Below are 144,179 nucleotides of genomic sequence, written 5' to 3' on the forward strand. Positions count from 1 at the left end.
TTCCCTGGCCTTCTGCCAGTAGATTCATTGTCGGAGTTAGAAAAAGAGACAATAACAAGGTAAATCTGGTGCATGAAACCCCTCCATTGCTTCCCTGAGGACCAAACACCATCATCTAGCTTGTGTGTGGTGGAACCATGACATCAGAGAAAGGCCATCAGGGTTCCAGAAAAAAAAAAGCAGACCTGCAGGACGAAGGGGAGCCAGCACTTTGCTAAGTACATGTTGGTAGGGTGCTATTTTTTAGTAGCTAAACTAATCCTGACCTTCTGAAGTTAGCTGGTGAGACTGCACTCCTCAGCCCATGATCTCAACTGCCCAAGGGCAAGCTAAGGATTCCACTCCAGACTGTGGTTGCCACTGTTGCAAGTTGATAGCCCCTACCAGTCTGGTACAAGAGGCCCTTCATAAATTTCATTTGTCATGGAATCAGTTTTGGGATGGGACAAAAGGCTATTATTTCATTGTTCCAGTGTTTGCGCTTGACTAAATGCTATCCACAGGCTGAAGGAGTTCTTCATGTTTGCTTGTTTATTTATTTATTTATTTATCTATCTTCCCTGAAATGAACCCGATGCCTAGAGTGGAAGGCGAAAACTGCATGAAAGCTTTAAAACACAAATAGCCCCTTTTGAAAAGAAAGGAGTGGGGCGGAGCCTGCAGAACAAAGCTTCTCTTTGGAGATTCTAAATCGGAATATTTTCTCACTCCCAGTTCCAAATCTGCATCATTAAACCATGAGCAAGGGAGAGGTAATAATTGTAAACAAGCCAAGTATTTCTTAGTGATTTTCTGTCTTGTATCCAAAGAAAATAAGCCAAATGGTTACTCAAAGCTGAGGGGGGAGCAAGGGAGGAGCTTGTCTTTTTGCAATTTCTTTTTCTTCCCTTTTTTTTTTTACCCTATAGTCTTTCTTCTTCCACTGAAAGTGTCTATAAAATTTTTAAAGGAAAGTAGGTTGCTAAAATGTACTTAATTTGCCATGATAGATTGAGTCCATGCTTCAGTGACTGTAATTGAATCTGTGACCTATTTCTTTAGTAAAGCAGAAATAGTCTCTGGGGTTTTTGTCACTACCATCTAGTAATGAAATTCAAAGGGACTGTCAAAATGTCTACACTTTTTCCACTGGTTGTTAATGTTATTACTTTACAATTTGTTCCTTTTTAATTAATCTTAATAAATGTGTACAGACTCTACCTGGCCACTGGAAATGCTAGACATTGACTCTCCCATCAGCGCAGCAAAATTAATAGACAGAAAGGGCATAGCAGCCAGCAAAGGTCTTGAAGTGTTTTGGTTCCACTTTGCAAAGATAACTTAAGCTCTCAGTTTAGAGACTCTTCCCCAAGAAGAACAGGTCGTAGAGCAAAAGGCTGAAGTGCCACCCACTCCCAAGTCCCCCCTCCATCTACCCCTTCTCTTGCAGGTGCCCCCACTAACTGCTGTAGCTTTGCTGAAGGGCTGTGAATGTGGCAAGCAGACAGCCTGGGGGAGCAATATTTTATTGACAAAATGTAAGAGAAAATATGTTCGCCTGCTTTTAAGCAGTGGTGTAGGAGGGTGTTAGAGAACCAGATGGCCCAAGTTAGTCTTTCATTTGCCAAATGCTTGAGAAGAAACGCCTGCTCTATATTTCACAAGGTGGTGGCCACGTTGCCCATGGGCACTGGGCTCTAGTTTCCCAGGCTCACTGTTCCTACTGACTATAGGGGACCCAAGGCCCAGGGATGGGAAATAGTCCTGGGACCATCTCTGACAGGATCCTGGGTGGGATGAGAGGCAGACATGCAGGTCTTTGTCGTGACGGTGTCAACTGGATAATTTTCTTTCTTCGAACACGATCTCAGCTTCAGCATCCTTTGACTTGCTAGATTGGAAGTTCAGAAGTCATAGCCACCCTGACCTGACAGATCTACTCACTCAAGCATGCGCCCCTCCCCTGAGGTAAAGGGAGTGATGAGGAAGGTTCTGTCATGGAAGTGAGATGGGCAGCTCACGTTGGGGTCAGATAGTAAGCTCTCAGATGTACTCTTGCTACCTAAGTATACACAGGGCTTTTCTCCCTCTTCCTTTGGCACCCCTTTCATTAAAGAAGCCGTCTACCTCTCCTCAATTTGACTTGTTCCCATCTCTAAATTCCAAACTCTTAGCCATTCTCCAAAGCTATCTGGAGAGTCTGTTATTCTAAGGATTCTTTTCTAACTCCACCTCTGGCCATCCTCCACTGATGGAGTGACGTATATCATCTGTGTTGGGATACAGGGACAAAGGCGATGCTTCAGGGGCGATGAAGATGGGAATTTCTTTTCAGTGGGAAATGTGGGCAACAGCCAGCTAATTTATATTGGCTTGATAAACATTCCACTTGTCATCTTTGGTAATCAATATAGATTTTGACTTTTAGTCTACAATGAACCTCCTTGGCAGAAGGCTCTGGAAACACAAAATAGAGCCTTTACTAATCTCATGGCTTTGAGATAAAATGCAGTCTTTGTCTGTGAAATCACATATTTGTAATGGGAAGAAGAGCACATACTACCACCCTCCCAAGTATAATGAAGAGGAGCCATGCATCAGCGTGACCAATGTGAGCACAGAGAAAACCTTCCTCTTCCGCTGGAGCCACAAGGGTGTGGTTTGCCGGGGGAAGCACCAAATTCTTGAAGGTCCAGAAAGAGCAGCTATGTGGAGAGTATACAGGATGGAGGAGATATTAAGTACTGGAGGAGGTATGCTTGGGTCATGAGAGCTCTAACACTTGTAAACAGAAACTTTTAGTCAGCTGCCAAGAGGTAAGGTTGTGCGTTGAAGCTGAGGACAACATCATGGGGACCATCTTTCAGGCTTGGGAGTCTGAACTGTGTGCTCGAGGTCTTGAAAGACAATAGGGGACAGATAGTGAGTGGTTAGATTTACATTTTAAATAGCTCATTTGGCTCCAGTGGTGAGGAAGGTTCAAGGGGATTAGGCTGGATGGTGATGAGGGAGGACAAGATGAGCTTTGGGCATTTGCAGATTTCCCAAGGGGACACAGAGTGGGATTCACTCTCAAGCCAATTAGAACAATGAGCTCTTCTCATTCGGAGCAAGACTTGAGTGAAGTATTGTTCTCAGTGAGACACAGCAAGACTTGCTTTAGTAAATGAAGTGGTAGCCGGCTAGTGGAATGGAAATAAGCTCTTCTTGTAGGAATGACCACACTGTCCTGCTTACTGATCCATTCCCATTTCTGGCCAGGAAACTTGAACCCAGCAGGCTGTAATGGTTCCAATCATCAATCATTATCACACTGTCCCCTGGCACTAGGAAAGCTAACTGTAGCTATTCTTAATCAGTTATGCCAGCTACATTTTTATAATTTCCCATTTGGTCAGCCAATAATACCCATTTTCACCTGCTTTCCTACAACACATACTGGAAGAAGGAAAGACATCTTGAGAGTACTAGCTTCCCACGTGTGATAGTGACCATAATATTGCTATGTTATTGCTCCTGAGTCACACCAGTGCTAAAGGGTCATTGGCTCCCACAGTCAGTACCTCATAACAAGGTGCTAGCTTTACATAGGGAGAAATGTGTAACCTTTTTATTTAAATTTGCTTACTCTATTTTGAATTTATTTATTATGGGAGGGTGTGTGCATGGCCAGGCACATGGAGGTCAGGGGACAACTTTCGGGAATCTGTTGTATCCTTTCACTATATGTGTTCTAAGGAACAAACTCAGGTCTTCAAGCTCGGTGCCAAGTGCTTTTACCGAGAACCTTAAATGAGGAGTCTTGAAGAATCTCAACACTCAATGCAAAGATGACACTTATTAACATTCCTAAGATTTTTGCATCATTCTCCTAATTTTTCCCAAGGGGCTCATGACTTATGGGTATGGGCATCATCTCCTGGTTCAGTATCTATGGTCAAGGTCATTTAGTTAGGGTGACAGGACTTTGACGCTCAGAACTGGATTCTTGCTCTATGCACAGTATCACACTGGAGGAGTACAATGCATTGACCTGTAATATTTGGAGGATGGAAGAGGCTTCAAAGTGTGAAAAGGGGCTGAGGAAAATGCCAGTGACAGAAGAGTTTGCATTGCTGTGGCTACCGCTCCCATTCCAAACCTCTAGCCCAAGTTCATACTTTCCAGAGGTACAGTGAGGATGAAGAGACAAAAACAAAACCTTTTCTATATTTTACTGGCAGTAAACCATCACCTATGCACATTCTTCACTATTCTCCCACTGTTAAAACTTTCTGTCGTTTGCTTCCCTTGGAACCCATCAAAGGAGACAGCACACAATCCAGCATTTGAGGATTTGAGGATCATTTGCTAGTAACTGTTAGTGCTGCCTCATCAATAAAGAAGGTTTTTGTCTTTAGGCCCAGGCATTTTAGTAAGCATCAAAGCGCTGGGATATGTACATCAAGGGTCTGTCTTTGTGAGTACGGTAAGACAGCTCCCTTCTTTACAGGTGTCCCTGCAAGGCGTCCACATGCTGCAGCATTATACGTTTTATCTATTTGATTTTCACATCTCTTCTTGGAAAAGTTTGAAGGTGATAGTGCTTAAAACACTCCATATGTCTTATAGCTCTCTGCCTCTAAAGTGCTGTGCTGGGGACTTGGATCACATTTGTTAAACTATCCTACAGAGCACAAGTCACCAGGTCTTGAGTTGGGGCCATAGATATTATTCTGCTATTTGGGTTGATCTCTTGACTATTTCCCAGGTATATAAATTTTCTGTACAGTTGAGTTCTGGGTAGCATAAATACCTGGAACTGGTAAAATCCACCAGGTACTATTTCAGCATCTTAAGGGTCTAGCTCAGTGCTGAGGCCACAGAAGACACTGAGTAAGCTTGTTATACTGCAACCAATGTTCTGGAATGTTCTAGAATGACCAAAAGACTGTAGTATCTGCTATTAAGCTGCCCTCTGAGTTGCATGAAATATAAGTGTGGACACAATCTTAATTTTGTATGTTGATTAGTCTGTTTTGACACACTTTTAGGTGTAAGCAAATGTATCCCAGACAATTTTGAGCAAACAGGGCTGCATCCACAGAACATAGATTGAATAACCGCTCAATTAACTACTTCTATGAAGAAAAATATAGCTGTTAAACTTAAAAAATGTCTTTGAAGCCATGTAAGTTATACTTCAAATTATTCTGCTCAGCTTTTGGAAGTAAAGTGACAGAGCAAGCGAGGTGGGTGCATGTGCACGCATGCACACACACACACACACACACACACACACACACACACACACTGAGACAGAAATGAAAACAGCATCCCAAACTCACTCCAAGTAGATGACATGTCAGTTTTCATCTTTGCTTCAACTACTGTCGTGAGGACTTTGGGGAAATCAACGGATGACCACAGAGAAGGGAAACAAGTGGGAGAATAATTTCTGTGTCCTGTTTTAGATTGCCACATCACCTCATCAAGAGCAGAACAATGCTTTGAAAACTGACAGTCAGATAACCCACCAAAGATAGGGCAATAGAGACTTCTGCTCTCCTTGGGATGATACCGCCTTTCCCCTTTCCTGATTTTTAGCCTTGTAGAATTAGAAGCATAGCTGCAGGCTTGGCCATTCCAAGGCTGTATGCTGCAAAGCCTGAGCACCAACGCTATTGTATTACTGGGTGAAGGCTTGCCCTCTTCTCTTATGTGGGGAGAGAAATAAGGTTATGCAAAGCTGCTGCACCCTCCAGAGAGGACTGACTCTGCATGACCAGGAGGAAATCAGCAGCCCATTGGACTCTGCATTGTGGATTTTTAAGAAGGTTTTATTTTCATGGTCTCCCATTCTATAAGGTTAAGTTCCCCACCCCTTGAGTTCCAGGTTCATTTCCTCCCACTGCTGCTCAGTGACCCCAATATCTTTGTGTGTTTGCCTTCATTACTAGGATGTTCACTGCTGGCTATGTGTGGTCATCAGGAGAACACCAAGATGTTTTGATTTCTAATCTGACATAGGGATACTCTGGATATAGATGTAGTTGTCTTCATTATCTTACTTGTAAGTCTCTGCCGACCTGGTCAGGTGCACCTTTCTACAAAAAAACAAAGTAGATCTGCGTGCACTCCTCAATCCTGCTCGTGTCTGCCTAGTTACCTACTCTAACAGCATGCTTTTGCCTTAAGGTATTGAGTGAGTCTCAAAGGTGGCATTCTGCATCCTTTCCTACAGAGATCCCATTATGTATGTGTAATTTGAGTAAACAATGAGACTCTATTGAATTAAATTCCTCCCTTTAAATTAGCCTTAATTCAACAGAAAGGGAGGGGACAGGGTACTTTTCCTTAGAGATCAGGTCATTAATTCTTAAGCTCTATGAAATATTGAGGGAAATCATGAAAATGAATTTGCAAACAATTAGAAGAGCAGGCACTAAAACAATGACATTTCTCAGGGAACAAGATAGAGTGAATACAAGACCATCAATTTTTCAGTTTCCGGAAACTGCACAACTGATGTTCACATGATGAAGGTGTGATTTTAGTGATGTGTTAGCATAACGCAGTATTGCTCCATTGTCATAACAACAGCATTTTCATGTATGGCCCGAAACATTCATTTTAATCTTCACGAGCTTTCCTCTGCCTTCCTCATTAAGACTGAGCATCCTGTCGTTGGCACATTGGGTATTCCTACTTTTTACCGCTCTTCATCCCACACAGGCCTGCACACAGTCCACTTCCTAACACGTGCTTACTTCCTCTTTACAGGTGGACTGTCGTTGCTTTTTGTAAACTGCCAAATGTGTTGAGAAGATGGACTTGTCTCGTGTGTATTTGATCTTTGGAACTTGCTTCTGATGCTTTTCTAAACTGAAGCTTTTCATGTGAACACGGTCAAATCCTTCAGACTTCTCCTTTCAGTGTCCCGGTGACTCATCTTCCTGGGAAAGGTCTTGCTGTCACTCTGGGATTGGGATGTTCTTAAACTTCTAATAGTCGAGTAGCCGAGTCAACAGTCATAGGAATGCAGACGCTTCTGACCCAGTAATCAGAAGAACCCTGGGGAAAGGATGGGTTTTTATAAAGGGCTAAAGATGTAAAACACCTATTGTACAAACCCCAAAGCAGCCATCTGACATTGTGTCAAGTGTAGGAAGCAGCTTTGCAGGGCTGAATTGTAATTTGTGAACAAAGAAGAAGAGCACACAGACACACACCCGAAGGTCCCTGCTCAGTTGAGCTGCCTTTGTGGCTAGCAATTATGCATATGCATATTTATTATATGTGTGCTCACTTTATACATGTATGGAGTCAGTCCTCAGTATCTGGGAGGCATATGGCTTCCAGAATCCATGAACATGTCCTTAGGGTATGAATGTGAAAGGCCCCCATGGTCTCAGGCATTTGAAAACGTGGTCCCCAGTTAATGATACTGTTTGGGGAGTTTACGAGGTGTGACCTTGCTGGAGGAAGTCAGTCACTGGAGGCAGCCTTTTGGAGTTTAAAGGCTCAAGCTATTTCTAGTTTACGCTCTCTGACTCATGCTTGCAGTTCAGATGTGAGCCCTTCGCTACTGCTGCAGCCGCCTACTGCCTGCTTGCCTCCACTCTGCCATCAGGGATTCTCACTACCCTGGAGCTGTAAACTCAACTAAGCGCCTTCTTCTCTAAGTTGCCCTGGTTATGGTGTGTTATCAATATCCAAACCCACAGGTGCTCTAGACCTTTCTCTAAAATGGTCTGTAACACCTGCCCATGGGCTTAAGTCATCTCTCGATTACCAAGAATACTCTACATAGTCCAAATGTCATGTGGACAACTTCTCACTGTATTGTTTAGAACAACGATGGGAGGGGGAGTGTGTGTGTGTTTGGGAAGGGATGCGCATTTCCAGATAGATCCAATTCTTTTTTTGAATGGTTTTGACTCATGAACAACTGAGTGTTCAGCTATAGGACTAAGGGATAAAGAGGGCTGACTACATTTATAAACTGTCAGTTTGATGCTTTAAATAGTTCTCCTATGTGCCTAGAAGAAGAAACTCTGAGGGGACTCAAAGTCTTTCCAGTTTAACAAACTTCAAAGTACCCAATACCCACACCCCATTATCTTCCTTACTGACTGGGACTCTGGGATCTGATTTTCTCGTTCTGAATTTTATAACCATCCATTCAACTCTCTTCCCTTCCTTTCTCCTTGGTCTAGAAAAAACCCAAATCAGAGAAATCCTCTCTGGACTTAGTCCCTCTTGACTGACAATCCTCACAGTCTGGTAGCACCAGCAAATCAGCTTCCCAGTCACTACCCTTGACTCCTGAGCCCAGCTCACACACACCTGCATGAGCAGAAGCATCGGCTAGATTTCCTCTAAGTGTCTCCATCCATCGCAGCACAGGTAGCTGGACATCAGGACTACAGTGCTCTGTCAGGGCTTGAGTCTTTCTGGGTAAATAGGTATTTCTTAGTATAATAATAGCGACTAAAACTTACTAAGCATGTATTATGATTTTCATGTTGCAAAAAATCCATGCATTTCTTCATTTAGCCCTTATAGCAGTCTTACAAAGTAGGTGAAATTCCATGTCACCATTTAAACATATGTCCAATTTTTTGTTTAAAAAATCATTTTAAAAGAGCACAAGAAAAGCTCTATTTTACTTGTGGGAAAACCCCAAGAGATTCTTTATGGTAAATTTGGCCATCATAGCAATGCCAGGGTAAAAGTTCAGACTTTTGTCTGGAATGCTCAAATCATACCTGATTAATAATGTATGCTCCCCACCCAATGCCTTGGGGAACACAGACTCCCCGCACAGGGAGATGAGGTGCCCAGGGAGAAAAAGTAAGAAGGAATGGAGACGAGGTCAGGACACAGCCCAAGGAGTCCCAGAATGAGGAGCTGAGGCTGCCAGAGTCCTTCTACGACCCAGATTACCCAGTAGCATCCCCAGAAGTTTCTTCAAGTTAAAGAAACAGCATTCAGTCTCTCCCTCATGGGACAAGGAAGAAAAGGAAAGTTGACCCCATCCTTTCAGATTCTCAAATGGGCTAGGAACAACTATGTTAGATAAAGCCTTAAAGTTTCCTTAATTCCTCCAAGTTATAGCTATTTTGTGGTGGTTGATATTGTACAGGCATTTTTTTGGATATCTATGGCAGTAACTGCTTCTAGAACCACCTAGTATAGTGAATTCTATGTACACTAAAACCCTTTATAAAATGTCATATATTTACATTTTGTCCTTGCTCACTCTCTCCCATGTGCTTTGAATAATCTTGAAATTACCCAGAATACCTAACACAATGCAAATGATGTGCAAATAGCTGCCATGCCATACTGTATGACTCAATAGCAATGACAAGAAAGAATGTCTGTGCATGTTCAGTACAGACACAAATTTGTCTTTGAATATTTTCAATCTGTGTTTGGTTGACTCCACAGATGCAGAGGACACACTGTGCTGTAGTCACTTTCTTACAGGGAAAAATAGGAAGATACTCAAAGCAAAATGAACTGTTTACTGATTTTGAAACACAGCACAAAGGCCCAAGGAAACAAACTTCTATTCTAGTTTGCATTTGTTCTGGAACATTTATCTATCACATATTAACACATTACAATATGTTGATAAGTAATTACACACACACACACACATAATTACCACATTTTCAGTGGTTTAACATGACATAATTTACTGATATGATGAGTAATTTTGGTTGTCAGCTTGAGATTTAGAGTTATCATGGAATCAAACCTTGGGGTATGCCTATTAGGAAGTTTCTTCTAGATTAGGTTCAATGAAATGAGATTTACCCCAAGTGTGAATGACATCATTCCATGGACTGGGATCTTAGCCAGAATAAAAAAGGCAATAATCCACAAGGATGACCCCAGCTAAGACTCCTAGCAATAGTGGAAAGGATCCCTGAACTGGCCTATCCCTATAATCAGATTGGTGTACACCCCAACTGTCATTATAGGAACCAGACACCAAAATCCACAATCAAGAATAGGGCCTAGCTCTAGGAATCCAGTCAAAGAGAGGGAGGAGGGAATATATAAGCAAGGGAGGTCAAAATCTTGATGAAGAAATCTACGGAGACAGTTGAGCCAAGCTCGTGGAAGCTAATGGACCAACAGCTGTGGAGACGTCAGAGGACAGGACTAGGCCCTCCATATGTGGGAGACAGTTGTGAAGTTTGAACTATCAGAGGGGCTCCTGGCATTAGGACCACGATTCAAACCTGGTGCATGAGCTAGCTTATTGGAGCCCATTCCCTACGGTGGGATTCCATGCTCAGTCCTATTGCATGGGAGATGGGCTCGGTCCAGCCCCAACGTATTGTGTCAGACTTTGTTGACTACTCTTGGGAGCCCTTATCTGTGAGGAGGACTGCACTTGGGGTGGGCTGTGCAGAAGGTGAGGGGGGCAGGAGGAGGGAGTGAGAGGGAGAACTGTGGTTGAAATGTAAAATTAAATTTAAAAGAATAAAAAATCATAAAAAGTGAGAATAATCTGAATGGCAGCATCCCTCTCTCCCTGCTTCCTGACTGTACACACAATGTGACCAATTGCCTCATACCAGTAGTACTATGCCTTCCCTGCTGCAATGGACTGTACCCCTAGATTGTGAGCTCCAACAAACCATTTCTTCTATAAGCTTCTTTTATCATGTATTTTGTCCCATCAATAAGAAAGGTAATTAACTCAGTTGGGTCTCTACAAGTTAAAAGCAGGTAGAAACTATGAAAGAGCTTGGAACTGGAGATATGGGTAGTTGTGAGCTGCCATGTGTGTGCTAGGAATCAAATCTGGGTTCTTTGACAGAGCAGCCAGTGATCTTAACTGCAGAGCTATCTCACGACCTTTCCTATAATTTAAAAACTTCTCATAGAGAAGTTGCTTGCTTACCTAATTGATAAGTGGTCATGCTTGGGTGTTATCAGTAGACAAATAATCTACCGGCCTCAGGCAGTGATGACTTTGCCACACAGAGTTGTGTAAGACAGAACAGTCTGCCCACTTATCCTTCAGCTACCAAGCCCCACCTCCACCCCCCTCAATATATGTCCAGTTTACAAGTTGTGTTCAGAACCCACAGGAAAAAAAAACACCAATCAGAAATCAACTGACTGACTTGCAAGAGTTACATCCCAACGGAGCCAAGAGAAGTTCAAGGTCTGCATCTCTGGGCCTCGTTTTGGTCATGTCAAGTCTCATGAGATTGCACAAGGGGCATGTGCAGCTCTTTGTCAGAGCCATCTCTGCTGTCACATTCCCAGGGCTTGACAGAGAGAAGTCATCTCCTTTTTACAACTTCGCATCATTAATTTCACATCTTGAAAATGCCCTCGTGTTTGTCACTTGTACCACAAACAAAAAGCAAGAACCAGATCTGTCTGCAGAGCAGTGGCATCTGAAACTAAATTGATTAACGGGCTTGGGCTTGCATGGTGCAAAGAGGCACAGACAGGGACTGGAGCACACTATGCTACCTGGCCTGTGGGAGGAGCAGCAAGCTTCTCGAAGGCAGAAATGGGAACCACACTTCTATGACTCCCACTCCCTGTCTTTTCCATTCTTCAGCATGGCTTTTCTTGGAAGATACGTGAAGTCTGAAGTAAGGCCTCTGGCAATGATTGCTCACAGAAAATATCTTTTTTTTCTCCCCCCAACAGTTTATATGACAGTACTACTTTGATATAGACAGTAAGATGCAGTCACCCCCTGCCCCCAGGGCTGAGCAAGGACAGAACTAACCACCAAGAAGAACAATGAAGCAAAACTAAGACATTTGCCCTTAAAACATAAGGGAGAATGCAAGCCTTGGTATTCCTGTCACTATGGAGCCAAAATATTTAGTCTACAAATGTCAGATGCACTGGGGCAATGCGTATAAAACCTAGGAATAATAGCATGAATCAGTTCTAAAGATGTTTGGGGGAAAATGGAATTGGTCCAATGTCTTCAAGGATGAATGGCATCCCTGAAATTTTGAGATGAGGCATGGCTGCATTAAGACCTTGTAACTAACTTGAGGAGAGCAAGGTTCTTAGGAAGCCCAGACACCCTAGGAGAGTTGACAGGTGTGTTGAAAGAACAGGTATTAATTGTTTACTGCTATTCCAAATGCTTCTGAAAAACAAGGAAACAAACAAGTAAATACACCAAATTACATGCTGTGCTATTTATTGAGTCCCAGCCATAAGTATGCATTGATTATACTGTTGCCATGGCAGGGGAAATGGTTTCTGGGTTATGATGGCAGCTGACATATGTTCAGCCTCGAGTCAACTGATTCCATCATGAGCAGAGGAGAGAACAGAGGAGCCTGTCCTAATGTTCCTGTTAGCTTTGAAGTGTCCTGTGGCCCTCTGCTATTGGAATGCTATTAGATGCATACCACCTCCATGGCTCTTACGCATGTCTTTGAGAGTCTTTTTCACAGCAGCCCCAGAACCTAATTTAAACAGTCTCAAAGTTGAGAATTGGCTTGCACAGCAATTGGAACACATGTGTAATCATGAAGGGATGCCTCCTCTGGGTTGGGGCCAGGATGTGACTGGAGTCACTGATAAGCTTTTAAAGCTGGATCTAAGGCAATAGATCCCTTTAAGACTGTGAAATCTGGTTAAAACAGAATCAAATAATGTATGAGATTGTGGAAGATAAATCTTGAGTGTGTTCTAGAGTTTTATAACTTAGACCACTTCAAGAAACACTGGAAAGGATGAATTGGGCCTGTCCTTGCCTAAGATCTCTCTTCGTGAAGTGTACTGTGCTGCCGTTTTAATGGTCTGAATCCATGTGATGATATGAAGTTGTACATCTGGTTCAGACTCATGTGCCCTTGTTGTCAGTACACGAATGAGTGTTTGGCATATCCAGGAGATTTCTTTTTGATATTTTTCCAGTATCTGTGAAGAAGTTGGCTGTTTGCTCAAGTAGGAATTTTCTGTTTTCTGGAAATTCTACAGTAGGTTTTATGAAATCCCTACCAAAATGTAAATGATCCTTGAAAGATTCAGAGTCCTTCCAAAGCCACCCATCTGTGAAGAAAGGGCCTAGATACCATGTTCTACCTCCAGTGAGCCTTCTGAATAATGCATATTTTCTTTCCTATGGAAACCCAAAGCAATGCCAGAAATAGCAGGCTCCCTTGAGACAGTCTACACTGATGTGACATCTTGATCATGGTTAAACCTCAAAGCTCCAGGTTCTAGTGCTGTGTATTTTCTGCATAGACACAGCGACAGAACTGCTGCTGCACTGTATCAGTGCCTCAAGTCATTCACACAACCACTACACATACGGGAAGGGGCTGGGACAGGCATTCACAGAGAAGTTCTCGTGGAGTATCAGTGAATCAAAAACACATGGAGTCTCCTTTTGCATGCGGTAAAACTATAGTAAAATAGCACCACACGTCCACCAGACTGGCTCCAACTTGAAAGTCTAGCAATAGTAAGCACAGTTAGAGCTATGGGCATTCATCACTCTATATACTTCTAGTAGAGATGAAAATTGGTGATACCACTTTAAACAGGAAAGGACATTATTCAAGAAAATGAAGGTGTGCAAATACTCTGACCTGGCAGGCACTCTACGAGATATGTAATAGCCACAAACAGAATTTTCCTCCAATACTTGTCAATACTAGATTGAACAAATATGTCTGCACAGATATAGATTAGATATGTGTATATACCTATCTGTTTATCATCTATCTTGTTTTCTTGTTCATTATATTTTATTTCCCATTAAAAACTATCTGAGATGGGGGAGGGACTCAGTGATAGAGTGCACCCAAATTCAATCCTTGGTATCAATATTTTAAATGGTTCTTTCAAAAAGTCAGTATCTGTGGGCTGGGAATGTAGCTCAGTGTTAGGCCTAGCATACACATGGCCCGGATTCAATTCCCACTACCTTTTTAAAAAATATCCAAAAGTGACCCTCTATGGAAACAAACAATAGTTTGCTTATCTGATGACTTTACTCAAAAGTATGGAATGTACTTAGATAATTTTCAGTGGTCAGCTAGGCAACTGTTTCCCACTCAGGCCTTTTAACACCTCTTCTTAAATTATCTGCCAAATGACTTTTTGGGGTAATGAGTTTTGTAGGAACATGGGTAAAGGAATTCGGACCAGCTCCACAAGGTTTTCAGAGGAAGGCAGAAAGGAACGGATACTATGACTCCTTCTCAGCAAGTGGGAGGGGCTTGTCGCAGAAGCTCCTCATCAGACTGAGTCTCCTCTGATGAGCTCTTGTTATGATAATTATTATCACTCCAGAGATGCTGATAATTATATTTAGACAGTTTTTAAAGCAATATTGCATAATATTTCCCCATTTGACAACAGCATCAGAGCTGATGAATACGCAGTCAGATGAAATGCCAGGCTGCTGCTGTCCACAAAATGTTCCCATCAACCGTGTAAGTGAGTTTTATAATGTATACATTATATTAGCAGGAAAACACACTCCTTGGGAAAGGACCAACTCTTGGCGTATAATCAGTTCCCATTGAATTTAAATGACTTTTGGTCCTACACCGATGCTGATAAAATACTTTCAAATGTACAGAATATTAACCAAATGTTTATATTAAACAACTCCTTTCAGGTGAAAATGCGCTCTGCGAAGCGTAGCTCCCTAGAGCAAGTTAGTGAATATTAATGCCTAGCAGATCCTAAGAGCTACAAGTCCTCTGATGTGGGAGGCCAAGGGAGAGATAACAGGAAGCTTGGTGGATGGGCCCTGCCTGGGCAAGGCTCAGTGGTACCGGACATAACGATGTTGAGATGGAAATGGAGCTTGAAATGTATGCAATTGGTTGTTAGGAACTAAGAGGCAGACATGAACCTTACATGGAGGAGGAGTAGCAGGCATCGACTCTGTTTATATGTAGAGGCACACTGAAGACCTGGGATGGCCCTGACCTGTCCATAATAGACATGCCTCGTAATTAACCCCAGCCAACAGCTGGCTTTGAGCCCTCAGTTGGAGTGATAGCAGCTGACCACAGGAAACTGAGAAGCTATTCTAAGAGTGGCAGTGTTTCGGTTGTGTTGATGCTCAGTGGCCATTTCCAATTATGTTCATCTTCAGGCTTTAGGAAATCATATACTTGTGTAGCACTCAAGATAAGATCCTATGTTTCACAGCAAATAAAGCTTTATCAGCCAGGCCGGAGGGCCAGTGCTCTGTCTTTGCCTCTCTGGGGATGAGTTGAAAGGCCAAGCTGGGGAAAACAGGTTCTGTAGACATTGGTAGGATTTGGGTTAACTAGCTTTCCACTGGGCTTGTGTTCCCTCACATAGAAAACGAAAACTCTTCCAATTCATCAGTGAGCATGAAGCTCTGAGAGTCTTGGAAAGCACAGGCTATATAAGTATTTCTCTTTATTATAATGTCAGTGCTTTGGAATGTAAACCATGCTCATCTTTTGTTTTGGGTACAGACTTTCTGAATTTCTAGACTGTTTTTTTTTAACAGTCATTGGGGATCTTTGTTTATTTTTTTAGAGTAAGTTTTATGATCTCTATTTTTCTCTTCCTTTTTTTATTTAAGTTAGAAACAAGCTTGTTTCACAAGTCAATTTCAGCTCCCTCTCCCTCCCTTTGTCCCCCGCCCTCTCCACCAGGCCCCCCGGTCTCCCACCCAATCTCCACTCTGATACCCAGGGAGGGTGAGGCCCTCCATGGTGGATCTCCAGAGTCTGTCATTTCATCCGGGGCAGGGCCTAGGTCTTCCCACAAGAGTCCAGGCTGAGAGAGCATCCCCTCATTGTGGGATGAGCACTCAAAGTCTATTTGTACGCCAGGGGTAAATACTACCCAAAGCCCCGTAGATTACCTAGGCCTCCTCACTGACACCCACATTCAAGGGAACTGGGTCAGTACCATGCTGTCCACACAGCCACCAATCTGGGGTCCAAGAGCTCCCCCTTGTTCAGGTCAACTGTTTCTATGGGCTAAACAAGCCCAGTCTTGACCCCTTTGCTCATCAGTCCTCCCTCTCTGTCACTGGATTCCAGGAGTTCAGTTCGGTGTTTTGCTGTGGGAGTCTGCCTCTGATTCCATCAGTCATTGGTTGAAGGTTCTGTTTCCCAGACTCTTTGGCAGTGGAATTGTATGCTGGCACTCCCCTGATTCATGTCTAAAATCCATATATGAGTGAGTACATACCATGTTTCTCTTTTTGTGACTGGGTTACCTCACTCAGGATGGTTTCTTCTAGTGCCATCCATTTGCCTGAAAATTTCAAGATTCCATTGTTTTTTTCTGCTGAATAGTACTCCATTGTGTAAATGTACCATATTTTCTCTATCCACTCTTTGGTTGAGGGGCATCTAGGTGGCTTCCAGGTTCTGGCTATTACAAATAGTGCTGCTATGAACATAGTGGAACAGACATCCTTGTTATATGAATGTGCATCTTTTGGGTATATGCCTAAGAGTGGAGTTGCTGGGTCTTGTGGTAGACTGATTCCCATTTTCCCAAGGAATCTCAATACTGATTTCCAAAGTGGCTGTATGAGTTGGCACTCCCACCAGCAGTGAAGGAGTGTTCCCCTTTCTCCACATACTCTCCAGCATAAACTGTCATTGGTGTTTTCGATGTTAGCCATTCTGACAGGAGTAATATGGTACCTCAGAGTTGTTTTGATTTGCATTTCCTGGATTACTAGGGATGTTGAGCACTTTATCAAGTGTCTCTCAGCCATTTTAGACTCCTCTACTGAGAATTCTCTATTTAGTTCTGTACCCTGCTGCCTTTTGCAGGGAACATCACATTGTCCATTCTTTTGGTATTCCTCACAACCCCACGGGACAGGCTATTGTGGAGCGCACCCATACCACTCTCAAACAGTATTTTAAGAAAATAAAAAAGGGGGAGTTTGTTACCTCCCCCAATATTCAGTTATCCACCATACTTTATATTTTAAATTTTTTGACCATAGACAGTAATAATTTGTCTGCTATGGAGAGACATTGGAACAAACCCTCCCAGTCTTTGGGATGGGTCAGATGGAAGGATTTGATTACAGGAAAATGGCAGCCACCCACTCCCCTACTAGCTAGGGTCCGAGGGGCTGTTTGTGTTTTCCCTCCAGGAAGTGAGAAGCCTATTTGGGTCCCCGAACGGTGCATCAGGCATGTTGACCCCGACTCTGCTCCCGACACTAGGAATGCTCGCCATGATAAAAATGATCCAAACATTGCCAAACTCAGGTAAGGGAAGTATGGGCACTGGTGAGGAAAACCCCTCCCACCGTTTTGATGCCAGTTAGTCACTGCAGCTCCCCATTCATCGCCTTTATAACACTAATAAATACATTGGGAGTGGCTGCTGCCAACACGAGAGTCTGAGTTTCCCCCTCCTAAAAGGGGAATCTCTGCTTTATTAAAAATATTTAATATCTCCATGATTAAACCCTCAGTTGAAAGTTGGATTGGATTAAATGTCTAGGCCCTCACCTAACAAAGGTCAAAAAAGAAAGGGAACCTAAGATAAGAAGTTGCCCTCAGTTGGAGGGTAGATTGGAGGGTCATCCTCAATGGAAAGATAGATTAAAGATGGGTAAATTAAATAAACTGGTAACAGTTAATAAATGAGGTATTAGTATTCAGTAAAGAAAAAGACAAAGGTATATAAAATAAAAATGTTTGGTTACATTTATATAGGGTAGGTTATTGAATTTTGTGAGTCATCTCTAAAAACTTTTGGCAAAAGCCTGGCCTTTCCACTTTGCATCTACAGAATTACAAGGAGTGGGTATGGCTGTAGCCCCTGAGTGTAGCTCAAAACTTCTCTAATGAAGAAATGACGAGGGACATACAGGACTTTTTCAACCTTTAGTTTTAATTAAAAGATTGACTGGAGTTGTTCTGTTAAAGAAGTTTCAGTTCAACAAACTAATCATAACCAAGGCAAGGAGAGATATGTATGCATGGTCTGTGTATATGGACGTGGCCACGTCAGTATGTATGAAGTGTGAAATGTAAATGCGTGAATGTTGACAAAAGCAACTGTTCTAATTGCCTTGGATATGATTAAAGGGATACTTAAATCCCTTCAAACAGTTAAAAACTACCTAAATCGATTTAGATATAGCCAAAAGAAACATCCAGTCAGTCGGTTAATATTTTAACAAAAAAAATTCAAGTTAAGCCCTCAGAGCCAGTCAGAGAGAGAGAGAGAGAGAGAGAGAGAAAGAGAGGTTTTTTCAGGGAACTGTCTTGCCCCTTTGGCAGGCCCCCACCCCCAAAGGTGTCAGCTCAGATGCAAATGAGGCCTTGTCAACTAGTGAGAGCTACAGGTTAAAAAAAAAAAAGGACTATTTGGGACATAGTATAGTTTACAATCCTTAAATGATTCTCAAAGGTACTTAATGGTTATGTCCCTTTTAAAGGACATCTACTAATACTTTAAATAGTGATCCCAATTCACCTAGATAGTTGACTAAGGAGGGTAGACAAATCCTTCTACTGTTATGGTCCAACTTCAACAGTTCAAACAAAATTTAAAAATAAAAGGGAGTAATGTCCCCAGTCTCCACATGATTCATTAAATAATCCACTCCTCATTTAAATATTTATAAAATATAAATGCCAGTGAGGAATCTGCTTCAGACAGATTCTGACATAATGAAAGTTAAATAACTATTACTCAGGCCAAATGGAAACATCCATACACTAGACAGTAGAGAAGACCCTAATTTGGGGTCGAGGGCATGTTTGTGTTTTCTTACAGGAAAAGAATAAAGCTTCAGTAGCTGTCACAACATTTGGTGAGATGCATGGAGCAGAGAAAACTGGACCTGATACCATGGGAGCCTGCTCAAGCCAGTTCAAGATCTCCTAAATCAGTGTTCCTGACCCTTGATGTCATCAAATCTACAGCCCGAGAAAGAAATAAAACAGTCAGTTCGAGATTTCCAGTGTCTCATCAGGCTTGCTACATCAACCTCCTGGACCCGTGAGTTTTCATCCCAAAGCCAACAAAACTGGAAGATTAGCAGCTAGCCTTTGATACACCTTAAAACAACAGAATTCATTTTGCCAGCTTTTCCCTTTGGGGGAAAAAGGACCCATTTAACATTTAGACATTGGTATGGACTGTGATGAGTGGCAAAAACCTTTTTTCAGTATTTGAACAGGACATGGTCACTTGAAATATCAGACTCGGTAGTTCCTGTTTCTGGAATCAGTGTGTTTTTCTGGAGAAATGTGGTTTGTCCTGGTGCGACAAAAAGACTTTGACTCGGGTTACATGTTCGGTTGATACTACTGACATTAAATTGACAGACTACATCACCACAGGAACAAATTGGTACTCTGTAAATAGTGCAACAAGCCTCTTGTTCATATTTTTTATAATGTTACATGTGTAACATCAATGATTGTACCTAATGTATCTGTGCAAGTGCACTCTCTAATGCTTTCCTAAGTAGATCTTAAAATGATTGTAAACTTTATCACTGTTTTGACCTTCAAATTGTAACTATAAATCACCCTTGTAGCAAAGAAAGGCTGGTGGTAGAATGCTAAGGCCCAGATCGGGGGATGGGCAGGTGACAGAGAGGCGCTATGTCAGTGGGGGTCCTAGGAATGGTAACAGTGGCAGTAGGCATTCTGGCTTCATGCTGAGTTCAAAGTGCCTTAGCCCTTGGCAATCCCGATAGCCATAAAGCCTTATTACAAATGATTTTAAGGGTGGGGCTACTTCAAAGACGGGCAACCTGTGGGGAAGACCCACTCCCACCTAACAGGGGTTCAAGGTTCAAAGACGGGCCAGGGAGGGTGACCCTACTTGACCTAAGACAGGAGTGCCTCATTTAAAAATAAAAAGGGGTGAATTGTGGGGACACCAGACCTTGAGCAGAAACCCACTTCCCCTTCGGCCTGGGAGCAGGCATCTATGTAATGTTTACTGAAAACAATTCAGTGCTTTAGGGCTCAGATAGGGCTTGCTCACTGAAATCCCATGCCTTTCACACCCCCTACGGCTAGATGCCTCTTCCTGTTTCCCTATGGTGTCTCCCCGATTCTGGGGCCGGAGATTGGACCACCAGCCAGGAGGAAAGAATGGTATGTAAATGGATGGCAAAAGTCCTTAAAAAGGGAAGCTCCTTTTTCTTGGGGAGACTTCTCCTGAGACTTCTCTCTCCTAAGCGGACTGGGGTCTCCTCCTAAGCTGACTTGGGAAGCATAAAGTTTTCTTAAAGCAACCGACCGGTCTCTGTGTCATCTATCCCGACCACCTCGCTGCATTCTCGGATGCAGGCCGCACAGCAGGTGCGACAGTACCCTATTTTTTAATTGGATCCTTTGGTGTTTTGGAGACTTGCTTCTTAAGTTCTTTGTAAATTTTGGGGATCAGCCCTCTATCAAATGTGGAGTTAGTGAATATCTTTTCCCAATCTGTGGGTTGCCTTTTTGTTTTGCTAACTGTGTCATTTGCCTTGCAGAAGCTTCTCAGTTTCAGAAGTTCCCATTTCTTAATTGTCGATCTTAGTGTCTATGCTACTGGAGTTATGTTCAGGAAGTGGTCTCCTGTACCTGTGTTTTTTAAAAATTAGTAAGACTAATCTCTTTGTTTCAGCAAAGTTCAGAATGAATAGTTGCAGAGGGATGTAGATGTCATTGTTCCCATTTTACAGATGAAAGGTTTTCAGACCTGAGACTCCTCTCAAGATTTTGTTTCTACCTCAAGGCTTTAGGGATGACATTTCTCTACATTATATTAATATGTCAAATCATTCTAATTCTCAGACATCATTTTTCCCTTTCTAATATACAGAGAATCTTGTATAGTAGTATCTAATATCTATGAAGTCTCATACTCTTCCAGGTTCAGGAACCACAGACACTGTCACCAGCAACTGTGTTTGGCAGATGGATTAAATGCTGGGGACCAGTGGTGCAAATGACAAGCCAAGAATCAGAAGATCTAATGCTTGAGTCAGGAGTACAAGCCCACTCAAGTTTCTAACCTATGGTGGTAAGTCTCTCTTGGCTTGTTGTCAGTCAGGTACTTACCAATCTCCCATGGCTTTCTGCTCATTTAAAGGAAGACCTGGGATATATTTTAACAAATGCTGATTGAGTGGCCATGGGATTAAGACAGATTCTTATGTTCAGTAGTGATGAAACATAAATCAACCAAATAAAGGAAATCCAAACTCCAGCAGTCATGCCAGTGGTTGTCAATGCATGCTCTGCAAAACTCTTACCTACAGTGTGGCACACATGCGTACATTCGCACAACATGTATGTAGGTACATTGTTGGGTTGGATGCACACCTGTAACTCCAGCACTCAGGAGGCAGAAGTAGGAAGATCATGGGTTTGAAGCTATCCTCGACTACACAGTTTCAGACCAACAAACAAAAATAAATAATCAAATAGAAAATTAAATATAAGTACTCTGTGGTTCAAGAATCTGGGGCATGCTATACTTTATAGAGATACAAGATAAAACTAAATGATATGAATCATGCCACCATGAAGAAAACTGCTCTTTCCAGCTCTGTGCTTTTTAGGCCCATTTGATCCTAAGAGTTTTTTGAAAACTTTCAAGGGGGCCACATGTGGTGGCTTTAGTCCCAGATTTCAATGTGGGTCAAATGTGGTGGCTTTTATCCTAGAACTCAGGAAGCAGAGGTTAGTAGATCTCTGTGAGTTCAAGGCCAGTATGGTTTACATAGTGAAGTTCAGAGCAGCCAGGGCAAAATAGTGAGACCCAGGATTATTTCTTGTTGTTTTTAAGATTTTCAGTAGATCTGGCCTATTCCTAATAGTTCCTAAGTTCCACCTACCCTTGTAAGTAGTCCCACATTACATGTGTTGCTTCCTAGTCATCTTTTAACTCTTGACTCTTAATCCAGTGTTAGCCAGGTGGTTCTGTGCCTCTGTTTATTAAATTAATATACGGTATACTTGGTACTCTGAGGGAGCACAGGATTATGAAGCTGAGCTGTGTTCTCTGTTCTCTGAGATGATTTTCTTGAATGTTAATGATATGCAAATCCCCTGAGATGTTGTTAAAATGAGTTACTGAGAGTGTGGAATGGAACAGGTCCTGGTGTCTTAGTAGAACCAACGTTCCTGGCCCCAAAGGTCACACTTTAAAGCTATATGCAGCTAGAAGCTCTCGTGAAATCAAGGGGAAACACCAGGAAGACATGGTGCACTTGTCGTAGATCAAGAGCACAATGTTATGAGAAGGGTGAGGGGGGCATGATTTATTCTTTCTAAGCAGTTAGAGAGGCCATGGAGGATTGCCTTGAGAATGTCACCTGAAGGAGCTCTTTGAGATGAGCTTTGAAGAGAAAGTAACAGTTTGTCAGCTAAAGGGAGAAAAGATCCATGGGTGTAGAAAAAGACTAAGTGAAGCATGGTGTACTCTGTGTTCATGGACCACTGAGAAAGGAGCAGCTGGTGTAGGAAAGAGAGGTAGGGTAGCAGGCGCCCCACGTAGAATGGATATTAGACTGGACTGCAAAAGGCATTGAATTTTAAGGATCTCCATGACTAGTATCTGGAAATAACCACCTGAGAAGAGAGAGATGTGGATAGATGGGTGGGTGGGGATCTTGATGCTGTTCAATTATGAAGACTGGAGGCCAACAATGAGCACTCTCTGATCCCGAACTAAGCCTTGTTTTCAAACCTTAGTGGGTATCAAATGGCTTTTGCAAACCTCATGATTGATAAGGCATCATCAGCCCCTTTCACCATGTAGAGATGATGCTGATTTTAAAAAGCACTTAACATTTCAAGGGTTCTTTTATAGGCATCTGCACAAATCTATGAAGCTACAAACTTTATTTAGCTGTTAAAGACAGACTACTATTGCTCACAGGGTTGTATTCCTCCGTTCTGTTTTGCATTTCAGTCCAGCTGTTCTGGGATCTTTTATTTTAGAAACGGGAAAATCGGAGCTATTAATAGAGTCAGGCAGCTAATTTAAATCTGATAATGTGCTGACACTTAGCTACATACTTCAGCACAGATGCCCGTGTGTACCCTGTGTATTTATTTTTGTGCAAATGTGTACATGTGTATGTATAATTATTAGCAGATACAGTCAACACTTAATGTTTCTCAGAGCCACTCGGGAGTTAGCCTCATAAATAGGATACTCTTTGACATGAAAAAAATAAAAACACTTAGGAGACATCTTAGTCGTAGATTCAGGGGTCAGAATAATTGAAATGTGAAAGGATTAGAGGGAAAAAGACCTGAAAAACTCCATAAGATTTCAACTTAGCACTTTCTCATGTAGCTTATGTAGCAGCCTGGTGCACACTATTGCCTATACAAGTCTACATCCTTCCTCTTGCTTCTGTTGCTCCTGTGTGGATTAGATAAGAGTTGGGGGTTTGGAACTGTCCATGACTTCAGGTTCTGGATTTGTCCTTTGCTAGTGGTTTAATACACAATAAATCACTCACTGAACTGAGAGCATATCTTTGTCTGTCCATATCAGCTGAGTTTGCAGCAAGGGTCTTCACAATGATTACGTGAGGTGATACAAGTCAACACCACTCATCACATACAAGCTAATCTACAGTGGCAGAAATCAGGAAGTGAGGGGCTCCAGGGTCTGTCTTAGAACAGAAAATACAGAAACATTCTAAGATGCTATAGATCAAATATGGACTATTCTCCAGCTGAAAGTACTACCCTTGGGGACTGAAGTATTCTTAGACATTGGGCTGGAAGAAATTGGTCATTAGAGGTGGGTCCTTGAAAGTATCCCCCACATAACATGAAGTGCACAGCTCTCCTCCACATGTTCTCACCACCATGATTTTCCCAGGCTCATAGGGCCAAGCAACTGTGGATTGAACCATGAACCCAAATAAATCCCTTCTCTTTTAAGTTGATTCTACCAAGTTTTTAGTCATACAGGTGTGCCTTCGTTAGGGTTTCTATTGCTGTGAGGAGACACTATGACCACAGCAACTCACATAAAGGAAAAATATTTAGTTGGGGCTGGCTTACACTTTTAGAGGTTTAGTCCATTATCATTCCTGATGTGACAACGCAGCGTGCAGGCAGACACGGTGCTGGAGAAGTTGCTGAGAGTCCTGCATCTTGACTTTCAGGCAACATGAAGTGGTCTGAGTATCACACTGAGCAAATCGTGAGCAAAGGAGACCTCAAAGCCCACCCTACAATAGCATAGTCTCTCCAACAAGACCAGAGCTGCTCCAACAAAGCCACACCTCCTAATACTGCTATTCCCTATGAGTTATGGGGGCCAATTACATTTAAAATACTACAAGGTGATAAAAGTAACTATTAGTTATATAATGTTATCTTAAGTATTATGAATATATTTAAAGATATGACAATTCCATCCCATTTAGTCAAAGGGAATCATTTTTATAGTTCCTTTATCTCCATCTGCTCTGCGTGGCCCCCAGTTTCCCTAACAAGAAGAGATACCTTCTGTCTTGAAGTTATTCTTACTCTGTGCCTATAGTGCCCCTGATGAGAAGCTCTGGCTCTTCGGATATGCTCATCTCTGTGATATAACTGACCTTTCAGTAAGGTATTTCTCATCAGTCTGAAGACCACACAGTGTGTGGTGACAACCACAACTTTCCCCATCCTTCCACTACATCCTGTAGAAAATGTTAGCTCAATGGAACCCTACTTGTGAGACCTGTGAGACAACTTTGAAGCCCATCCCCCAACTTCAGTCACTTAGAGTCCTCTCCAAGATTCCTACAAACAGTTCTCCCCTGGCTGCGGCGGTTGCATCCATGTATATTCACTCTGTTACCTTTAGGCTCTACTTTATCATTTAAACATGCACATGTATTTGCCTTAGACATGCAAGTGTAAGGCTGACTTCACTGAAGTCAGGGATGCAGGGAGGTGAGGCTCATGGCACAATTATGCCAACGGCTACAGCTTGGTCTCTCACATTCTTTTTCTTTCTTTATTCTTTTTTTTTTGTTTGTTTTGTTTTTTGAGACAGGGTTTCTCTATGGCTTTGGTGGCTATCTTGGAACTAGCTCTTGTAGACCAGACTGGTTTCGAACTCACAGAGATCTGCCTGCCTCTGCCTCCCGAGTACTGGGATTAAAGGCTTGCACCACAACCTCCCGGCTGGTGTCTCCTATTCTTGGCGCTCCTCTTCCCCTGGCTGTTTGTCCCAGCTCTTTCTCTGGGAGAACCAAGCTCTTCCCCATCCCACTGCCTCTTCTTCTCTTCTTTGCTCCTTCTTGTCTTTCTTCTCACCGTGTCTCGACTGGAGAGGTTCGGTGATTATTCTATTTTTGCTTAAGTCTTAGCTCATGTCCATGAGCTCAGAATCTCATCTTGAACCCAAGATATTATTGGCATAATTTTCCCACATCAGTCAGCCTCCTCTCCAAAATAATCTGAGGAAGATATTTTTTATTGCAGGCTATCCAGACAAAATCAAAGAGGGTGCAGAGACTGAAATAAAGAGGATTAATGGGTCTCTGGTGAAAATGAAGGCTGAGGATCCTACACCTAAACCATCAGCCTTGCTGGCTACAGAATTGATACCAGGAAGGAAGCAATATCTTGAGAAGATGTGTGAAAGAAGTTGGGTTGATATGACAGCACTGAATTTAAGACAGTCAAACACTGGAAAGAGTTGTTTTTAACCTTGTCATTTAGAAACATTATGTCCCCCTCCCATAGAGTTTTTAAATTGCTGGTTCTTCTTTCTCCTCCCAATGGAGAAAAAGAAGGGTGTGATGGGTAGGAAGAACTTCTCTAGAGCAGGTGGGAAAGGAATATATTTAATAACATCAGAAGGTCCACAGGGTGGAAGATTGAGCTATGAGTGTGTGCGGCCATTAGGGAATGCTAACTGGAGAAGTCTGTTCTGTTCCAGATTTGGGAAGGCATCTTGGGAAAGCATCCATTTCTATTATAGTTTGTGGGGCTTTTTCCTGTAGTAAGATCTAGTTTTCTATCATATCTAGCTAGCTTATTCCAGCTTCCTTTTCTAGGTCTCTATGAACTTGTGCTTTGAATTCTCTTTGAAGCAGTTTGATGTGTCCTGCCAGTTCACTCATTAAATGGATCAAACAGGCCTTTGGCAAGTGCTCACTGTACATTTGTATCAGATTCAAGTTTTTAAGTTTTGAAAATTCTCCTTTGACACCTGGTGATAGCAACATGTGTCCAAGACTGAGAGTCACAACTGCTGAGGTCCTGGAGGCTTTCACAGGGAAGCCACAGCTCTCTCCATCCCAAGAAAAACACAGTGATTTCCTGAGGGCCTTTTATGAGCCCACCTGATCAAAAGAATAAACACTTACTGAGTCTTAACATTGCAAGCATGACACTGAAAGGTTTATGAGCAGTATCAACCTCTTAGTCATTACATGGTCGTAGACGGTAGGCATTCATCTTCATCTTGGTTTTACAGAAGTGAGAAATAAGACACAGTGTTTAAACAATTCAACCCCCCACATAGGGTACTGCCTGTCACCTTTAAGCCAAAGGCATGTCACTCTTCAGGGACTGGGGAGATCCATCTTGAGGGTTATTTACTGGATACCTGGTCCACATATTCATATTTGAAAACTTTGTTGTTCAACCCAAACCGAGCCAAAATTTCATAATCTTACAATTGCTTTTGGGAAAAGGTTGCAGCTTATTTTTCACAAGTCTACATGTTTGGAATTCACCTTCATGGGTGCAGGTGGCTAGGATCTCCACATGAGAGTACTGTGCACAAATCAGAGCCAGCCAGTAAAGATTGGGATTGGTACTCAAGAGAAGATGTTCATCATTGTGTCAGAATCTGGAATCCTTGTCTTGTAGTTCTTTGAGTTTCCAAAGTTCAAAAAAATGAAAAACATAAAAATAAAATTTAATTTAAACTCATACCCAAGATCTTCATTTGAGCAGGTTGATGAGGAAGTGTCCAGTGAGAAATCATGTGTACACCATGTGCATTATTTATACCATGAGCAAAGGTCTGAATTGTAAGTAACACTGGCAAGAAGAAGCTGTAAGTTAAGATGCAAATCCAAACCGAGTGTGCAAGGTTCTGGCTTCCAGCCTGGTAATTGAATTTCCAGTTTATTATCCCTAATGTTTTTTAATGCGAGTTTGCAATTCAAGGAGAATGGAAAGCTGCTCCTTCATTTCTCTCCCCTCAAGCACTTCCAGGAATTATTCCTTCCCAGACCCAAGAAATTGTGTTGGGGTCAGGAGAACACTTTAGCTTTTTCAAGTTCTGGAAATGCCTGTTCTAGGAATGAACTAAGCCATGGGCACACAGGACATGGGGATGGAGACCAGAAATCCGGAGTCCAAACCAGGTATTGGAGCTCTTATAGAAGATTATGGAAAGCTAAGCACAGCGAGCTAAGTGTTATGTATGGGCTAGGATGTCCAAGTAGCACTGTCTTCTTATTCAGAGGTGTAGACAGGAGGTAGAGTCAACAGTTCAGATAAAACCAGCTGTCCTAACACACTTAGTTTATACTCACAGTGGTCTATGCCTTTTGAATGTATCAGCAAAACAATGCTAGAAGCTTCTGTTTACATTACATTTTCTGTTAACTAACCTGAAGTAAGGCTGAGGGCCAAATCAGTTTTAAATAGTCTTAATTTTTAAAAATATTTCTTTATTTGTGTGTGTGTGTGTGTGTGTGTGTGTGTGTGTGTGTACATATGAAGGACAGAGGACAACTTGTGGGACTCAGTTATTTCCTACCATTTTAGTTTTGAGAACCAATCTCAGGTCATGTTTGACAATAAGTATTTTTACCACATGAACCATCTGAAAGAGGTTTAAAGATGTAAATGATTTTATTATACACTAATAATGATTATAATAGTGATAAACAATAACCTTAGATATAAAAATGAGAGTCAGTCGTGTTGCAAGTTCTCTTCAGCTTTATGCATTATTTGTACTAAAACTGAGCTCTCATAATAGCTGAAAAAGGTAGGTTATTGTTCCCAATTTTATATAGAGAAACTGAGGGTTCAAATAAATTTCCCAGGATACCATTACTGGAGTAGAAGCTTTGGTGGGAGGCAGCCTGGATTCGCTGTACTCTGTGTTGCAGACTAAGGGCAGAAGTTCTACCACACCTTGCCTGCTTTTGTAAGAAATAGTTTTGCTTTTCTCTAAGATTTATTTAAATATTTGTGTCAAATGTGTGATGTCTGTGTGTATAAAACGTAACTGAAGAAAGAATATCTTCTAAGTATTGCCTAAACATGTATACAACTTAAAAATGCAAGAACAGAACATATATGATAAAAACCAATAGTTTTCCTGTTTCTCTGACCCCCCCAAAACTTCAATTTAGTTACCCAGAACTATCCTTGATATGTACTGAAAAGATGAAACTCAATCCCTGCAACAATAAAAATACTTTCATCTTTGCTTTATCCACTTGTTAATATTGGTGCTCTTTATTTATTTTCCTCTAATTCTATTTAGATCATACCATGCCTTACTCTACATTATTCCTTATTGTGTGAAGTAGTAGTTTTGCTGTAGGTACTGTGCTTGATGAGACACCATCTTAGAAAAACAGCTTTGACTCCATTTGAAGGAGGAAGATGGTAGGGTCCAAGCAGACCTGCAAACTACATCATCTCTCAGGCTCATCCAGCACAGAGTGATAAATGAATGACTCATTCATTCCTGGGAGCAAAGGGAGCCATTCCATAAATTTATGTGGGTGAGCTGAGACTATAGGATCACATTCATATATTAAAATCATAACTGGAAAATTAGGTCCAAGAACTTATCAGACACACAAGACTGAGAAGAGTAGAAAGACAGATAGGCAGGTAGTCAAGTAGGCCATCTCAAAGGTGGAGACCAAGCTATACCAAAGCTCCAGAGAGTCCCCTACTTGTCTGTGTGTGATTGACACATGCTATGTGTCAGATTAGATGGAGCAAGGTCCTGCCATCACATAAAGTGATGGACATCCAATCATTTTTGACCCATCTGAACCTGGACCCGAACACTCTCTTTCCTACTCTTGGGCTTTTACCCACAAGATGAACACCACAGTTTGGTTCCCACACCCTCATTCCAGCAGCTCCTGGCACTGGTTAGTTTGCTATCCTATTAATGTACATTCTCAGCCCACTTCTGCAACATTTTAAACTACAAAACTTACATTTACTCTATAAACCACACATATACATATAGATGCATTTACTGTGTGCTGTGTGATGAGAGAAATATTGGTAATCAAACTGGGTGTGTGTGTGGAGAGAGGGCTCAGTGGCTAAAGGCATTTGTGGCTCTTGCAGAAGACGGGCTCAGTTCCTGGGATGATGGCTCACAACCATCTACCACTCCAGTTCTGAATTCCATACATGCATGGAGGGAAAACACTCATACACATAAAATAAAAATGAATACTTTTTAAAATATGCTATAAAAGCACCTGCATTGACCTTGACCAGACAACCAGTATATTTTAGATTTCATGGCCAATTGCTTTCATTGAAGCTAATGAGTCTTGTGACTTTCTTGTTATTGAGTAATTTCTATCATTGGTAGAAAGACACAACATGTCCATCTATGCTTCTGGCACAACGTGCTCACAACAAATTTTCAGTAATCATTTAATATTCCTCTATTTTGTTTCACTAACTCCCAATGAGCAATATTTTTACAATAAAAAAGTAATGCATCAAACATTTTTATCCATGTTTTTGGTGACAAAAAAAATGATTTTCAAAGACATTTCTGTAGGGGGTTGGTGGTGTGGCTTCGTGATACAGCTCATGACAACTTCATGTGAGGCTCCGGATTCAATCTTTAACATTGAAAGCAAATGGAATTTCTGCAGCTATTCTCTGGAAAACGGCTGACTAATCCATCTTCCCACAACAGGCACCCATTGGATCCATTTGTTTTTCATATCCACTCACTCGATTCTTCCTTTCTTCGGTGTCCTCAACTGGTAGAGTGTATATAGTCTGAATCAACTAGAACTTGGTTATCCGTATTTCAAATACAGAATCCTTTCTTTGAACACATTGTGTGTTAAAGCTGCAAAGACAAATAGAAGGTCAATACCTTCTGTTTATACCTCTGACAGATGAAGCAACAAATGCAACTGGGGTTTTGTGGTTCAGAGCTCTGGGATAAGAGCTTTAATCAAGTTTGGAACCCACTAAAATACCACTTACTTAGTTTGGGTTTAAGCCATGACCTTCTGTTGTTCAAAGACATTTTCCTTTGTAATAATTCCATGGAAATAAAAACGACTTGAAAGTTGTATTTATTAAAGAGCCCAAAGGCATTTGAACCTCAATTTACATTTTTCTTTTTTATAGAAAAAAAGCAAAGTGTAAATGAATGTCAAACATTTGGATTACATTTTTTTCAATGATGCATGCAGGCTGTAAAACTAATGAAAATACTTTAGAAGAAACATGTTCCAAAACATGTTAAATGTATGTGATGTAGTACATTTGGAGTAGATCAACACAGCAACTGGGGGTTTGTGGCATCATGAAGAGGAAACAAGGGATACCTGTCCTCACGTGAGATGATGAAGACAAAATATTAGATTTCTGAACACAGGACCTGTTCCTATGTAGGCCCACAACTTGAGGAGGGAAGAATACTTCGAAATTAAGGAATATTACATGGTACTACCCTCTCATCTCAAGGATACTTCTGTTGTGTGACAAGATATTTCCTGGGGAAACTCAACACACATGTCTAGTCAACCCAGATGGGGAGCTCATGACAGACCAATATATGGATATTGCCACAGTCTAATTTCCTTAGCCAATGGGTTTCATTGGGGTTACTTACAGGAATATGGGTTAGAGGTTACTTGTAAGAGCATAAATTACCCAAAGACAGCTGTATCACCAAAGCCCACTACAACATGAGTGACAGCTCCCAAAAGCTGGGAACCTGGAGCATCCTGAACAGCATACAGACAACTCAACAATTTGGAGAATGCCTTTTCCAAATGACTTAGTCTAAACCTCTTCCAGGCACCTTGGCTGGTTTCTACTTCTTCCAGGTCTCTGAGAGCACCAGGCTTCACGAGCCCCACTAGGCCTCACTAGCCCACACTAGGCCTCATTCTAGCCTGGAAGTGAATAAAGGACAATCAGTCTTCAGCAACACTGACAGCAGGGTTTCTGGGGAAACTACACATACTGCACATACCAAGCTCAGACCAGTCACACAGTATCTTAAGGTAATGACCAAATAAGGCCAGGGTCTGGGAATTTGTATAGGCCTGCCCCAAAATAGAAGACTAGCTCAGATCAGGCCCACTAACTAACCCTAACATGCTAATATGATTGCCATTTGTTTAAATCAATTGTAGTTAAGATGACTTAAGTTCCTTAGATGCTCCCCTTAGTTAGGCTTAAAAAGAGCCTCCACCTCCTTCTTGGGGTCTTTCACCATCTTGCCTTTGTGTGTGGTAACAGGCTCCAGCATGCTGGAATAATAAAATACTCTTGATGATTGCATATGTGGATGGTGGCCTTTTGTGGAACTTCTTCAGGACCCTAACAGTCATGTCTCAGAATCTTCTCTGCAGCTTAGTTTTTCTGAGAGTGACTTTCAAAAGTCTTTACTTCATATTCTTGGGACAGAGTGGCCTAGTGAATCTGATCAGTTTCAGGGACTTCCTGAGCTATTTTGAGTTGTTTATCTTCCAATATAGGGAGCTTCCCTGCCAGGTGGAATGGTTCAATCTTTCAATCTCTAAGGAAATTGCTAACAGCATCCTCTTATGTGATAACAGTCAGAGATATGAAAACAAACAAGAAATGACATTGTCTTAAAGTAAATTCTTAGACTGGAAATTCTGTGTAAAATGAAACAACTATGGTATGAGATGAATAGGTTTAAACAGTGTCAGGGTAGAATTAAAAGGCTCATTCATTCTCCTTCAGTGGGATATGGGTGAGAAAAGATATATCAATGGAGAAATTTTGCTCAGATTTCTGGAGAATGAGTAGGAGAAGCTGAAGAAATAGTTTGTTGAGGAATTTGCAGCCTGGCAAATGCCATGTACAAGAGCAGAGGTGTAGGAAGCTTTGCATAATGGGAGCATCTAGGACTTGTATGTCACTAGAAGGTAATAATGTCATCGTCATGGGAAGTCAAGGCAGGAGCTGAAGCAAAGACCACAGAGGTGTCTTCACCTAGGTTGCTCAGCTTGCTTTCTTTTAGGAGGAAAGTCCACCTGCCCAAGAGGAGTATTGCCACAGTAGGGATCAAGTAGGGACCAAGAAAATGCAGCACAGACATGGCCACAAGTCAATCTGCTGGAGGCAATTCCTGAGTTAAGTTTCCACCTTCAAATTGATCAAGATATCACCAGTGTGTGTGTGTGGGGGTGGGCACACACATGCCATAACACACATGTTGGGGGTCAAGGGACAACTTGCAAGAGTCAGTTCTTTTCTTCCATTTTATCATGTGTGTCCCAGATGCCGAACTCAGATCATTACTCCTTGGCAATGATCTTGGCAATGAGTTTACCTACTGAGATATCTCACTGGCCTGTTGTTTCTCTATAATAATGTGAATGCCTTTAACAACCATGCCTTCCTTATACACAACTTTAAATGAGTTTGTATTTGGCATTTCTCAATATTTTTTCTCCTCTGCTGTCAATTCTCACTACAGTCAAGGCTCAAAGCAGCCAGCAACAGCCGTGCCACATCAATTAGCAACTTAAAAAAAATGATTCAGACATGTGACCATGGGATGATCTGATCTGGGAAATTCTTCAGTTGAGATTCCCTCTTCCAAGGTGACTTTAGGTTTATGTCAAATTGATAATTGGAGCTAACTTTGACATAGGTAACAACTATAGCACAATAATATATTACATATTGTAATGCTACTAATTTTTAGAAGTTATTTTTACAAAATATTGTGATCGTGTGTTTTCCTCTTCCCCAACTCCTCCCAGATTCCCCTCAGCCCTTCCTATCCACGCACATATTCGTGTTCCCTTGCTTTTCCCACTCGATTTCTATCTCTTGTATGTCTAGTCCACTAGGGTTGTACTGTCCCTGGGCAGGTGGGCCTGGCTTGTATATAAGAAAGCTAGCTGAGTGAGCCACAGGAAACAACCAAGAGAGCAGCGTTCATGCCCGGCCTCTTCTTCCAGTTCCCGCCTTGAATTTCTGCCCTGACTGCCCTCCAGAATAGACTGTAAGCTAAAAGCTAAAGCCTTCCCCCTCAAAATACAGCAAAGCACGCAATGGCTTGAATGCCATACCGTCTTGACGTTTCCTCCATCATTACTTCTAATGTTGTAGTTTTCTTCTTTGTTTGTTTGTTTGAGATAGGCTCTCATTCTGTATCCCAAACTGACCTGTAACTCACTAGGTAATCCAGGCTGGACACAAATTCAGGGCAATTCTCCTTCCTCAACTTGTCATGGGCTGAGATTACAGGTTTGAGCTAGTCGCTTACTTTCAAAGTTAGTCTCTTGACAAGTCTCATTACATGAACAAATGGAGATAAGTTCTCTGCCGGAACTAAGCAGGCACAGGCTCTGGTCCAGTTCCTAACACAACCCTCATTTACGCGTGGCATTTTATAAGCCTGACCTTTTCTGTCCGCATTTCTGTCAGCATTCTGATCTCCTTGCTTCCCAGCAGATGCTCCCATTAAGGTCTGCAGATAGCATCCTGAGTTTTCTCTAATCTACTTCTCCAGGTTCCCCCATCAACTAGTCCCAAAAGCTGAAAGTTCAGATTGTGAAGAACTCACAAATGGTGTGTGTAGGTTGCTGTCAATACCTAAGAAGGCCCACTCAAAGAAAGGATTATTTATTTTGTATCTATTAATTAATTATTTAGAATTAATTTTATTTATGTAATATTTACTTATTTTCATTCTTAGTTTCAGAGACTATGGTCCTTTGTCCCACATGCTTGACAGACATCATGGTGGAGGAAACATGCAGTATGTGGCAAACACTGAAGCAGGTGATGGATACAGACAAGGGATAAGCTTCAAAGACATCCCATTCAACTTACCTCCCCCCAGTTATATGGATTCCCAAAAGTTTTGAGAGCCTCCCAAAGCAGTACCATGTGCTTGGAACCCAGTAGTCATGAGCCAAGAGGTGGTGTTTTATACATAGACCTAAAACCATGCTACAGCATTCGAACTTTACTGGGAGAAATGATAAAGCGTTTTGAGGAGAATGGTTTTGTTCTAGAAAGATTATTTTTTAGCTGAGTGGTGGTGGTGCACGCCTTTATTCCAAGCACTTGGGAGACAGAGGCAGGCTGATCTCTGTGAGTTCGAGGCCTGCCTGGTCTACAAGGCAAATTCCAGGACAGCCAGAGCAGTTTCAATAGAGAAACCCTGTCTTGAAACACACACACACCCATACACCCACACACCCACCCACCCCCCCACACACACACAAAAGAAGAAGAAGAAAGAAAGAAAGAAAGAAAGGTTATCTTTAGGCTGTAAGGATGAAACAGATCTTTAGAAGGCAGTGCTGGAGACCAGAATATCATATAAACTATTGTGAAATTCCATGAGAAATTGTGAAATGCAAGTCTAAAGGATTTTTATTTGGTGGGCAGTGGATAGATCCAAAGAGTGAATATGATGCCTGAATGTGATCAAGAGTAAGAGAAGAAGGGACTTGAAAGATGCATCAGCAGTTAAAAACACTGGCTATTATCCCAGAAGTTCCAGATTCAATTCCCAGCACCCACATAGTAGCTTATAACCACCTATGACTCCAGTTCCATGGGATCCAACACCCTTTTCCAGCCTCCATGGGCACAGTGCACAGGTACACACACAAAAACAAAGTGTACACACTTTTTTTTCAAGAATACCAAAAGAGACAAGGTGTCCTCTGAATCTTTGACATGAACTTGAAAGCTCAACTCCAGGCACTGACATGAAGCAGCCAGCTGGATAAGACACAATGTCACCTGTTGAACACCAATTTAGAGTTGCTACATTTTCTTTTAAACATGAATAGAGGGCTGTTGAAATGAAACATTAATGACTGATCCACAGTATGTTAAAGAAATTGAATAATCTTTTAAGATCAAATGTTAAAGACTCCCAGCAGACTCTATAGTATAAAAAAAGGAAACTCTCACAAAACTGTATTAGACAATATCACACCCTGGGGAAGACATGAGAAAATGGAAGCTCATTCACACTGCTGGTTGGAATGTACATTGGTATAATCTACAGACCTGATTTTTCTGCATAAATGTTAAAGGAACTCTGGTCTGCACACACTTACATTCAAGGTCATTTATTAAATAACGGCAGCTTTGAAAACCAGATATAATTTGAATATGTACCATATTTGTAATATATCAACAAATTGTGAAGCAGTCATGACAAAATACTATTCTGCTGTTTGGATGAATAAACTAGATCTAATTTTATTGTTAAAATAGATAAGTCTTGTAAACCATAATTTTAAGCAAAAAGTTAAGTTTGTAAAAATTTACCAATGATATTAAAACAACATATCATAGTCAGAGCAATCCAGAACAAAAGAAGAAAATTGCAGAAAGCTCTAATATGTGATTTCAAGTTGTACTACAGAATCATAGTAATAAAAACATAAATCAACGGAACAGAAGACCCAATCTAACCTACTCAGCTAGAGCCATCTTGTGTTTAGAGAACATGCTAAAAATATACATTGTAGCAAAGAGTCTATTTAACAAATGGTGCTGGATAGACACGTGTAGAAAAGTGAAACTGGGTCCTGTATCTCATCCAGCACAAAAATCTATTCAAAACAGAACAAAGACCTTAATGTAAGATCTGAAACTTATGTCACAGTTGATAGAGTAAAACATTTCCAGATGTAAGCATAGGCAAGGGCATTCTGAAATGGACTCTAATAGCACATGAAATAATAGCAAGAACTGACAAATAGAATCACAGGGATTCAAAAAGCTTCTGCAAAGAAAAAGTTGAGCAAAGACACAGTCTATTCACTGGAAGAAAATCTGTGCCAGCGACACATTGATAGGAGATTAATATCTAGGGTATATAAGCAACTCAACAAATTAAATGCCAAAACATGAATAGTACAACCAAATAGGCACAAGAAATGGATGGACATTTCTCAAAAGATGTATAAATGGCCAATAAATGCATGTAAAAATGATAAACATTTTGAGACATTATAGAAATACAAATATAATCCCCACCAAGAATATAACTCACTAAAGTCATATGGCTATCATTAAAGAAACAGAAACATGATTATATTTTAATTGAATAAGAGTAAAATAATAGTAATAACATAATATAATAATAATAAAGGGAAAACAAATGTTAGTGAGGCTGGTGAGTTCAAGAGGGAAGGAACTCTATGTACTGCTGGTGAGAATGTAAATTAGTACAGTCACCATGGCAACCAATATGGCGGTTCCTTAGAAAATTAAACAACGGAACTACTGTATGATCTAATCCTAACACTCCCAGGAATATATTTGAAGGACTCTAAGTACCACAGGACAGAGACACCTGATTGATTATGTTATTACAGCAATACCAAATGTTAAATTATGAAATGAATTTAGGTATCCATCGCAGATGAAGGGATACAGAAAACATGACATATATTCAGTGGCATTTATTCAGCCACAGAGAATGAAATCATGCCATTCAAAGAAAAAATGGAACCAGAAATTATTATACTAAGCAAAATAATACAGAATCAGAAAGAAAGGAAAAAAACATGTACTTTCTCTCACACCTGAAACCTAGGTTATAGCTGTATATGTGTTATATGCAAATGCTCATACGGGTGTGTGCACATGTGCATGGAGGTGTGTGTATGTGTGTGCCTGCAGAGGTCAGAGATCCTTTTCATGTATCCTCCTTAGTCACTCCCCACTTATTTTTTGAGACAGGGTTGGTTTCTCAGACCCACATGGCTGGAGCGCACTGGTTTGGCTAGACTGGCTAGCCAACAAAATTCAGGAATACTTTTGTTTCTGCCTCTATGGCCCTGCAGTTCTAGGATGTTCTGCTGCATCTGGCTTTTATGTGTGTGCAGGGGATTGAACCCATGTCCTCAAGCTGGTGCTGCAAGGACTTTACCCACGCAGTCATCTCTTTGACCCCCTCCATATTAACAGTTCCTATAGTTTATTTATACTTCTCAACTTAAAAATGTTTTGCAATGAAAAGGCCAATGGGAAGCTAGCGAATCCGCCTTTTGCTATTGTGTCAATCAACTACAGGATGCATTATACTCTAAAGTAACTGGAAAGATGGATAAAACAGGCCCTTGCCCTTTTGCATTCCATATCTGTTTAGGCAATATAATAAAGAAGTGTAGGACCCTGGAGGAGGACGGATTGAATTGAAACACTGATTTAGGAAAATACAGTTTGGGTCTAAAGGCGGTCTTGACTCTGGAGGGCACCAACTCTGAGAATCTGCATTTCTTCCTGGCTAGGAGGAAGATTTGGCGGAACTCTGCCTGAAACACTGTAAATCTGCAGAAGGGGAAGGGATGATGACAGGGGACATGCTCTCAGTGCAGATTTTACTATAACTTGACCACTCCTAATGAATCCTGTAACATAATATTGAGATCATCCTCTTTAACACCTCCCAATGTTATGTCCCTTTCTGTTAGTGGCGCCGTGGAACAGGAGAGCAGATTGTCCACAGACACTGCCTGTTCTGTCCTACCTTGTTTGCTCTCTCAGAAGCCACAAAGGCATCTGTCCCAGTGGCTCAGATGGAAGCCAGGACAAGGGCCAAGCAACACGAAGCATTCCAGATGATTCCTGACCCAGACACTGGTGTCTGAATTCTTGTACACTCAGATTGTCCATCACGCTCTTTGTGAAAACATGGTTTATTTCCCTTAAGCCTGCCTAGAGTCTTCATGACACATTGTAGGCTTTACAGGGTGACAGATAGTTGACAACAACACTCACAACACTTCCCTACCCTTAAGTCATGCCTGAGAGAAACTCTGATTGTATGAAGCCGTGTCCTCACAGTGTCAAAAAGGTTTTGAGGTCTTGGGCAAACTGATTTTTCACTTGAGTAGTCTTTCTTGCCAAGTGTCCTACACTCACTGCTTTTCCTCAAAACCGTGCAAAGTATTTGATATAATCTTACAAGAACCAGAGCTTCATTTTCCACTGTAGCCCTTCCTTAGCAATTACTATCTTAATTGACTTCGACAGTTAACATCCCTGCGATTACCAATTATGGTTAGCTACATGCTACATCACAATGCAAGCTACAGATACAAAGAATCGCAGGTGAATAAGATGTTAGTAAATAGCGTTATCTAACTAGCATTGCTCTAGACCTGCCCCTGGACCCATCCTACATTTTCTAAATCTGTCCTTAGATTTGCTTTGTCCCACTCCAAGGACCCACTTCTGTATAATACTGCCTGAACAGATTTGGATATCTTAAAGATAGGGGTATATTTTTTTCATCTTACTAGTTACTCTTGAGTGCAGTACATCCTACAGTTGATTGACAGAACGTTAGAAGAAGGAAATAGCTTTCAGCACTAGAATGCCCAAAGACCCTAGAATAAAAGGGAGCTTCCTTTTGTCTGGGTGGCTGTGACCTGGTTAAGTTCTAATGGAATGTGGGCATTTTGTGTTTGAAAGAACATGTGAAAAGCACAGGACAAGATAGCTGACTTATTTGCCACCAATAGATTCTAGGAGATGAGGGAAGCTTAATATCCAGTTGTATACCCACTGGTGAGCCCTGATACTTCCAAGCTCATGCTCATTCAGATGACCCTAATAAACTCTGTGGGACACTGAACAAAACTCAAATGAGTAAATAGTGGGTAAAGACGTCTAAGAAGGAATGGGGACTGGTAGGGATGGGAGGGAAATAGGAGAAGGTAAGAGGAGAGGAACCAGAACACATAGTATACATTTGTGAAACAGTAAAAGGACAAAATTCACTAGAATGGGGAGAGGCCAATGGAAGTATGATGTGTATAGATCTAGAACACTGGATTTGGGATACCACAGGCTTATTTAATGTGCATTCATTTAACAATTCATAAAACTAGTTGCGCCTAACATGTACTTGGCATCTAGCAACTACTACCATGTGTGCAGTCTGTATCTTTCTGCGTGCCACTAACTGTGGAGCTTCTGGGATAGTTGCTGATGTTGGGAGATTGGTTGTGGAGTCAGGACTCCACAGTGTGTTAATATCACATAGTGTCACTAATACTGACTGCATTATTTTATACCCGGCTCTGTCCTCTTACATAGAGAGTTGCACATCACCACTGCTGTATATTATCCTGCAAGGAACAGGACACACAGGGGTCTTTTTCACCCCTCACTCTATCACCATTCATGGTCCTCAATGACTACCTCTTATTTAGTTGATTAATTCACAGAAATTATTTTAGAGTTCCCTGTATCTTCAAAATACAGGTTTGCAGTTGACTAAGCAGAAGGCTGTGATAAGATCTGCATGGTGCTGAGCACACTCAGCCCTCGCAGGGTTAATCATGCCTTTAATTTGCCTTTAAACCATCAAAAATCATTTAAGTCTTCTAAAGAACAAACACTTTCATGACTATGTGTACACCCTATTACAGTTTTGGTCTGGGTTATTATTTAATGTGCTCTAAACCAAAATTAATTGCAAATGTGAGTAATTCCTACTCTCCAGTGCTTTAATCCAGAAGGTGCAAAGAGGACTTGTGAAGCGCTCCCTGACAGTATTAATGGACTGTTTAGAGGTAAGCTACTGTGGTACATATAGTTTTTTTCCTAGAGAACCCTGTAATGGTGACGCGATAAGAATAGTCTGATACCAATAGAGACTGTCATGGCTTCAAGCAGCAGTCACTAGAAACAAACATCGGTGCCTTTCGAGGAAACGAGATTTTAAAGAAACACTAACTCACTCCAGGTAAAATGTTGGTTTTGTACACTTGAGTGTATTTAACCTTTGGAACACTGGCTATGCTAAAGTAACATGGAAAGCAGTGCTTACTTAGTAGCATGAGACAAAAAAAAAGGGTAAGAAGGCATCCTCTAAGTCTAATGGATGACCAAAGACTAGGCTCCCCTCTCTAAGACTGTGCCTAGAATTTTACAATGAATACTTACTCTTTGGAGTTCTTAGAGGTATGTTGTGGATTTCTTCCTCAGTCATTACTCTCCACTATGTCAGTCAATGGAGAATGGGAAAAACTTAAAAGTTAAGTTAGCAGGATAAGGGGATGTCACTAGAGTCTGGAGGTCATCTAGAGGACCACTGAACTTGTTCACTGGGATGGACAAAGAATTGAACAACCCAGTCAGAGAAAATGAACGTGACAGCTTTACCCTTTGGGGATGGGAGGGGCTGAAGACCTTGAGTCTTCCAAACAGACTCTGGATCGACTGCTTTAGAGAATTGCTGGCTTCTCTAGTCCCAATTGCTCCTGCTTAGATCTCTGTCTCTGTGCCTTCCTGTCATTTCTGCTCACAATGTCTTCAGGGAACAAAGCCACTGTCACAGGGAGATGGCTTTAGCGGTGCTTGTCTATTCAAGTCCCTTTAACTCTCCAGGAAGACTTGACAAAGATGCCAGTTACCAAAGAGGCAAGATGCTAAAATGCATGCAGAATGGATTGGTTCCTTTCAAACTGTTGGGACTGAGTGCCTGACAGAAACAGTTTAAGAGGTCAAAGATTTTGGCCATCAATTTTAGCCACAGAGGGGGAAGCCATGGCAGAGAAGCCTGGTCTGTGGCAGCAGGAAAAAGTGGTGAAGGCTGTTCACATCACAGAAGACAAGGAAACAGAGAGTGTGATGAGAATCATAGATGGGATGACTTTCTAAAGACCACCATTAAGGAAGCACTCTGACAGCTGGGCCCCACTCCCAAAGACTTCATAGCTGCCTCACATGACATTGCTATCTAGAAAACACACATGCAAAGCATAAGCCCATGGGGGATATTGCAGATTTTAAGCACAGTGAGGATGGAAAATGCCTCAAACCAAAACAAGGAAAACCGACTTATAATCGGAACAAAGTGAAATGGGTGGAGACATACATCCTCCATCGCTGAAAGTCTTGTGTGCCAACGATGTCCTACAAGTCATCAACCCACCAAAGGCTGAACTATAATACTTTGCAAATTCCATACACATACACACTGGAGGCAAAATTGAACAAAGTAAACACTAGCGAGGTTGGGGGCCTTGAGATGAAATGTGGAACAATAACAAAGACAAATTATCCTCCTTTTGTGTCCGCTCTCTAAAGTGAAATTGCCTTTGCACTATCTGAGCAGAAAAGGAACTATGTTATTTGACGTGTCCCACTTGTGGGCATCAGATGTAGCTCTTGAGAGGCAGAGGGACTGTGAGGCTTTGAACACCCTACAGAGAGACTGTAAACCATCTCCACACCCATCATGTCTCTAAGGAAGAGTTAAAATGCACAGCTGTGTACACCAGTGTAGCAGGAACTTACACAAGAGGACACTGAAAACCAAGGTCTACATTTTTATTTCTCAAGCCTTTGTCCCAAAGGACTGTTTCAATGTTTTTAGAATGTTTGTGCTCAAGGCTATTTTAGTGTTTTAGAATGTTCATAACATTCACACATGCACCCACATACACACCCCCAACCCTCCACCACCACATTGTTTAATTTAATTAAGGCATTTCTTTTCAACTGCACAGGGGGAAGCCTCTGGGCTATAGAAACTACACTCCATTTGCCATATAGATGCCCCTAGTGGCTGTTGGATGAATTACTCACATAGACCATTTGGAACATACAGTTCTGAACTTCCCAGCCAGTGCCATACACCCATGAATTTTTTTCTTTTTTTCATTTAAATTAGAAACAAGCTTGCTTCACACGTCAATCCCAGGCACTTCTCCCTCCCCTCCTCCCCAGGTCCCACCAACCTTCCCAATCCCCCCACTCAATCCCCACTCCTCTCCCCAGGGAGGGTGAAGGCCTCCATGGGGGAATCTCCAGAGTCAGTCATTTCATCCAGGGCAGGGTCTAGTCCCTCCCACATGTGTCCAGGCTGAGAGAGCATCCACTGAAATGGAATGGGCTCCCAAAGTCCATTCGTATGCCACAGATAAATACTGATCTACTACCCAAGGCCCCATAGAGTGCCAAGGCCTCCTCACTGATACCTCTGTTCAGGGGTTCTGTATCAGTCTGGGGTCCAAGAGCTCCTCCTTGTTCAGGTCAGCTGTCTCTGTGGGTTTCACCAGCCCAATCTTGACCCCTTTGCTCATCACTCCTTCTCTACAACTGGGTCCCAGGAGTTCAGTTCAGTGTTTAACTGTAGGTGTCTACCTCTACTTCCATCAGCCACTGAATGAAGGCTCTAGGATGGCATATAAGGCAGTCATCAAATTCATTATCAGGGAAGGGCATTTAAGGTAGTCTTTCCACTATTGCTTAGTTTTCCAGTTGATATCTCCCTTGTAGATCTCTGGAAATCTCACTAGTGCCAGAGCTCTCCTCAAACCTATAATGACTCCCCATATTATGGTATCTCTCATCCTGCTTTTCTCTATCCTTTCCCAACTCAACCTTCCTGCTCCCCCATGTTCTCCTCTACCCTCTGCTTCTCCCCCTCTCTTTTTCCCAGCTCCCTCTCCCCTCCTTCCATTCTCTGAAAACACTCATGAGATACTGACCCATTCCCCATCTCTGGGGTACCATGCATATCTCTCTTAGGGTCATCCCTGTTTCCCAGACTCTCTGGCGGTAGGATTGTAGGCTAGAAATTCCCTGCTCCATGTCTAAAATCCATATATGAGTGAGTACATACCATGCTTTTCTTTTTTGTGACTGGGTTACCTCACTCAGGATGGTTTCTTCTAGTGCCATCCATTTGCCTGAAAATTTCAAGATTCCATTTTTTCTGCTGAGTTGTGTAAATGTACCACATTTTTTCTATCCACTCTTCAGCTGAGGGGCATCTAGGTTGCTTCCAGGTTCTGGTTATTACAAGTAATGCTGCTATGAACATAGTGGAGCAGACGTACTTGTTGTATGACTGTGCATCTTTTGGGTATATGTGTAAGAGTGGAATTGCTGGGTTTTGTGGTAGACTGATTCCCATTTTCCTAAGGAATCTCCATACTGATTTCCAAAGTAACTGTATAAGTCTGCACTCCCACCAGCAGTGGAGGAGTGTTCCATTTTCTCCACATCCTCTCCAGCATAAACTGTCATTGGAGTTTTTGATTTTAGCCATTCTGACAGGAGTAATATGGTATCTCAGAATTGGTTTGATTTACATTTCCCTAATGGCTAAGGATGTTGAGCACTTTCTTAAGTGCCTCTCAGCCATTTTAGACTCCTTTATTGATAATTATCTATTTAGTTCTGTACACCACTTTTTAATTGGATCCTTCGTTGTTTTGGAAACTTGCTTCTTGTGTTCTTTGTAAATTTTGGAGATCAGTCCTCTGTCAGATGTGGGGTAGTGAATATGCTTTTCCATTCTGTGGGCTGCCTTTTTGTTTTGCTGACTGTGTCCTTTGCCTTGCAGAAGCTTCTCAGTTTCAGAAGGTCCCATTTATTAATTGTGGATCTCAGTGTCTGTGCTACCGGTGTTATGTTCAGGAAGTGGTCTCCTGTATCAATTTGTTCAAGGGTACCTCCCACTTTCTCTTCTAAGAGTTTCAGTGTGACTGGATTTATGCTGAGGTCTTTGATCCATTTGGACTTAAGTTTTGTTCATGTCGATAGACATGAATCTAGCTGTAATCTTCTACACGCCACCATCCAGTTATGCCAGCACTGTTTTTTGAAGATGCTTTCTTTTTTCCATTGTCTAATTTTAGCTTCTTTGTCAAAAATCAGCTGTTTGTACCTCTATCCACTAATATCAGGGTGTTCAATTTGATTCCATTGGTCTACCGTCTATTTTTTGTGCTAATACCAGGCTGTTTTCAGGACTATAGTTCTATAATATAGCTTGAAGTCAGGGATGGCGATGCCTCCGGACATTGCCTTGTTGAACAGGGTTGTTTTGTCTATCCTGGGTCTTTTGTCTTTCCATATAAAGTTGAGAATTGTTCTTTCAAGGTCTGTGAAGAATTGTGCTGGGATTTCAATGAATCTGTAGATTTCTTTTGGCATGATTGTCATTTTTACTACGTTGATCCTGCCTTCTAAGATTGTGGGAGTTCTTTCCATTTTCTGGCATCTTATTTAATTTCTTTCTTTAAAGACTTTAAAGTTTTTGAAATACAGGTCTTTCACTTGTTTGGTTAGCATTACCTCCAAAGTATTTTATGTTGTTTGTGGCTATTGTAAAGGATGATATTTCTCTGATTATTTTCTCAGCCCATTTATCATTTGTATATAAGGCTACTGATTTTCTTGAGTTAATCTGCCACTTTGCTGAAGGTGTTTATCAGCTGAAGAGTTCCCTGGTAAAGGCTTTTCTGGGGGTCACTTATGAAAACTATCATATCATCTGTAAATAGTGAAAGTCAGACTTCTTTTCTGATTTGTATTCCCTTGATCTCCTTTTGTTGTCTTATCAATCTAACTAGAAATTCTAATAAAATATTGAAGAGGTATGGAGAGAGGGGGCAGCCTTGTCTTGTTCCTGATTTTAGAGTAATCAAGTTGAGTTTCTCTCCATTTAGTTTGATGTTGGCTGTTTGTTTGCTGTATATAGCTTTTTTATGTTTAGGCATATTCCTGTTAACCCTGATCTCTCCAAGACCTTTATCATAAAGGGGTGTTGGATTTTATTGAAGGATTTTTCAGCATCTAGTGAGATGATCAGGTGATTTTTGTTTCTCAATTTGTTTATATGGTGGATTACATTGATGGATTTTCATATGTTGAACTATCCTTGCATCCCTGGGATGAAGCCTATTTGATCATGGTGGATGATTTTTCTGATGTGTTCTTGGATTCTATTTCCAGTATTTTATTGAGTATTTTGTTCATGAAGATATTAGTCTGAAGTTCTCTTTCGTAGTTGTGTCTTTGTGTGGTTTCTGTGTCAGGGTTATTGAAGCCTGGTAAAAATAGTTTGGCAATGGCCCTTGTGCTTATATTGTGTGAAATAATTTTAGGAGAATTGGTATTATCTGTTCTTTGAATTTCTGGTAGAATTCTGCACTGAGGCCATCTAGCCCTGGGCTTTTTTTGGTTGTGAGACTTGATGACTGCTTCTATTTCCTTAGGGGTCTGTTTAAATTGTTTATCTGTTCTTCATTTAATTTTGGCAAGTGATATCCAGAAAATTGTACATTTCCTTTAAATTTTCGAGCTTTGTGGAGTACAGGTTTTCAAAGTATGACCTGATGATTCTCTAGATTTCCTCAGTGTCCGATGTTATGTCCCTCATTTCATTTCTGATTTTGTTAATTTGCATGTTCACACTCTGAGGTTTGGCAAGTTTGTATAAAGGTTGTCTACCTTGTTGATTTTCTCGAAGACCCAACTCTTTGTTACATTGATTTTTTGTATTGTTTTCTGAGTTTCTACTTTATTGATTTCAGCCCTCAATTTAATTATTTCCTGGTGACTACTCCTCAGGGTGAGTTTGCTTCTTTTTGTTCTAGAGCTTTCAATTGTGCTGTTAATTCTCTAGTATAACTATTCTCCAGGTTCTTTATGTGGGCACTTAGTGCTATGAACTTCCTCTTAGAACTGCTTTCAAAGTGTCCCATAAGTTTTCATACTGGAAGAGGTGACAATAGGGAAGATGGTAAACATGAAGGAAACTGAAACAGCACACCTTCTACAATCTGGCCAGAGCTTCAGACAAGAGCTTCATCAACACTAGAACTCCAGTCAGGAACTTCAATCAAGCATCTCCTGCCAGAGACTGTCTGATCTACTGAAGATTTTATTACACTAACATTTTTTTTTTCTCACAGGTCCCCATGAGATTGTCATCGTCCCATCTCAGCAGGAAGTAGTTTTGAGAATTCCATGCCCTCTCTCCATACTATTGATATTGTAGGATAGTTTACACCTGTTAGTGTTAGTTTTCAATTATTTTAGAGTTGGGATTGGAAAGAGGTGTTCAAACTTGGGTGTTTCAGATAAATTTAGATTTAGATGGGATAGATGTTTGATACATTTTGTTCATTGACACAAGTTAGTTGTTTTAAGTTTAAATATCCTTTTTAGAATAAAAGGGGAATTGTAGGAGGAACAGTGTGCCGCCATTAACCATGTGACTTACTAGAGGTGCACACAGATGAGGTAATAAAATGACGGTTTACCTAAGTGGGTGTGGTTAGTGGTGCGGTAAACTGCCCTTTTATTACTTCATCTGTGTGCGCCTCTAATAAGTCACATGGTTAATGGCGGCACACTTTTCCTCCTGCAGTACTCCCCAGGCCTCAGCTGGTTACACACAGGGCACAGGAAGGTGGACCCCATGAATTTTAGGCAGGGCTAAAAACCAGCTTGTGTCTGATGAAGCAGATGTCACTTGAGGAACATCGTGAGAATAAATAGATAAACAAGTCTGAATGAACAATTGTATGCAGAAACTTGGGAGGGGCTGCTGGAAGTGGCGCCTCCCAAAGCAGAAACCCCACCAGCATCTCAATGACTTACCTCTGGGTAGCAGGTGTGCCAAGAGGCAGAGTGACTCATCTTTTCAAGGTGACCTAGTGGACCTGAGGAAGGCAGAGCCCTGGGCATCATGCCTACTGACATCCACAGGTCTGTCCCCAACCTTAATTCACAGGGGCTGCTTTCACATAGTGCGATGCCTAGAAAACTTAGATACCCATGGGGCCCATTCTGCCCTCTGCCACTGAAGACACATCATTTCACATTACTTTAAGCTAAACCTGAAGGGATGTCAGAACACAGTTCATGTCCCTAGCTCTCCAAGGAACTTTAAATCTTTTACCCAATTTGTACCTCAAAACAACTGTGGAAGGTAAAGCAGGTTTTATTACACTTGCCTGGCAGAAAGAGCAAATGGAGAAATATTATCTTTGTCATTTTAAAATGAATGTACCTTTCTTTCTCTTTCTCTTTCTTAATCTCCTGCCCCTTATCTCTACTTCCACAAGAAAAAAATGTATCAAATGAGATGCTCATCTTTTCCCAGGATCGTTTTTAATGTAACAGCTATGCTTGTGAGGGCTGATCACGTACACAACAGAAATTCCAATGCCATTTGGGGACTTTTAGGCAATATTCTACAAGTATCAGACAGCTAAAACTAGGGGATATCCTTGTAACATTGATACAGACTGTTGTTCTGATCATGGCTCCCAAACTGCTCATTTATCAAGAGACCCGCATAATTACCAGGTGCTAAGATATGTCACGGAGGGATATTTATAATCGACTCAATGACAACACTCACTGCCTGTGAAGACTAACACGGTTTGGCAATGAGATGTTGATGCTCTGTGTTTAAAAAACACATCTGCCACATCTGGGCATCGGAAGGAACCAGAGGCAGACAAGTTCAGACTGTAAGGAACTGGGGGCACCAAAGGTGTTTGTCCTACTTACCTAAATTAAAAGCTAATTGGGCCAGAGCTACAGGCAACTCCAAAATCACAAAACGGAACACATTGCATTTCCCATCCCCCTGGTTGGAATTCTCAAGAAACACAGACATGTGCTCTTGGCTGAATCACATCAAATTATTAAATAAATAGTTGAACAAACAACTACAGATGACATCCATTATTAATGATGGAATTGGGGTTTCAAAGTTCATGCCTCCTGTACCATAACCTGTTGCCAAACACAGACTACAGTTTTATCCATAAGTTAGAGTGTTGGTACAAAATTTAACCTGTTGCCTGGAGGTAACATCCACCACCTCTGACACCTAAGAGCATCGCCTACATTTCTCTTGTTCCATTGAGGGCAGATATTTTTCTTGTGATTTTGCAAGTAAATAAATAGGCATACCTAGTAAAACTGAGCTATCTGTCTACCCTAGAAAAATCACAACCCATAACTTTGCTGAGAACGTTTTCTTTTCCATTCTACTGGTAGTTTCAGGAGTTCTGTGGTGTGGTGTGATTCAGCTGCCTCAAATGTCAGAAGACAAGTGGTACCTAAGCAGTTAGCAACTGAACATGGACACTGAAAAAGAAAATGCAAAAGCAAGGGTCCACATTTGCTCTTCCTAACTGATACCACCTTAGTCCCTTTTATCTTCAAAGGCTGTCATTGACTGAGGAAATGAACCTACACATAGCCACCCCCAGAGCTGAGCATAAACACACTATAGATACCTCACGTGGAGTCACTCATTAAATTACCCAAGTGATCTAGTTTGGAGATTGATTCATGAGTCACAGCCGAATGCTCTCTGTGTTTATATTTATGTGAACAAACATACATGAAAAAATAAAAAGAGTGGGTTGTATTATCTCCATAGATGTGTGTTTGTCATCATGTGAGGCATTCGCCATCCTGGACAGTCTAAATATTCAGCTACTCTTTTAAAACCATTAGTCAGGCATTGTCAGACACACAGCCACAGTGTAAGCAATGACCTTAAGATGTGTCCCTGCTCCTATTCAACATACACTGCAAAACAGAAACAAGCTGGTGTTGGAAATCTCTGTGATAGCCGCTTAAAAACTATTTTATTTCAAGCATAATCTATCCAGTGAACCCATAATAATTTTATTAGCAGTAACAATAGATTGAGACATTATTGAAAGAATTTTTAACAGGTATCCCATTTACTGCACACTCCCCATTATCCCTAACACACACACACACACACACACACACACACACACACACACACTGATGAAAAAATACATAGAGATTTTATTCTCTTCCCAACAAAGGGCCTCGTGGACATTTAAAATATTTATAGAAATTCATATTAAGTTCCTAAAAGCTTCCCAGGTATACAGTATCTACAATGAGGCATAGTTGTTGCAGGAACTATAGACAACAAGCCTTGTAATCTTTTACATGACTCAGCCACAGCCATTAATTTACCCTTACTTTCTCCAAAGAACTTAGAAAATGAAACTTTATTTTAGGCATACATTTTCCCTGGGATTTTTCTTTATGTGCAAGTAACATTACATTTGTGGTCTGGACAAACTTCATTCCTACTCCTATCAACATTGAATGACATCAAAGGTAGAAAAGCTTGTGGGAAAAGGATTGACTATGACTGTAAGATAACCAGCTGGGTATTTTTAGATTCGTACAGCTTATGCCTAGCATGTTTTCATTATCATTCACCTTAAAGTGGACATTCACCATAAGAGTCCTCCATCTTCCCAAGAACAGAAACCATGAATCAGTTTCCCCACTATCTGCTTGAGCAGTTTGCAATGATTGTGTGGAAGTCGTCACCCATCTTTTCAGGTTACCTCTATAATGGCGTCATAATGTTCTCTGCTTTCTGTACCAAGCAAAAGCCCACAGAGTAATGATCTCATTTCATCAGAAATTAATTTCCTAGCTCCACTGTGACAAATTAGTAGAAGTTTAGGGTAAACCTAAACACTCAGATCTCATCTGTCATAGATTTGGACTGTGAATTGACTCTTATGAAACCAAAATGCAAGGTGAACCCATTTTGGAGGCTCTGAGGGGAGCATCCTTATGTGCTCCATGAGGTCACCGATCCTCCCTGGCTTGTGGTTCTTTCCTCTGTCTCAGCCCATCATTCCCTGTTCCTCTTGTCTGTCATGAGCACAAATCTTGCTCTGTGTCCTTCTTACACACACACACACACACACACACACACACACACACGTGATTACACTTAGGACACACCTGCATGAGCCAGAAATCTCCAATCTTGAGACCCTTGATCACATATGTAAAGTTCCTTCGCCATATAAATGACTTGTCTCTGGCTCTAGGAATTTAGTCTTCCCTCTCTTAGCAGACCACTGTCTAGTCTTCCACAGCCAAGGATAGAGGATTGGTTGGCCTTGCTTTTAAAATTAGGCACCACTCAGAGACAGTGGACACACCTTAGAAGTTATAATTCACAAAGAATGAAAGTCAAACCTGCAGTATCAAGTCCCATTCTAAATATGGCATTTTAAACAGCTTTTGAAAATGAATCAGGAACAATATTGGAAATTCAAGAGCTTGGAGGCAGGGTTTTGGGTTGCACACAACAGAATCCAACTTTGGTTAGCTCAAGTAGAAAATTTCATCAGTGGAGAGATGGAGCAAAGGGAGACTGGGAAATTTCCCATCAACTTTGGTCAGGGTCCTAGAAAGGCTGGAAATATAAAGGAGCGTGACTTTCAGTACACTAGGGACACTTGGATTTATATGTTTCTGGATTTTTGCAAAAGATATTTGAAGACTTTTTCCATGAAGCATGAGTAACATAAGAGTTCTCAAAGCATATAGAGAAATATGGATATGAAGCACTTACATCTGGGAAAGTCTGACACACACACACTGTTCATAACAAGGGAGAGGTCACTGGCCTTTTTCCTGCATGTGAATCCAACCATGGAGTTTCTTGACAGTCTGTGAAACTGCCTCAGTTTCCTAAGACTTACACCAATGACCTGGGCCATCTGAACTACTCTTGAGTTCTCAAAAAATGAGAATCAGAAAATGTTTTCCTTTGTTTCCATGGAATCTGCTATTTTACTCTGCCTTGTGTTGGTTTAATAGAATACCTGAGACTGGGTAATTTATAAGAAAGGCTGGGTGGTACAAGCATAGCATCAGGATCTGTGTTGCATCATTTCATGGAGGAAGGTGGGAGGGCAAGTGAGTGTGAGAGAGCAGGAGGGGACCAGTTCTACTTTTACAGTAAGTGCACTCATACGATAACAAACTCACCCCAGAGATAAGGACACTAATCCATTTTATGAACACACTAAACCTTGTGAATTCCCACCCCTTGATATTATTGCGTTGAAAACTGAGTTACTGACACAAGAAATTTGGGGTTATCATGAAACCGTAGCAGATATATCTTACATGCTCTTAAGTGCTACCTCCCTGCAAGTAGACAAACTACTTGAGTAGTAAGTGTGAGACAGACAAGATAAAGATAAATGCCCCATGCTGATAGTCAGAAGGCAAACTGACTCTAGAAGAACAGTCAATTAAAAACTGTGCAGGGCAGGAGTCACAGAGTGGAACAATCCAGAGGCCACTTGGCCATTCACATATGCATACATTTTCCTGTTATTTCATTTACTCATCTTCATACTCCCATTTTTGACTTGGTTTCACTGACAGAACTTTATTTGTCAATTTTATTTTTTGATACATATTTTTTCATCTAAAAGACTTAAAAACACCAATCTAATTTGCAAAACACTATGTATAGGTACCAGTTATATAGTTACAGTCTGGGTAAATCTGTTAAATTGTATTCATTTCAAATTTGGAGATGGAGTACTTGGTAGGCTGTGGAAATTGTGATACTGGTCATGCTCAAAGAAATTCTACAAACATCTGAAAATTTTTACTGGTTTACTAAGATTTTGACCTGAAGCAAAGAGAAAAAAGTTCAATATCATTTAATTCTGGTTATGAAAACAGGAATTAAATTAGTTTTTTAAAGTTAAGCTTTTAATTTCTAAAAATATAAGTGTGCTTATTTACAACATAACCCAACAGGGATAAAAGCTACCAAAATTTGAGTTAAAAGACTGAGTATTTAGTAATGAGCCCACAAAATGGAGAAGAGGAAGGGTTCTTTTTAGTCTAGGAAACAGAATTCAATCAAACAAAAATGTCCACTATATTCATTTATTTGCTCTAATAGGAAAACCATATGAAATATGAAAAAGTAGAAGGAGAAAGGAAAGGGTGGGGTGAAAATGGCTAAAGTTTGCTATATCTGCAATGCTTTGTTTTTCTTAACACAAAGGTCACGGGCTCAAAGGAAAAGTGCTCAAATAGAGAACCATACCCCGCTGAGAATCACTAGTCAATGAAGGACTTGCTAACTAAATCAGAACATCAAGAGGCATGGGGCAAGAGAGGCCACGATGTCTTAAGCAGGCAGCCATAAAAACCACAGATAGCTCAAAATTTGAAGACACCTCAAAGGAACAAGTCTTTACAGAAAGGTTCCTATTCTTTGCCTAGGTTAACAGAGCTCTTGTCACGCTTTAGTTTTGAATTCTTGTTTCATTCCCCAGTGAAGCTGGGCACCTTTCTCCATGTTCCCATTAGTACCCAATGCCTCCCTTGGTCATAGACTTTTCAATTTGCTTTGCTTTCTCTCCTGCTGGACTGTGACTACCTAGAGAGGACATAACACACCTGCATGCACCTCTTGGCTCAAGGATCTTTCATCAATACAATAGCCAATAGCCAATATATATTATGCTGCATTGTAGATCTAGGACCCTCCAAAACCTTGATGGAATAGGAAAAAGATATAAGCATGGTAAGGGTTCCTCAGGAGCTCCCAGTTCTGACATCCTGTCCTTATACACCCCACTTCTTTCCATCTCTGGCCAAGGTCTCACTTCCCCTAGGGAGTTTTCCATTATCGCCTCAGTTTGCAAGAACTCCATTCTATGTGAGTGGCTGTGTCTATCTGGACTATGGACTCTGTGAGAACACTACACTAGTATCTTTGTACTTACCTAGCCATCAGGCCTTGTACACAAATGTGTGTACCAAGCACTTACAACTTATTGTATTAGTCAGGGTTCTCTAAAGAACAGAACTGATAGAATGAACACACACACACACACACACACACACACACACACGAAGAGATTTATTAGATTGGCTTACATAACATGGTTCAGGTAGTCCAATATGACCACCTTATACTGGACAGGTTAAGAAAGCAGAAGTTACTCAGTTCCTGGGGCTGGAGGTCTCAGTAGTTTTAATCTGTTCAACAAATCTTGGAGGATTCCTGGAGAGCTGCTAGTCTTCAGTTTATGTTATAAGCCTAAAAAATTTGATTCTAACATCACTGAAGGAATAGAGTAGACAACCTTACCAGTGAGAGTCAAGGTGAGCAGGCATGAAGCAGTTTCTGTCTTCCATGTTCTTTTGTCTGGGTTGTTGCCAGAAAGCACTGTCCATATTTAGGATCAGTTTTCCAACTTCAAATAATCTGATCAAGAAAATCCCTCACAGAAGTGTCCAAAAGCTTGCATTTTAGTCAATTCCAAATCCAATCTGGAATCAACTTGACAACCAAGATTAGCCATTACAAGGATAATCAGATTACAAAAAATAATGCTTCATAGTAGCCCTGTTATTGCTAGTTCCAGGTTAAAAGACAAAGGAGAGTCAAAAGTGTGTGTGTGCGTGCGCACGCGTGCGTATGCATGTGGGTATGCACACATGCATGTCTGCATGCATCTGTGTGTATGTATGTATGTGTATATACACAATTTCATCTAAGAGGAGTAAGTCCTGTAAAGCCTAGAGTGGCATAAGCCTAGCAGATATTGAGATCAACAGGTGAGAGATTCACGTCAAGAAACTGAGCGAGTGGGGATGGGGAGGTCAAAGCAAGAAATTCTGCCATGCATTGTACATAATTTCAAAGCACATAAGTAGAGAATGTGTCTTCCAGCTCCCACCCTTCCTGCTGGCTGCTGCTGCTGCCCGATGAACCTTAACCTGCATGGACACGTTGCTTTGCTTGTTTGACTAAGAACAATGGCACATAGAATAAGCCAAAATCTGGGAAAACAAGTAGACTCTTCTCCCTTGTACCGTGTGCAAGTTGGCTGCTTTCAGAACCATGAGGACTACCAGCTGCCTACCTTCCCAATGTCCCACAGTTCCCATATCCTACAGAAGGATAATGGGGAAAGCATAACCAGAGGAGGTATAAGATGAGTCAATGATCGAGGTATGGCAATCAGGAGAGTTAAATCTCTGCCACGGGTCTTCTTATAACCCTTAGGATGGAAAGAGCCCTGCCAAGGAAAGTGTATCATTTGTCCTTTTCCACATAACTGATGCCTGTTTTTTTATTGGATTATCTTGTATATTGAATATTATAGGAAATGCGTTTCAAGGAATGCTGCACTAATTGAAAACAAACAAACAAAAAGCCCAAAGAACCTTCAAGTAAAGGATCGCCAGCCAATGGGGCTTTACAAAGTTAAAAGTAGGACTGGAAGAGGCTTTGGTGCAGTATTCAAGCCTTCCCTTTGCGCAGATGTGGTGCATGATGCAGCAGCTGGAAAACACTGCAAACAACAAGGAATAGCTAGTCCCCACAGAGTCAGTTCATCTGGTAGCATCCCTGCTGATTTCTGCCTCCTATGCTCCTCCCTCTGAGAGGATCTGCATACTCCAGTCTAATTGAGATTTTGATTGCTAGCCAAGTGAGGGTGCTGGGACTCTGCTAGAATCAGCACTGGTGGCTCAGTTCCTTGAAGCAGCTCCGCCCTCCACATCCATTATAATGAGTGACTCAGTGACTGACTGGCTGGTGGAATAACTGTACATGGGTACATCATGATCAGGTTTCTAAAACAGAAGTCCTGTTCACTGGGACACACCTAGACGTTCCCATTAAAATATTACAGCTGTTTTCTTATGCATAGAGTGAACTAAAAACAACTGCATTAAGGAGAAACAAAGACTGGACTTTTTTCAGCTTTATCTACTGTGTGAAAACTAAAGTTATCTTCAACTAGTCAATTGAACTTAGTGCTCAGATGTTCAGGCTAAACCCTCCCAAAAGACTAAATATCCCCTTTTTGAGGTATCTGAACTCTAACCCTAACTTCAACCTTAACCCAAATACCTTCAAACGCTGCCTAAGGAATATTAGAAGCTGTATGTTATATGGTCCAAGGCATCATGATGGTAGGTATTGAGAGTCCAAACTTATGTCCCATAAAACACAACAGCCTACAATACAGAGATGCAGTTATGAAATACATAGCTATGTTTAAGCTCCTATTTCCTATTACATATCATAACCTGACAAATGTCTTTGAGCTTGGAGCCAAGCTCAGTTTGTGGGTCTGTGTAGGGTCTGTGTTTCCTATGGACAACCATGTTTACTCCAGTTGAGGTTGGTCCCTTCCATGGTGCTATTTTAAATTAATTTTAACTATACTTGCTAAGGAAATTTCTAGATAACATTTAGAATGATATTCTTATCTGATTAAGGAAGAATATACAAACACCAGAGAGTGTTTGGCTGCAAATCTTGCATAATGGCAAAAACAAACACTGTTCTGAAGGAGCAAAGATAAAGAAAAATGGAAAACAAGCTTCAAAATATGTGACAGGGAATAAATTTTCTGCAAGAAATATGCTTTCTCCTAAACCTCATATTTATAACTTGGGAAACACGTTTTATTTCAAACAGAAGCAGTATAGTAAATACATTTTACAGGGAAACACATAAACTTATACACAGCAACTTTTAAACTTTATGGGAGTAGTTCCAGAAGCCTGATGGAAGATGCTGTCGGGCAAAGTGAAGGCCTGGGGAGGTATTAATTGGCCCCTCTGGGTCTTCCTTCTGGGAGAAAAAAAAGCATAAGAAACCAGACAGAGTCTTCCCTGGGCTTATTATACAATTCTGATCCAGGGTTTTAGTGGCTAACATCATTCTTACATCTTAATAAAAGGTTTAGTAACTTTTTCCTATTATCAAGAAAGGATGTTAACATCTACCTGTGAATATCTGTCTTGGTCCAGCATTCAAGACCCTGATTAATCAACCTCAGGCACTCAGTACTCACTCTTTCCACAGTCGAAAACCTCCCCTCCTTGGGATCTATGCATTCCATCCAATCGTGGCTCATCTTCCTACAATAGCTCTCTCTATGCATCTGTTTCCCTACAAGGAACAAAATCCCCACCCAAGAGAAGCTTACAACTTCTAAATCGATTAGGCTTCAGGTGAGGTTTGATCCAGACAGCTCTTCTGTATTTCTCTGGTGACCTCAGCTGTCTGCTGGCCTCTCCTGCCCTCTCTCAGGTAGCAGTAGCAGTTCCTGGCTTCACATCTGCACACCACGCTGATCAAAGAGAGCAGACCTATAGCCACTATTTCAAGCATGTCTCCCCTAGACGACTTGTCGAGGCTTGAAGGCAGAGATGACTTTATCTCAGGATGTATACTCCCGTGTCTTCACCTAGGGTAGGTAGCCAAGCTGACACTGAGGTCTGTTGAGAAGGGGGAGACGTGCCTATTGAGAAGATGCACATGCCTCTCTTTGCCTCCTCTCTCTTTGTGTTGCACTCTCCTTCTACTCCTCTTACAGATCACGTTGTGCTCATTCATTTTTAATCCTGAATTCATTGCGTGCTGCCTCTTCACAAAGCCTTCCTCCAGGCCTCTGGCTCTTCCCTCAACCCACCCTCTATAACATTCACAAGCCATACTGGGCCACATAGGACCAAGTTGTGTGCAGACTTCATAGAGTCTCTTTTGTATCTGAGTTAGGGTTCATTTGCTCTAAGGTTATAAATTACTTTGAAGGTTTAGGTCTTTTACTTTACTTCATATGTTCCCAACTACCCATAACGTCTAGTATAGCACTGATATATGGACAGCTCTTCAGTCACTTGAGGTTCTGATATTAAAGTGGCCGGCAAACTTGTCCTACTTAGAGATGAAAGGGGTGCTGGTCATGTATGCTTACAGTATGAATTTTCACAAGGTACCTCTTTACCTGGTGAACAATTTACCTAATGTGTGGTTGCATGACTGGTAGCCAGGGACTCCCTCATGTAGAGGACATGCATATATTGACAGGAATCCTTATGCCCTGCCTTGATCAGGGTTACTATTTTTATAATGAAACACCTTGACCAAAGTCAAGTTTTGGAGTAAATGGTTTATTTGGCTTATACTTCCATTTTGTAGTCTATTGTTGAAGGAAGTCAGGGCAGGAACTCAAAGCAGAAACCTGGAAAGAGGAGCTGATGCAGAGGCCATGGAGAGGTGCTGCTTACTGGCTTGTTCATCGTGGCTTGCTCAGCCTGCTTTCTTATAGAATACAGCACCACCAGCTTAGGGATGCACAGGGCCTTTGTCCATCAATCACCTATTTTAAAAATGTCCTACAGCTGGATCTTATGGAGGCATTTTCTCAACTGATGTCCCCTCCTTTCAGATGACTGCAGTTTGTGTCTAGTTGACATAAAACCAGCCAGGGTGTACCCACTATCTGATGCTTATCCAGTCTATGCATCCCTGAACATCTCTGTTGACTCTGGAAGGACAACCTGTGTACTATCTGTTGACTCATGGAGACTCCAGACTGGAGAGTCTGATTCTTCACATGAAGACTGTAACTTCAGCATGCCAACACAGCAGAGCTTCAAAGATTTCATTTACAAATCCTCAGCAAGATGGGTCTCATGAATCATTTCTTTGTTGTCAGTTCATGCGGGGCTAGCATGCAGCAGGGTAAGCTAATGATATCATACGAAAATAGGATATGGATCTCTTGAAGTTCACGGGATGTGGCAAAACGGCTCAGTCAAAGGAAGCAACAGAGACTGGTGGTATAGTTCAGTGGTAGAACACTCGTCTAGCTTATTTTGGCTCAGGGTCTGACCCCCTAGCACTACAAAACTATTTAAAACTTAAAATATCAGAGGAATCATCAGTCAAGTGGGGACCCCATCTTTCTTACTAGGGAGATGTCAGTTCCAACTTTGGCCACTTACTGGAGTCATTTGAGTGCGTCCTTTTCATGTCTAGAACACGAAACCTCTGTGGTGGTGTTCCATCACTACTTGGAACAAGAAAGCAAATAAATGATTGAGTTGACTCACAAAGCCTTCCACACTCATTAATCTGCAGGGTCAATTTGTTTATATTCTTACATGTCCAACACTCTTCTGCTTCCCCACCATCAGTGAAGCCAAGTGTAGGATATATAGCCTAGAAATCTGGCAGGTGGAAATTTTGGAATCACAACCATGCATTGTTTTCACTCTTATTTTCTCATCATTACTGTCCCCATGGAGGCATCAAGGACTTCTATGTTTTAACACTCAGGAATGGGAGGGGACAGTGGAAAGAAAACAAGGATAGGAAAGCAGAAGTCCTTTTTTGCTATTATTTCTCAGATGTATAATTTTTTTAACATTCCAGAAAATAACAGATAGCTTTGAAAAATACTGGGGAAAATAGTGTGGAAGAGAACAGTGGTTTTTTTTTTATAACAGTCACTAACTAAATAGTTCCCTGGGTTGAAGACAGAGCTTAGACAGAAGGGAAAATGGGTGAGGGGAGAGGGGTAGTGTGAACATGTAGGACCCTAGAAACACAGCCATCTCAACAGAGGAGGCAAGGATAAAGAGGTGAAGTCTGAGTGGCTGGTGGCAATGTTGACAGTAGTGATGAGGTCCTCACCCTCAGACAGCATTCACCTGGGGAAAGTGCAAGATGAATGGAGAGCAGGGACAGGTTTTCGCCATGGTTAACACAAAGCCAATAAAAGCGAATTTGTTGTTGTCACTCTTGTATGCAAGTTACAGTATGCACTGAGCTCTGTATATTTCATCAGCATCTGTACCACCCCTTCACCAGTCGAAGTCTGGCCACACAGATGGAAAATGTCCTTTCCCTAGTTAGTCATAACCTTTCGTATGTAGAGAGAAGGAGAGAAAGACGAATCTGAGCATTCACTCATCGGGTGCTGTTTTCACTGGATTGCATTTGACGTAGTTTGCCCTCCACAAGCTGCTAAGGCAGCTCCTGCCATAAAAAGAGATGAGACTTGGGTTTTGTCCCCAGAAAATTCATGAAAGATAAGTATGGTGAATCACTGTATTTGCTAAAATGAAGCTCTTTCTGAGACATGAAAGGATTATAGCAGAGGAAGAAAGTAACTGCAGGGCCATGCTCTCTGCTCCACAGTAATGGGCATCACAGGAATGATGAGGGGATGAGAAGTTCTGCAGCCTACGTAGTAAATCCATTGAGCCCTGGCTCCAGAAGACACTCTCAGGGGTGGCTGACTTCAGTAATCCAGAAACCTGGAAGTCGTCATCTTTGTGTCCAGCAGGGGGAAGATGGGAAGTAACTGATGCTTAATTATTCTAGAAAAAGAAAAGAAGGAAGGAAGGAAGGAAGGAAGGAAGGAAGGGAGGGAGGAAGGAAGAAAGGAAGGAAGAAAGAAAGAAATTCAATCCCCAATATACATGTAAATAAACGTGAAACATACATGAAAGTTAAATGTCACTATGGAGACTTTGTATATACTTCAGAAAGACACAGAAGCTATTGAAGTTTGCCGTCAAATTTCATTTTTCCTGTACAATCTTCTTGGTCATAAAATGATACCTTTACTTTTAAGTTCAAATTGCACTGAAGGTAAGCCGAACTAGGCGCAGAACAGCCAAGTGCCACCTTGTTCTCACACCACAGGAAGCAGCAGACAAACCTCAAACACTTAGAACGTTCTACAGTGTGCATCATAGACAAAACCAACCAAACATATGTCTGCAAAGAGTCCCAGGCATGAAAGATAGCCATCAGGGCATGCCCCTCAGGAAATAAAATTTGAAGTGTGTTGGGCAGGGGGAGGGGATCAGTTCTTGGATGTTGATTGTTTTTTTCTTGTTTCTAGAATGACTAAAGGTATATCAACACATGAAGTAGATTGAAGCTCTTTAGAAGGTATGAGTTTCCTCCTGTTCATGGAGGCAGCATTTGATGGGAGAATCCTGGACAAAGGGTGCAAAGATGAACAGCTGATGCCAAATGCATATGACTAGGACAGTTTGATGCTTTTCTCTGACCTGTGGTTATGAAGAAACAGAGACTAATTGTGGGGTTATTTATGTCATAACACACAGCCACCAAAGGAGGTGTAATCACAGAATCTGCTGTGCCACCCCCCTTTTTTGCAATAGCCTTCTTCTTCAGAACCTTGGACTGCCCCATCTGTCTCTAGAGAGTCTCCCCTCCTATTTCTCTCTCAGAAGTCTTAGAAACAAAAGGCACTTTTTGAAGAAGAAAAAGTCCCAGTTGTGAGCTATGGTGTCTGCTTCCTTTAACTCTATTCTGTTTTCAGGATCCCCGCGTTTTGCCCTCTGGTAGGTTGGGGGTTGACAGAGAGATCTGTGAGTGAAGATGTCAATTTACAAACCATCCTACTGGGTGCCTAATAAAATGCAAATCGAGACATGGGGAGAAGAGAAGGGCTCTGTCCTTCCTTTTACAAATAAAATGTTCCCGTGCCACCGTGGAGATCAGGAGCCCCATGCTGAGGCTGCATCTGCTCTTTCTGACAGCTCCCCAAAGAAACCTGCTTCTCCTTTTTTGCAAGCCTGCAAGCTGTTCTTGGAGAGTACAAAAAGAAGCCCGCTTCAAGGGGAAAATGTTCCTCTGACAAGTGAGAAGAGATTCAAAATCTCCTGAAAAATAAAAAATAAAAAAGTTAAAAATCTGTGATGGCTGAACCCAAACATATGTGTTCAATAAAGGAAACCCATTTCAGTAATGAAGAGAAAGGAAGGGTGGTATAGACCCATGACCAGTGTGTGTGTGTGTGTGTGTGTGTGTGGGTGTGTGTGTCTGTGTGTCTGTGTGTGTCTGTGTGTGTCTGTGTGTAGTGAAGTAGCTAGGCTGGAGACAGGGGAGAACTATGGATTATATGTCCCATATAAAACAACAGCCTGACTTAGCGTGAACCAATTGTTGAGCTGAGGAAAGACAGTCTCAATGTGCCAGATATGAAGGTTGATGATAGACTTTTGAATTTAATACAGAATCATAAATTTCAAAGTTATTATTTCTTTGCCAGGCAAACTAACTAGCGTCCTTGGGCTGTTTTACTTCCAGGCTTTAAGAATGCTGGGAGTTTCTTGGGCATCTGAGCTTGCTTTGCAAAGGAGAAGTCCTTGCAAAGAAGCAAAAGACACTCCCCTGCCCCCCCACCTCACCCTGGGTAAGGATTGTGAAGACACTGGGTGCTGCAGAATGGTGAAAATCTGGGCCATGGAATCCTTGAACATAGGACAGAAGATACTGACAAAGTTGACTAGCAATCATGATGACAAACCCAAGTTCAAGCTCTTCAAAACCGTCCTCAAATTCTATCTTAGCTCTTTCTCTAGAAATCCAGGGCAGAATCATCACAAACTCACAGATGAGGAAGCCCAGCAACAGGTTTGTGATGGAGAAAGGTCTTGTGCATCTCTCCCAGTGGGGTCCACCTGGGACATGTCAGTATTCCAAAAGCACCATTTCATTCATTGTGAATAAATAAGGGAAGATACCTACCTGGAATAGTGGGAGAGGCGACAGGGACCAAGAGAAACATGCCTTTGAAAGAGGTGTGCCCAGGGCATTTTTTCTCAATAATGTTAGCCATTGTATGGTGTCTAAGTTCCTTTTATTTATAGCCAAAGTTAAATTCCACTGTGATTGTCTTTTCATTTCTTGGTTTGTCTCTTCCCAGTTTTCTTCTGTGTGTGCCATTCATGTCCTGAACTTGGAGACTTTAATTTATTTCCTGAGTCCAGCTAATTTTTCTGTAACCTAATGATAGGCTCCTCAAAAATAGCACTAGAGGATTCAGAGAAGATCTGGCCAAAAAGGCCAGGCATCCCTTGTGTGGGTGGAAGCTCATGTAACTAACTGGGCATGCTTTGTAAAGGAAGGAGTGAAGGAAAGACACCTGGTCCTATTTCCAAACAGCCAAGGGCAGGTCAAGGAGAAAGAGTATAGAAATGATACTGCATTGTTTCATAGATCTTCACAGAGAGACTCTTTAAAAAAAACCTTTATAAAAACACTACATATCCTTCTGTCTTGCTATTTTTCTTCTATCAAATGTACTTTTGATATTTACCATCCAAAACTCATTCATTTTCAGTGAATATCTGTTTATAACACAACTGATTTATCCTTTCTACTGTTGAGCATGTTGTATTTGTGTTCTTAAAAAAACGTTTATAATTTAAATTTTGTCTATGTGAGTGTGTCTGTGTGTGGGTGTATACACATGCAGGCACTCATAGACTCTACAAGAGATTGTCAGATCTGGAGCTGAAGTTACAGGGTGTTGTGACGCCCAACCTAGAACTAAAGTTCTTTGCAAGAGCAATGCATGAATTAGCTGCTGAGCCATCTCTCCAGCTCCTCATTTCTGTTTGTTTGTCTGTTGGCTTTGGTTGTTGTTGCTTTGGCTTTAATGTTGTGAATTCTGGTGCTTTCCATATTCTTGAACCTGTGCAAGGAATGCTCAGGGTTGATACTTCTGATTTACATGGCTGATGTGATTATTATTTTATGTATCAACTTGATTCAGACTGGACCTTCATCTCTTCTGTATCTTAAGATGGAAGTCTTCTGGGCTGGAACTCACTCCATTGGCTCTTCTAGTTCAACTTGTCTTTTTGTAAATTTTGTAAACATCTGCTAAGTACAGGACCCACACGTGTCACTGCAGAAGCACAATGGAATCCAAATCCAAGTCCTAGCTCTGATGGGGACCACTTTGATGCAAGCATATTCAGAGCAATGTAATCCACAATATTACCAAACTGGAAACACAGAGCTGGCAAGATGACTTCTATCCATTGCGCCTTTCCTAATAATTGTACTGAGTATTTCCTTTCTGTGCTTTGAGAGTGGACCAGTCTTTGTCTGTTTGCTTTAACCCCAAGTAACAGATAATCTGATTATCAGACTTAATTTCTTCCTATCCAAATCTCTTTTCCATGGTCAAATACCTTTACTGATCGGCTGGGAGAATGGTGAACAAATTGTATCTCATATTTTCACCTTAATAAGCAGACACAGCGTACTCTGAGGTGGAAAATCAGTATTGTATGCAAGTAAAATCAGGTGCTTGTCATTGTAACTGCAAGAATACTATAGCATCAATTGATTATCTGTGTGCCTGTTATCCACGTTGGGCTTCCTTGTGGCCACAGATATCAGTTGATTGTCCCCATCTCTGGTTTGCAACAACACTGGTGACTACACAGGGAAGCCTGGCTAATTTAATCATCAGCTGGAACAAAATGTAATTGGGAAGATAAATCTGTTGTGTAACTACCATACAGAGGTTACTCAGTACCAAATGGCAAGAGCATTATCCTCGACTGTTTCTGCTGTGAATAGCCTTGCCTGCACACCTGAGAGGAGTAGTCACCATTTTCTTATAAGAAATAATATTTTAGGAGAAATATGTAATTTTCCTTAAAAGAAACACAACATGACTTAAACACCCTATATAATTCTATAATCTCGCCTAGTGAAATGAAAACTTGCATTCACATAAAGATCTGCACACAACTTTACAGTGTTGTTGTTCCCAAAAGCCCAAAACGACACATAAAGTTTCTGTAATTTGTCAATGGATAAACCAATTATGGCTTGCATATACAATAGAATCACTACTTGGCAATGAAAAGTAACCAAAAACTGAAGACTACTTCAGCATCAATGAAGTTAAAATGCTCTATCAAAGAAGCCAAACACAAAAAACTACCCAGTACATGATGTCATCTGTGTTTACTCTGGAAGAGGCAAAATTATAAGGACAGAAAATATACCAGGGGATGTCCAGGGCTAGGAGTTGAAGAAACATTCAGCACAATGAAGCAAAAGGAGGAAATTTAAGGTAATGAGATTCAGTACATGTCTATGAAAGGACAACGGGCTGTGCCAAAACCCCCACACAATCAAAAATATAGTGTCTTCAATAAATGGTACCAGGAAACCTGGGAATCCGCATCTGGAAGAATGGAAGTAGTTCTTTATCTTCTACCCTATATACAAATCAACTCCAAATGGATCAAGGATCATAATGCAAGACCTGAAACTACAAAAACGTTAAAGAAGAAAATAGGGGGTGAACTACAATACACAGGTTCAGGTAAAAGCCTTCTCTGAACAGGACCCTAGGTGCTAGGGAAATAAGGTCAACAACTGACAAATGGCTCATTATAAAATGAAAGCGCTTCCATACAACAAAGGGATTGATCAACCAAAGGAGGCAACCTACAAATAGGAGCCAAATGTGGCCACCTATACATCTGACAAAGAGTTAATATCTAGAAAATACAATTAGCTCAAAAACTAAACACCAAAAATAAAATCCACTTAAAAAATGTACCATGAAATTGAACAGAGTTCTCAAAAAAAGAAATACAAATGACTGATAAATACCTTCAGAATTATTTGACTTTCTTAGCCAACAAAAAATGCAAATGAAAACCACTATGCAATTCCATTTTACCCTAATAAGAATAGTTTTGTTGAGGAAACAAATGTTGCCGGGTGTGAAGAAAGGAAGAACCATATTCACTGTTGGTGAAGAGTATAAACTGGTGCATGTCAAATATGGAAATTAGCATGGAGATTTTTTCCAGAAAGCTGAAACTAGAAGTACCATGTGACCCAGGCATAGCCCTCTTAGGCTGATTCCCAAAGGACTCTGTACCCCATGACAAAGATATCCTTCAATCATGTTTGTTGCTGGTGTATTTACAGTAACAAGCAAGTTAAGTGAATGGATAATGAAAATGTGGTACTTATACACAAAGGAATTTTAATCAGCTGCAAAAATACATAAAATTTTCTGGGTATATTGAGAGAATCCATCCAGGCCCATAAAGATAAACACTGTATATTATATATTTTCTTGTATGAAGATTTTTATCTTCAGGACTTAAGTCTCCTGTATTTAAGTCATTGTGAGTGCTTCTCTTTGTTTGCTTTCTGTAATCTAGAGAGGAAAGGGTTTTTTTTTTCATCTCATAGAATACAGTCATCCCTTGAGGGATGTCCGAGCAGGAACTCAAACAGAGGCAGTGAAGGTGTGCTGCTTACTAGCTTGCTCCCCATGACTTGCTCAGCCTGTTTTCTTATACAAACATTCCAGGGGTGGTACTTCTCACAGTGGGCTAGCTCTTCTCACATCAACCATTAATCAAGAAAATGCCCCATAGGCCAATCTGATGGAGGCATTTTCTCAACTGAAGTTCCCTTTTCCCAAATGGCTCTGACTTGTGTGAAGTTGACAAAAGAATCTAATTGGGACAGTGTCTGTAGAGGTCAGAAACTAATAAAGGAGCCATGAGAAGTGTATGTGTGTGGGGAAGGGGTCTTGAGTATATGTTTAGGGGGGCATGATAGTAAGATACATAGGATATGAAAGCAGAGAGGAGAAGTAGTGCAGGTGGGAAGGGGGTTAGAATAGAGGGATGAAGGATAGGTGGGGTGGGAAACCCATCAAATCTAAGGAGGTATGAACAATACCATGTAAATATAATTTTTGAATGTATAGGGGCTGAAGAGATGGCTCAGCAGTTAAGAGCACTTGCTGCTCTAGCAGAGGACTCAGGTTCAGTTTCCAGCACCCACATGGCTGCTCACAACCTCACAATCTCCAGGGCCTGGAGATCTAAAGCCATCTTCTGGCCAACCCAGGCACTGCACACACATGGTACACATACATAAATGCATGTGAAATGCTCATATATAAAATAAAAACAAATAAATCATACCACACACACAATTTTTAAAAGGCCTTGAGCAAAGGTATCTTGCATGTTGGGTAATGCTAACTCCAGAAGTCAAAGAATTTTAAACTAAAATCCTGGAGGTAAGTGCAGGACACCTCCTTATGAGTTGTTGACCGAGAATTCTCCAGAGGTTCCCCCAAACAATAAGGGCTATTACCATTGCTCTTGGTTGTGCATGACAACTACATAGGAAGAGCCTGCTGCTAAAGACAGCTCACACTTTGGATATAAGACACAGAGAAACCAAACTGATACTGAGTTGAAAGCTTCCCCTGTGTTGGCCACACCAGAATGGACTATGCAAAGTGTTGGAGGGGGAGTAATCATTGTGTGTGTGTGTGTGTGTGTGTGTGTGTGTGTGTGTGTATGTCACAGTTAAGACACCTTGGTGGTACAGTTTGCTTGCAAACTTCCAAGTGACATTCCAGCACTACTTCTGCCTTTGGTTTGCCAGAGCTCCTGCCATCAACCTCAGCTGGCCTTGAACAGACTCCTTTCTTTGATCTGTCAGTGTTCTCTCTATATGGGGTAAATACACATTTCCTTATGCCTTTCCAGGAAAGGTGTTATAACATCTATGCACATTAAACCCCACTGCAAAACAGTGTTAGCGCTTTGTAATTCTCTGTTGGTCCATTGAGCCTCTGTGCAATAGCCCAGGAAGCAGAACCTTCCTCACAGATGCTATGAAAAATGCTATTTAGAGTCAGAACAAAACCAAGGCTGTCACCTCCAATTTCTAGCTGTGCAGTTGCGGGTTTTCAAGCTACTAACCAAGGCTTATTGTTAAGCTTTTGGGAAGAGTAATCTAGATAGAGCTTCATTTTTAATGCTCTTTTATTTTAGTAACTTGAAAAATAATAAATTCAGGATTTTTCATTTGCATCAGGCATTGAGTTTGATAAAGGGGCTTAAATTAGCAGAAAAATCGCACACCTGTGCCACATTTTCATATCAACCACCTTAAAGACTCTGAGTCAGGCAAGAATTCATATCCAAAACGATCTCTCATTTCATCATGCTCATTGCTATGAAGAAAACACACTGCATTGGAGGAAACAAATATAAAAATAAAATCAAAGAGGCTGCATTTATGGTGTTTTGCTTACATCTGATTATGCAGCAACTCCCAGGAGACAAATATATGTCAAATTAGGAATGAATATGCATTAGAACCCATCATAATTCTCTCTCCTATGTCTAGTCAGTGGAAGGACGGGTCATTTCAGACATTCAGTAAAATGCCCCAAATTCTGCGTATCAAATAACTTTGTGGTAAAATTAGATTCATAGTTGGGAACATTTGTAATGTGCCAAATTTGGGGTGGGAAAATCACAAAATGAAAAAATAAACCTCTGAGATGATACCATTAAGTTTAGCAGAAAAATCAGGCATGGAGAGAGCTGTGTGTATCACAAAGGATGCAGGATCATCAAATAATATGTTAATACAATGTCATCTAAACTAATGCCATCTTGACACGGGCGTCACAGATACGGGAGAAAATTGGCAATGGTTTCGGTTTCAGATGGAGGTAACTGACCTTGTGTGGGAGAGTAACATGAGCAGGGAGGCATGCCAAGGGGGTGAGGTAAAGCTGAGAGGTAAGAGGTAGGAGATGCCCTGCAGAGATGGCACGGAAGATGTGCATTTGTAGAAGAGGGCATGGGATGTAGAGACAAGCTCAGAGGTACTTAATGAGGAACTGCTCCATCTCCTAAGAGGGAGGAAAATCAAGTGGTTAAAAGACAAGGACCAGAGCCAGGTATTCTAGGACTCTTTTCCCTGCTGGACTGCTGAAGATTCAGACTGCCTTTGAATGCCGTGGATGCCTATACAACAGCTTTTCTTCCCTTACTAACAAACCCTGATATCGATCGATCGATCGATCGATCGATTGATTGATAGTTCTCATTTAAAACAGAAATTCCAAAAGTTTGCTCCACAAACTTTCAGGTGTAGCTGAAATCTGTTCAGGGATTCTGCAGGAAATGTACTGTTTTTCATAGAAATGCAAAGACGTTGTCATTTGTGTAAGTGAGTGTGAGTACTGGGTTTGGCACCAAAATGCAAGCAAGTGCGAGTGTTACAGCTTTGGACCTGCCAAGGTATCCTGACTTGTCTGGAAGCCAGGCTACCTAGAGCCATAATAGGAGGACAGCTCTGGAGACTGGAGCTACCTGAAGCTGGGGTTCGGTGAGGGATGTTCTCCCCACAGGATATAACAATCCTGCTCTTTTCCTAGAGAGTGGTTACAGCTAAGCTCGGTGTTGGAGCAGAGCTGTCCACTTCTTTACTTCTTCTTCGGTCCAAGATGCTACTTCCTTTGCTTCAGTCTGCAAAAGGAGAAGATCCTATAGAAATGTAGCAATCTCCTCCGGCTCCAGCGAAAAGCTGTTGCTTTTCCTGCTCTTCCTTGCGCAGTCTCCTGAAGGAGCGTCTCAGCAAGGTTCTTCAATTTTGCCCTGGCTAATGAAGATCTTCACCCAAGACTCTTTTGGGAAAGAGATTTATTTGGGAAGCAGGAGTCCAGGAGAGTGACTGCCTACTGCCAGGGTGGAAAAAGACAGGTAGTGAGGCTTGTATAGGGCTTCTTAGGGGTGGAGTTTTCCCACGGAGAAGTTTTTCTGCTCACGGATTGGTTAGTTTCCCTGCTAGGGATTGGTTAGTTTAGTGGGTCAGGGGCAGATATGGCTCTGATTTCATGACCAAACTGTGTTTCTTTCACTGGTCCTTTTTAGCTTTCTACTTCTAGTTTCAGACCAGGGCATATTTCTTTCACTAGCTCTGATTCTGGGGACAGAGTTTTTCTTTGGCTCTGATTTCAGAGTTGGGGTGTGTTTCTTAGGGTCTGTGTTCAGGGCTAAAGTGTTTCTTTCACTGGCCCTGGTTTCAGAGCCAGAGTGGGTATCTATGGGTGGCCCTTTTACCTTGCAATTTGTCTTTTTGATGTGATGCAAGAATCATCTCTGGTAAAAGATAAAAAATGCTTGTGCTTTAGAATGACCAAGGAGATATTAAATTGCATCATGAACCAAGTCAACTTCATCAACATATACTAAAAAAAAAAAAGGAACAGACACTGTTAATAAATTGTCTCTATCCAGGCTTCACACTTGGGCACACATCTTTTAAATGTTTGGTGCGATGAAATTAGTGCGTACAAAGCGCTTGAAGATGCGTCTAAGGACCACGGCTCTCTCAAGGAAAGGAAGCATGCACTTGTCTGAGTTGTGAGTCGAACTACCAATTTCTTTCAGGTAGCATCCTTCTTGCTTGAAAGAAAAGGCTGACAAGCTACGGTTGTTCAGACATGGGTGTTTGGCAGGCGGTATGACTCTCTCCTCAAGCACTGAGGTATTTGCTACCGTGATATAATACAAGCTCTGAAGTGAAAATTATAATGTGGGGAAACGTGGTCCATGGCTGAGAGCTTGATGTCTTCCCAATAAGTAATGACTTCAGTACTTAGAACAGAGGTGACACTAATAAACATGTTTTTCATTTTTTTTAACATTTATTTATTGGTTGTGGAGGTGCACAATTTGAAAACAATGTAAGTCAGATTAAAATCCTTACATTTTGAGGTATAGTTATTACATTTCTTTCTAGTCTTCTTACTTTATCATTACACAGAATAATATTCTCTTTCTTTATACATACACGTACACACACACACACACATACACATATACACACACATACACCATCAGTCATCTCACTGGTCCAATGAACAGGCACTTTATATCATAAAACAAGCATAGATTTTGAAACTATAACTCATAAAACTGACTACTATCAAATTATAAATAAGTGGTATCACAAAATCAAGATGTCCTTAAATGATAAAAAAAACGAAAAACTAAAACAACAATGTAAGAAAGTGTTTATTGACATAATTTCAGATTCTACATTGAAATTAACTTTTCAAAATTTACAGCTTGGTGAGTATGGGTGGGCATAATACCAAAGATGATTCACAAATATTTGGGGAAAGCCATTAATACACTGAAGCTGAGTTCTCTTCATGTATTTGAGCAAAAATCAACACACAGCCATAGTTTGAATACAAAAGCAAATATGAGCCTCCAGTTGTCAAAGGACAACAAATCCGATATTGGAGAATTTTAGGAAAACACTGGACACATTATTCTTGTCAAGTCTGTTGTTTTGAAAAAAAAATACCTGTAATAAATAATGTTAATATGTGTTTTTGTTATGGTTAATGAATTAACATGTGTTATGCATTTTAAAATGTAATTTATTTGTGACAATTTCTTAGGTGTATATAGTACTCCTTATCCCAGCCAAATACTCCACCCTTCCTCATTCCTTTCCTCTCCACCAAAATCCCCTGCCCTAGTAAGCTTTACTTGTAAAATTGACACAGCCTAGAATAATCATCTGAGAGGAGAGCTTTCACTGAGAAATGTCCTGCATCATATTGGCTTGTTGCCATGTCCCTGGAGACTGTCTTCATTGTTAGTTGATACAGGAGGGCCCAGCCTACTGTGGATCTGGCACCATCACTGGGCAGGTGCTCCAGGGTATACAGAAAGCTAAATAAGCACAAGTCAGAAAGCAGCATTCCTCCATGGTGTCTGCTCTAAGTTCCTGCTTGAGTTCTAGTGTGAATTCTCTCAGTGCTGGACTGTAATCTGAAAGCCACAGAAAATGTTTTTCTTCCCTGAATTACTCTTGGCTAGAGTGTTCACAACAAGAGTCAAACCCAGAACGTCCCCTCTCTTCCCAACAAGTTCCTCTCACCTTCATACCTCTTACATGGTCTTTGGTTTGCTTTGGTGGCCCACTAAGTTTAACCAGGGTCACCTGAGAGGATATGGCTGTAAAAATAACCATTAAAGCATGAGTAACTCACTAGTGGACACATCACTAATGATCTGACCCCCATTCCACAACCAGCCAATGGCTCTATAAGGAGGGACCAATACCCATGAGCCCCTGCTGGATCCATTATGGGCTGCGTCTTTGCAAATTCTATCCAGGTCACTGAGTCCATGAATGAAATAGCCATGCTATACCCATCTGCCCCATTGTCCAGATATCATATTATTTCTACCTCTTCTTCTACAGTGTTTCCTGAGCCTTGAGAGAGGTGTTATGGATGGTCCATTGAGGGAGATCACTTAGCAGTTGCTTACTGTTAACAGTGAAACAATCTATAAGTCTCTGCATTAACCACTTGTGGTAGTTTTTTAAAAATGTCCCCCAAAGGAAGTGGCATCATTAAGACATATGGCTTTGTTGAAGTAGGTGTGGTCTTATTGGAGGAAGTGTGTCACTGTGAAGAAAGGCCTTGAGGTCTCGTATATGTACAAACTATGTCCAGTGTATCAGACCACTTCCTGTTGCCTGTTGTAGAAATCTCAGTTCCTTCTCCAATACCATGTCTGCCTACATGCTGTCTTGCTTCCTGCCATGATGATAATGGACTAAGTCACTGGACTGTGAACTGTAACCCCAGTTAAATGTTTTCCTTTATAAGAGTTGTCATGGTCATGGCATCTCTTCACTGTTGTGGAATATTCCTTTACACTGTGTGAAGATGTGTCACTATGATTGGTTTAATAAAAAGCTAAATGGTCAATAGCTAGGCAGGAAGTATAGGTGGGACCTCTGGACAGAGAGAGCTCTGGGAAGAAGAAAGGCAGAGTTGCCAGCCAGACACAGAATAACCAGGATGGGCCATAATGGAGATGAGGTAAGGAGCATGGGGAAGACAACAGTTTTAAAAATATGTGTTGATTTAAGTTATAAGAGCTAGTTAGAAGCAAGCCTAAGCTAGAGCCAAGCTTTCATAATTAATAAGTCTTTGTGTCTTTTTTTGTGAGCTGATGGCCCAGAAAGAAAAGTATGTCTCCACCTCACAGCAACAGAAACCCTAAGGCATCACTATTGCCTGAAAAAAAATGAAGTTTATCTGACCAAGGCTGAGGACAAAATTATTATATGTATAAATATAAATATTTAGAAGGCAGTTGGATAGCATGACTATTAAGCAAAGCAGAAATAGTGCTCTTATACCTAGAGCCTATGCTCACTCCAGCCAGGGCCTTTATCCATGTCCACAATACCAGGCGTGTACTTCCTCTGGTGTGGCACGTCTCTGATCTAGTCAGAAATCAGTTGAACTTTATGCAGGGTGAATAGTCATAATCTAGCTGCATTCCTATGTATGAAGCTATCAAGTTTGTCTAGTACCATTTGTTGAAGGCACCTTCTTTTCTCCAGTGTACTTCTGGCCTTTGTCAAGAGTCAGATGACTGCAAGAGTATGGAATAATACTTAGGTTATCAAAGCTATTCCATTAGTCATGTGTCTGGTATTATGACAGTACACTATGGCTTTGTAGCCTAATTTGAAATCAGAACTAGTGATACCTCCTTTAGTGTTTTAAGAATTATTTTCAATTTCTATGAAATACCACATTAGAATTTTGATGGTGATATAAAACTATAGATTACTTTTGGTAGGATGGTCATTTTCATATTTATCCTACTAATCTATGAGCATGGAGGTCTTTATATCTTCTGGAATCTCTTTCAATTTCTTTGATGTTTTCATTATAAAGGTATTTCGCTTCCTTAGTTCATTTTTAAAGATTTATTGTTTTTTTTATGTGCACTGTTGTTTTTCCTGCAATAATATCTGTGTGAGGAACTGGAGTTATAGGTAGGATCTGCCATGTGAATGCTGGGAATTGAACCTGGGTTCTCTGGAGGAGAAGCCTGTGTTCTTACTGCTGAGCCATATCTCCAGGACCTCGTAGTTCAGTTTTTGACTCATAGGAAGCCCCTAATAAAAGCGAACAATTATCATAGGCTTGTGAAGATTAATGAAGACAAAACACACAAATCTTGGTCCCATTTTATACATGGAACATTGGTATGGAAAAACTTTCTCAATGGCATGTACATATGGGACAGCTGCACAGCTCACACTGGAACCTATTTTGTCTCCATATTTTTGCTATGTTGAAATAATTGAATAATTGTGCTATAATGTGATGTTTGTGGTGACAAATAGAATCAATAACTTTGCATGGCAAAACTAAAAAACTTTTAAGGAATTCACATTATCTGAATTTGCACTTGCCATATTACACAAACCAATAAATTATCAATTTATAAGCTCTCACAATTTCAGGGAGTGTGCAACTGTTTTCTGTCTGTAACATGGCTCCTCTGGGGTGGTGTTACATTTCAATTTATAAATCATTTCAATTTATGCTGAAAAGGCATTTGACAAATTCCAGCATGATAAAAGTTCTTGGGATTTTATGGATAGATGCAATATACCTCAAGATGATAAACTCTATGAGCAACAAACCTATATCCAACATTATAGTCTTTATATTAAATGGAAAGACTGATAATATTTCCTCTAAAATCAAGAATGAGACAACCCATTCTCCCCTCTCTTAGTGTTCAAAGTTTTAGCTAAGGCAATTAGACAAGAGAAAGATAAAGGCAATTAAAAATTAGAAAGGAAGTGTTCATGATATCCCTATTCACAGACGGCATGACTCTACTAAAAAGACCTTATTGATTCTACTAGGAAATTCTTAGACCCTAATAATTCCAGTAAAGCTGCAGGATGCAAACTCAATGTAAAAACAAAAAATCAGTATACTTCATTTACAGAAACAATGTACTCTCAGAGGAAGAAATTATGAAAAACAAACATTCTACTTATAATAACTCCATAAAATGCAAGTACTTGGGAATATATCTACCAATGAAGTGAATAGCCTCTGCAACAAAAACTTCAAAATACTGAAAAAGGAAATCACAGAATATGTTAGACAATGGAAAGACATCCCTCGCTTCTAGACTGTCTGAATTAATATTGTGAAAATAAGTATACTACTAAAATTGATTTATAAATTTAACGCAATACTTAGCAAAGCTATGTCATCATATTTCACATGCTTATTAAAAAACTATGTGCAAATTTATATTGAACCACAAATAAATAGCCAAAACAATCTTAAGGAGGGAGAACAATGCTGAAGGTATCACAATACCCAACTTCAAATTATGCTATAGAGATGTAGGAATAAAGATAGCCTTTATGGTACTAGCATAAAAAAGGAAGAACAATAGAAAAGTGGATCCATAAAGAAAATAATTTTTGACAAAGGCAACAAAAATATACAATGGGTAAAAGATGGCCTGGTTAACAAATAATTTTGGCAAATCTTGATTCCTACCAAGAAGAATGAAATAAGATTGTCTTTCACGCTGTACAAAAGTCAATTCAAAATGGACCAAAGACCTTCACTTAAAACCTGAAAAACTGAAACTTCTAGAAGAACACATAGGAGATACCAATATATGGCAGGGGGAAGTAGGCAAGAACTTTTTAAATAGAACACTAACAGCATAGGAACTAACCCCAGTATCAACAGATGGAGTACATGAAAATAAAAGTTTCTGTACAGCAAAGGAAACAAGCAACAGAGCATAGAGACAGTGCATACAATGGGAGGAAAACGCTACCAACTATGCTTCAGACAGGGCTAATATCCAGACTTTACAAAGAATTGCAGAAACTGAATACCTGTGAAAATAAACTCCCATTCAACAAATCAACACGTGAATTAAATAGATACTTTAAAAAAAGTAACCCTTGTTAGTGACATTTTTGCACTGTTTTTTGTTTTGTTTTGTTTTAAGAGTGGTACCAATGTAGGGAACGTGGAATTACAAAGAAGTAGGAACTAGGAGACTGGGATGCACTGTGCATCTCTTTGAACAGAAAGCCACCATGGAATAAAGAGTGCATATTAGCAGTCACCCATATGAGGAACCAGATGATGAGGCTTTTGAGTGATGGTCAGGAGCAAAGGCAGGGTGTGAGGCAGATGCCCAAATGACAGCAGAAAGCCCCAGAGAGCTGCTACTAGGGCATCTTAGCAGGAAGAAAGGTTTGGAGTTAGACTCAGGCTTGACATTCAAATCTTCTACCTCCATGCAGTACACCCTAAACACGGGCATCACTTGATCTGAGCTCCAGTTCCCCATCTAACACAGAGCAATATTCAAACGGAGTAGTCAAAGCTATAATGTTAGCACTCATTTACAGATAATGTGAAGACGATTATTCCCTGAGGATTCAGTCCTCTCATGGTATGCCACTTCTCAGCCTGTGGGCTCTGGATTAGCCTCATAGGCTGTTTGTTGTCTTTACTGGTCTCAATGATAGATACCTCTTACAGTTTGAATCTCAATGGTTCCCACAGGTTCATCTCTTGAAGATTTTATTCCCAACTGTTGGGTCCTTTAAGAGGTTGAGACAGAGGAGGTAGGTCTCTAGGAGAGGGCCTTTCAGTGCATATCCAATTCCTGTTCTTCCTCATTCTACTTCTCTGTCCATCATGATGTGAGCAGCTTTCCACACAAGCTGCTGCCACAATCCAATCCTCCATGCCTTTCCTGAAGTAATGGACTAAAAGTCCATGAAGCCATGAACCAAAGCAGGCCTTCCTCCCTTAAGCTGTTCATGTCTCATGTTTTGGCCACAACAATGCAGACATAACCACTATGCTATCTCTAGGGTCTGAGGACGTTTAGTCTGGAAAACCTGAAAATTTCTTTAACATCAAGGTTACCACACCGAAGTAAAACTTGTGTCTCCTATAATAACTGCAATTAAGCACCCAATGCCTACATAGCACCCTCTAGTTACCAGTATGCTTTCATATGCCCCAGGTCTGTGTACAAACCAGAAGCCAATGATGAGATCACAAAAAGGGGAACTTTAAAAAAGAAAAGGAAAATGAGATCCAGGATCAGAGGACTTTGTAAGATTCAGCATGTTTCTCACCTGCTGAAGCTGAGGCAAAGCCACACCTAGAAGATGATGGGATGTTTGGATTATATCACCACAGATAACAATATTATTTGATTCTAATTCAGAGTAACCGTCATAAGCATAGACATACTGCTTTGATTCAATTTCTGGCTACATCATGAAATAACTGTGTGACCTGAGAAAAATCGCTTAACTTCCAGAGCCTTAATTACCAGCTAACCAAATTAGAGGCAATACTTGTTTGTGTCTGTCTTAGAAAATGCCTAAGACAGTGAGACTTATCACCTAAAGCAACACATGCTGGACATCTGTGAAAAAGAACCCTACAAGTTTAAGTATCTCAAATCACAAGTGTTTTTTATCATTTTTCAGCACTTTATAATTGCTAAACCATTAGCTAATAAATTAGTAAATATCATTTGACCAGACATTTAGCCACCTGGCACAGGCTTTCAACTGCTCGTTCTTTGTTTATAAAGGAAAAGAAGAGAGGTAGAGTGTACGGAATAGCTTCCATCCACAATGTATTTGTCTGTCATATACACTGTGTCTGCTGCCTCCCCAAAGATCGTCACTTGTGATGTATGGCAATGTACGGTACTTAACAGATCAAGAGATTCAATATGGGCATTTAGTAATAAATCCACGGTCCATGAAGGGGGGATTTTCTTACAACCCTTCTCCCCCAAAAAGCTATTAATAAAAGTAACTCAGAGGATATATTTCTACTAAGCCAAGATTCCTGGGATGTCAACCCTTCCGAGTCATGCTGAGCCCTTTATCCCCACTGAGAAGGTCTGGGGTGATTGATGAATCCTGCCAAGAGTCTGTCAGACACTTTGCCTTGTGCCATTATGTGCATTTCATCCACTGTAAACTTTAATGTGGGGATCTCTCAGACTCTACCTAGAAATGCCTACGTTTAAAAGAGGCCTTTCAATTTAATAGCTCTGCAATTTGAGTCCCGTTTCTGTGCCAATCATGAGGTCGCTTAGTGAGGATGGCAACAGACATCCACCTCACATCATATCTAATACCCAACCCAAACCCAAGCCTGTTGAATCCTGTAAACTCAGGCTCCAGAAACAGAAGTCCAGAAATCTGGTGCCAACAGCAATGTCCCCAGTGGTGGTTCATCTGGGAGCCCTCCATAATTCAAAGGAAATGTTGAACTCACCTGGCCCAGAGGTAGAGTTAGCAATCATTTCACTGCTTGGGTGGAATATAATGAACAAGTGGGGTTTTCTATCAAACCGTGGCTAGTGATTCCAAAAGAGTCGGCATCTTTTCCTAAAGCTAGAGGAACTCTTGAGTTTGCGTCAAAGGATGGATCCAGACAAGAGAGCTGAAAAGTAAAAGGCATTTCCATTGAGTGTCCAGAGTTCAGGCAGCTGTCGTAAGTTTCTCATACTCTGGGAAACTTATCTTTAATAAACCACACAGAATAATTCTGTCATTTAAAAATCTACACAGTTGGATTTTGGTGAATGCACACACACTAAAATGTATCCAAAGTACTGAGGAAATGAAAAGCACGTCCCTGGCTTAGCAGTTAAGAGCACACACTGCTCTTTGAGACGAGCTCGGTTCACATCCCACTATTATAACTGTCAGGACCTCTGGCTTTGGGGGGATGTAAGTTCTAGTTCAGAGTAATGGCCATTAAAGCACCTAAACTTTTTATGGTCACTGTGGGCACCTGAACTCATGTGTGTGAACATGCACGCACGTGTGTGCACACACACACGTATCCACACACACTCACAAAACTGGAAAATAAAAACAAATCTTTAAAACTATAGCTAATCAAATGAATAAATAATAATAGAAGCATGCTCATCACTATTTTCTAGGGACCAGGAATGAACTTCCCTGCTCCCTCTCTTGGCCTGCCTTGTCATGTCTTTAGAAATGGCAGAAGTTCTTCTGTCCTGGCATTAAAATTACCAGTCTTGTTTAGGACACGGTGACAGGTGTAGGTTCTGTTAATTGAGTCCACAATCAATGATTCACTTGTTGCCTGGGGCAGAGGAAAGGAAATATATTTATGTTTCCACTAGAGAGTCCCTCAAAATGCAGTCTCAGTCACAAGAGAAGACACTAATCACATGTGTCTCCAGAATGCTGGAGGTAGCTGCCCTTTTCCCTGTATTTAAATGTACGATTCTCCCCTAGGCCAAAAGAAATTGCTCTCTGGCTGCACAAGCCACCCTTTCAAAATGTATAAATACCAAAAGAAAAACTTTCTTTCCAAGGTCTAGTCCCAGAATGATTGGGAGGAGGGTATGTTAGAATTCTTCCTTGCTCAGAATTACATTTAATAGAAAGCATTTTATCTAAAGTAAAATTGAAATTAAGTTTGAAGAATCCCAGAAGCCAAGGGAACTCCAGTGTACCTGTTGGCACAAATCAATCTGTGTTTTCACCCTTCTCATGGAAAACCATCCTTAAATATATAAAAGCCCTAACCTGCCATGAATTCAGTCAAGGCTGGAGCTTTTGAGGAAGAAGGAAGCTGAAAGCAATCAGAAATGCCCTATGGGAAACATGCTTTTCCTTCTGCCAACTTGGTAATCTCTGCAGTAAAACGGATAGGGCACGCTTTTCTCCATGATGGAAACATGGGATAAATTCTTACATTTGTCCGTGGATCACCTGATTCCCACTGGTGTTTCTAAGCTCTCTCTGGATAGCATGTCTTTGTTGACTGAACTCCTGCAGTAGACTGAAGATCTAGATGACCCAGAAGACAAGCTGGGAATTCTGTCTCTAAACTCTTTAGTTAGTAACAGAACCAGAAAACTTTCTTCCAGGGAAAGAGAACTTTAGTTCAGACAAAGCTAGAAATAAGAAGTAAACCATTCTCAAGGAAGAAAAAAAAAGGTTTTTTGTTTGTTTGTTTGTTTGTTTTTCTTTTTAAAGACTACATATCTTTGAAGAAATAGCAAAAGTCTAGGATTAGGGCACGAAATATTCAAAAGGAACATAGAAAATCCCTTAGCAACAGATGAGAAATTGTTAAAATACAAAACGAAGTAGACACAAGTGCAGGCCCAATTTTATTATTACTTGACAGAAGCTAGAGTTATCCCAAAGGAGGGGACCTCAACCGAGAGAATGGCTCCATAAGGTTTCTTAATTAATGATTGATTGATGAGGGAGGTTCCAGTCGATTGTGGGCGGTGCCATCCCTGAGCAGGTGGCCCTGGGTTCTATAAGAAAGCAGGCTGAGCAAGCCATGAGGAGCAAACCAGTAAGCAGCAGTCCTCCATGGCTTCTGTATCATCTCTTGCCTCCAGGTTCCTGTCATGTTTGAGTTCCTATCTTGACTTCCTCTGATAATGAATATGGCTATGTAAGCCAAACTCTGTCCTCCCCAAGTTACTTTGGTCATGGTGTTTCATCACGATAGTGTTGTAACTAAAACAGCACAGAACACCAGCAAGAATGAGGCATACCAAATGGGCACAGCAGACTACCAGAATCTTCCAGTGGCCCAAGGTGGCACGACTTGCAAGAAATACAATATACAGGATTATAACCCAAGGTAGAAATAAATACCCTTGTGTCTGTATTAACAGAAATAGGAAATTGAGTAAAGAAGTGTGCAAATGAGAGAGATTTAAAGTCCTTCTTCTAAAGAATTCCAAATGAAAGGAGAAGGAATCTTATCTTTCCTGGGCTTTAGTGCTATACTCTGAAAGCCAACTTACTCACCATTTAATGAACCAAGGGGGAAATGTCTTGAGTGATGATGGTCTATCTGGCGAGCCCACCCCATCCCAAGCCTTGATGAAGGGAGTGCTAAAACGTCAAGGATTGTGCCGAAAATGTCCTTCTCCTTGTGTACAGCATGAGGCACTGTGGTTTTTACTTCTAAACAAACCTATTTATTACACAGCCCTCGGCACATGTAGTCACTTGACAAGCATGCAGGGTACTTCCGTGTTCTGGGAGTGATTCTAGGCAGTTGAGGGAACAGCTGAAGACAAGGCAGGCATCCTTAGGGATCCCTCCTTCCAGGAGGAAGCAGCAGGCAACAAACCCCCCACCAGTCACTGACTATGCCCCCGAAACCCCCTTCCCAACCATGACCCTTAAACTTCCACTTGCATCCACCTTTCCTGGTTGACACTCATCGTCATCTGTAGGCAACTGGTTTTATTGATCATTCACGTCTTAGATTTAAAGTATGACTTTTTGTGTTTTCTTTGTAGACAATTTGGCAGGGGGTGGGGCACAGACTGATTTCTTTTCTCTTGGGAAATGGGAACAAAAAGGGGTTGCTGAATTCACCATTCAACTTAATTATTCCTTTTTTTTTTAGGTTAGAAACAATCCTGTTTCACATGTCGATCCCAGCTCCCTCTCCCTCCCCTCCTTCCCCGCCCTCCCCACCAGGTCCCCTAGCCCCCTACCCAATCTCCAGTCTGATCCCCAATGAGAGTGAGGCACTCCATGGTGGATCTTCAGTAACTGTCATTTCATCCAGGGCAGGGCCAAGGCTCTGCCACAAGAGTTCCAGCTGAGAGAACCTCCCATATTGTGGCATGGGCACTCAAAGTCTATTTGTACACCAGGGATAAATACTACCCATGGCCCCATAGATTACCTAGGCCTCTTCACTGACACCCACAATAAAGAGGTCTGGGTCAGTCCCATGCTTTCCACACAACCATCAATCCGGATGGAGTCCAAGAGCTCCCCCTTGTTCAGGTCAGTTGGTTCTGTGGGTTAAATCAGCCCACTCTTAACTCCTTTGACCATCAGTTCTCTCGTTCTGACACTGGAATCCAGGAGTTCAGATCAGTGTTTGTCTGTGAGTATCTGCCTCTGCTTTCATCAGTCACTGGATGAAGGTTCTGTTTCCTAGACTCTCTGGCAGTGGGATTGCATGCTGGCACTCCCCTTACTCATGTCAAATATCCATAAATAAGTGAGAACATGCCATGTTTCTCATTTTGTGACTAGGTTACCTCACTCAGGATGATTTCTTCTAGTGCCATCCATTTGCCTGCAAATTTTAAGATACTGGGTTTTTTTTCCACTGAATAGTACGCATCTGGGTAAATCTACCATATTTTCTCTATCCACTCTTCAGTTGAGGGGCATCTAGGTTGCTTCCAGGTTCTGGCTATTACAAATAATGCTGCTATGAACATAATGAACATAGTGGAACAGACATCCTTGTTGTATGAATGTTCATCTTTTGAGTATATGCCTAACGATGGAATTGCTGGATCTTGTGGTAGACTGATTTCCATTTTCCTGAGGAATTTCCATACTGATTTCCAAAGTGGCTGTACAAGTTTGCACTCTCACCAGCAGTGGAGGAGTGTTCCCCTCTCTCCACATCCTCTCCAGCATAAATTGTCTTTGCAGTTTTTGATTTTAGCCATTCTGACAGGAGTGAGACAGTATCTCAGAGTTGTTTTGATTTGCATTTCCCAGATGGTTAGGGATGTTGAGCACTTTCTTAAGTGTCTCTCAGCCATTTTAGTCTCCTCTATTGAGAATTCTCTATTTAGTTCTGTATCCCATTTTTTGATTGGATCCTTTGGTGTTTTGGAGAATTGAGTTCTTTGTAAATTTTGGAGATCACCTCTTTGTCAGATGTAGGATTAGTGAATATCTTTTCCCAATCTGTGGGGTGCCTTTTTGTCTTGATGACTGTGTCCTTTGCCTTAGAGAAGTTTCTCAGTTTCAGGAGGTCCCCTTTATTAATTGTCGATCTTAGTGTTTGTGGTGCTGAAGTTATGTTCAGGAAGCTGTCTCCTGTACCAATTCATTCAAGGGTGCCTCCCACTTTCTCTTCTAAGAGGTTCAGTGTGGCTGAATTTATGTTGAGGTCTTTGCTCCATTTGGACTTAAGTTTTGTGCATGGCTATAAACATGGATCTATCCGCATCCTTCTACATGCCAGCATCCATTTATACCATCACTATTTGTTGAAGATGCTTTCTTTTTTCCATTGTATACTTTTAGCTTCTTTGTCGAAAATCAGACGTTCATACATGTATGGGTTAATATCAGGGTTTTCAATTCAATTCCATTGGTCTACCAGTCTATTTTTGTGCCAATACCAAGATGTTTTCAGAACTACAGCTCTATAATAGAGCTTGAAGTCAGGAATGGCGATGCATCCAAATGTTGCTTTGTTGAATAAGATTGTTTTGGTTATCCTGGGTCTTTTGTTTTTCCATACGAAGTTGATTATTGTTTTTTTTCAAGGTCTACGAAGAATTGTGCTGGGATTGTGTTAAATCTGTATATTGCTTTCAGTAAGATTACCATTTTTACTATGTTGATCCTACCTATGCAAGAGCGTGGGAGATCTTTGCACCTTCTTGTGTCTTCTTTGATTTCTTTCTCTAAAGACTCAAAGTTCTTGCTATACAGGTCTTTCACTTGTTTGGTTAGCTTTACCCCCAGGTATTTTATGCTGTTTGTGGCTATTGTAAAGGGCAATGTTTCTCTGATTTCTTTCTCAGCACTTTTATCGTCTGTATATAGTAGAACTACTGATTTTCTTGAGTTGATCTTGTATCCTGCCACTTTGTTGAAAGTATTTATCAGCTGCAGGAGTTCCCTGGTTGAGTTTTTTGGGTCACTTATGTAAACTATCATATCATCTCCAAATAGTGAAAGTTTAACCTCTTCCTTTCCAATTTGTATTCCCTTGATCTCCTTTTGTTGTCATATTACTCTAGCTAGAATTTCAAGTACAATATTGAAGAGGTATGGAGAGAGTGGACAGCCTTGTCTTGTTCCTGATCTTAGAGGAATTGCGTTGAGTTTCTGTCCATTTAGTTTGATGTTGGCTGTTGGTTTGCTGTATACAGCTTTTACTATGTTGAGGTAAGTTCCTGTTATCTCAGCTCTCTCTAAGACCTTTATCATGAAGGGGTGTTGGATTTTGTCAAAGGCTTTTTCAGCATCCAGTGAGTGATTTTTGTTTCTCATATGTTTATATGGTGGATTACATTGATGGATTTTCGTATGTTGAGCCAACCCTGCATGCTTGGGATGAAGCTACTTGGTCATGGTGGATGAGTTTTCTGATGTGTTCTTGGATCCGATTTGCCAGTATTTTATTGAACATTTTTGCATCAATGTTCATGAGGGATATTGGTCTGAAGTTTTCTTTCTTAGTTGTGTCTTTGTGTGGCTTGGGTATCAAGGTTATTGAAGCCTCGTAGAAAGAGTTTGGCAAAGACCCTTCTGCTTCTATTTCGTGGAATACTTTGACAAGAGTTAGTATAAGCTGTTCTTTGAATTTTTGGTAGAATTCTGCACTGAGGCCATCTGGCCCTGGACTTTTTTTGGTTGGGAGACTTTTGATGGCTGCTTCTATTTCCTTAGAGGTTATAGGTCTATTTAAACTGCTTATCTGTTCTTGATTTAATTTTGGCAAGTGATATCTATCCAGAAAATTGTCCATTTCCTTTAGATTTTCAAATTGTGTGGAGTACAGGTTTTCAAAGTATGACCTGATGATTCTCTGGATTTCCTCAGTGTCACAGCCAAAAGAAAAGAGGTGGAAATCCACATATAATTCCACCACCAGCAATTATTCCAAAAAAACACAAGACTGAGCAATCAATGGTCATTAATATCCCTCAATATTAATGGTCTTAACTCTCCCACAAAGAGACTCATGCTAACAGAATGTATTCAAAGACAGAACCCATCCTTCTGCTGCATACAAGAAACACACCTCACTCTCAAAGACAGACATTACCCCAGAGTTAAGGGTTGGGAAAAGATTTTCCAATCAAATGGACCCAAGAAACAAGCAGGGGTAGCAATCCTAATATCTAACAAATTAGATTTCAAAATAAAATCAATCAAAAGAGATGAAGGTGGGCACTATAGATCCATCAAGATGAAGTTTCAATTCTGAACATCTATGCCCCTAATACAAAGGTACCCACACTCATAAGAGAAACATTATTAAAAAAACACATATCACATATAAAGCCCTACACACTTATAGTTGAAGACTTCAACACCCCATTCTCACCTCTAGACAGGACTACTAGACAGAAACTTAACAAAGAAGCAAAGGGGCTAATAGACGTTGTGACCCAATTTGGATTAACAGACATCTATAGAACATTCCATCCAAATAAAAAAGAATATACCTTCTTCTCAGCACCACATGGAACCTTCTCAAAAATCGACCACATACTTGGCAACATATCAAATCTCAACAGGTACAAAAAATTGGAATAACTCCATGCACCTTATCAGACCACCATGCGTTAAAATTAGAATTCAACAACAACACAAATTGCAGAAACTCTACAAAATCATGGAAGTTGAATAATGCACAATTGCACCATTCCTGGGTCAAGGAAGAAACAAAAAAGGAAATTAAAGAATTCCTAGAATTCAATGAGAATGAAGACACAACATACCCAAACTTATGGGACACTTTGAAAGCAGTGCTACCAGGGAAGTTCATAGCACTACGTGCCCACATGAAGAAACTGGAGGATAGTTACACTAGAGAATTAGCAGCACAACTGAAAGCTCTAGAACACAAAGAAACAAATTCACCCAGGAGGAGTAGACTCCAGGAAATAATCAAATTGAGGGCTGAAATCAATAAAGCAGAGACTAGTAAAACAGTAAAAAAAAAATCAATGTACCGAAGAGTTGGTTTTTTGAGAAAATCAACAAGATAGACAAACCTTTATCCAAACTTACCAAATGACAGAGTGTGAACATGCAAATTAACAAAATCAGAAATGAAAAGGGGGACACAACTTAATTATTCTTATGCATGAAAGAATTGGGGAGGTTAAATAACTAACACGGTCAAAACCTGGATCCTCAAACCAGTTGTTGCTGCTTCCTTCTGTCACCTCTATACATTTAGTGAAACTTACATCTAACTATAAAGTGTGTAAAGTAAGCATGAGATTAAAGATATGTAAATATGTGAACCGATATAAAAATCTACAAAGGCATGCCTTCAGTCTGATGCTCTACACAGGTTATCTGTGTAGACATTCCACCTCTAAAGAGCTCTGGGGAAGCATGCCAGCCAGAATCTCATCTGCCTAGGTTTTTGAGTAGTGCTGGTCCCCACCCAGCCCCTTTCTGCCTGTCAGCAGAGCAGTGAGGAGCTAGACATTGAGCAGAGCAGAAGATAAGGGAATTCTCAGACCATGAACAAAATATTCTGTGTATTTCCCTTTTAAAATGTTGTGACACCATTTCCACGGCAGTAGTCTTCCCCATGATTGCCAGTAATTCAATTATTTCACCATGTTTTACAGCAGCAAGCAAATGTAGGAGCTAACAAGGGGAAATGCTGTAACACACTCAGAAATCGCTCACCTTGCAATGCTTTAATCAATTACAGCGCTGATGGCGGGCATCATAGGCAGAGCCTGGTACCTCCGACCACCCCCCCCACCTCTCTTAATTCCTGATGCTATTTTATCTCAGAATCTAACTTGCATTTTCCAGCAATTAAAATGCACAAATCTGTGCACACTATTAACCTCAGCTCTCCCTTTCTGGGCCCTGAATCTCTCCTTTGAAATGTTCTTTGCCTCAGTGAAATGTCAATGGCTATTTTGGACATTTAGATGTGTGCAGCCTTAGCAACAGAAAGAAAAGGTGTCATATTTCATAATCCCATTTTAGAGACAGAAATGAGGAAATATCCAGTCAGCTAATATGTTTCATAAACTCCTACACAACTATTACTGACATTTTTCTGATAAAAACGGATATTAAGACAGCAATAAACTAATGTAAGGTACATTTAAATAATACATTTTACATGCATGAGAACTGCTATTTGTGAAGCATGTGATACTGTGAAATGCAGTTGAAGACACAAATGACATGGTCCTCCTTTTTACCTGTAGCTTCAGGTTTCATGGCATTCAATACCTTTAGTCAACTAGTCTAAAATCAGTACATGGACAAATTTGTGAAGTAAATAATCACTAAGTCCTTAACTGTGTGTCACGTTGACTATCTGCTGAAGGATTTTCCTATCATTTTAATTCGTCCAGAGTATCCACCCTGAATCCCATTAGTCACTTTCCAGACTGCCTGGCCTGACACTGAGAACTCATGATCAATGAACATTTTAGAAATGTGTGTGTGTCCAAGTGTTGGTGGTGCGTGCCTTTAATCCCAGAGCTCAGGAGGCAGAGGCAGGTGGATCTCTGTGAGTTCAAATCCAGCCTTGTCTGCAGAGTGAGTTCCAGGACAAGCTCCAAAGTATTACTGGAGGCCAGAAGGGGTTGGGAAAGAGAGTTAATAAGAGACTAGAAGGCATAATACATGATAATAAGTATACCTCACAGGGATAGATTTTTATCTGACTCTTGTTAGCCTGGATCTCTTTAATCCCCTTCCTGTCTTTGCCTTTTGAGTGCTAAGATTACAGGCATGAGCCACAATACCCAGTAAAAAAGCATTTTTTAAAAGTTTAAAATGATAGATAATAAAAATCTTAGGTGGTTCTAGCTTCCTGCCATCATGAGCTCCCCTCACTACACTAAGTGAACCCAATGTCTGTGAGCATGCCTGGCTTCCCTTGTATGCTCAGGAGAGAGCTGGTTATAAGCCACACAACACTGAAATTTCCTGTGGTGTCCTCCTGCATTCCACCTGCTATCTCACCACAAAGCAACCTGCTGTGATGGTGGGTTAAACAAACTCCACAATTAGCAGATAAAGAATTAACAGGTATCTATTTGGTGAGCATTCACGCAATAATGGTAAATAATGGCCACGGTCTTCCTGCTCCTGGAGATGTAGCCTCTGCCCTTCAGGACGCTCCAACCACAACCCAAGAGAACGTGAGTCAGTCCCTCCTCTTCCATATAAAGGGTCATGTCTGCACACTCAAGCCACACCCTAAGGTGTGGCTACCACCCCAAGTCCACTACTGGCAGAGAAGTTGCCACTACACTGCTGCCTAGCTCTGTTTGCTCCAGCCTGTTGAATGGCTGTGTTCCACATTGTCCCCCTACTCCCAGCACTGATTGCGTGAGTAGTACCCATAATAGAGTATATTATAAATCGAGGAAGTGTTTCCTCATGAAACTTTAGAAGCAAGCATTAATTAAATACATATTTTTTACATGGGATCAAATAACATTTACTATTGAAGTCATTAAGAATGAAGACATAAACTCATTAAATGAATACTGGACAGAACAAAATGTTCAGGAATTACTGACCACCATATTTCACGACCTTGAGCCAGTTTTAGAAAATTAAATGAACTATGATATCCCATAGCAGAGTTTTTTAAATATAAATTTTATTGAAATTAGAAACAATCCTATTTTACATATCAACCCCAGTTCCCTTTCCCTCCCATCATCCCACACCCCCACCCGACCCCTCCATTCCCATCCCATATCCACTCACCAGGTAGGGGAGGCCTTCCATGAGGGAATCATTAAAATCTGTAAAGTCATTTGAGGCATGCCCTAGGCCCTTCCCCCGTATATCTAGGCTAAGAGAGTATCCCCCCAAGGGGAGTGGGTTCCTGAAGTCCACTCATGCACTAGGGATACCACCTCATTTCACTGCCAGAGGCCCCATAGGCTTCTCAGTGCTCCTAACTGACACCACGTTCAGGGGGCCTGGTTTGTTCTTATGCAGGTTCCTCAGCTGTCAGACTGGAGTCTGTGAGCTCCCACTTGCTCAGGTCAGCTGTTTCTGTGGGTTTCCCCAGCATGGTCTTGACCCCTTTGCTCATCACTCCTTCCTCTCAACAACTGGATTCCAGGAGTATGGCTCAGTGCTTAGCTGTGGATCTCTGTTCTGCTTCCATCAGCTACTGGATGAAGACTCTAGGACAGCATTTAAGGTAGTCATCAATCTCATTATAGGGGGAGGGTATTTAAGGTAGCCTCTCCAATATTACTTAGATTCTTTTTTTTTTTTTTTTTTTTTTGGTTTAACCAGAACAGGGTTTCTTTGTATTGTTTTCGAGGCTGTCGGTCCAGCCCAGCCTCGAATTCACAGCGATCCGCCTGCCTCTGCCTCCCCAGTGCTGGGATTAAAGGCGTGCGCCACCACCGCCTGGCTTAGATTCTTAGTTGGGATCATGTTGTGGACCTCTGGATATTTCCCTAGTACTAGATTTCTCTTTACACCTATAATGGCTCCCTCTATTAAGGTGTCTCTTTTCTTGCTCTCTCTAGTCATCCTCCAACTCAATCTTCTTGATTCCTCATGTTCTCCTTCCCACTCCTCTTCTCCCTTCTTCTTTCTCCTACCTCCCTCTCCACTCCCCCGTGCTCCCAATATGCACAGGATCTCTTGTCCCTTTCTCCTTCTCTGGGGGACCATGTATGTCTCTCTTAGGGTCCTCCTTGTTTCCTAGCTTCTCTGGAGGTATGGATTGTAGGCTGGTAATCCTTTGTTCTATGTCTAATATCCACATATGAGTGAGTACATACCATGTTTGTCTTTCTGTGACTGGGTTACCACACTCAGGATGGTTTCTTCTAGTTCCATCCATTTTCCTGTGAATTTCAAGACTTCATCGTGTTTTTCCACTGAATAGTACTCCATTGTGTAAATGAATCACATTTTCTTTATCCATTCTTCGGTTGAGGAGCATCTAGGTTGCTTCCAGGTTCTGGCTATTACAAATAATGCTGCTGTGACCATAACTGAACAGATGTCCTTGTTGTATGAATGTGCATGCTTTGGGTATATGCCTAAGAGTGGAATTGCCAGATCTTGAGGTAGACTGATTTCCATTTTCCTGAGAAACCACTATATTGATTTCCAAAGTGGCTGCACAAGTTTGCACTCCCACCAGCAAAAATCATCTTAGAAACAACAAAAATAACAGCTAGCTCTTAAAGAAGACTCATTAAAAAATTGGAAAAAAATTTCCCATAGTTCAGACAGATCTATTTATTGAAGTCAACCACAGGTGGTTCGCTTTGAATGACATTCGGAAAGAAGGTAAACACTCTGTTGGGACTTCAAATATCACCAAACAAGGCTGAGATGTAAATCAAACCTGAAACAGCAGAAGAACCCAAAGGGCATACACAAAACTTCATCAGTCACCAGAGCTGATGAGAATAAACTAAAAATCTACAGCAACCTAAAAACCAGAAAGATGGTAGAAATGGGTTTTGGAAGAGCTGGAAGTTTTGAAGTTATATTGGTGCACACTGGCAATCCCAGCACCAGACGGAGGCAGAAGGTTTGTGAGTTCAAGGCAATGCTGGGCTACATAAGGAGACTGTGTCTCAAAACTATAAAATGAAAAAATTTGAAAAACTATATTAGTATTTATGTAAGAAAATATCACATTGAATAAACAAAACTCAATTGTTTTCTTCTTGGAAAGACAGAAGTAAAAGAAAATCATATAGAAGGATTGAGAATAAGATGATAAAAGTAAAATAATTACCAACACCATTAAAGCTTGTCTGCTGATGCTATCACAATGAAACAGCCTTTAAAGGAAGAGCTAGCTAACAAAGATAGAAGAGGTCCATCCCACAATGAAAAAGAAGTAACAACCAAAGGATTAAAATCATACAAATGTAACATATATCTATATCTTAAAAATATGCCCTGTTTCACAGGGTAGAAGAGTTTAACATGCATCCTTTAGAAACGAATCTATCAAAATGTCCAAAACCAAGAAAGAACATGTGACCTATGAATAACATAATCAATACACTAATAAAACTTGCATAATTCCTACTAAGTGACTCTGCATTAGTCATGATACTCTAGATTAACAGGATTTATAGAATCAACAGAACTTCATATAATATGCATATTCATTCAATGGAACTTGTTTGAATCTCTCTCTCTCTCTCTCTCTCTCTCTCTATATATATATATATAAATACACACACACACACACACACACACACACACATCCAAACCACCACCATCACCAAACCCAGATGTCTAGATGCCAATGCCAAAACACCATCAGTCACAGCAAGGACAATGTGTTTCCACTAGAGCCCAGTAGCCATGCTATCAGGGTAGGCCCTGTGTAGTACAACATAGCTGAAGCACAGGACAAGGACCTTAAAATCGCCTTTAGGAATATGACAGAGGTCCTTAAGGAGGAAGTGAATAAATCCCTTAAAGAAACCATGAAAACACAAACATACAATGGAAGGAAATGAATAAAATCGCTCAAGACATGAAGGTGGAAATAGAATCAATAAAAAAAAAAACCGAAGCTGAGGGAAATCTGGAAATGGAAATTTACGAACTTGAACAGCAACCTCTGAGGCAATCCTCACTAACAATATAAGAGGTGGAAGGGTTAATCTCAGGCACAGAAGACATAACAGAAAAAAATGGATGTCTTGTTCAAAGAAAAATGTTAAATCTGCCTGCTTCCACTGGAAAATTAACGTGGTACCAACGTGTTAATAGAAACAAATAATACACTCCATGCCAATATTTTGAAGCTTACCTGAAATAGATAATCTTTTACGCAAAACAGTAACCAGGATCAACTAAAATTTGCATCTATATTAAATCACCACTAAATATTTTACTCTAATATTAAAAAGGATAATTTTTTCCTGTACAGATTCCAGGCCCAGATATCCTATGCTTGGTGCTTCTTGCTCAATGAAAAGATAACTCATGTTTTACAGTGTTACAAACCAAGAGGGTAAGATACTCTAATTGATTTTTCCTTTGAATTTAATTTATAACAGTTTTATTAAAATATAATTCACAGACCATGCAATCTATCCATTTAAGCCTTGAGGTTACAACATTTATCTTTCTCATGTTTGTCTAGCTGTCGCCTCAATAATTTTTATTGCAACACCCTAGAAGAGGCTCCGTGTCAATAACAGATGCTCCTCAGTAATTCTTTTATTTATTTATTTGTTTGTTTATTTGTAACTCCAAAGGCATATCCCAACTTTATTTTTAAAGGACCTGTGCCACAGAGTCGATATAAAAACAAGAAGAGTTCTGTCGGTTTAATATCAATTTTTAAAAAGCCAAGATGGAAAACTGAGGTCAAGGGAAGAGGCCCCAAGGCAGGGACACAGGGATCCCTGCTCACTGGACCAGGCCTGGCTGTAGGGACTCCAGTATTGTTCTTCCTATGATGGTGTAGGGCAGTGATTGTCCTGTGGAAGATGTGGTTATCTGAGTCAGGGTCTTTCTTTCTTCTAGGGTGTGGTCAGCTTCTTAATGTTCTGAGTCCTGTCCAGCAGGCCAGAGGTGAAGGCCTCCATGGTTTGTAACAGTCAGCTAGCAGCCCAGTTATTGTGCTGTTCCATGCCAAAGACTTCATCCACATCTATCTCAGGGATCTCTTCCTGGGGACTCTGGAGTAGACATGGGGGTTGGGGAGAGAGGGCTGTGTTGCCACAACCAGGCCCGAGGGTGGGGGCACTGTCTTCCATGGTGGCCACCAGGGTCAAGTGTGAGCCATTCTAGTCATATTTTAACAATTATTTAGGAATTTCACATAATGTACCTCAATCAAACCCACTTCCCAGTCCTCCCAGGTCCATCTCCAACCCTTCTGATCTCCCCGCCCCCTACTAAAATAAAAGAAAAAACCCACAAGTTCTATTTGTGCTGTCCATAAAATCACTGGAACATGGTCAAACTCCCAGAAGCCAGCCTCTTGCAGAAAACTGAGTCCTTCCCAGCCACACTCTGCCAGAAGCCCTCAGCTATACAGAGATACACTCCAGCATCCTTGTCCAATTTTTAAGACTTCTCTAATTGTTTTCTGTCCAGGCTGTTACTTTTTGGGGGTTGTCACAGAAGCCTTCTATGTTCCCACTTTCTCTGCAGTTACAGATGCTACTGCAAAAGCAAAAGTAGCTTCCTTGCCCTTTACGGTCGGTGAAGCACAAATCCTGGACTTCCATATGGGTTCTGGCAACAGCATATGCCACGGACCTCAGCTTCTGTAGTGGTGGCAGTAAAGATCATGGACATCAACACAAACCATGGGATCCGTGATTTCTCCAGGGCTTTGAGATACCACAACTCCATGACTGCTCCAGGGCTCTGAGATACCACAGCTCCATGACTGCTCCAGGGCTCTGAGATACCACAGCTCCATGTTCACTCTAGTAATATAATTGAGGAATATAAGGCCTACAGCATTGTTCAAGATTGTTCTGTTTCTTAAGCATCCAACTGAGAGTGTGATATGGATCCTGCAGAACTTGTGAACAATGTGGCTGATCGTCTTCATCATAGCAATATTGTTATTAATCCATAAACTTGAAATATCTTTCTGTTTATTGAGATGCTTCTTTGTTTCCATAATGTTTATGGTTTTTAAAGTAAAATGATGCTTCTTTTTGCTTGGTTTATTCCTAAGCATTTTTTTCTTTATGGAATATTATGAATGGAATTGTTTTCTTAATTCCATTTTAAAAGTTTTCATTAAGTAAAATTTTCATAAGCAAAACCACAGTTTATTTTTCCACACTGATATTATAGACAATGATTATTGAATTTAGCTTTCAATCTTAATAGTTTCTTATTGGGTGCCTTAGATTTTTTTAAGATGCAAAGTTATGCCATTCTCAAATAGAGGTGATGGAGCTCACTGGTAGACAGAGACTGGAAAGGTTTTGAGCTGAGTCATAGAAAAAAACTCAGATTTCCATAAAGTGGCTGTTGGTTGGACAATTCTACTCAGATCAGAGAAATAAGAGAGGAGAGGAAGGCACTATTGCTACTGGAGTCATTTGGGGGCTGTTTCCTCTTTGTTTTGAAGTCTATGACCTGTCCCTTCAGGACTACTATCTGAAAAGATCCAGAAGACAGAGCTGTGAGAGTGACATGCTGTCCTTGAGGGCCCTGCAGGGCAGATCACCTGTCAGAGAGTATTATGCTAGGGCCTTGAGAGCTAATGGGATTTATCTAGCTAGACCTCCTTTTCTTATGTCTCCTGTACTCTGTTGGAATGGGAATGGTTAGCCTTTGCCTTCCTGCAATTGTGTTCTAGATGCACATAACTTGCCTGGTCTCACAAGTTCAAAGATAGAGAATTTTGCCTTGGGGTGAATCATGCCTCAAGTTTCACCAATATCTGATTTAGATGATTTAAAAATTTTTAAATATGTTTTAATTGAAATTTAATTATCTCATTCTCATATTTGGGATATGAAACATATATATTCTGCCTCTTACACTCTTCCCACCTGCCCTTCTGCAATGTTCCCTGAGACATGTTTAAATAAGAGTTTGTAATTTGGACTTTAAAACTAATTTGTAATGAACCAGACTTTTTGAAGCTGAAAACAAATGCATTTTGCTTAAATTTGGGAATATTCTGGGGTGGAATGTTATAGATTGAATATTTATGTTTCTTTCCCCCAAATGTGGTCATACTTGAAGTAAGGAAATAAAGTCAAATAGGATCAGCCTAGCGATGGTGGCACACACCTTTAATCCCAGCACTCAAGAGGCATAGGCAGGCAGATCTTTTTGAGAGGCCAACCTGGTGTATGGAGTGAGTGTGGGGACAGCCAAAGCTACACAGAGAAACCCTGTCTTGAAAAAACTCCAAAACCCAAAGCAAACAAACAAAAACAGTCAAATAAGATCATAAAGATGGGGCCCTGATGAACAGGGTTAGAAGAGAATGCTGTGGTTCCTTCCATACCCGAAATATGAGGACACAGTAATAACGGAGGCAACTACAAGGTACAAAGACCTTATCAGCAGCTGTTCCTGAATGACCTTGGTCTGGAACCTCTAATCTCCACAGCTGTGAGAAAACAAATTTCTATTGTTTATGCCATGCAGTCAATAGTGTTTTAGCAGGGCAGTCCGAGCCAGCTAATACAGCTTTCACTTCTGTCAGACCTAAGTGCTCTGACAGAAACACCTTCCCACTGTTGGATAGAAGTGACAAAAGTGGAATGACTGGTTTTGTCCTGGGGTGGGGGTTCAGGTTTTTCTCTATACATATGAGTATTACTCAGAAGGTTCCGAAGTTCTGTCTTCTCCGACTGCTTTGAGTGTTCTTATTATAAAAGGGTGATGGGTCTTGTTAAATTATTTTTTATTTCTGTAAGTTTAACTTGATCTTCTGTTTTGGGTGTCTTGAAGTGATGCTACTGTTTGAGATTTGTTTCCCTCCATTGTCCTATGTACATTTACGGTACTGTTCAGTCTGTGCTCCACAAGTCTTTCTGGCATGGTCCATTCATATCAAAGTGGTTTTTTTCTAGTGGACATCTCCACTTCCTATTTAACTCATTGTTTGCAGCAGTACGTGGTTAAACTGTATTTGTGAATTTCCAAAATATTATCCTGCTGTTACTTCTCAGGATCACCCCATTTGTATGATCAAATTTATCAAGCCTAATTTTATGGTCTGAGTATCTCTTATGTGTTTTATCAGAATGCATGTTCTGTTGTTGGATATGGTGTCCTACAGATGTCTATGAAGACTGGTCAGTTTGGGGTGCTGCCCAAGTCTTCCGTATTCTTTCTTGTCTTTTGTCTATTATCTTCCCATTACTCAAGTGGGTTATGGATGTCTCTATTATTGTTAATGCCAACTTCAGCTTCCCATTTTTGTCAGTCTTTCCCGTATCCAAGGGATCATCTTCAGATGAATGCCTTTCTAGCTGTTACATCTCCATGTCACCATTGTGAAGCATCTGTCCTTTCCTCTTGTAGCTTTGCTCTAGAATGGTTTCCCAGGTGCTGGTGTAGCCACCCCAGCTCTCTTCTGAGTGCTGTGGCCAGATCACCTTCCCACCCCTTCCTTTTCAATGCACTTGTCCCACGAACTCTGGTGTACGTCTCCCACTGACAGCAAGTAATTAGATCTTGTTTCTGCTTTCTTTTATTCTTCCAGTCTGATAACCTGTACCTTGCTTGAGTGATTTAATATGCTCATATTTAGTGAAATTACTCACATACTGCCCATTTTAGATTTTCTTTCCATATGTCAAGTGTTTTGTTAAGCCTTCTACTTCCCCTTTGTTGACTTTTTTTGTTTGGTGTTTTCAATAAAAAACAATTTAATTGTTTTAGCAATTTTCACTATTTGTAAAAGATGCTTCTCTAATCATCTATGGAGTTTTTACATATATATTAACTTCTATTATATTTTTACATATGTAGTAACTTATATTATAACTTCTTAGTATATCTAAGAAAATACTTAGCTATAACTCCATTCCTTTCCTTTTGGTTACATCTTTATAATTATTTAGGACTTGTTCTTAGAAGGCCTGGAAGTCTCTATATAGCTCAGTCTAACCTTGATCTTAAGTCTTCCTGCCTCAGCCTCCCTAATTCTATAATTACATTTGTGTCCCACCATACTTGGATTCTGGTACTATTTTTATGATAAGTATGATACCTATTATATGGTAAAAAATCTGATACAATTTTTGATTTATAAATTTTATAGATATATAAATCAATTATTATTGAAAAAGCCAAAGCAAAGAGCCAGAGAAACTGTTTCTGTTTTGTTTTTATTTCTGCGTCTCCCTGTTTCTCATCAGGTCTCATGCTGTAATCCTGTGTGCTTCCCTTGGCCCAATGGACTTTTACCTCACCTACCCCCTCTGCGCTGTGATTGTTAACTATCTTACATGAGTGTTCATTATAAGCCAGCATATAATTGTAGTCACCTGCCACTTAACAACAGAGTTATGGTATGTGAAATTTGTCATTAGGGGATGCGTGGCTGTGAAAGCATCTGAGAATAAACCATCACAAGCCTATGTGTAAGCATATTAGTATACGGACACAAATCTGTACATCATATTACCACACCGAACACTGTAGTTAATTGGAACACCGAGGTATTTGCATATCTCAGCATTAAAAGATTCAGTAAAAAAAAAATGGACAGAAATGTCACATCTATGTAAGTCATTCACCTAAATGGAGCTTATAAGACAGTTGTTCTGGGTGAGCTGGTGAACAGCTGGCGAGCATGAAGGCCTTGGACATGACTATCTTCCTGCAGCTAACCACCCTGCACTTGGGCTTCACTAAACTTACGTTATTGTTTTTATCCTGTAATAGCTAATCAGCTTATGGTAGCTCTTTCATATTATAAACGTCAAGGCTTTAAACTTTTTGACTCTTCTAATAATGCTTATCATAAACACACATTGCCTAACTGTGCCAGAAAAAAAGCAAAAAAACAGAACAAAACAAAAACCAAAACATCGCCACTTCCTTTATATCCTGTCATTTAAGCATATTCTACATTTTTTTATTTATTCATTTTTACTTTTTGTTAAAGCACACACCTTAGGTTATTCTTTTCGGCTCTACAGTTTCTACTCGGTTCGCTTCTCAAATGTCTGCCTCTTTCTCCTTGCCTGTTTGATCCATGTCACCACCACACTTCAGCTGGGGTGTCTTTCTGTCAGCTGGAAGCAGATGCTCTCCCCAGGAGCTTCTGTCACCTTCCATAGTCCAGCTTGTGATTTGGATTTTCCTGCTTTTCTATGGGGTGGTTCGGTATAGGACAACAATGTGGTGTGTGTTCCCATTGGCTGCTTGTTCCTTTTACTGAGGAACAGCTGGAGAATGATGGTGAAGTCTATTCCTGCATTCCATCACCACCCCTGCAGAATGAAGCCCCATGGTTGTTCACCATAAACACAGCCTTGCTTGTCCCAGGTCGCTCTGGAATGCTGGTGGTTTGGAGAGGACTCTGTTGGACTCTCTCTCATGAACACGTTCGGGAGTCAAGCTCCATTAACTGCCAGATGTTTGCTCTTCCCCGTATGATGACAATGTCCTGGGGCACACATTGTCCCCTGTCTGATCCAATAAACTCGGTCCTTGGATGGATGCTTCTGAGGTCAGTGTTTGAGGTTTGCTCTGACCCTGAGAGGTTCTTCTTAGTTGTTTCTTTTGTCAGTTCTTTCTAGAAAACAAACTGCTCCAGGGTGTAGCTTGTTGCTTTCACCTTTCAAACATCCATTCATCTTCTGAGAGCATTTAAGCCTGAGCTTCCTTCAAACTCTGTTGCAAATGCAATCAGCTCCTGAAAGGAGGGCTCGGAACTCTCAAGGCACCCTCTGTTCTGGGTAAAAGCCCTGAACCATGAACTCCAGACCTGGGATTGTGATTGGTGGTTTGCAAGCCTTATTCTGAGTTCAGGAGATTGGGCGGGAAGAGTAGCCTAGATCTTCTTGGCTTGCTTGCCAGACCTTAAGAAATGGCTTGAGATGATCATGAGGGAGAATGCAGTGTTCCCACCATGCCTTGGCTTCCCAGAGCCTCTGTCCTAAGAATAGGTGTTTGGTGGAGTAAACACGGGGGGGGGGGGAGATAAGCAAGGTCATGAGGGGTCCTCCAGGAAAGCACAGCTCTCATCGTGCAGTTCTTGGGATGAACTACTGGGTTTGGGGAGCACCTGCCTTCTCTTTATGCTAATCTGGGCAAGTAAGAGGGCATGGCCACGGTTCAAACACCACCACTCTTAACAAGTGTCTTGGGGTTTTCTTTAAGTACGATTTTTTTCTTCAGGTTTTCTGAATTAAATTTAAAAATATTTTAACCCTCTACAAAAAGCTTCCTGAGATTTTTTTAAATGGATAACATTTTAAAATAAATGCATCTTTGCAGAACCACCGGAGACCTGAGGACTACACACAGCAGATCCCAGCCTGATGGGATTTATCCCACCCAGAAACTGCCAGCATCATAGTCCCTTTCTCTACCCATGGGGCTAGATCGGCCTGGGCCTGTTTACAGCCGCCTTCTCCACATAACTAGCCAAGGTCAGAGTACTGCACACTGCAGCTCCCATCCTGGCAGGCGTCAGCTCCCCCAGAGACTGCCAGGGTCCAAGTCCCATTCTCCACCCACGGGACAGGAGAGGTGAGTCTAACTTCCAGTGCCCTGAGCAGAACCACCGGAGATCTGGGTACTGCACACTGCAGCTCCCATCCCAACAGGATTCATCCCGCCCAGAGACTGCCAGCATCATATCCCTTTCTCCAGCCACAAGGCTAGATAGGCCTGGACCTGTTTACAGCCAGCCTTCCGGTGATCTGCACAAAACTGCCCAGAGAATGCCAGGGTCCAAGTCCCATTGTCCACCCACGGGACAGGCAAGGGTCCAGCCTACCCAGAGATTGCCAAGGTGCTGATACTAGGACAACCTCCATCCACACAAGAGGAAAGCCACCAGGGTATTGGATCTGCTCCCACCCACTGGAAAGGAACCGTGGTCACATACCCACCAAGAGACAAAGAGACTCCTTCTGCACTCACAGGAAGAAACGATGGGAAGGAGACTATATAAAAAACACACCCAGCAACATAAAAAACAATGTGACACCACCAGAGCCTAGAGACTCTACACCCGCAAGACCTGAACAGCCCATTGCAGATGAAGCAGATGAGAAAGACCTTAAAAACAACTTCATTAAAATGATAGAGGCCCTCCTGATAAGGAAATCAGGGAAACATCACCCTTTACAATTGCCACAAACAACATAAAATTCCTTGGGGTAACGCTAACCAAACAAGTGAAAGACCATTATCTCAAGAACTTTGAGTCTTTAAAGAAAGAAATTAAAGAAGCCCTCAGAAAATGGAAAGATCTCCCATGCTCTTGGATAGGAAGGATCAATGTGGTAAAAATGGCAATGCTGCCAAAAGCAATCTACAGATTCAATGCAATCCCCATAAAATACCAGCACAATTCTTCACAGACCTTGAAAGAACAATAATCAATTTTGTATGGAAAAACAAAAGACCCAGGATAGCCAAAACAACCCTGCTCAACAAGGCAACGTCCAGAGGCATCACCATCCCTGATTTCAAGCTCTATTATAGAACTATAGTCCTAAAAACAGCTTGGTGTTGACAAAAAAAATAGACAGGTAGACCAATGGAATCGAATTGAAAACCCTGATATTAACCCACACATGTATGAACATCTGATCTTTGACAAAGAAGCTAAAAATATACAATGGAAAAAGAAAGCATCTTCAACAAATGGTGCTGGCATAACTGGATGATGGCATGTAGAAGAATGCGGATCGATCCATGTCTATCGCCATGCACAAAACTTAAGTCCAAATGGAGCAAAGACCTCAACATAAATGCAGCCACACTGAACCTCTTAGAAGAGAAAGTGGGTGGTACCCTTGAACGAATTGGTACAGGAGTCAGCTTCCTGAACATAACATCAGTAGCACAGACAGTGAGATCAACAATTAATAAATGGGACCTCCTAAAACTGAGAAGCTTCTGTAAGCCAAAGGACACAGTCAGCAAGACAAAAAGACAGCCCACTGAATGGGAAAAAAATATTCACTAACCCCACATCTGACAGAGGGCTGAGCTCCAAACTTTACAAAGAACGCAAGAAGCAAGTGTCCAAAACACCAAAGGATCCAATTAAAAAGTGGGCTACAGAACTAAATAGAGAATTTTCAATAGAGGAGTCTAAAATGGCTGAGAGGCACTTGAGAAAGTGCTCAACATCCTTAGCCATCCGGGAAATGCAAATAAAAACAACTCTGAGATACCATCTCACTCCTGTCAGAATGGCTAAAATCAAAAACACCAACAACAATTTATGCTGGAGAGGATGTGGTGAAAGGGGAACACTCCTCCACTGCTGGTGGGAGTACCAACTTGTACAGCCACTTTGGAAATCAGTATGGAGATTTCTCAGAAAAACAGAATAAACCTACCACAAGACCCAGCAACTCCACTCTTCGGCATATATCCAAAAGATGCTCATTCATACAACAAGGATGTCTGTTCCACTAAGTTCATAGCAGCATTATTTGTAATAGCCAGAACTTGGAAGCCACCTAGATTCCCCTCAACCGAAGAGTGGATAGAGAAAATGTGGTACATTTACACAATTCAGCAGAAAAAAAACAATGGAATCGTGAAATTTGCAGGCAAATGGATGGCACTAGAAGAAACCATCCTGAGCGAGGTAACCCAGTCACAAAAAGAGAAACATGGCATGTACTCTGTCATATATGGATTTTAGACATAGATCTGGGGAGTGTCAGCCTACAATCCCATGGCCAGAGAGTCTAGGAAACAGAACCTTCATTCAGTGGCTGATGGAAGCAGAGGCAGACACCCATGGCTAAGAACTGAGCTGAACTCAAGAAATCCAGTGACAGAGAGGGAGGACTAATGAACAAGGGGATTAAGACTGGGCTGGTTTAACCCCCAGAAACAGCTGACCTGACAAGGGTTAGCTCTTGAATCACAGACTGATGCCTGGGAATCCAGCATGGGACTGATCAAGACCCCCTGAATGTGGGTGTGATTGAGGAGGCCTAGGTAATCTATTGAGCCTTGGGTAGTAGATCAGTATTTATCCCGGGTATACAAATGGACTTTGGACTCCCATCCCACAATGAGGGGATGCTCTCTCAGCCTGGAATCTTGGGGGAGGACCTAGGCCCTGCTCTGGATGAAATGACAGGCTATGGACACCCCCATGGAGGCCTCACCCTCCCTGGGGAAATGAGGAGATATTGGGGGGGTTGGTGGGAGGGCATGGGAGGAGGGGAGGGAAATGGAGAGGGACCTGGAATTGACATGTGAAGCAACCTTGTTTCTACTTTAAATTTAAATTTAAAAATAAAAAATATATATAAAACAGAAATTAGAAATATCAAAGAAAAAAATGATAGAGTCCCTCAAAGAGGATATGAGAAAATCCCTTAAAAATTGGAAGAAAAGACAAACCAAAAATTCCAACAAATGCAAGAAAGAGAGGAAAGACAAAGCAAAAATTGCAAGAAACAATACAAACAGTGCAAGGGTTGAAAGCTGAAATAGAGACAATAAAATAAACCACAGTCTGAAGGAATGCTGGAAATAGAAAAGATGGGCAAATTGTTAGCTATTACAGATGCAAGCATAACCAACAGAATACAAGAGATGGAAGAGAGAATCTCAGGTGTTGAAGATACATTAGGGGAAATAGATTCATGGACTAAAGAAAATCTTAAGTAAGTCCAACAAATCCCTAATACAAAATATCGAGGAAATATGGGACACCGTGAAAAGACCAAACCTATGAATAGTAAGTATAGAAGAAGGTGAAGAAACCCACCTCAAAGGGGCAGAAAACATATTCAACAACCTTCAGCAATGTGGCGGGTTACAAGATCAACTCAAGAAAATCAGTAGTCCTACTATATACAGACAATAAAAGGGCTGAGAAAGAAATCAGAGAAACATCACCCTTTACAATAGCCACAAACTATGTAAAATACCTGGGGGTAATGCTAACCAAACAAGTGAAAGACCTGTATCGCAAGAACTTTGAGTCTTTAAAGAAAGAAATTAAAGAAGACATCAGAAAATGGGAAAATCTCCAATGATCTTGGATAAGTAGGATCAAAGTAGTAAAAATGGCAATTTTACCAAAAGCAATATACAGATTTAACGCAATCCCCATTAAAATCCCAGAACAATTCTTCACAGACCTTGAAGGAACAATTCTCAACCTTATATGGAAAAACAAAAGACTCATGATTGCCAAAACAACCCTGTTCATCAAGGCAACATCCGGAGGCATCACCATCCCTGACTTCAAGCTGTATTACAGAGCTATAATCCTGAAAATAGCTTGGTATTGACACAAAAATAGACAGATAGACCAATGGAATCGAATTGAACACCTTGACATTAACCAATACATGTATGAACACCTGATCTTTGACAAAGAAGCTAAAAGTATACAATGGAAAAAAGAAAGCATCTTCAGCAAATGGGGCTGGCATAACTGGAGGCTGGCTTCTGGAAGACTTCAGATAGATCCATGTCTACCACCATCCACAAAACTTAAGTCCAAATGGAGCAAAGACCTCAACATAAATTCAGCCATACTGAACACGTTAGAAGAGAAAGTGGGAGGTACCCTTGAACGAATTGGTACAGGAGACAGCTTCTTGAACATAACTCCAATAGCACAGACACTGAGATCGACAATTAATAAATGGAACCCACTGAAACTGAGACGCTTCTGTAAGGCAAAGGACACAGTCAGCAAGACAAAAAGGCACCCCACACATTGGGAAAAGGTATTCACTAACCCCACAGAGAGATGATCTCCAAACTTTACAAAGAACTCAAGAAGCAAGTCTCCAAAACACCAAAGGATCCAATTAAAAAGTGGGCTACAGAACTAAATAGAGAATTCTCAGTAGAGGAGACTAAAATGGCTGAGAGACACTTGAGAAAGTGTTCAACATCCCTAGCCATCTGGGAAATGCAAATGAAAACAACTCTGAAATTCCATCTTACTCTTGTTAGAATGGCTAACATCAAAAACTCCAATGACAGTTTATGCTGGAGAGGATGTGGAGAAAGGGGAACACTCCTCCACTGCTGGTGGGAGTATCAACTTGTACAGCCACTTTGGAAATCAGTATGGAGATTCCTCAGGAAAATAGGTCTGAGTCTACCACAAAACCCAGCAATTCCACTCTTAGGCACATTCATACAACAAGGACACCTGTTCCACTATGTTCCTAGCAGCATTGTTTGTAATAGCCAGAACCTGGAACCAACCTAGATGCCCCTCAAATGAAGAGTGGATAGAGAAAATGTGGTACATTTACACAATGGAGTACTATTCAGCGGAAAAAAATCAATGGAATCTTGAAAATTTCAGGCAAACGGATGGCACTAGAAGAAACCATCCTGAGTGAGGTAACCCAGTGACAAAAGAGAAACATGGTATGTACTCATTCATATATGAATTTTTGACATGGATAAAGGAGTGCCAGCATACAATCCCACTGCCAGAGAGTCAGGGAAACAGAACTTCTCATCCATCTACTGATAGAAGCAGAGGCAGGCACCCACAAATAAACACTGACCTGAACTCCTGGAATCCAGTGACAGAAAGGGAGAACTGGTGAGCAAAGTAGTTAAGAATGGGCTGGTTTAATCCACAGAAACAGTTGACCTGAACAAGGAGGAGCTCTTAAACCCCAGATTGATGGCTGTGTGGACAGCATGGCACTGACCCAGACCCCCTGAATATGGGTGTCAGTGAGGAGGCCTAGGTAATCTATGGGTCCTTAGGTAGTATTTATCCATGGCGTACAAATAGATTTTTAGTGACCATCCCACAATGAGGGGATGCTCTCTCAGCCTGGACTCTTGGGGGAGGGCCTAGGCCCTGCCCTGGATTAAATGGCAGACTTTGGAGATCCACCATGGAGGGCCTCACCCTCTCTGGGGATTGGAGAGGAGATTGGGTGGGGAGGGTGGGGGAGGACGCGAGGGAGAGGGAGCTGGGATTGACATGTGAAACAAGCTTGTTTCTAACTCAAATAAAAAGGAAAATAAATGAATTAATGAATAAATAAAGAAATCTTACCCTTTTTTGTGGGAGAACAGTACCACAGGATGTACTACCCACTTTGAGAAGTGGGGTGCTCTTGATGCACCTTGTCAATCAGAAAGCTGTAGTCAGGAGTAAGCAGTCATTTCACAAAAGTGAAACAGGGAACTGTTTGTCTGTTCCTTTGTTTTTTTCACTGTGTAGCCCCGGCTGGCCTCAAATTCACACAATTCTACCTCTTCAGTCCTAGGATCAGGGACATGTACCACAATGCCCAGTTGACCAATCTTAAATAAAAACCCAATAGAAAACCTTAACAAAGTGACACCTCCTTTGCCGGGTTGCAGCTGCCAACAAGAAGTCCATTCCCTTTGTGACTTCCAACTAAAGCAAGAACTGCAAATGGCATTTCAAATGTACCCTCTCACATTCGGTGGATGATCACGTCTTCTCCTCTTTCCACAGAGCTGAGAAAGAAGGACAGTGTTCAGTGCCCATTCAAAGTGATAATGAAGTTCAGGTTGTCTGAGGACCCTGCAAAGGCCAGCAGATTGGCAGCATGGTCCAACTGTACAGGAAGAAATGTGTCGTCTACAACGAATGGGAGCAGTGAGAAAAGACTAAAGACACAGCTGTCCATGTGGGCATCTACTCCAGTGACATGATTACTACCAGGCTAAAGCTGGGCAAAGGTCACAAAATGATCCCGGAAAGGGAAGCCAAGCCTCCACATGCAGGAAAGAAGTAAGGCAAACACAGGGAAGAAATGATCTAGAAGATACGGGAATAGAGGTGTCTCATACACAACTTTCATTAAAGACTGCCTAAGGAAAACAAAAAATGCTAACAAAGTGAGTTAGACAACATATTTTTAAAGTAATGACTAACTCATTTAAGCATAATGAAGTGTGCTCAGAATTCAAGGGTAGTCTAATATCAGAACATACTGCACATTAATTTATACTAGATCATACCATTTACTATTACAAGAAATAAAAATTCTATGTGCTTTTATGGATGCAGCATGTAAGTGGTAAATGTAATAATAGTATAAAATGGATGATGAATATAAAATTTCATTAAAAATTGCTCTCGAAAAGGAAAGAAAAGGGAATCTGCTAGCAGACTTCAACTTGATCTGCGGGTTGTTTGCTAATGTATAAAGAATACTTACCACTGTGTTTATGTAGAAAATAGAGATAACAAATAGATTGATGATGGTAGTAAAGTAGATAGACAGACAGATAGATAGACAGACAGACAGATAGACAAGCAAATTATACATAAAAGAAAATACATCTTGCAATGAGTATAAGTAATTCAAATTCCCCTGTATTTTTAAAATTCAGATTTACCCCATAGTTCCTGTTGGAAATAGATGTCACCTCTGATATTCCTCATGCTCCTGTCATCCATTTTCCCTTTGGCCCAGTTGCCTCCTCTGTGGGAGTGAGCCTAGGAGCTCCATCATCCTGATTAAATCCCCAGTCCCAGCTTACTTTCTTGCCAGGTACTGAAGCTTGGGTGAATCATGTGTCCTATCTGTGCTTCTACTAATGAAGTGGATTGCTAGCCCTCCTCTTGTATGCCACTGTGAAGAGCAGTGATTAGCTGTGGGAAGTGCTTCACATAGGAGGTGCACAATTCTGAAGAATCAGAATTACCACTGTAGTGGTTCTTTTTCTTCTTGCTATCAATGGACAGGAACATATAAAAAACTAATATGGACACATATTCTATTGAGCACTCTGCCTCCCCCACTCAAAGGCCATTTATAAAATGTGCCCACAACATTAGCTGCTTTCACAGCTACAGAGCTTTCCAATGGATGGGCAGTGTTGATCTCCCCTTAATGGATTCTTTCCCATCCTTTTTTTAGGTTCTACTCCAGATTAGAGGAGAATTTAATGTCCAGTGGCCATGGGTTTTAATAAATGCATAGCTTTTCCTGAGACAAGCTCTCCAAACTCAACTCTAGAAAGGGGGCATTGTCTGTCCGAGTTATCGACCCAGGACAGAATTATTTCAGACTGCTTGACAAAAAAAGAGACTAATCTTGACTCTAAAGCCCTCTCAGCTTTTCTGCAATTGCCCTTAGAAATAGTAACAGACTTAATTAATCCAGCAATTGCTTGGGGGAGGATTACCATCCTTTCTTAGGCAACAGATCCTGATCATCAAGCCCAGATATTTATCAGGAGACACCGAGGGGTAACATGGTCTCAGCCCCAAATGCCTGTCTATAGCAAACACCCTTCACTTAAGTCCTTCTATCCCCCACAAAGGACATCTGCCCATTTTTAATACAAATTAACCCTTTCACTTCAGTTTCCCTCTTTGAAGCTTAGGGTAAGGAATGCAGCAGCGAACAATGAATGAGTCAGTCAGAACTGTTGCTTTGGGGTTGTAGAAGGTTTCCAAACACCCTCAGAGATGCATAGATAAGTCTTTCGATGAAACACTCCCAATCCTAAGAGACATTTTTAGCTAGCACAAATGTTTATCCTCAAGTGCTTTCTATGCTGTCAGCACAGGCTGGGCATGTTTACGATGCAGTCCACATCCAGTTTGAGTCCCAAATCTGGGCAGTTGTCAGAGAAGGCACCAGAAACTGTCTTGTCGGCATTACTCAAGATGCTGGTAGCAAGATCGATAGCTGCAGTTCACCAGGAAAGCTGCAAAGCCCAGCAAGGGGTCCTTTTTGACATAGAGAATTTAGTGAGAATAATGTGGTTCTTTGCAAAACCCCAAAGGCAGCCTCCTTGGGTTAACAAAGACAGTGCTGTAGCAGAGTCTTTGGGCCAGGGAATACCACCTGGGAATGCTTTTTCCAGGGAAGGAGCTATACGTAAACACAGCATTAAAAGGGAGAAAAAGTCACAATGGAGTTTATGTGTGCCGGAGTTGCGGTGAGGCAGTGTGTTCTTGGAAGAGCTTCAAGGTTCAAAAAGGGTACACCAAACCCTTATCAGACCCCTCTTGTTCTCTTCTACCTTCCTTTGGAGACTACCCTGGTTTACACAAACAGAAGTCTCTGGAGACCCTGCTTCTATTACAAGGTAGGTATGGTCTGCTGGAAAGAAGAGAAGGAGGAGTGGGGAGATGAATATTGGAAGTATGATGTATTCACTACACATGAGTAGGTAGATGTGTAGTCACTGATGTGACCATGGATGTGTATACAAGTAGAATGTCAATGGAACTGGACTGTGTGCTGGATACTTTTGAGAGGCAATGCTATCACTTTAACTATGTCTAGAAATGTCTCTTTAACTAGGACATTTCAAAACAAACATGTTAAGTAAAACAGCCTAACCAATATTATGGATAAAACAGCCAAAGGATTATTACGCAACCCACTTGAATGTAGATACAACACAAGCATTAACCATCATAAAGGAAGTCATTTCTTGATTATCTACTTGTGTGCACAACATGATGACATATGTTGGATTCTGTGGATCATCCCGTAGGTCATGTTTTAGATACTTTTCTGTTGCTGTGACAAAACATCATGACCAAGGCAACTTAAGGAAGAAAGTTTATTTTCACTTGCCGTTCCAGAGGATAAAAGTCCATCATGGCAAGGAAGCATCAAAGCAACTGACAGTTGTGGCGGCCAGAGCAGGAAGCTGAGAGCTCACATCCTCAACCACAGCACCAAGCAGGGAGTGAACAGGAAGTAGGCCTATATCATAAACACCCAAAGTTTGCTTCCATTACATGCTTCCTCTATGAGGGCCTTACTTCACAAAGTTCCCCCAAACAGTGACACCAGCTGGGGACCAAGTCTTCAAATACTAGAGTTTCCAGGGGACATTTCTCTTTTAAACCACCAATGGTTATGAAAAGTGAACAGTACTTGTGTCTATTTTACTGATGACAAGTCTGGTCATTATTAATGGTTCACAAAATGGGGTCCCAAGACTGGCAATTTTAAACATCGCATGGGAACTTGTTAGGAATAAAAATTCCTAGGTCCAATCCAGACCTGCCAAATCATTTGGCTGATCCATAGCAATCATACATTTCGACAAAACTTGAAGGAAATTCTAATGTGTGCTGAAGTTTGAGAGCCTCTTCCCTGGGCTGAAGTTTCTTGAAAGCCTAGATTGCATATTGAAGTAACCTATATACCATTAAAAGCTAGGTGCAGATCCCAGACCTAGACACTTATTTGGTTGGTCTGGATGAATATATTTGTCATCTGCTTCAGGTAGCTGTAACCAACAGCACCATTATAAGAGACACAGATTGTCCCAAAGGTCCCTAGGGGAAAAATTGTGGAGGCATAACTGAAATTCAAATCTGAGCCAAATGTGAACTCTATCCATGCTCAGAGTCTGTCTAAGGACCAGCAAGTGCATGGGAGCGCTCCCTTTGAGAGCTTGCCAGGGGTGGAGAATCTGAACTCCTGGCCTCCACCTGAGGTATCAAGATCCCTAGATGAAAGATATAAGCTATAAAATGGAAGACAGAACATTGCTCAATGAAATTATATCTTTTAGTCATCCACGTTGATCTCACTGTCTTTATTGGTACAGAGGTTATTATTGGAAGACATTGATGAGATTCAGTTCCTATTCAGTGCCTTTTCTCCACATCATATCCTGAGGACTCTTGTCTATTCATCAACAGATTAGCTGCTTGCTAGATGTATGAGGAAGCTTACAAAGCCTGGTACAAAAAAAAAAGCCTATTAATGGGTAGAAATGTCTTGCAAATATACAGTAGAGACAAAAAGGAAAAAAAGCTAAGAAACAAATATCAAAATCTACTTGATCCAGAAGACAAATTATCTTTGAACTCCAGAACCAAGACTGGAAATTCAAGTCTTGAATCCCTGCTGTAATAGGAAGTAGGAAAGGAATGTGTGATGAAACAGCTACTCTCTACTCCAAAGGAATTAAGAATATGTCAGCTAAGAAAGTAAAAAATAAATTGGGTTATAAGACTTGTTAGTGATAGAGCTAAACTATAGAGCTACAGAGAGCCACAGAAATGAATTTCACCAGCTGAAATGCAGAGAAAAAAGTAAATTGTTCAAGGACACATGGTATACAAATATTAACTATATGAAATGTAACCTTGTCATACACAAAGGCCTGTAAATAAAGGATAAATTAAAAAAATTAAAAAGTAATATTACATTTAACAGCAGTTGCCTCTGAAAAAGAGAGAATACAACTGGAAAATGGGATAAAAGGAGAATACAGTGCATACTCCATTTTACTATATTCTACTTCTGAAGATGGGAGTTAAGTCCTAATACCTGGACTTAATGTATATTCTTAGTGTAATTTTGTATGTCTGAAACACCTAGTGCCTCTTTCATTAGAAAAAAAAGAAACAAACAAACAATTCTTACTTCTTTCACTGTTTTGGGATTGGGAATCAACACTCTCAAGAATAGTATGAGAACACGACCAATTGCACTACACTTGACAGAGTCAGGGTGGAGGGTTGGTCAGGATATGAATAAGCCCTACTCTCATTCTGAATGCTACAATTTATTTCTATAAAAAGTGATATTAGTCATACTGAGATACAGGTGTGTATCAATCAATGTACATATACAGCAGGGATTTGAGAGACAGTGGCTGTAAACTCTGTCTTGGAGTTGTTTTGTGAGTCATCACCTGCTCTACTGATGCTGAAGATGGGAAAATGAAAAGGAGAAGTCTTCAAAATGAATCCACACTGCATGGACACATAGGAGCATTTGCTGAGAGCCAAGCTTTTTCTAAGTATACTGCTTTGGAACCTGGATTCACATTGAGGATTCACAATAGTACTATTGCCTATGTTTTATAGACCCATGAAAGCCACAGTTTTATCATAATGCTAATCAAAGTCAGAGCCAAGATCCAAGGAGGTCAGCTTCTCTGGAGCTCACACCAAACCACCTGCTTCAACACCTTGCAGAAGTGACTGGCATAGAGTGCATTTACACTCCATAAATTAATAAAGATTTTCTCATAATCCTTACTCCTTTCAAATGACAGGAACCCCCACATATGGCAAGAGCTCTGTGGTTTAAGAATTCAAATAAAGGCAACCCCTCTGACTAGGAAAATGTTTGAACCTTTGAAGTTACAAGACTGATCACTGGGTCAGCAGCGCCATTTGGCCAGTTGGAGATATAGACCCAGAGATCCACCCCAGGCCTGCTGGTGCACAGCTCCTGTTGAACATTTTCAAGAGTGGAGGAGGAATAACGAACATAAATAAAGCCCATATACTGAAGCCACACTGCCCAGGTTTAAATTCAGGTTCTGAATACTGTATTCAGAAAGCTGTTTTGAGAGGTACATACCTAAGGACTTAGAATATGGCCTTACATTGACTGTGCATACTATGTGTGCTTACTATGTCAGTCAATCATCTCCATGTCAATTCTGCTACTTAAATGGTGAAATGAACATAGATCTATACCACACTCTCCCTGAGGGAACAGAGTATGTATACTATGAACCTGACTGAGTCTTAAGGCCAGAGCTCTGGCTTGGAGAACTCCCACATCTTCTGCACTGCAGCATCTGGGAAAGGGGGAAAAGTTAAAGGAATAAAGGTAAGCCACACAATTATTCCATGAAATAATATGTGTGCACAAAAAAGGGATCTGCTCTCAGGAATGATGAGACAGAAGACCAGAAAGTCACATTCTTCAAATCTGTTTTGCTTTTGACTTCATTAGTGTTGCTTCAAAGCCAACTGGAAGTTAAGAAATTTCCCAAGGCCCTCAGCCTACCCCTTTAAGTGGACAGAAGGGGGACTTCAGTGCAGGAAGTCATACCAGGGTGTGTCTCTATATGGCCAAGTTCCATGACTTTGCTCAGGGGCCCCCTTCTCAAAGGTCTGTCATCTCTACAAAAAAGATTGGGTAGCTGAGTTAACATTGTGTAATCATAGCTGTTTGCATTTGTCTGGGAATAAGACACCTTGAAAAATGTGAAGAAAGAGCAAGGGAGAAAGATTATATTAGGGAAACTTAATGAGAGAGTGTATTCTCAAGTGTCATGCATCCCTAATTCTCTAACTGGATTCAAATAATTTTTAATGCCCATGAATATGGTGTCTCCCAAGAAGATATCATCTTAAGCACTGGAAAACAGATTGATTTTATTGTCAAGGGAAATATGTTCAAATTCCACCATAACAACTATATTTTCATCACTGGACACATTTTTTTGTCTGTTAGTTGGAGCACTTCCAATACACTGTTCTACTGTTGCCTTTGAAGGGGAATTAATACAGTGTCATTAAGTTTCTGTTTATTTGAAATGTAACATGTGGACACAGAGAAAGAATTCTCAAGCAGATGTTTGCCATAATACAAATCTCACCCGCTCCCACATGGCTGTTCCAGGCTCTCGTGGCCAATAACACCTTCAGTCAAACAGATCATTGGATTAGAGTGACTCTTGAAATGCTCTCCAGTAGAGTCACGATTTGGCTGCTTGCCACCATCCTGAAGGAATCATAGAGAACCATGTTAGCCTGTTCCAGCCTGTTCTTTCTTCCCTCACTCAGAAATGTCTAATGAGTCCCTAGTAAGCATTAAAAACAAATAAAATATTTTATTAGCAAATAAAAGTTTGCATGTCTAAAATACTAGCGTTTGTTTTGAACAGGAACAAAAGGAAGGAGGGACAGAGGGAGGGAGGGAGAGGGAAGGAAGGAAGGAGGGAAGAAGGGAGGGAGGGAGAAAGAGAGGAGGGAAGAAGCCATGGAGGGAAGAAAGGAGAGAGAGAGACAGAGAGAGAGAGAGAGAGAGAGAGAGAGAGAGACAGAGAGAGAGAGAGAGGATGTAGTTTTGGTGGCACTATTGTAACAGGCACCCATCAAGGCTATTTCCCTCAGTTCCTATTTCAGGCACCTGTGTGGCTGTTTACTTAGGCTGGGTCATCGCAGACAGCATCTGCTATAAAGGACTTAGCATGCCTTAAGTGGATGGAAGTGTTTATGATGCCCAATTGATTCATGTATGTAGAAGAGACTGTCGGTAGACGCAGCACATTCCTGACAAGACAGAGATCCCTCATGAAGCTCCTCACTGTAGAAAGTGGCAAACAAGAAAATGGCGGAGTCTTCAGCTCAGGCTTCTACCCTTTAAGAAGGTAAAGACTTTGGGCAGATGCTTCTCAAGGCTCTCCTAAAAGGAGAAAAAAAAAAAGCGATGTCTGGACTGGTAGTGAGGCTGTTGGCAAAGATTCGTATTCTTCCTGGGGTCTCAAATATCCTTGCAGTAAATTCCAATCACCCCAAGTAATTGGTACAGGTTTGTTCATTTTACCCCAGGGAAGCTGCTTGGCCAAGACAGCACAGCTGCTCAGCGCTGAGGTATTGGCCCCAATAGTGTGATGGGGCCTCACGTGGAGGAAGAACTCAGGTATACACGCGCCAGGCTCAGCGGCCCAATGCTTCGTGTTCGTCCTTTCACATAATGTGAGACAGGTGTCAGGGTGCCCATTGGACAAGCGAGAAGCCGAGGCCCCGAGGGGCTACGTTATTGGCCTAAAGGTATCCAAACAGCAAGTGGCAGAAATCGGACATAAACCCCCGACTGACTGATTCCAGAGTGCATGCTTCAGGCCCATCCTATGCATGATTTTATCTAATCTGTGACGACTCTGTGAGGTGGAGATGACCCGCAGTCCATAGATACTGGAAGATGGCAATGCACTTGACCTGGCCTCGCTGCCAGGGAAGCCTAGTTTTGCTTACCTCAGGAGCTCACGCTTTAGCAAAGATGCTTAGAGGGGCGTGGCGGGGTGGGGCGGGGTGGAGTCACATTTCTCCTAGGAGGTGCATAGCTCACAGCTAGAAGGACACGACTTTGCTAAGGATGCCACGGTGGTGAAGGGCAGGTTGTTTTCATCTTATTTTGAGCAGCGCTGAGGAGGCTGTAGTGCAGTTTTGGTATTTGCTACATCATTGGGCTATTTTCCATGAAACCTTCCTGATCCCTGTGGCTAAACTGGCAGAAGCCCAGCCCTCCTGATATGTTAAGCCTTGTTTCATTTTTGTGTTATCATTTTAACTAACAGTTTGCCTTGCGATTCCTCATCTAGCACTGGCTCAGCTGATGGGGAAAGGCATTAGGGAAAGGGATGGCCTGGCTGGTGAATAGGCCATTGTGTCTGAAATAGAAATCAATAGCAGCCATGCAGATTGCAAAAGAAGCTGCAAATAAAATTACTGTAAATTTAATTAAAACATTCCAGCCAAGTCCATACATTTGGTATTGATTACCTGGCCTGCAATTTCAGGGAGTTAATTAACAGCCTCCTCCTGGACAACAAGTGAAGCCAGATCTGATGCTGGTTGTCCTAGCAACAAGTAGGCCAAAGCAGCACACAGATTAAATGGGAAGGAAATACAGAATCATATTGAATTAGACTCAAATGCGATGATTTAAAAATATGAAGAGGCAACTTCAAGTTCAAAACACATTGCCTGAGCCCAAATCATTTTGTGATTCTAATTGGGCCAAAATGGAGTGTTGGTGCTGATGGACCGGAAGACTGGTGAGGGGGTGGAGGCAGAAGTCACTTAAGATCATCCATTACCATTAGAGCTTTCTCCCAGCACTGCAGGCTTAGGGTACTGTCTCCACAGGAATTCAGCTCAAGCAAGAAAACGGGCCATTGTGAATAATCCCCCGGATCAATAAAGAGAAGAAAATTTATTTCTTCTTCCCCAGAACACAGGCAGCAGAGAAAGAGGTAGATTTCTGAATCTGGTGGCTGCACGCGGGTTGCCCGATGACTCTGGTCCTTACTTAGCCTTGCACTTGCAGAGAGGGCGTTGGTTACCCACTCTGTAACTGAACTCCACCTCTGCTGCCATCACTGCCCCATATACACACCTTGTTTATGGATGCCTGTCTGGAGGTATTGCACTGGTCTGTGTTATGTTGTTATAATTAATACCACTGGCTGAGCCATTGCTGTTCTGGCGGCTGGTAAGGCCATGGTAGGGCACCAGCATCTTCTTGCTGCATCATCCCCAGCTGGAAAAGCAGAACGGTAAGCAGCATATGCCAAGGGGAGACCATGAAAGGGACCCACTTTCCTAACAACTTGCTCTCCAGGTAATTAACCCATTCTTAAAACAAGGTCATTGACGTATTTGTGAAGACTCCATCTTAATGGACCAGTCAGCTCCCATTAGACCACTTCTTCTAATACCAGATGGAGAACCAAGTTTTCAACACATCGAACTGAGGACCACACCCTAACTTCAGCATGTATTCCAACCTAGAGTATTTTTTCTCTCTTGAAACAAAGTAATCTCCAAAGGGATAGCATGAAGATGGCGATGGCAGAGTGAAGTTCCCAATTAGCTAGAGACTACTCCATATCAGGAACAGTGCTGGGTACTTTCCTATGCACTGCTTCCTTTAATATTTACAACAAATACTAAAGAGCATGGTTTTCAGTGGGAGGAGACTCAGGTTCTGTGGTGTTTTGCATGAGAATGTTCTCAATAGTCTTGGGCTGGTGATCCCTTGGTCCCTGGCTGGTAGCACTGTTTGGGGAGGTTTAGGTGGTGCAGCTGGAGGGAGTTCATCACTGGGGATGCCTTTGAGATCTGAAGTCTCCTGCCACCTCCAGCTTCCTTTCTGCTTGGTGCTCGAATTTGAGGATATGAGCTCTCAACTTCCTGCTCCTGGCTGCCATGCCTGTCACCCTGCCGTGATGGATGTTTTTCTTAACCCTCTGGAAGCATACGCCGAAGTAAGCTCTCTCTTCCTTAAGTTTCCTTCAATCATGGTGTTTCACCAGAGCAATGGAAGAGGAGGTAATGTGGTTCCCCAAGGTGAGCTACTTCACCCTAACCTCATCCCTCTTCCTACCATTCAAAGAGCTTCCCAGCTGCTGCTACGGACCCTCCTTTTAACATTAAGCAGAATCATAAGTGGAACTCTGATTGGTAAACTGTGAAAATGCAGAGGGGTAGAGGGACAGGGACAATCGATTACTCAAGAGTCCTCACCTATCCACAGAAATAGCTGGGATGCCTCTGTAGCAGCCACTGTTCTGGGGACATGGTGATGGTTCTGGCTACCGTCAAAAGTTCCTGCTCATGAGACAGAAACGCTGATGGACTGGCCTGATCCTGGTTCTCCACCATGCTGCAGAATCCCAGCTGGTGCTGTAGGCTTAGCTTGGTTCTCACCAGCAAACAAACATATACTCAAAGAAGATAGCAGCCTCCAAAATGTCTTCCCAGTGACTAGAACATGCTGGCTTTATTTTCTTGACCTATTTGGCTTTAACTGAGACGATGAGGAACATCCCAGGAAGAGTCCCGCCCAACATCATTTCCAGTCCTGGATGTGGCCTGCAATCCCGGAAAAGGTCATCTTCCTTTTGAGAATTAAGCCAAGTTACCTAACACAGTGCTACCCTGTATTGCAGTTGTGGGACAAACATATTTAGAAGGAAATTTTGCATCTGTGCTATAATTACAAAAACTTGTGGGCTTGGAAAGGCGGCTCAGAGGTTAAGAGCACTGGCTGCTCCATCAGAGAACATGGGTTCAATTACCAAAACCCATATTGTGCTTCGCAACCTCCTGTAACTCCAGCTCCAGAGGATCTGATGCCCTCCTCTGGATTCCTTGGGCACTAAACACAAGTGCTATACAGACATAGATGCAGACAACACCCATAAACATAAAATAATCATTTTTTTTAAAATGACCTCTAAAATGAGAAAACTGAAATTCTTTCTTATAGGGATTCACACATCACTAAAATGAAAAATAGAAGATTTTTAGTTTGCCACCTAAATGTACCTCCAGCTGCCTGTGGACCAAGCTTTGAAAATGGCTATAGAAAATCAGGGATTTTGAAGTCAAGATCTGCGACTTTCCATACTTAAGCTTGATTTCTACTGCAAACCAAGTCCATCATGTCATGACCTTCAGGCTTTCCCCCACCCTCCCACCTGCCAGTCTGCCTTTACCCAGCGTACGGTGCCAGGTAAACCAGCTGGCAGAAATTCATAAGCAAACAGAACAGACACATTTGGTTTGGGAATGGAGATAAGAGAAGGGGCTCTGACACATAAACAAACTTGCTTTCACTCAAACCTAGGCCTCCCTTATACTAACGGCGTGACTTCAGGCAGTACAAAACTCTTTCCTGAACCCCAACTTTGCAACTCTAAAACAGGTGCACTAGTGTAGAAATGATGGGTGGGAAGGTCACATAAATTCTTAATGACAAAGGGCCTGACGTAATGCCTGACATAAGAGGAACCCTCGCCCCTAAAAGTTATGAGTTATAAGGATCGGAAGTGTGGACAGAGGGCTCCTGTGCAGGAGGCAAGAACCATGTTCTGGTCATCAGCTCGGCTGCTCAGCTCTACCTTGCTCAGCTCCATCCTTCCTAAGATGACCACCACTCAAGTGGAGATTGTACAGAGCCACATTGGAGGGGACAGAGGACAGGAGTCTGCAGAGTCTCAGCTCACACGTTCCAGCCTAAGGACACTATTTGGTCACCATTTGGCCCTCCTTCCCTGTGTGTCATATCAGCCTATAAAAAAGACCTGTAGTTTCTTGGGCTGCAATTAGGAAAGTGTGTGCAGGCCCGTATCTCTGTGTGGAACCTCGTTAAAGGGAGTAATAAAGTGACACTAGACAAGAAATAAGAATCAAGCCCTCAGAGAACCAGGAGGGTAATGAGAGGCAGGAGGCAGAACTCCCAGCAGTAGGGGATAAAAAGCATCAGGGGTAGAAATAGTCCAATCTTCGCTTTAAAATCTCTAAGATTTGACCACTTTCAAGATCTTGAAATCGGAGGTTTTCTTTAAAAAAAAAAATGAGACCCATGCAATAATGCTTCATATAATAGTAAGCCCAGTTAGAATCCTCCCTTCTCACGCAAACATTTGCTGAACATCTAATATGTTCCGAGTACAACTGGATGAAAGAAATCTACTATTTAATTAAAAATAACTCTACCTCGTGAGACTCTTCACCTTTTCACATCCCCAGCAGGCACTGAGTGGTTGCTTCTGACGTCCTCAGAGTTCCAGCGAAGTGTGCACATGATGGGTTGTCTACAACATACAAATACACTTTGCACTTCCTTCTAGGTAAACAAATGTTTCAAGAACACAGCTCTGGGCAGTGTGTCAGTTCAGCACATCCCATGCCTGCTATTATAGGATGGCCTGACATAAAGCATGGATTTAGCCCAATCACAGCCACACTCTGAGTTCTCTCACTGGAGACCATGGTCAGAACTTTCCTCATTCTTTTTTCAGAAAGCTACTACTGTATCTAGCACAGGGCTAGGCCCTCTGGTGGAAGAGAATGATGACAAGGAAGCCAATGAAGTGAAGGAAGAATATGCCTATGTATGCATATATGCACACGTGTGTGTATTCAAATATGTGTGTAATGTAGTAGGGTGCATATGCGCATGTATGCATGTGTGTGAGCACGTATATAATGTGAGAGATTATGTGTGCATGTATGCATATTTGTGTTTCTGGAAGAGCATTCATGCATGCTTGCATGTATATGTAACCATGAATGTGACAGATGAACACACATGTGTGCATGCATATGTATGCTAGCACTTATGAAGGTGTGTATGAAAGAGAGACAGAGATGAAACAGCAGAAAGGTACTTCTTGGTGTTTGGTACAAGTGTCTACAATACCTGAATTCTCCCTTACTCCCGCTCTTTCATTGTCTTGTTAATAGATGCAAGAATTGCATTCCCAACAAAGAGAGAAAATATTAGATAATAAATATGGTGGCTGCAACATTCTAGGGACTTAAAAAGCAAATAACAGATCCCAGCTTAGCTTTCTAACTGCAAGCACCCCAAGTGTGCGCATACAAGTCCATAAAATTAGGGAAGGCCAGGGACTGGGGCACCTCTTTCCGAAGCTTGTGTTCTGAAGCTCAGAACAGGATCTGCAATTCTGTCTTTCAAATGCATCCTTTTAGTCTATACACCAGTCCTTGAGAACACGATTTGGGCACAAACTCATAAAAGCCTATTATTCCAGGAAAAATACAATGGGTGGCATGTACGCACACACGGCCACTTGGAACACTAGTCCTGTGACACATGTGACTGAGTATGTCCTCAAAGTGGCACGTTCTGTGTCCAGCAGGGAACTTTCTATGTAGCAAGCATAAAATAGATGCCTTCAGAGAGGAAAATGAAGCTGCCAGGCAGAGGTGGTCTATGGCCAGTCTTGGGAAATGTCCTGTGCTTTATCCACATCAAGATCGCAGCACAGAGAGTGGTGGACAGCTCTGAGTTCAGTGAAAAGAAGTAAGCATCCTCTGTCGGGAGTGGGCTGCAGACCCCTTTCCCACTGATTGGCAGGTTTCACCGCATGGCACCAACAGCTCCTCCTATACCTTGGGTCTAGTGTGGAGAGTGCGTGTGGATGACACGAACCTGGATGCTGAGAGACAAGGAGATCTTCCCCACCTGACCTAGGCACACCTGGAGCTGGTTTACTGGGAAGCCTCATGCTGCCTAGCCATATCTGCTTCACATTCCCAATCCATTTACACACACACACACACACACACACACACACACACTCACGCACACAATGGGGATCTTGTCCACAAGTGTTTAAATATCAGGACACTGAAAAGGGCTTCCAATCTATGTAGCAGGCTGGCCCAAATTAGGAGAGATTAATGGATTCAGACACACAGTCTCCAAGTCATTTTTAGAAAATCAGCAGGTTTTCACCAGTATTATCCTATTTCAGTGCCATAGTGGACTAAAACTCACTCAATAGCTCTCATGGTCAACACCGCAGGAACCCGATAAGCTATATTAATGTGCAGAAAGATCATGGCCTGGTCAGGAGGGACAGAAAGCTCATTCTAGGCTTTCTGAAATGGTGCCAGAACTCAGGAGCTCAGCTCCCTTAATAATATCAGGTGTTCTATGTGAGAAATTAACCAGTTATGATGGTTAACTACATCCATTCAAGTTTGCCTTTGCAGGCAATACCCTAAGAGCTGTGCCTAAGAGATGAGTCTCTGAGATTCCCACCCCCAATTAGAACAAGATGTGTGGCAAAAAGGGGTAGAGGGGGGCTGAGGCAGCTATGACCTTAGTACTAGTGGCTTTGTGCTTAGCTGTGAAGATGAGAGGGAGAAGAGGGAAAGATATGACAGATAGTAATGAGCTATGTCAGCCAATCACTGGAAGCCATTGTCATGTAACCAGGCATGATGGGATCCTCCTATAATCCTTATACTCAGGAGGATAAGGCGTCAGGTCAGGAATTTGAGGCCAGCCTGAATTACAGAGTGGGATCCTATCTCCCACATCAACCACCCTTCCTGAAGATTTTTTTTATTGTACTCAGTGTGCAAGCCTTCCCCACTCTGATGATCATGTCAGAGTCGGTTTGACCCACATGTTTTTCTTTATTCCCCGTCTACAATTATCTTGAAAATTGAAGCCTGACCCCAAGTATTGCTATATACCCTGGTAATAACCAGTCACTCCGCGTGATTTCCTTTATGTCAATGAATGACTGGTCCATTAAACTCAAGCCAACCAATAAGAAGTCTTCTTGCAATTGACCTTTACATTCTGGAAGAAGAAGTAAGTCTTACCACTGGGAGAATTGGATTTTGTTTCATGACAATGTTGAGTTCCTCAGGACGGGCACACGTGGAGCCATTACATTTTTTTTCCTGGAGGTGGCTTGTGCTAAATTTTCTGCCACAAGTAGAAATCCTGACTTACATAGTAACCCTTCTCCAAAGTACCTGTGGTTGTGAGAACAGGGGCCTGTACCTTTAGTCTTGATTTCATAGCTTCAATTAGGCCATGCCACTCTGAAACACTCTTTGAGTCGGTCTGTGCTGTGACTTAACAGCTCCCAGTTTATAGTACCTGGCTCCTCCATGCTCCATGTCATATATGCTATTGAATAAATTCATGCAATGTGAACTTTATCAACACTATTAAAAATTATATTTAAAAAATCAGATATTTCCTTTGCCCTGGTTATTGGTTCAAGATTCCTTGTAGGGACTACTTACTGGAAGATTTGGCCCAGAGCTGAGGGATGTGCTCTGAAGAGGCCCCTCCTTCCTCCCTTTGATCCCTCTCACTGTGTCCGTCTCACACACTCTCTCCATTTCTCTCTCTCAATTTGACTTTTAATGACGCTCCTCCGCAGGCTTTACAGAAACTCCTCTCTTTCTTGTTTATATCTCCATATACTGTGTGGTTCTTTCTAACATTCTCCCTCCCACTCCAAGGCTCAGACGAAGCCTCGCGGCCTCTCATCCCGATACAGATCACTAAAGGGAATTAATTGTGTCAGCTTCCTTTGTGGATGGACTGCTACGGCTTCTACTTCTTTTTTTTTTTAAACAATGGTGATACCATTCTGCAAGGTAGAAACCAAAGCAAATATCACTGGACTAACTAAAGACAAGGTGCTGGTGGGGCTGCTTCCTTCTGGTGCTTCTGAAGGAAGAAACTGCTCCCGTTCACATTAGTGCTCCTGGATAGACCTGTCAGCAGACGGCTTCTATATCACTCCTATCCGTAGAACCTTTGGCATATCAAGTCCTAGTGCTTTTGCCTTCCTCTGTGTTTGGTTCCATTGAGCTTTTACAGTGTAGGATAGTCTACTGTTCTATGATCTTTAACTTAGTCATGCCTTTATATGCTAATTTTCCTATGACGAAGAAAATCTATACACATGAGATAGAATGCTAACAGATCAAATAAACATGTTGTAGTTAGCCTCAATTGTGAACCTGACACAAACCTAGAGTCACCTAGGGAGAGGGAACCTCAACTGAAGAATTACCCAGATCAGGTAGACCTGGTTTCTGCTTCAAGCTCTTGCCTTGGCTTCCCTTCATGAAGGACTGTGAGTCAAAATCCATTCCTCCAAGCTGCTTTTGGTCAGTTTTATTACGGCAACAAAAAAGCTAACTAGGACAAAATGATTCCACCCAAGCTCAGCTTGGTGAACCATTGTTTTTATTGATGCTAGTTATAGTAGAGTTGGTGAGCAGTTATTTGTAGGAGGAAGTTTCTGACCCACTAGTAGTTCCCAAATAAACACACCGAGGCTTATATTAATTATACATGCTTGACCAATAGCTCAGGCTTGTTACTAACTAACACTTAAATTAACCCATATATCTTATCTACACTCTGTCATGTGGCTTGACACGTTTTAGGCTTATATTAATTATAAATGCTTGATCAGTAGCTCAGGCTTGTTCCTAACTAACACTTACACTTAAATTAACCCATATTTCCTATCTACACACTGTGATGTGGGTTGACACCTTTTGTTAGTATGACACGCTCATCTCACTTCTCCCTGTGTCTGCTGCCGACTCCTCTGATTCTGCTCTTCTTCATCCCAGTATCCTTGGTTTGGTTGTCCCGCCTATACTTCCTGTCTGGTTACCTGCCAGTCAGTTCTTTATTAACCAATGAGAGTAATACACATTCACAGTGTACATTAGGATTGTTCCACAGCATTTCCCCCTTTTGTCTAATTAAAAAGGAAGGTCTTTACTTTAACATAGTAAAACTGTATATACAAGTAAGAATACAGTTATAATATCCAGTCCATTTATATTTGGCAAATTTAGAGAAGATATTCTCTTATTTATCTTATGTTTGGACTTCAAAGTTTTACATCTAATTTACATTTTATCATAACTAAGGAAAACTTTAAAATTATGACTATTTAGTCTTCAACTCCATCAAAGTCCCCAGAAGGGTGAAATGTTACCTAAAAACAGAGACATCTAGCTGCCTGGACTGTCACCCTAGGTTTTTCCATAATGCTGGGCCATCCAACTTTGGTCTACAGACCTGGTATATTCAACAGACATTTCTGAGAAGCAGGAAATATTGAAGAACTCTTCTGCCTTGTCTTGGCAAAGTTTGGCAGTCACTTTCTTTTATATCCTGTTGGTCCAATTTGGACAGTATACTGTCATCAGTGGAGACAACAACAGTTTCTTTGCTCAAATGGCTAGGTTTTGCCATAAAGAAAGCAAACTCATACAGAATTTCTTAGATATTCATTATCTTCTCTGAAGTAGCTTGATGTTGCCAGAAGAAGACACGTCTCACTGCCAGGAAGCATATTCTGTAGGTCTTCAGAATGTTTGAATACTATCTAAATATATCTATGTGTGAGCTTGAATGCACACCTAGCAAGACTATAAATTTGACTATTATAGATGACTATTATCTGTATTTCTTAATTATACTTTATTTTTAATGAGCTACATAAACACAATAACCTAAAAAAGAGTAGAAATATACAAGTGGTATAACAAAATTAACTTTAAATTTGTATCAATATATCAATCCATGCCAATATAGAATATTTAAGAATAATAGTTGTTTTTGTTTGTTTATTTAAAACTAGATTCAATAATCTACCCTTTTGTCCTATCATTTCTATATCTCTCCTTTTTCTTTTCAGAATGAGATCCCTGAGATCTAATCTCCTTTGTTTAGTTTTTTTGCCATTATCAATAGCAACTTGTAACCAAACCTACTTAAATGATAACAAACATGTATTACCAATATTTTGGGAGTGTAGATGTGGTTCCCTAGGCTACTCCCTATTGTTTTGGGGGAACTAGTAATTTTTGGACCCTGGAAAAATTTTAGGATAATGGTTAAGTTTGGCTGTAGTATTCTGCGAGGCTGAATCATCACACTGGCTGCCTTGAAGTGTTCTGGATGCTAGATTACCTGGACCATTCATTTTTATTGGCGTCTGTTATGAAAATACATTAACTTTTAAAGGTAACACACATATCTCTATTAATGCAAGTATATACTGTGAATTATACAAAAATTAACCAAAGATGAATTTTTGTTATGTGTTTGAGCATATAAAATATACATTGCTTGTCTTTTAGTTCTTTTGGTTTATTTTTTTATGTCTGTAGTCAGGATTTCAGGGGATCTTTCTCTATCAAAAGCAATTTTCTTTAACCTGTAATAAATCTATACCCTCTCATTTTCTGTGGAAATAAAAGCATAACAAGTAACATTTTGACTATATTTTGAAGTAAAGATGTTTTTAAAAATATATAGGTTGATTTAATCCAGCAGTTTCCATAATTCAATGTGTCTTAGCAGCTGTTGTTCCTTCCTTAGCAATAAGAAAATCTAAAGACGGCACAGTAACCTACAGAATCCAGTTTCTGTGTTTTTTCTCATCTTTATATGGCTTATTATATTTTTATTACTCTATTCCTTTATAAGGATGTTATTATTTTAAACTATAATTTTTAATCTAAGACTGTATGTATACTTTCTCTTCTCTCTCCCAAGCCTATGTACATTTTTAAACATACTGTACCCATTTAGAGGGTCTTTGTGTGTGTGGCTCTGTCTTTACTGCATATCTGTAATCTGTTTCTGACTGCATGAGCCTTTAAACTACTAGGTTTTATGGCTAGGACCAAAGCTTTGGTCCCTGTTTCTGCCCTGCTTCTTGGTCCGTGAGAGATGAGTTCTCGTCCCCATGGGCCTGGCCAAGAGCTGTGTATATTAATCAAGAACTGCATTCAGTCTCCCCAGCTCTAACATGCCAGTGTTCCCATTAAGGCAGACATTCTTACTTAGTTTGCTCTGTGTGTGTTTCGGGTTTTTTGCTTTTGTTTTTTTCTTTCTCAGGCCCTGTGTGAAAATTCAGGCCCCACATTGGAATACCATTTGTAGGTAGAGTTTTCTGTCTTGCCAGCAGCTCCCAAATAAACACACTGAGATGTATATTAATTATACAGGCTTGTTACTAACTAACATTTACACTTAAATTAACCCATATTTCTTACCTACACTCTGTCATGTTGCTTGGCACCTTCATCTCATTTCTCTCTTTGTCTGCCGGTGACTCCTCTGATTCTGCTCTTCTTCATCCCAGGGTCCTTAGTTTGGTTGTCCCGCCTATACTTCCTGTCTGGCTACTGGCCAGTCAGTTCTTTATTAACCTATGAGAACAATACATATTCCCAGTGTACAGAAGGATTATTCCACAGCAATAATTTATCAGAGCAATCTCATTACTGAAAAGTTCCATTCCAGTATGGATAATAATACATGAAAGTTGCACCACCCATCACCATAGTTCCAACCTTAGTCAACTTTTCACCTCTTATACACACCTCCAAGACCATGTACAGCAAGGGGCCAGAGGGAGTAACGGATAGACTCCCATTGGTGATCTGTGATACGTTCCCCATCTCTCTCTCTCCAAGGGCATGGTAACAACTCCATTCCCATTCTCATAGCTAGATTTTGTTTTTGGCTTTGCTTATCTATTGCTGCTAAATATTGGATCAAGGTATTCTATAGGCCACCACAGCAGCCTTTGTTCTGTGATGGCTGATGACAATGGAGAGCATGAAGGAAAGAGCTACAATGCATGCATCATTTATGTAATTCCCCTTTCATCATGGAAGGTAGCATATTCATACACCCTATAGATTATGATATGGATATCTTTGAAGGGCCATTATTCAACACACCATGCTTGGTGTGTAACAAAAAACAATAGAAATGAAATATATGACATATTTAGGGTCTTCTGAAAACCCAGTATTATAAGCATCTTAACTATTAGAGAAGACAGAACTATGACAGAGGAAACAAAAAAAATGATCACTTGATCCTTCCTGTGAGAATCACTCTAAGCTTTCATTTTTGTCCCTCTGAACTTCTTCTGGGATAAGCTTTACCTTTCCCCAGTGCACATTATTCAAGCGCAGCTCTTCAGAAAAATGAGTTTCTCACATTGGAAAGAAAGTAAATTGGAGTCCTACAAGGGTTTTTCAGATCCCCTTACATAATGTTCTTTACTTGGATCTCATTGCTGGGTCTATGGATTCTTGTTATGATAAGGCAAATCCACCCTCTGGGAGGAGGCAGGGCAGCCAGTTTTTGAGATGCACCATGGGAATGATAATACTGCTCTTGAATGTATGTCATAAGCCAATGTCGATTCATTAAATTTCATGACTTGGTGAAGGACACCTTGTGATGTATGTCAATCAGTTCAACTCCTACTTCCTCTCTTCACTAATCTCTAGATGTCTTTCAAGTTCAGAAACATGTTAATCATATTGATAGTATTACCTAACATTTACTGACCCTCACCAAGGGCTAAATGTATTATGATGCACGTGTAGTAGTCAGGGTTTTGTTAGCTTCTATAACAGACACATTTCTACATTTTTAATGACTTCACTTAATAAGAGCCTGTTTCTGTATATGTATGTGTGTGCATATGTATGTATGCCTGTATGTATATATGCATGTATCACAGTCAGCAGAGGAAGGTAAAGTCCCCAGTCTTGACATGACATAGTTATGTGATGGGGGAAGTCCTTCTATGTATATGTAAATAAAGCATTCTTGGCCAATAAGGAAACAAGATAGATGGGAGTAGGAGTCAAGGAGGATTCTGGGAAATGTAATGGGTTATCGCCATGTGATATCCTGGAAGGAATGGACGCATCAGGAAGGACTTATCAGAAAGATAAGTCCTTATAGAAATATATATTAATAGTCATGAGTTAAGACAGAGCTAGCCAATGAGAAGCCCTGGGCATTGGTTGACAGCATTGTAACTAATAGAGACTCTGTGTGTTATTTGGGGTTGATGCAGCACTGGGACCAGGCTGGTGGGAAGAACACTCATTACATAGTGGTGCCCACATTGGTAGCATGAATTTCCACATAGAATAACAACAGCTTAAAAGGGATTTTTAGAAACAAAAGAACGGGGACAAGCACTGCTTCTTGGTGGCAGCATTTTCTCAGGTGGTCTCTGTTTTGCTAGAGACAAGCAGAGACTTGTGTGGCCAGTGCTGGCGGTAAACTTAGCCATCTTGGAAAGACACCAGTTAAAACAGCTGCGATTTTTATTTTAGCAATGTTGTTTAACAGATAAAAGACACGTGGTCAGAAAAACATAAGGATTTACAGTAAAGTCAGATTCATATAAAGTCAAGTCTCCCAAAGGTTTACAGTGTGTTTAAACATATATTTAGGCTTGAGAGAGAAAAAGAAACAGGATAGTGGTAAAAGGAGAGAAAGGAGTTAAGAGTGGGATGGTTTAACCCACAGAAACAGTTGGCCTGAACAGGGGGAGCTCTTGAACTCGAGATTGATGGCTGTGTGGAAAGCATAGGACTAACCCAGACCCTCTGAATGTGGGTGTCAATGAGGAGGCTTAGATAATCTATGGGGCCTTGGGTAGTATTTATCCCTGGTGTACAAATAGACTTTGAGTGCCCATGCCACAATATGGGAGGCTCTCTCAGCCAGGACACTTGGGGGAGGTCCTAGACCCCGCCATGGATGAAATGACAGTTACTGGAGATCCACCATGGAGGGCCTCACCCTCCTTGGGGATCAGAGTGGAGATTGAGTGGGGGGCTGGAGGACCTGGTGGGGGAGCTGGGATTGACATGTAAAACAAGATTGTTTCTAACCTAAATAAAAAAATAATAATTAAAAAATAGAAAGCAAAAGTAAAATAATATACCATCCCCCCCCAAAAAAAAGAAATAGAGAAACTGGGCTGTGGTGATTCATGCCTTTAATACCAGCACTCCAGAGGAAGAGGCAGGAGGATTTCCACAGAGAAACCCTGTCTCAGACAAATAAATAAATAAATAAAAGTAAAAGAAACAGAGTAATAAAAAAGCCACATAAAGATGGAAAATACACAGAGTCTGGATACTGTATGCTATTGTGTTGTCGTTCAGTTGTTCAATTGCTATGGAAGGATCAAAAATTGCCAAAATACACTTGATTACAAATGCGGCTGAATTAATCCAACTTGTATGTTTTGAAAATGCCTTGACTTCAAAATTTAAATATAAGGACAGGTTATTTTGGATAAAAAGGTTTTACTTGTGTTTCCACAGAAAATGAAAGGCTGTGAATTCCTTCCAGATTTCTATGGTTTGATGAAGCAAGACCCCCTGAAGTAGTGGCCCAGGTGATCCAACATCTAAAACAGCTTAGATGATACAACCTTACAGACTACAAAAAACAAGGACTTAGCCAGGTTTCTGTGTTTTGTCATGATCCCCATGATATGCATAGTGCCCCCAACCAGAAGGAAGCAGTTTGGAATGAAGAATGCCCAAATTCCCAAATATTGGTTATAAATTTTTTATTTCATTTAAATGAGGTTGCTGATAAATGGTAATGATCACAGTTGATCTCTTTCTAGAGAGATAAAGGGAATATGATATAAAAATGAATTCTTTGTATTGGTATGGGTTTTCATTTATTGATACAAATTTAAAGTCAATTTTGTGATATGTATTCTTCTCCTCCTGTTTGAGTATTGGGTTTATAATGATCTTTTTAAAATGTAATATATAATTAAGTACAGATTGTAGTTACCTATAGTTGGGTTTTCTAGATATACAGAGATATATTTGAGATAGATAGTCTTCAAACCTTTCAAAGACCTCAGAAAATGGAATTTAAATAGTTTAGAGTTTTTCATTATAGTGAGACACAACTACTCCTGGCAAACCAATTACATCTGAGAGGAAGATGGGCATCGAAGAAACTTGTTATGGAGTTTGCTTTCAACATGGCAAAATTAGCCATTTGGGCAAAAAAAAAAACCCTGCTCTTGCCTGGACTGTTTGACCGTTGCTGTATAAACTAGACATGCGGAACCCACAGGAAAGTGACTGCTGAACAGTCCTATAGGGTTCATACTTCGTGAAAGAGTCTGCCAGACATTCTGCAGGACACACAAAAATGACTGACAAACTGCCAATGCAGATGGACAGTTTAAAATTTCCTACTTTGCTGAGAAGTCTGCCTGATACACTGTGGCATATGGGTGGAAGATGGATGCCCCAACACTACAGAGGAAGTTTGGGTGACTGTCCAGGTAGCAAGATGTCTCTGTCAGTTCTAGTGTTCATATATTATACTTCTGTGGTCTTTGATGGAGTTGAAGACAGATAGTTATAATTGTAGCTTTCCTTAGTTATGATAAAAGATAAGCTACATATAAGACTTTAGACTGACACAGAATTGATGATAAACTATTTTCTTTAAATCTTGCTAAATGTTAATGGACTAAATATTATATGTATAGTTCTTACTTAATAACTACCTTGTTATATTTTATTATGTTAAAGTTAAAACCTTTCTTTTCACTTAAACAGAAAAGAAGAGATGATGGGGGAAGTCCTTCTGTGTATATGTAAATAAAGCACTATTGGCCAATAGGGAAACAAGACAGGTGGGACTAGAAGTCAAGGAGGATTCTGGGAAATATAGTGGGTTATCATCATGTGATCTCCTGGGAGGAAAGGATGCATCATGGGGTTGTCCTCGGAAAGATAAGTCCTTATAGAAATATAGAACTAGCCCTGGACATTGGCTGACAGCATTGTAACTAGTAGAGTCTCTGTGTGTTATTTTGGGAGCTGAAATGGTGACAGGACCGAGTTAGAATTCCGCAACAGTTCTTCTCTATTCAGTCAAATGAAGGCACAAGTTGCATTTCTTTTTAGGATATCTGATCCTTCCTCTGGAGCATCAGAGGCCTCAGCAACAATACAGACATAGGAAGATCATGCAGGATTGCCTGCAAGAGAATTACATGGACCTGGTACACATCACTTCTATTCATATTTCATTATTAGCTCCCAGGCAGTTGAATCCTATCTTCCTACAAGGGAAACTTGAAGCTGTAGACTGATTTGTGTCCAGGAAGAAGAGAGAAAATATTTTAAAGAGAAAATAGAAAATGTAACCATTGTCCATTTCTTGCATAATTTCAGTTCCAACATCTGCACGAGGTGATACAATACCAGGTCCATTGTGCAGTTGGGTCCCTAACAGAAATCAATCAATTCACAAGGTCCACTCAGGTCTCTCTGTCTCCTAATGCTATACTCTTAAAGCATTTAAGGCAAGGCACAGATCTCTGCTCCATTATGCCCTGTGAATCTATTCTAGATGTTTTCTTTTGGGAGCCCAGGACCAGCAGTGTGCATTTTCCAGCCTTCTTTGTAATAAGATTGCATTCAAGTGCCTGGCATCTGGTGATGAAATGTAAGATAAGGCCAGCTAGATGTCCAGGACTGGCATTTAGTGGAAAGAGGCCAAGAATGATGCCACATGTCTACAATGTGCAGAGCAATCCCATAACTAAAAATGGCCTGTTCCCTCTTGTTACCAGGACCCAGACTGAGAAGCCCTGCACTTAACATTTGTCAGATAAGAGGGGGCCTCTAGAAGTCACCCACTGGAAAAGTTCCCATTGTTGACACGAAATTGCTGAATTTAAATGGGACAAGATGATTTCCCACTTTTAGTGCAGAAGGAAAAGTGTCAAATTATTTAACTTATGACAGAAATTTTTGCTTGAATAAAAATCTATCCTTCAGGAATACAACTGGTAATAACCGGAATGTGGGCCAAGTCACAAATCAGCCTCAACCAGAACAGCAAGGGCTGAGGTGAGGAAGCCCAAGGAAATCAGACAGAGAGACTATTCTTTGCTTTGGTATCACTTGATTTAAGCTTGTGTACCAGGATGGCACTGTGGGTCCAGAAAAGTGCAGAAGCCTGCCCATGAGTCTGAACTTGTTTTATGATAGCACCGATAAAATAATAAGACGCTTGTCCTGGAGACATGGCTCAGTGGCTCAGAGAATGGCGCAAAATCATGAGGACTAGTAATCTCAACACCCAGGGAACAAGCCCAGGTGTTGAGAGAACCCAAACTTTGAGAGAGGTAGAATCAGGGTAGTCTCTGGGGCTCACTGATACAAACCTAGGTTCAAGAAGAGACCCTGCCTCAGAGGATAAGTAGAGAATTGTGGAAGAGGACAGGTAGTGCCTTCTTCTAACCTCCGGTTGTGGCACAGGCATGTGCTTTTGCTGTCACCTGGGCTACGGCACCAGCAGCACAGAGGCTCACCTCAGGCATCAGTGAGGTTGGACGAAGGTCCTTCTCTGGCACTCTCTCTCTCTCTCTCAAGAGAGCCCTGAAGATTAGATGTAATGGTAGGTAAGAAACAGCCGTTCGGTCAGAGTGCCAGAATTCAAATACTGCCCATCATCACTGGCCAGATGAGTGCTTGGCTCAACTTCCTCTTTCACCAAAGAGAGATAAGTCACCATCAGGATGTAAGAATCAGAAGGGCAGGAATCATGTCTGCTTTGTTAATGGCTACAACTTTAGCACAGAGGACTGGGGCCACTACATAAAGTAGTCAACAAGTGTTAATTGAATGAATGAATGAGTAATTATCTTCCATTTAATAGGACTGCACATGAGATGCATACAGGAATCATTACTATAGCAATGCCAATAAGGAGAGAGACAGAGACAGAGAGATGGTTAACTCTCGGTACACAAAGTGTACTTCAGGTTTGGGTCTGCAGAACCAAGACCTGTCATGGGTGTGTAGTCAAGGAGTCAAGAGCGATTCTTCCATCACAGACTCTTCCTTTTTCCATGGCTTGTTTCTGTGGCCCCTGCCTGGGTACTACATCAATCTGATGTCTCACCTCTTCTTCATAGCCTGGTGTTCCTTTGCTAATTAAGTACTTATGGATGATTCTGACACAACATGTCTGTCCTCATGGACCGCTGTAGCTTTGCTTTAGCAAGATGTACTCATGCCAAGAAGCACTGAGCATAAAGACCTTCCTTGTGTTAGAATCGCTGATGTACTGGGGTCTCTACCTGGCCCTCCATGGGAGTTATTATACAGCCATCTGACCCCATGTCTACCCTTGTCCCAACAGCCAGTGGCTTCAAGTGCTATGACATTGACTGTTCTCATTTTGAACTCCTCCTGGATCTAGGCTTCATCAGTGTAGCACACAGCTCCGTAGTGGCTGGGAGGCAGAGGGACGATTTTGCTGGTCAGTGTTGCTAGAATATTTTTGTTTGTTTTTCAAACCATGGGATTCCCAGGGGTCTAACAAAGGAACTCACTGACTTTGTAGATGGCAGGAAGTAGAGCATCATTTTGCTGGAACCAAGGTCTCTGATGGAGACCCTGAGATCACATGATGATGGATCCTTGGATCACATAAAAGGGATGTGCCCAGAGTCCAGATATAGTAGAACATCTCAGTTCTCAGCTTCCTGAGTTTTCTATGTGGGCCAAATCTAGACAACTCTTCTGGAAGTCATTGCTTAACATGACCTTGACCCTTCTTACAACTTCTCATGGAATAGCCTGTAATTACTTAGCTGCTTTAGGCTTGAAACAACCTGTGTGCCTTCCCATCTGTGACTAAGTCCTTTCCCACCAGCACTTTTGATTCTCAGTTTCGTAGCCTACCTAACTCATCTTGGTCCTTCTAAGCTCTTACAGCTCAAGCCAGGTCTGGTGTCATGGCTTAGCAGAAGGTCCAAGGCTCCCTAGTCATACTAAACCTCGGGAAGTTTCTAGGAATGAGAGAAATAAGAACTCTGTTCTGCCAGAATTGGAGCTAGTAAGGTGTGACTTTGGGTACCAGAAACATCATTTTGCATCCATGAAACTAAAACATCTGAAAACGAATTTTACAAAGAGAAAACTAAGTCAGTGAAGAAGAGGAAATCACTTCTGTGTTGGTATGAACTCTTGAATCCAGCCATACCTAAAGTAAGATTAACCCTTAGGAGACTAGGATCTATAAACTAAGAGGCTGTTGTACAATTCTCCCTTTCTATAAACAGGTTGGGGCTGCATTATCCATCATTTGCGATTATAAAGTACTGATTGTCACACTGCCCACTGTACTCATTTATTTTGTAGACCTGTCTCTGCTTCCAGAAGCCAAAGGTTAGTGCAAATATTTCCTGGGAAAAGCCAATTATGTGCAATAGGATGTGCAGAGCCTATAGCCACAGGCTACCACTTTGCTCTCTCTCTCTACCCTTGGGCTGCCCCCTGCCTTTTCCCTCCCAGTCTCTGGGGACACCTATCCTGAGGGTGATTCTCCAGAAACCAGCAGCCCGAGAGCCCTTGTTTGTGAACTTAGTACATTATCTCTGGCTTCTGAGGGAACAGAGAGTCTGTTCATTTGTCACTTATTATAATTGATTTGTTTCTCTCTTACTGTGTACTCAATCTCGATTCCCCTAGCTGTAGGCAGGAAAATCTAGGGCCAAGAACTCCAGGAAGCCTATTACTACTGGCACATCACTTGTCATGTGGAGGAGAGTGAACCTGAGTGTCTGTGGAGATGATGAAGGCTTTGGGACAAGTGAAGAGGAACTGGGGTAGTTTTGTGGGGAGAAGGGAAGTTTGTGATGGTGTAAAAGAGTCAAGAAGTAGATGTCTCTGACCCTATTACAATTCTGATCATGGGGATTTGTGGACATAAGGCAGAGCCACCACAGTACTCTGGCAATCACCCTGGTCCTTAGACACAGCCCGAATCTAAAGCTTCTCGAGGAGAAAGCCATCCTTCATTTGTGATGGACCCGATGGAAGCAAAATTTTGCTGGGGGAACAAACACTAGTGAGCGTCGGGGTGGCCTCCTGCCTCCCTCAGGCATCAGAGAGACCCTTGTCTCCTGCTTAGCTTCGTCTATTACCTGGTATTCAAGGCTAGGCTTCTGTGTCCCTGCTAGTCAAGGCCGGTTTTGGATACCTGTTAGTCAAGGCTGAGCTTCTAGGTCTCTGCTACTCAAGGCGAGGCTTCTAGGTTGCAGGGCTCAACTCTTCTTACCTCAGATCACTCCATCTCTGTTCCCACAAATTGTCACACAAGAAGCTGAGGTGAAACTCACATGTGCATGGCATGCCAACCTTTGCAGGTACCTTACATACATGATCCCCAAGAATGGGTTTTTTAGAACATATAGAAAGCCAGTGTTGGAGCTCTCTGAGGTGAGTTCCCAGATTACATCACCAGTTTGCACTGTCCCACAGCACAGTAGAATCCACCTCCTCTGAGACAGTCAGGATTTCTGAAGCAGCATTCCTTGCTGCCTGTGTTCTTTGCATTTGACTATCATTGTAAACTCAAGGGTATAAACTCCTCTCTCCTGCTCTTCCTCATAGCTCAGTGGTTCTCTCAGTGTCATTATGCACATGAGATGTCCAGGGACAGAGATGTACAGTGACTTCTCAAATGGAGTAGCTATTAGGAGGTGGAGTCAGGACTCACATTCAGATTTCCTAAACTTAACCCAGCTCACCTGTTATTTTTCACAGTAATTGGTGTCTAATCCACCATACTTTGCCAGCCACAGTAATGTTCGTACCAAGAAAACGGAGCAGCTTCCTATGTCAGAGGCTATTCGGAACCCCAGCAACATTTGGTCCCTGGTACCCCTACTAGGAAGAGTTCAAGGATAAGCCAGGCAGAAACACAGACATCTCAAGCTTGGACTCTCCCACCACAGCTTCCTCTTTGAGCAGAAATCCCCAGTCATTTTCACAGCATCTAGGAAAGACGGTAGTGGCCATCTTCAACTCAGTGGTGTGATAACTGAACAAAGACATGCTGAAATCTAAAAACACGGACACATGCGTGGCGTCCTCCTGAATTCATAGTCAGAGGGTGTTAGAAACGGTCAGGGGAACCACCAGCAGGAGCCAGGGTGAGTCATCTAAGAGAAAAAGACTCCAAAACACTAAAGGGGAACCATGAGCAACAGTACTGCACGGCATCGCCCACCCTCCCAGCCTCACTCTCCTCTCCTGCATTGCTAAGGGAAGATTTCAGAAACGACACACTTATTTAAAATGTACAGGGACATCCATTGGACATGCTGAATGAGCGGGCTCTGACACCACTTTTTCCTTTTCCTCTTCATTCGCTTTCAGTATTAAGATTGAGGCATTGACGGTGAGGTACTCTTCCTGCAGGATTGAGTGGAATATTACAAAATGCATTTGCAAGCAGCCTAAATCATGATTGACAAAGCGAGATTTGTTAATACAATGGTTTGAGGCACTTGACAGAAATTTTTGTCAACAGTGTAGATTAAGGGATTGGGGGGGGAGGGGATGAAATTTGCAGATGAAATGGCTTTGATGTTTCTCCTGAAAAGCATTTTGTTGACAGACTGGATCAGAGTGAAAAAATGCGCATTTTCTCAATGCGTGTGTTTTAAGTCTTTGACAAAACATGCATTAGTCCTGCTGTTCAGGCTCATTTGTCATCTACTCTATTGACTTTGCCTCTAGTCACAAAGGGGCTAGGACATGAGTAGAAAGAGATAAAAAAAAGACACTAAAATGGGTCCCATAAAGACGGGGTACGGTCATGCCATCTTTACAAGTGCTTCCTGCCATCCTTCAAACACATCCTCGGGCCCTCCAGTAATTTTTCCCAGATTCTTGCCCTTTGAGGAAGGGTCTTCTGCTATCAATCCAATTAACGTGAGTAATAAGCAGCAGAAACAACTGGAATTTTCTAAACCAACAGTTCTTGAGGTGTGGATACCAGGCTGCAAGAACTCCATCTCCTAGAAATTGTTCCACATTCCAGCACTCGAGAGGCAGAGGCGGGCAGATCTCTGTGAGTCTGAGGATAGCCTGATCTACAGAGATAGTTCCAGAACAGCCAGGGCTGTTACACAGAGAAACCCTGCCTTGAAAGAAGGAAAACAGGAAAAGAAATTGCTCCACAAACAAGACCTCAAACCCAGACCTTCTTTGAAGGTGAAGGAAAGCAGCCTGCCTCTCCATACACCCCTTAGGTTATGTAATATAGACCAAAGCACAAAGCTTTTCGATTTCAGCAACAACCAGAAAAATAGATTGGTTCACAGAACTGCATTATCAACAGCTATGCTATGTTTCGAGTATGACTGTGTCCAGGAGTCCAGGCACTGCTGACATCATTGATCCTTTCTCACCTTTCCTCTAGAAGGGCTACATTCTTAGATAACATCTGTCTCTATCATGAAAAGATGTCACCAGCTTCAGGATGTTACCATCTCCTTAGTTACCCAGGAGAGAAAGTGGAGCTTCATTTGTGTTAACTGGCCTAGCTCAGGCTTTGTGCTCTTATCTGAAGTTACCACAGTAGTCTGAGGATGCCTGGGTGGCCAGTTCAACATTTACACATCAGGGGTGTTTTTAACTAGTGAGTCACAAAGAAAATGAAAGAATGAGGTGTCATCCCTGAAAACCCAATAAGGATTCAGGGAACCAGGTCAGGGGATGGACTGCCAGATGTACAATAACAAGTAGTCATGAGAGGTGTTTCCCCTAAATTAAAGTAACAGTTGCTTCCCAACACACACACACACACACACCACGCACATACATACCTATGCACACACAAACATCTACATACACCACACACACCTACATACATACACAAACACACACAAACACATACAAACATCTATACACATATACATACAAACATATACATACTACACACAAACATCTACAAACACACACATATACATATACGCACACCACACACATCTATACACACACACAAAGTTCTACAAACACCACATACATCTAAACACACCACAACACACGTACATATACATCTACATACATACACACAAACATTCACACCCACATACACACACATCTACACACACACCACACACACATACACACACCCACAAACATCTACACACATGCACACAGGGCACACACACATCTACACATACACACCACACAAAGATCACACACATCTACATGTACACACACTGCACACACAGACCATACACATCTACACACACAAAAGCACACCCACAAACATCTACACACACACACACACATACACACGCATACATACCACACACACACTTCTACACACTGGAAAAGGAACACTATGCCTTTAACACAATTTCCTTAGTCCTCTATGGCTACTTGCTTAATGCAAAGACTAGATTAGTGCCTACAAAGTAATCCTAAAGCTTTAGCAGGAGAAGAAGAATTCTTAACACCACCAGGTGTCATCAAATATAGGGGCCTCCTTAAGATTGCCAAGGAGAGGAGCCTACATATATCCCTTGAGTAGCACCCTTAGTGTCCCTCACGGAGAAGGACAGTTGACCACCTTTGACCCTGCTGCGAGTGGTATGGTGAGGCGTTGGCCTCCACCGAGCCTGCTATTCCCCTGCCACTCGCCGAGGAGTGTGTTTTGCTGAAGAATAAAGAACTCATGTACACAGTTTGGCTTTCATCTTCAAACCGAGGCTTCAACTTTGAACTGTCACACGTGTGCCATCTCAGCATGCCAAATCCCATGTTTTACAGAAGCAGGGGAAGAAAGAAAACATTATTCATTCCCCCACAACATCATCTCCCTCTAAAGAAGAAAGTGTTTTGTTTTGTTTGTTTGTTTTCTCCTCTTTGATAGCAAATGGAAACTCATCTCATTCTGACTTGAGAATTACTATCAAGAGCACACATCCTGTCAACTGCCACTCACACGCTTGGTTGCAGGCTGTCTTGTTTGTCTGTGCACTGCCATCTACACTGGGATCTCCTCAAAGGCTGCAGTCATGTTTCATTCTGCCGGGTGCCTTCAGCGCTGGGCACAGACTACGGCGCAGTTGGTGCCGAACATAAACGACTGCATTGAATTACGTGGCAAATGACTCCTGTTTCCCTCCAGTTTCGTTCTCTGCTGTTTGTACACACCATTACAGCAGAAGCGTCACTGCTGGCTGCCTTCTGTGAGAGAATGGTCGCAGGCTGTTGTCAAGACAGCAGTTCTAACTACCTACTATGGCTCTACAGGTTAGCCGTGTGAAGATGACCTTGAGACAGCTTTACACCCAGCTCCCTCACATGGCCACGGGAGGGCAGCAGAGAACACGATGATGGCCAGGGCCCCTTTGTCCAGCCTTTGTCTTCCGCTCTCCGGTTCCCTCGATTTTCCCAGCTTTCATCCTTTTGTTAACTTTTGGCTTTATAGAAACAAGTTTCAGTACAGAACAGCCTGGCTGGTTTTAGAACAAGGAAAACGATTCTTTGTCTTCCCTCTACCTTCTATCCTCAGAAAAGATAATTTTGTCCATAAGAGAAATCATTCAAAGTTTACAAGACATGCTTTTTTTCTTATGCCTTGTCTTTTAGAAAATAAAATAAAGTCTTGTGGACTTCATTAGACCTGAGATTTCCTTGTGGGCACCTTTTCTGTAAGATCTTTAGCTGATTTCCCATCACTCTCTCCAGCTGCCATTCTCCTTCAGATTCAAAATCCAGTCTGGGAAAAAGCTCTCATTGGAAGGATAATTAAAGTAGATGAACAAGCCCGTCAGTACCAGCTAATCCCGGTAAGGCCAATTCAGCTTCTATAGATTGAGGGATAAAAGTGTTCTCCCATCAGGCTCGTTCATGGCTGGATTTCTAAGAAATCACTCAGCACATAAATACAAGGTCATGGAGACCAAGTTTCTACATAAGTAAGATTCAGATTGTTTCAGCTTGATCCAATTGCGCAGGTCAGGAATAACTGCCAAACAGCCACAGAAAGGTTGTGGGGAGCCAACACCTGAAATCTTCCTTCATACAAAAGTTTTCTTCCAAGTTCTGAAAAGTACCTTCAAATTGGCATGCAATTGAAAAGTGCCTTTTAAAATGTCCATTTGCCAATCACTAATGAAAATCAGTTAATCCTACTTGGGGAAATAGATCAATGGGTAAATTGCTTGCAGCTCAATCACAACAACAGGAGTTCAGATCTCCAGGGGTTACACAAAGCCAGGTATAATAGTGTGTGTCTGAAATCCCAGCATTCCTACTACGTGCTGGGGGGCGGGAACAAGAGAATCCCAGGAGCTCCTACTGTGTGGTGGGAGGTGGAAATGAGAGAACCCCAGAAGCTTATGAGCCAGACATCCTGATACAGAGCTGTGAACAGGAGATCCTGTCTCAAACAAGAAGGCCTACATTGGAATTTGTCCGCTAATCTCTACATGCTCACTGTGGCATGGGTTAAATACACACACACACACACAAACACAATAACAAAATTAATTATTCCATTTCTAGGAATCTACCCTACATAAACTCTTAGATGCATGATAATATGAAAGGGCCCACTGAGATATTTATTATAACAGATAATTAGAAATAACCTCAACATCCATCAATAGGGAATTGTTTCCATATACTTTGATATACTCATACTGTAAAATACCTTGCAGCTAAAAAAAAGGAAAGAAAAGAAAAACAAAAATATAAAAATATAATGATAAAACCATGAGGCTAAACTAAAGCTGGTGATATAAAAATTGCCTATCATGCACAAGGCCCTGGGCTTGGAAAAAATATAATGAGACATATATATATATATATCTGATAAAATGGAGGGGTAGCAGAGAAATATTAATAGCAATGTATTTAAAAATCAGGATAGACATTATTCATTTTAAAGCACATGGGTAATGATATAAATGAATGCAAGCATAGACTTCTGTTTACAATGTCTGAAAGGGTTCACATAAAACTGGTTTGGGGGAAACGTTGTAAATCCAACACCGCAGTTAAAAGGTAGAAATTTTTACCATGTTCTGTTATCACATCTGCAATTCCCTTTCTAAAGAGTCCATAAAGCCGCTTTTACAAGTCGGCCCTGATCAGGTGAGTCATGCCTAGTCGCTTATGATCTGCCATTCACCAAAGCGATTGCTTCAGGCACTAGCTAGCATTTGGTCTCCATATCCCTAGTACAAGAAACTTAGGGTTTAGACCTTTAGAAACTAATATAACTCTGCTAAGCATAAACAAACAAAGCATATGGAAAAATTGAATATTCATGATTCCCAAACTGGAAAGGCAGTGGATGTCCTCTGACAACCACCCTTGCCCAGAAGCAGACAGGAAGTCTTGGAACTAGCAGGAGAGCTTAGGGTTTTGTGGATGCTCCTCATTCACCAATGAGGCAACAGAAGCCCAGCAGACCATGTGACTTCCCAGTCTGTAAAATGGGCACACTGACCTGAGTGTCCTGCACATCATGGAATAACCATGCCATGGAAGTGAGGGGTGGTATAATTCCTAACTACTATGGTCAGCAGTAAGTCTGGACTGCCCAGGCTAAGCAGATGCTGACCCTCTCCTTGACAATCCTAAATTCCAAAGGTGTGGGTCTCCCAACATGAAGCCTTGCTGTCCCTCACAGAACTTATCTAAAAAAAAAAGTGGTCCTTGTCACCCTATTGAACAGTCACTATTATCTATTTCTAAAGATTTCTTTTACTTTTTACTATTTATTATCTATATGTTACTGTACATATATGCATGTAGAGGTGCCCCATGTAGGCCAGAAGAGGGAATCATATCCCTTGGGACTAGAGTTAAAGTTGGTTATAAACTGCCTGACATTGATACTAGGAACCAAACTTAGGTCCTCTTAAGACCAGCAAGTGCTCTTAAGCTCTGAGACATCGATCCAGCTCTATTAACAATCATCATGCTGTTGCCTTCGCTCCTCAGAAGAAAGAAGCCAATAGCAAATAACTGAATCTGTCCTGAAAGAAATAAGGCCCACCCAAACAGGTCACATACCCATCTCTAATATGCTAAACCCAGAGCCTCTCTGAGATAACAAACAAAATGCCCCAAAAGCTTGGTTCTGGCATTGTAGTTCTCCTGATAAACTTACCCAACTTAGAGGTGAGGACATCTAGAGGAATTTCACTTTCACGTATAATAATTCAGATATCTGTTTAATCCAGAAATAGAGTGTGCCAGGCACCCTCTGCTATCTGCTACCGGACGACGTTGTTACTGAACTAACTTATGATCACCACTCCTGAAGTCCAAACATGCCAATGATTATTCAGCTGGGCCTTTAGAACTGCAGGCTGGCCAGGCATGATGGCTCATCTTGTACTGACCGTCAGGGACAGACCTGACTAGAGCAGTGAGGAAGTGAAGGAATGACAGACACATATACTCACAGACAGAAATACAAACAGACATGGCCACTCTAGTGGGGAAGCCACAGCCACCCAGAAGCTCGGAGTGTTTATTAGACATAGTTGAACAGAGAGGAGAGGTTATTGCATACAGCTGAACAAGGAGGCGGGGTTATCACATGCAGACAAACAAGGAGGTGGGGTTATTACATACACCTGAACAAGGAAGCAGGTTTATTAAATCTCTGTAGGAGCAGGCTCTTTGAGGAGCAGCCTTCATACTGTGAACATTTTCTTCAAACATTATTGAAATTTGCACTTGGACCCCCCAGGGAAGGCTTTGCTATCCCTCTGAGCCTCGCTGAGGGAGGGGGGGATGCTTGCCCCTGTACCATGGGTCTGTGGCTAGAGTCCTTAACACAGTCAGCTCGTGTCAACAACACCCTCAGGACTTCACATACTCAGGGATTCCTTCCCCTCCTCACGCACATACCAGTTATCCCAACACTCAGACAGCTGAGGCAGGAGGATGGTGTTTCAAAACCAGCCTTGATTACAGAATACATAGCAAGACACTGTCTCTATAATATCAAGAAAAACCAAACAAACAAATAGTAGCGGATTGGTGCCAGTAGAAGAAAAGCCACAGAGGGACCTTACAGAGGGTGAAATGGAGGGTTTCGTCAGCCAGCCCTGTGGGCACCTTCTACTGAATTCTCCCTTGTCCTTCAGCAGCATCCTAACAGGAAACAAGAAGGCAAGAAGCAGTCCTCACAAATCCTTCACCACTTGACCTTTTCTCCCACGTCCCAACTGATCCGCATTCCCTCTGCAGCCCTGCCCATGCCTTCTGTGTAGGCTCCTCTCAGCCTGAACCCAGCCTAGCTATGTTGTAAGTCTGCTGGAAGAGCAGGGCAGTCACCACACTGACCTTCTTTCAGAACATCATTATTACAGCCTGACTTTTGTTTTCTCCCTCAAGATGGATTCTCCATTGATAGAGACTAGATTGACCTTGACCACCACCATGTATCCAGCTCCTAGAAGACTGTCCACTGCCTATAAACAGCTGGAAGAAAAAATGCATATCTGCCGGAAGCCTTTTCTGGTAACCTTGACAACCTCACAGCTCATTGCCCTATCTTCCAGATGCCTCTCCAACCACTCCTTACCGAGCATCACAAGAAAGAACACAACATATCAGGGCAGTCCAAGCAGATCCCCAAACAATATAGACCATTGTTGCTGCTTTTGGTTGTTTTTCAGAAGTGAAAGTTAAGTCCTGTTGTTGAAAACAGCACACACACCAGACATAGGACTCAGATGATTGGAGTTGGATCTAGTGGGAAAATCTCCTTCCTGAAGTCTGACTCCCATGGTACCAGAAAATACTATATAAGCTGTGAATGGAGAGAAGCAATGAGTAGCCCTATCCAGCTGCAACATCTATGAACCACAACAATGGCTAGCATGACAAAATACTTGCAAAGGTGCAATTATTGGCACTCACATGTTGGTGGTAACCAACGGCTCTATAATGGAACATGGGACTCATTTCAACTAGAACTAGTGAGGTCACAGACTTTAAAAAGAAGTTTATTACTACCACTTTGTCATTGTTAGACTGGCATAATTCCTTACTACATCCTAATCATATCCTCATACTCATAGATAAGAGTAGCTGCTACCCATCATCAAAGGTTCTCTTTAATGGAGACCAGCACAGAAAACCACAACTGGATAGAGTGCACAGACCAACAGATCTTGGGGATCCTAGCCCCAGCCAATGCATTTAGATCATAGCTCCTCCATCTGTGGCTCAGAGAACATCACTGAAGAGGGACTGGAAAGCGTCTAAGAGCCAGAATACAGGAGTCTGCTGGGAAACCTTCTCTCCTAGATACAGCTGTGTAAGCAAGACCATAACACTGTACCTGCATTTGGAGGAGTAGCAGAGGCAGCCTACTAGAGATCTAAAATGCACAAAATACATTATTAACTTTATGAAATTCCACTGTCAAAACAGAGATGAAAGGTTATCAGTACTTAAAATCTGGGTCCAGGATTACACGACTTAGAATTTTCTCTCCACTCTTTGGATATCTCAAAGCTTTTACAATAATGATAATAACTTCCTTCTAGAATCAAGAGCGAACCCTAAGGTAACCGATGGATTTTTCATGATGAGACTTGTCAGTGTTGGTTCTGCCTATAACAAGGGATCTCGGTTGACCAAAGGTATCGATATCGGTGACATCTGATGAGAGGGGAACATGTAAGCACGCTGCATTTCTGCTCTGTTTTATGAGAACCTCAGTTACTTTTTCCTTTTTAAAAAATATGTTACTTTCATAATAAAAGACATAACTAACTTAAAGGCAATAGATAAAGTGTCTTGAGAATTGAAGATCGGGTTTGGTTGAACAACTTAAGCACATGAGAGATCTACCGAGCCAAGCAATGGTGTTGTGACTTCCAGTAGAAGATCTCCTGCATCCCGAGAGAAGGTTCCATGAATCCCAAGCTTTGATGTCCTGAAAATGCCTGCTCACTCATTCTTCTTCCCAGGGGAGTAGCCCCTGTGCTCCTGGGAGAAGGGGAGGGCATTCCAGAACACGAGTTGTGTTCAACAAGCACCTAGTCATCTGTGTTTCCTCCACTCCCACACCCTTTCTCCTGTCCTGTGAAGTAATCCTGCTTGCTTGGGATTTATCAGTTCTGAGTCCCCCAGAGGTCTCCTCAGACAAACATTTTGAGGAGTTTCTTATGAATCCATAATCTCTCCTCTCTCTCTCTCTCTCTCTCTCTCTCTCTCTCTCTCTCTCTCTCTCTCCATATATATACATATATATATGTATGTATATATAAATATATCCCTCCCCCTTCTATATAGACATATATATATATGCATGTGATATGTTATATATGGACAATGCTTGTATAGACATATATAAATTAACTTTATATATGGTCACACATACAGTGTGACAATACAGCCATACTCACAGAATTGTTACTGAACATTCTGTTGTCATCATAACTAAAGCTCATTGACAAAGTCAGAAAGAAGGGCCCAGGGTTGCTTGTTCTCAGCTGATGAATAGCTATGGTCCACCCTTCTTGGGTTTCATTTCATCGTTTATAAAATCAGAGTGTTGAGCTTGAAACACTGTTTCCAGACCCAGCTATGCATCAGAGTTTTCAACATAAAACTTCTAGGATCAGCTTTATTCTTCTAAGTAAGTGACCAGGGAGCAGGAGCCCTGGGATTTCTATGTTAAAAGATCCTCAGGTATTTGACTTGGACACAGTCAACAAAAACGATTTTGGGAACTGCTGGATTACACATCTGTCTCTGGCCATTTCCCCACTCCTAACAGCAGCTAATTCAAAGGAATCAAAGGATGCTCAAAGGACTGCAATGCACGAAGATATTTCATCTAAAATCTTGTGGGCCTTAAGTGAGGAGATGCTGACGAGAGCCTGGAGTGATAGACAAGGTAAACATTGTGAGTGCCCTGTTACGCAGCTTCCATGGAGCCTTCGGAGAACGTACACAAACAGCAAACTAGCATGTGGCCTTTCTCTAAGATTTACAACACACCCAGGCTTTAGGTTGATGAAAAATACATCCTTCCCCTGGAAATTGGTCTCAAAATTACCCAGTGATGTTAATGCCAAGTATGAAAGAGAAATGGATTTTCTGAAATCTACATGAAAATACAGACTTCCAGTTCATGATCAACACATCTGGACAGTTCTTCACATCAGGCATTCTCCAAGCTGATATCACAATAAGGGTTCAAAGACAGGCTTTCAAATGCTACTGTTATTCTATTCAAGGAAGCATTGGAGGTGAAGATAGAAGCTACCCCTCTAACTGCAAGCTGACGATTAACTTAATAATAAACAAATACAAATCTCCAAGAGAGAGTTCATTGGTCCCAAAGGTTGCTTGCCTTGCAGCCTCTGCAGGAAGGAAATTGAGAATCCTTGCTTGGTAGGCTCCCTCTCTGCTCATTCCCCTTTGGCTCTTACCAAGCTTCCTACAGCAGGTTCTCAAAAAGAAAATGTAAGTCCCTTTCCTAAGCCATTGCTCTCTGGAGGGTACATGTTCCACTGCAGAGAACAGCAGCATATTTAAATTGCTGCACCCGACAACCTCCCAAGTGAAGAAGGTGGTATGATGCAAGTTAACATCTCTACCATTTGAGGCATTATCCTGAACTGTGGGATTTGGCTTCTGGATTGTTTTGCGTATGAGTGGGGCTTGGCTTGCAGTTATTATACTTCTCCTGTGCTGGTTGGCATCTTCCCAGATAAATAAACACAAAACATCCAAGTACATCTTATCTTGGATGCTGGGAAGGTCACACTAGGAATACAAGCAATGAGCAACAGGTCCTTTGGTCAGTTTTGAGCTCAGTAGTGACACTCACAGATAACGAACACATTGAGGGGATCTCTGTCTCTCCCCATATGTGAGGAATATTTTACGTCTCAGAGCTACAAGAGGAAGAAGGGTTTGAGTCACGTTGGCCTACAAATCCAACAGAAGAATATGAGGAAGGTAAGCATGTGAGGTAAGATTTGCTAGTTGTGAGCTCTGGAAGAAATGAACAGTAGTATGATGAGAACGGACGAGGCATTTTTAGAAACAGGATCAAAAGAACCCTCCCTGAAATTTGCAAACCCTTGGCTTTCTCAACTAACAAACGCCTGTTTACTGTGGCCAACTCTGAAAATCAGGGTTTTCCTCAAGACTTAGGGTTGAAAAGGAGCCCAGAATCTATTGATCCCACCTTCTCATACAGACCAGATGCTCCTGCCAAGCAAAGGAAAACTGCCCAAATTTGGACCTAGGCAGAAATGTGAAAAATATTCACGTGGACCCTAACTGAATGTAATCAATAATTAGATGGCATGCAAATAAAAATAAATATTATAGAGTCTTTCTTTGTGTAATTTTCCATGTATTTAAAAACATGTCATTTATTGTTTGCTATATTTCTGTGCCAAATGGGATAGCTACACTATATTTTACAATGTAATCCACCATGATTCTACAAAGTTTATAGCATTGTCTTACTTTCTATAGAAGAAAACTGAGGTTTTATGGGATTATATGACTCATGTAAAGCTGTCTAACAAGACTGTAGTGAGCAGAAAACAAGTTCAAATTTCTGACCCGAACTGTAATCCTTCTGCCACTTTGCCATATTGTACCTGGTAGAATAGGAAGAAAGGAGGGCTGGATCCCCACATGTTTCCTAAGGTGTGACTTGTGGTGGGGACACACAATAGACTCGTCACCTTAGGGAGAGCCACAGTCCCTTCTGAACAAGATGGAAGTCACTGTGGTATTCACCTCACATCCAGCTAGCCAAGCCTTGAGAGTCTGCTCAGAGAAGATGAATCTGTGTCCCAATAGCTTCCGGTGACAAAGAGCGCTAGCAGCTGTCCTCTGACCTCCTTTGGTGGTAGAGTCTTGTGCTGCTCTTGGGAATACGTGTCTACAGTCCATCTCCCCAGGCAGAACACAGGTAGTGTGGATGGAAATATGTCTCTCCTGACCCAGGGAAGGTAACAGAATCTGCTGAAAAGGAAGAGGAAACCCTGTGTAATGATCTCTGTTTCCCACACCAAAAACTGGGCTAGTAGACAGGATTCAGCTTCCCCTATAATGCAGCATGAGGCAGAACTGCATCCAGAAGCAATGGTTACAGAAAGCCATGCTGAGAAATGAG

General features: G+C 41.4%; 1 pseudogene; it reads left to right on the top strand.

The window, feature by feature from the left end:
* The first annotated feature begins 2,485 nt into the window (after window positions 1-2,485).
* LOC121135912 lies at window positions 2,486-103,349 on the top strand (annotated as a pseudogene).
* Window positions 103,350-144,179: the final 40,830 nt, after the last annotated feature.

The sequence above is a fragment of the Mesocricetus auratus genome, unplaced genomic scaffold, assembly GCF_017639785.1.
Source record: "Mesocricetus auratus isolate SY011 unplaced genomic scaffold, BCM_Maur_2.0 Super-Scaffold_100045, whole genome shotgun sequence".
NCBI lineage: Eukaryota > Metazoa > Chordata > Mammalia > Rodentia > Cricetidae > Mesocricetus > Mesocricetus auratus.